The sequence below is a fragment of the Chiloscyllium punctatum genome, chromosome 20 (assembly GCF_047496795.1).
Source record: "Chiloscyllium punctatum isolate Juve2018m chromosome 20, sChiPun1.3, whole genome shotgun sequence".
Classification (NCBI taxonomy): Eukaryota; Metazoa; Chordata; class Chondrichthyes; order Orectolobiformes; family Hemiscylliidae; genus Chiloscyllium; species Chiloscyllium punctatum.
The window spans coordinates 51,877,606-51,996,388 of record NC_092758.1 but is presented as its reverse complement, the minus strand read 5'-3'; the positions used below and the strand labels follow the sequence as shown (position 1 = coordinate 51,996,388).

General features: G+C 41.1%; 1 protein-coding gene across 4 annotated transcripts; it reads left to right on the top strand.

Moving 5' to 3' along the window:
- Window positions 1–13,400: 13,400 nt before the first annotated feature.
- Window positions 13,401–101,265, top strand: simc1 (SUMO interacting motifs containing 1). 4 transcript variants are annotated; one of them, XM_072590916.1, is made up of 13 exons: window positions 13,401–13,619; window positions 20,208–20,280; window positions 33,553–33,603; window positions 45,476–45,634; window positions 73,061–74,074; window positions 76,365–76,633; window positions 83,179–83,248; window positions 85,326–85,486; window positions 94,749–94,865; window positions 95,653–95,781; window positions 95,900–96,056; window positions 98,438–98,525; window positions 100,159–101,265. In XM_072590916.1, the coding sequence occupies exons 5-13, from the start codon at window positions 73,094–73,096 to the stop codon at window positions 100,380–100,382; spliced, it is 2,196 nt and encodes a 731-aa protein (XP_072447017.1). In that variant the 5' UTR covers window positions 13,401–13,619; window positions 20,208–20,280; window positions 33,553–33,603; window positions 45,476–45,634; window positions 73,061–73,093; the 3' UTR covers window positions 100,383–101,265. The 4 variants fall into 4 exon arrangements, with proteins under 4 accessions (XP_072447017.1, XP_072447016.1, XP_072447015.1 ...); XM_072590915.1 differs by lacking the exon at window positions 45,476–45,634; XM_072590914.1 differs by lacking the exons at window positions 13,401–13,619; window positions 20,208–20,280; window positions 33,553–33,603; window positions 45,476–45,634 and adding an exon at window positions 58,001–58,315 and having other exon boundaries at window positions 76,368–76,633.
- The last annotated feature ends 17,518 nt before the right edge of the window (window positions 101,266–118,783 follow it).

Genomic DNA, 118,783 nt, shown 5'->3' with positions numbered 1-118,783 from the left:
GCAAAGTTGAAAATCACCACACAGCAGGTTACAGTCCAACCAGTTTATTTGGAAGTACCAGTTTTCAGAGTGCATCTCCTTCATCAAGTAATTATTGCGGCAGGATCATAAGACACAGAATTTATAGCAAAAGATCACAGTGTCATGCAATTAAAGCGATATACAGAGGTCATGATTTGGAGATGCTGGTGTTGGACTGAGGTGTACAAAGTTAAAAATCACACAACACCAGGTCATAGTCCAACGGGTTTAATTGAAAGCACACTAGCTTTCGGAGCGTCGCTCCTTCATCAGGTGATAGTGGAGGGCTCAATCCTAACACACAGAATTTATAGCAAAAATTTACAGTGTGATGTAACTGAAATTATACATTGAAAAATTGACTTAACAGACAGTCAATTTTTCAATGTACGACTTAACAGACAATCGATTTTTCAATATATAATTTCAGTTACATCACACTGTAAATCTTTGCTATAAATTCTGTGTGTTAGGATTGAGCCCTGCACTATCACCTGATGAAGGAGTGACGCTCCGAAAGCTAGCGTGCTTCCAATTAAACCTGTTAGACTATAACCTGGTATTGTGTGATTTTTAATGATATACAAAGAAACCTCGATTATCCAAAGGACATGGGCAGGGAGTATTTCATTCGATCAATCAAATGCCAGATAATCGAATGCCAGACAACATTAGCCAAGCATCAGGACCTTGCAATCTTGTTTGGATAATCCAAAATTTGGTCAATTGAATACCGGATATTTGAGGTTCCTCTGGATTGAATGAACCTAGAATGGGTTGCTGGTTTCGGATCATCAATATGTAAATCCCAGAACTTCTTTTAAGTCACAGTCTCAAGATAACTTAAGGTTTTATTTTAAAAAGTGACATCTCAGCTCAGACAATGCATTAAGGGTGTGAGGTTAGAGTCTGTCTGTATCCCAATCTTGAGTCAGACTGGTTCTATTTCCAAAGTAGAAATTTATAAAATGTTATATGGATTGACTGCCTGTAGATTGTGTGCATTTTGAGCAAAAATAGAATTTATCTGCAAATACAATTCTGCAAATGCAAATTCACCCCACACTTGTGTGTGTGTGTGTGTGTGTGTGTGTGTGTGTGTGTGTGCATGTGAGGGAAAGTGTGTGTGTGTGTGCATGCATGTGTGTGTGTGCATGCTTGGTAGAGTGTGTGTGTGTGATAGTATAAGCCTGTGAGAGCATGTGTGCATGGCTGTGAGTGTTGAGGGGGTGTATGTGTGTGTCTGAGAGAAAGCATGTGTATGAGAGAGGGTCTGCGTGAGTATGTAAGTGTGTGTGTATGTGTGGTTGTGAGAGAATGTATAGTGTAGTGGGGTCACCTGTAGTGTGACATGAACCCAAGATCCTGGTTGAGGCCATCCTCATGGGTACCGAACTTGGCTATCAGCCTCTGCTCGGCCATTCTGCATTGTTGCATATCCCGAAATCCTCCTTGGAGGATGGTCATCCGAACATCTGAGACCGGACATCCCTGACCGTTGAAGTGTTCCCCAATAGGGAGGGAACATCCCTGTCTGGCGATTGTTGCACAGTATCCCTTCATCTGTTGTCATAGCGCCTGCTGGTCTCGCCAATGTACAGGTTTATACTCCATCAGACTCATGCACACACACAAACATACACTCTCTCATGCGCACTCAGACTCTCATGCACACACTCACACTCACTCTCTTTTTCTCTCTCTCCATCTCTCCTCTCTCCCTCACATGCACACTGTTACAACATGGGTAAACCCTCCTGCTTAATTTAAAACAGCAACATAGAAAAAATTTATCCTGTCCAGTAATCTGTGAAAATCTGAGGGGCCAAGAACCATTTAAAGTAAAAATTAACAGCTTTATTTCATAAAGTATAACAGAGAATAATATTTACAACTCCTTCCTCTAACCTATCTTTTACTTTCCCTTCTATAATACTAGTCTGATAAAACCCTTGATTAAGATTTACTGAAAAATTCAAACTTTAAAACCAGCCAGCTGTCGAACTTTCTTTTTGCAGATTTGCTGTCCAGGTCGGAGTCAATGTTTTTCTCTGTGCAAACTTCTTCTCTAGACAGGTACCTCTCCGACAGTTCTGACTAGCAGGCTACATCTGTTGGCCTTGTGGAAGTTCTCTTCCACAATTCTCCTTAATCTTACACTCCAAAGTTTCGGATTGTTTCATTGGTTTTTAATATTGTCAATATACTAAATTCAGACTTGATTGGAGGTTGGTATTTTGGGGTATAATTTAAACTAATCAGCCAAATTTGAATTTGCTTTTGGCTCCAGGCAACCAGCAATGCTAACTGCTGGACCAAAAGGTTATATTACATCTTGTTCAGAACACTTGGTGCTGTCAGGTCATTCTGCTAACTTCTTACTTTCTTAAAGGTACAGTACACCAACATCTTCATAGCAACACACACACACATAATTTGCATTTGCAGAATTGTATTTGCAGATACATTCTGTTTTTGCTCAAAAAGCACACAACCTGCAGGCAGTCAATCAATCCATATAACATTTTATAAATTTCTTCTTTGGAAATAGAACCAGTTGGACTCAAGATTGGGATACAGACAGACTCTAACCTCAAACCTTTAATACATTGTCTGAGGTGAAATGTTACCTTTTTTTAATGAAATCTTAAGTTATCTCGAGAATGTGACTTAAAAGTTGTTCTGGGATTTACATATTAATGAAATAAAATCTGCAAACCATTCTAAAAGATGAAAGACTTCACAGCAATCTAGCTTTGTTCAATATATTGTTTTAATTGCATGACACTGTCATCTTTTGCTATAAATTCTGTGTCTTATCATCCTGTCCCACTAGTTACCTGATGAAGCAGCAGCACTCTGAAAGCTAGAACTTCCAAATAAACCTGTTGGACTATAACCTGGCATTGTGTGATTTTTAACTAAATTAATCTAGTCCCATTTGCCAGCATTTGGCCCATATCCCTCTAAACCCTTCCTATACATATACCCATACGGATGCTTTTTAAATGTTGTAATTGTACTTACCTCCTCTGGTAGCTCATGCCCTACCCTCTACATGATAAAGTTGCTCCTCAAATCCCTTTTAAATTTTTCCCCTCTCACCTTCAACCTATGCCCTATAACTTTGAACTACATACCCTGTGAAAAACCTATCCATGCCTCTCATGATTTTATAAACTTCTATAAGAACACCCGTCAGCTTCCAATGCTCCAGGAAAGATCTAGTTGGGGGAAATAAACAAGGGTTTTCAATTTTTGATCATTCACTAGGATCTCCTGCTGAAAGTACTCAAGTGTATACGATTTATGAGGGTTATAATATGTCTCAAATAGTGCAAATTTAGATTGAGTACTGGAGAATGTCTATAATTCATGGAACTCTATTCTAAAGAAGGAAGGATCAAAGGAAAAGAAAGAAAGCAGAAAAAAGTAATGCTTAGATCAAAATAATAAAGTAGAACCAATCTAGGTCACAAAGGTACGAGAAATTTAGGAACAAATAGCCTTTACTTGCAGACAAGTGCTGCTCATTGTTAATTAACTATTTACAAGTTTCTCCAATGGAAACCAAAATAGTTAGAAAGGGAGGCATAGCCTCAACCACTGTTTTGACAGGTCTGCTCCATTTAATAAATAAATACTACTGTTACAAAATGGATTTTTTGTCCATAGCAAAATTGATGGAATAAACAAAATTTATTTTGTTTTTAGAAAAAAAGTTAGAACAACAAAGTTAATAACAACAAAACATGTGCGTATATGTAGCTCTTTTAATATAGTAAATGGAGCCATAGCATTTTTACAGATGACCTTCGGCCCATCATATCCACGCTGGTCACCAAATGTCCATGCATTCTGTACAATTTTCCAGCACTTGGCCCTTGGCCTTGTATATAATGGTGTTTCAAGTTCTCATCAAAATAGTTCTTAAATGTCTTGAGAGTTTCTGCCTTTAACTTTTAGGCAATGAGTTTAGATCTCCACAACCCTCTAGGTGATTGTTTTCCCTTCAAATCCCCTCTAAACCTCCTGCTCTAAACCTGCCCATTGGTTATTGACCCCTCTGCAGAAAAATTTTTCCCTATCTACTCTGTCTATGTCCTTCAGAACTTTATGTAAGTCCTTGAGTGACTGTCTGTGTGGAGTTTGCACATTCTCCCTGGGTTTCCTCCGGGTGCTCCGGTTTCCTCCCACAATCCAAAGATGTGCAGGTTCGGTGAACTGGCCATGCCAAATTGCCCATAGTTTTAGTTGCATTAGTCAGAGGGAAATGGGTCTGGGTGGGTTACTCTTCGGAGGGTTGGTGTGGACTGGTTGGGCCAAAGGGCCTGTTTCCACATGAGGGAGTCTAAACTATTTTAAAAAGTCAGTTAGGACCCCTCAGCCTTTCATGTTCTAAGGAAAACAAGTCCAGCCAATCTAGTGTCTCTTCATACATGAATTGCTGTAACCCAGGCAACATCCTTGTGAATTTCTTCTGCATGCTTTCTACGACATTCGCATCCTTCTTATAATGCAGCAACCAGAACTGCACACAGACCTCCAACTGTGGCCTAACTAACATTATATACAGCTCTATCATAACCTTTTTGCATTTGTATTCAACGCCTTGACTAATAAAAGCAAGCATCACATGTACTTTCTTAATCACCTTTCCTACTTGTCCTGCAGTCTTCAAGGACCCATGGATATACACACCAAGGTCTCTGTGATCCTCTATACTTCCTAGGGTCCTATCATTCAACCCTACCAAATGGCAGCATCTCACACTTTTCAGATTATCTCAAGGAACATCTCAGTAAAACAAAAACACAAGTTTTGACTTTGAGCTATCCATGGAGAGAAAGACAAAAACTTGGTTAAAGTGGTAGGTTTTAAGAAATGTCTCAAATTAGGAGAGCAAGGTAAAGAGTTTTATGGAGTTTTTGACAGTTCTGAATTCCAGAGCTTAGATCAATGCAATTGAGTCAATCGGAAAGACAAGCAACTGTTATTTCCTGTGGTACTCCCTTGGAATTTTCTCTCCAATTGTTTGCTGATTTATCCATCAAGTTGACAACCAAGATTGTGGGGGCTGTTCAAATTGGAATTGTTAAGAGTACAGGCCCAATTTATTCTCTTTAGGGTGAAATATAGGAGCAACAAGTCCACAGGACCCTGGATGTTGAGAAATATTTAGTACTGGATAAGAAGGAAAAGAGAGACTTTTAACAGGTGCAAAGGGAGCAAATGACCAGGATAACCAGGGAAAGGTCAAGGTTCATTTTGGACCAAGGTGGCAATCTATATGTGGAAGCAGAACTCGAATGAGTTAAAAATGTTAAACAAGTTAAACGAGCTACTACAAATCTTTCTTCGCTTTGGAGTAGGAGAAGAGAAAGATGGGGAAGGAAAAGTTTTGTCACTTACCTACTTTTTTTTCTTCCCTTTCTCTGGATTTGGAATGTAGCAATCTAGAGGTTTCCTTCACCAACAGCAGTTAACCTGCAGAAATTGGTGGAAATTTAGGAGTTGGGAGGTCTGTGCAGGACATAGGTTTGGCAACTTTTGGAATGCATATAATTCTGGTCTCCATGCTATAGGAGAGATGTTGTCAAATTTGAAATGGTTCAGAAATGATTTACAAGGATGTTGTCAGGGTTGGAGGGTTTGAGCTATAGGGAGAGGCTGAATAGGCTGGGTCTGTTTTTCCTGCAGCGTCAAAGGCTCAGGAATAACCATATAGAAGTTTATAAAATTATGAGGGGCATGGATAGGGTGAATAGCCAAAGGTAAAGAGTGTGGTGCTGGAAAAGCACAGCAGGTCAGGCAGCATCTGAGGAGGAGGAGAATCGACATTTCAAGCATAAGCCCGGGCCAAGGGATTTTCCCCAGGGTAGCAGAGTCGAAAACTAGAGGGCACAGGTTTAAGATGAGGGGGAAATCACTTAAAAGGGGCCCCTGAGGGGCAACATTTTTCAGGAAGAGGATGGTGCATGTATGGAATGAGTTAGAGGAAGTGGTGGAAACTGGTACAATTGCAACATTTAAAAGGCATCGCAATGGGTATATGAATAGGAAGGGTTTATAGCAATATGGACCAAATGCTGGCAAATGGAACGAAATTAATTTAGGATATCTGGTTGGCATGGATGAGTTGGACCAATGGGTCTGTTTCCATTCTGTATGACTCTATGACAAAGAAGGTGGAGGTACTGATTTTGGGAAAATGGTCCGTGATGTTCTTGAGCAGTTTGGCATAAGGAATGATGAGGCATTGGAGGTTTTGGAAATCTATAAAATGAAGAGATCCTCACGCTTAGATGAACTGTATCCCAGGCTACTATGGACGACAAGGGAGAAAATTACAATAGCTCTGACCCAAATATTCATTCCTCTTTGACCACAGTGGAAGTGCCAGAAGACTAGAGTGGTTCCACATTTTATGAAGAGTTGTAGCGATAAACTAGGAAATCACAGACCAGTGATTCTCACATTAATGGTAGAGAAATTATCTGAAAAAGTGCTGAAAGAGAGAAATAATCTCCACTTCGAAAGGCAAGGATTGATCAGGGCTAATCAATATGACTTTGTCAGAGAAAGGTCATGTGTTATGAAGGTGTGGGTGTACCTTTAAGAGAGTTAAAAGCAGCAGAACTATCGGACACAGCACCAAGTGTTCTCAATAAGGCAACAGTGTAACACTGGGTCAAACAACTTGATTAGTTCGTTGCCTGGAGACAAAAACAAATTCGAATTTAGCCAATCAGTTTAAATTATACCCCGAAAAAATACCAATTTCCAATCAGGTTTGAATTGAGTATATTGACAATCTTAAAAGCCAATGACACAATTTGATGCTCTGAGGTATACAACTGGGGGGAAATTGGACAGTTGAGAAGAAAACTGCCAAGTCCTGGCATGTAACAGACTGCTTGAAAAAATATCCTGTGATACAAAAATTCCTAACAAGGAGAAAATAAGACACAGAAAGATCCGAAGACAAGAACCTACAGCTGCCTGGTTTTGAGATAAGAAGTGTTGTTTTGTCAATCTTAGTTGGGAGTTTTTTTTGGACTAGTATTATCGAAGGGAAGGTAAAAGATAGATTAGAGAAATAAATTGTAAAAAGTGGTTAGTTAATTATTCTCTGTTGTACTTTAAGAAATAAAGCTGTTAGTTTTTACTTTACATAGTTCTTGGCCACTCAAATTTTTACAGATTACTGCATGGGATAAATCTTTTCTGTGTTGCTGATTTTAAATTGAGCAGGAGAGTTTACCCCATGTCGTAGCACATGTTAAAAAGAATTGATTGAATTTTTTGGAGGAGGTGACCAGGTGTGTAAATGAGGGTAGTGCACTTGATGTAGTTTTTTTGGATTTTAGCAAAATCTTTGACAAGGTCTCAAATGAGAGATTTATAAAGAAAGTAAAAGTACATAGGATCTAGGGTAACTTAGCAAGTTGGATCCAAAATTGGTTCTGTGATAGGAGACAGAGGGCAGTGGAAGAGTGTTGTTTGTGTGTTTGGAAGCAAGTGTCCAGTGCTGTATCACAGGGATCTGTGCTGGGTCCCCTATCAGTTGTGATATATATAAACAATATAGAAGAAAATGTGGAAGGGATGATAAGGCCATAAGACATGGGAGCAGAAATTAGGCCGTTCAGATTATCGAGTCTGCTCTCCCATTCAATCATGGCTGATGTGTTTCTCAATCCCATCCTCTTGCTTTCTCCCCATAACCCTTTATCCCCTTGACAATCAAGACCCTATCTATCTCTGACTTAAGTATACTCAATGACCTGGCCTCTTTGGCGTTCTGTGGCAATAAATTCCATAGATTCACCACACCCTGGCTGAAGATTTTTCTCCTCAGCTCTGTTCTAAAGGTTCTTCCCTTTACTCTAATGTTGTGCCCTTGGGTCCTAGTCTCTCCTACCAATTAAACAACTTTCCAACATTCACTCTGCCCAGGCTCTGCAGTATTATGTATGTTTGAATTAGATCCCTTCTCATCCTTCTAAACTCCATCGAGATTAGGCCCAAAGTCCTCAAACATTTCTCATATGTTAAACCTTTCATTCCTGGGATCATTCTTGTCAACCTCCTCTGAACCTGCTCCAAGGCCAGTATGTCCTTACTGAGGCATGGGGCCCAAAATTGCTCACAATACTCTAAATATGGTTTGACCAAAGCTTTATAAAGCCTAAGAAGTACGTCTCTGCTTTTATTCTAGTCCTCTCAAAATAAATGCCAACATCATATTTGCCTTCCTAACTACTCGTTCAACCTTCAAATTTACCTTGAGAGAATCCTGGACTAGAATTTCCAAGTCCCTTTACACTTCAGATTTATGAATTTTCTCCCCATTTAGAAAACAATCCATGCTTCTATTGTTCCTAACAAAGTGTATGATTTTCCACTTTCACACATTGTATTTCATCTGCCACTTCTTTGCCCACTCTCCTAACCTGTCTCCTTCTGCAGCCTCCCCACCTCCACAATACCACCTGTCACAATACCTACCTTTCTATCAACTGTAAATTTAGCCAGAATGACTTCAGTACCTTGGTCTAGATTATTAATGTATAAAGTTAAAAGTTGCGGAACAACACTAGTCACCAGCTGCCATACTGAGAGGACTCTTTTATCCTCACTCTCTGCTTTCTGCCAGAGAGCCAAGCTTTTATCCATGCTAGTAACTTGCCTCTAATACCATAAGCCCTTATCTTACTCAGCCACCTCTATGTAATATATGGAAGTTAATTTGGCAGTTATGTAGTTAACTTAGTGGTGTAATGCATGCACAGGACTATGTTACAGGATTCAGGAACAGATAATGGTAGCACACTATGATAGGCTAGGTAAATCACTTGACAGATGACCTAATGCTGAAGAAAACAGTGGTGTAATGTGATAGGTTACGTGTAAGCAGCAGAGCAGGATGGCAGAAGATGATTAGCTTAGAAAGACAAAGCAAGCTAGTATGATTGGTTATGTTAATGCTACCAGATAAGCATGGGAACTGGAAAAGTATAAACAGAAGAGGCCCCAAGAGGGTGGTGGGCAGACAGGAAAAACATTTTCTGATTGGCACAACTTTTGTTTGCAAATAAAAGATGGGTTTTCTGCATCTCCTGGTATTTTTCTCTGAGTATTAGGTGATCTTTCCACAACACCTCCTGTGTAGCACTTTGTCAAAGACCTTCTGGAATTCCAGGTCGGTAATATCTATTGGCTCTCCCTGGTCTAACCTGCTCGTTACCTCCTCAAAGAATTCTAACAGATTTGTCAGGCATGAACCCCTCTTGATGAAACCATGCTGACTTCACCCTCTTTTACCATGCAAAATATTCAGAAATCTCATCCTTCACAATGGACTCCAAAATCTCACCAACAACCAAAGTCAGGATAGTGACCCTGTAATTTCTCATCTTTTGCCTTGCTCCCTTTTTAAACAGTAAGTAAGTTTGCAAATAATATGAAAATTGGCCAGGTAGTTGACAGTGAGATATAGATAAATTGGTCAGATGGCAAATCAGTGGAATATAACCCTGATAAGTTTGAGGTGACGCGGTTTGGAAGAAGTAACAAGACAAGGGAGTACTCAATGAATGGCAGCTCAGAGAAACAGGGATCTTGGGGTGTTTTATCCACTGATCCCTGAAGGTGGCAGGACAGGTTAATAGGGTAATTAAGGAAAATTGGACACTTGCTTTTATCAGTCGTGACATAGCATATAAGAGTAAGGAGGTTATGTTAGAGCTGTACAAAACTTTGGTTAGGCCGCAGCTGGAGTACTGTGTGTAATTCTTGTCACTGCACTATAGGAAGGGTGTGATTGATTTGGAGAGGGTACAGAGGAGATAGAGCAATTTAGCCATGAAGAGAGACTGGACAAGCCCAGATTGCTTTCTTTAGAGCAGAGAAGGTTGAGAAGGAACCTAATAGACCTGTATAAGATTATGAGGAACATGGACAGGATAGTCAGAAAGCAGCTGTTCCCTGTAGCTAAAGAGTCAACAACAAGGGGACAAAATTTTAAGGGGCAAAGCAGAAGGTTTAGAGGGGATTTTATGAAAATATTTTTTCACCCAGAGACAATAGACAATAGACAATAGATGCAGGAGTAGGCCATTCTGCCCTTCGAGCCTGCACCGCCATTCAATATGATCATGGCTGATCATTCCTAATTAGTATCCTGTTCCAGCCTTATCTCCATACCCCTTGACTCCACTATCTTTAAGAGCTCTATCCAATTCTTTCTTAAAAGAATCCAGAGACTGGGCCTCCACTGCCCTCTGGGGCAGAGCATTCCACACAGCCACCACTCTCTGTGTGAAGTAGTTTCTCCTCATCTCTGTCCTAAATGGTCTACCCCGTATTTTTAAGTTGTGTCCTCTGGTTCGGCACTCCCCCATCAACGGAAATATGTTCCCTCCTGCCAGAGTGTCCAGTCCTTTCATAAGCCTATACGTTTCAATCAGATCCCCTCTCAGTCTTCTAAACTCAAGGGTATACCATTGTTAAGGTTTATCTGACAAACCAGAAAACATCTTGCATTTATATAGCTAACACCTCTGCCCACAAGACAAAAACATTTCCCCAAACACAAAATAACTGCGTTGTATCCGTGGTTGCACTTAGTAAATGTGAAATGTACTGATGCAAGAGAGTGATGGGAGTCTGGAATGCACTACCTGGAAGGGTAGTTGAGACGGGAAACCTTACAATCTTGAAAAAGTACTTGGTTGAGGACTTGATCTGCCAAAACATTCAAAGCTATGGGTCAAGTGCTGGAAAATGGGATTAGTATAGATTTTGTAATTTTTGTCAGTGCAGACTTAATGGGCCAAAGGGCCTCTTCTGTACTGAATTATTCTATGATCTGATGTATAACTACAGTTTTTTGAAACCTTTACATTACATTACCTGATCAATTTGTTCCATCACATTTTCAACATTTGCAAAATTTTACTTTTGTACTGAACATCAATTTTGCTCAAGAATTTGTTTCATTGTGCAGCTTTCCATATAAACCTTATCCAAAACAGTATGGGCACATTGCATATTTTGCTACCACTTACTGCAGTCTGTTAAAGTTAGTATGCAATTGTGTTTAAATGTAATGTTCAACAAATTGCTAAACTTATTTATAGTGTGGTTTTTTAATGATGCAATATGGCCACCAAGCAGATGCAGAGGGAAAGGCCTGCACTGGGAGTGGGGTTGGGGGAGGCTTGCACTGGGAGCCAGCTTCTGTTTTGCTTGGGAATGATGAAAAGTCTGTGGGAAAATTGGGAGGCCTTAGGGAAATGAGAGCAAGAGAGATGCTGTTGCTGTGCAGATAAAATAAACTCCTTTTATTCTCTTGTGCAGGCGACCTCATTTTGCATTCAGACAGTATGATCATTTGATAGACATCTGCTTCCCATTGATTGTGAATGACATCAGTTTTCTTTTTTTTGCAACATTCATGGTAAACTCAGCCAATTATTCATCCTTGCATCAGTACATTTCACATTTACTAAGTGCAACCACGGATACAACGCAGTTATTTTGTGTTTGGGGAAATGTTTTTGTCTTGTGGGCAGAGGTGTTAGCTATATAAATGCAAGATGTTTTCTGGTTTGTCAGATAAACCTTAACAATGGCATGCACGTGTTGTCAAATTTTTCAATACGATTTCTCTGAAGTGTCACACTTCACAAAATGTTTTTAACGGAATGTTGTTGTTGACTCTAAAGACTGCTTGTTGTAGTTTTGAGACGCATACATTCTGTATGGTATCAAACACAGTTGCATTTCTATTACACATTAAATATAGAAAATGTTGCTTCACAGAAGATGTTTTATAAAAGGAAATGAAGAGGAAAAATTTACAGGATTGGGGTGACAGTCAAGTGAATGGACTAGTCCAATGTCTCATTAAAATAGGCATGATTGATAGAATCAAGATTAGAGTGGTGCTGGAAAAGCACAGCAGGTCGGACAGCATCTGAGGAGCAGGAAAATCAATGTTTTGGGCAAAAGCCCTTCATCAAGAAAGGCATTGTGATTGATAAAATGTCCCCTTGAATGGCATCATTCTCAGAAACCAGGAATTAATCACAAGTATTAGTATAATTGTAAAGTGAGGGAATGAAAACTTGGTGTGATGCCTCACCCAGGCCCAAACTCCCTCATTCCAAATCTCCATTTCTGCCTTATCCTTTTAAGAATGGCTGCCTCGTCAGCCATAGCACACCTGTGAGAAAGTTTTAAAAGAAGTCCTATACTATTGAAGAGGAAGCACCTTCACTTGAGCATCACAGCTATCAGCTGAGATTCTGTCACTGTACATACCTTAGGGGCTGTACACATGAGTTGGCTGCAGTCAGGCCAAGATAAAAGGGTAGCTTCTCTGCTAGCACACTAAACATCACAAAAGAGCTCTGCTGCAGGGGCCTCAAACTTCAAGAGTGAACTTACAGGAGAAATGCAAGAACAATGCACAAGATCCCTGGTGCATTGGCAGGCTTGTCAACCAAGCATGAGTGTGGAAAAAGCTGGCTCTAAGTTGACAAAGGACATTTTACAGATATTAGAGTCTAACTCCATGGGAGCATCAGCAGGCAAAACCTTGGGGAAGAGTCTGGAGAGTCTTCCTCAACTTTCACATTAAGAAAGGCAGAAATCACCCATTATCTCAGTGCTGCACTGGAAGCTCAGGGTTAAGTGATTAGATCCAGGTTTCCTGCCATTTTTGATGCAGATTTCTGTGTTCAAAGGGGCATGTGTTCACAACTATGTTCACAACCGTTCAGCAAAAACATGATAAACCCACTTTTCCTTTTCCAGGATAATAGCATTCACATTCCCATCACTACCACTCTGTCAATGCCTGTAGTGTTGCAAGTGAACTAGTCAACCCCAACTTCTTTCATTCATGCTGATATGCATCACTCCAAGGCTAACCAAGCAGGCTCTAAGCAGATCGAGAGGGTGCTGTAAGACTAAGTGTAGTCTCCCTTAGTTAATCATAGCAGCATTCCATGAACCATTTTAAAACACAGGGATAGACCTAGGACATGTAAGAATGGACAGGCATAAGACCTTACATAAGAATGAGTAGTTGATTTTTATGTATGTACATCTGAACAAAAGTTTGGGTAAAGCTCGAATGTAGCTTTTATTGGTGGCTTTTATTGTTACATGACACTCAGGGAATGCTGAGTTGGGGAGTCTCCATTTCTTGTTCAAAAAGGGAAGTTGAATAACTGAAAACTGAGCCTGATGATCTGCTATGACTCTTCATCCGGTTACAAAGCATTCTGGTCACTTCCTCCCATTCTCATCCTGTTCTTCCTCTTCCTCCCTTATTGCAAAGCTTCCCCTTTTCCCATTCTTCCTTGTTCCATTTCTTGGTCATAACCAAAAGGCCCTGCCATCACATATCTAGATCGAAAATTCTTCTGTTCTTCCTAATTGTTGGCACCAGCTCTCATAAAACAACTTCAAGGCACTACAGAGATTTCCTAGACACCTTGCAATAACAGAGCTTCTTCACATTCACTTGTAAGCCAGGTGCCTGGCCTTTCAAGGCCTTTTTGCAGCTGAGAAGTTGGTGTTTGGTGAGTAACTTGCAAATTCAATTGGCCCCGTGTTGTACAAATTAGCACAATTAGCATTTTTGTTTGGTTTTTTTTTTGAAGGTGCTTTTTGAATGAATTATTTTATTTATTTATTTATTCATTTATTTATTTACTTACTTACTTCTAGTGCCACGTGTATTTTATAGTGAGAAAAACAGTAAAAAAAAAATAGTGAAAAGCTTTTCCACTGGTATCATTTTGCATGTTGAAAAAAAATTATGTTAGGGTTTTTTCAATGATTTCTAAACCAGAATGTAAACATACTAAATACTGATTTAATAAAGTAGATTTACATTCTTCAGCTTTTACCAGGCTTGGGGCATTGATGAAACTGCATCAACTGTTCATCGATGACTGCACAAAGTTCAGCATCGTTCACGACTCCTCGGATACTGAAGAAGTCCATATTGAAATGCAACAATATTTGGATAATATTGGCTAACAAGTGACAAGTACCATTTGCTCCACACAGATGTCAGTCAATGATCATTTCCAATAAGAGACAAATTAACCACTGACCTTTGACATTTCAAAGGCATTGTCATCGCTGAAGCCCCCACTATCAACATCCTTGAGATTACTGTTGACCAGAAACTTAACTGGATTTGTCACATGAACAGAGTGGCCACAAGAGCAGGTCAGAGTCTAGAAATATTGCGGCAAGTAACTCACCTCCTGACTCCCCAAAGCCTATCCATCATTTACAAGGCACAAGTTAAGAGTGTGATGGAATACTCCCCACTTGCCTAGATAGTTGCAGCTCCAAAAACACTCAAGAAGCTTGACACCATCCAGGACAAAGCAAGCCGACTTGATTGGCACCACATCCACAAGCCTTCATGCCTTCCAACACCGACACTCAGTAGCAGCAATGTGTACTTTCAACACAATGCTATGCATAAATTCACCAAAAATCCTTAAACAGCACCTTCCAAACCCATGACCACCTCCATCTTGAAGGACAAGGGTAGCACATTCATGGGAACAACACCACCTGCAAGTTCCCCTCCAAGCCACTCACCATTCTGACTTGGAAACACATCAATGTTCCTTCACTGTTGCTGGGTCAAAATCCTGGAATACCCTCCCTAACAGCATTGTGGGTCAATCTACAGCATATAGACTGCAGTGGTTCAAGAAGACAGTCAACACCACCAAACTGGGATTGGAATTGGAATAGTTATGTGAGTTGATTTTGACCTGTGCAGATGCAATGAGCTGAAAGACCTTTTCCTTTGCTGTAGATCTCTACTGTTCAAATGATCGCACTCTGCATCTCCCAGGGAGATACTCTTCTAAGTATTAAAGACCCTTTGTTCTCTATATCACAACCCACAGAAGCATCTTGAAACTAGCTTCTTATTCTGTCATTGTGCTTTGTTTCTAAGCATTTTAAGATTTGGAGCCACTCCCCTTTAAAAATAATTAATGCACCTTTAAGTTCTGCAGTACCAAATAGTCTATCTCTTTACATCTGCATTATGTGATGACCTTAGATTTTATTTCAGTACATTGCCCTTATTTAATGGTGTAAAGCAATTTTCTTGTATTCAACATTGCAATATAGTTTTGTTTGAGTTGCCTAATAATAATCTTTCGAGGCAACCTACCTAGCGCCAGTAACAATTCCTCCGCCTCTGCCATATCTGCTCCCAAGAGGACCAGTTCCACCACAGAACACACCAGATGGCCTCCTTCTTTAGAGATCGCAATTACCCTTCTCACGTGGTTGAAGATGCCCTCCAACGCATCTCATCCACATCCCACACCTCCTCCCTCAAACCCCACCCCTCCAACTGTAACAAGGACAGACCCCCCTTGTCCGCACTTTCCACCCTACCAACTTTCGCATTAACCATATCATCCGCCGACATTTCCACCATCTCCAAATGGACCCCACCTCCAGAGATATATTTCCTTCCCCACCCCTTTCCACTTTCCTCAAAGACCATTGCCTCGTGACTACCTGGTCAGGTCCACGCCCACCCAACAGACCACCCTCTCATCCTGACACCCTCCCCTGCCACCGCAGGAATTGCAAAACCTGCGCCCACACCTCCTCCCTCACCACCATCCAAGGCCCCAAAGGAGCCTTTCACATCCATCAAAGTTTCACCTGCGCATCCACCAATATCATTTATTGTATCCGTTGCTCCCAATGCGGTCTCCTCTACATTGGGGAGACTGGACACCTCCTCGCAGAGCGCTTCAGGGAACATCTCCGGGACACCTGCACCAATCAACCCCACCGCCCTGTGGCCAAAGATTTCAACTTCCCCTCCCACTCTGCCGAGGACATGCAGGTCCTGGGCCTCCTCCACCGCCACTCCTTCACCACCTGACGCCTGGAGGAAGAACGCCTCATCTTCCACCACAGAACACTTCAACCCAGGGCATCAATGTGGACTTCACCAGTTTCTTCATTTCCCCTCCACCCACCTTACCTCAGTTCTAACCTTCCAGCTCAGCACCATCCTCATGACCTGTCCTACCTGCCAATCTCCCTTCCCACCTATCTGCTCCACCCTCCCCTCTGACCTATCAATAGACAATAATCAATAGGTGCAGGAGTAGGCCATTCTGCCCTTAGAGCCAGCACCACCGTTCATTATGATCATGGCTGATCATCCTCAATCAGTATCCTGTTCCTGCCTTATCTCCACAACCCTTGATTCCACTATCCTTGAGAGCTCTATCCAACTCTTTCTTAAATGAATCCAGAGACTGGGCCTCCAATGCCTTCTGGGGCAGATCATTCCACACACCCACCACTCTCTGGGTGAAGAAGTTTCTCCTCATCTCTGTCCTAAATGGCCTACCCCTTATTTTCAAGCTGTGTCCTCTGGTTCGGCACTCACCCATCAGCGGAAACATGTTTTCTGCCTCCAGAGTGTCCAATCCTTTAATAATCTTATACGGCTCAATCAGATCCTCTCTCAGTCTTCTAAACTCAAGGGTATACAAGCCCAGTCACTCCAATCTTTCAACATAAGATAGTCCCGCCATTCCAGGAATTGACCTTGTGAACCTACACTGCACTCCCTCAATAGCCAGAATGTCTTTCCTCAAATTTGGAGACCAGAACTGCACACAATATTCCAGGTGCAGTCTCACCAGAGCCCTGTACAGCTGCAGAAGAACCTCTTTGCATCTATACTCAATCCCTCTTGTTATGAAGGCCAGCATGCTATTAGCTTTCTTCACTACCTGCTGTACCTGCATGCTTGCCTTCATTGACTGGTGTACAAGAACACCCAGATCTCTTTGTACTGCCCCTTTATTTAACTTTATCTATCACCTCCATCCCCACCCCCATTCACCTGTTGTACTCTTTGCTACCGTCTTCCACCCTCCTCTCTGACAGATCACCTCCATCCCCACCCCATTCACCTATAGTAGTCTTTGCTACCTTCTCCCCAGCCCCACCCTCTACCCCCCCACCCCCCCCAACCCCCCCCCACCCCTATTTATCTCTCCACCCTGGAGGCTTCCTGCCCATATTCCTGATGAAGGGCTTTTGCCCGAAACATTGATTTTCCTGCTCCTCGGATGCTGCCTGACCTGCTGTGCTTTTCCAGCACCACTCTGATCTAAACTCTGGTTTCCAGCATCTGCAGTCATCACTTTTGCCTAGCACCAGTAACATACCTAGCACCAACCAATCATTTCCCGAGAGTGCACATTACTGGTGAAGAAAGCACCACCTGCATACATCATGGGGAATTTGCATAATTAGAATCAGTACCTTGTGTAGTGAACAGCATAAACAGAAGGTATAAATAAATATCAGAGGAACAGGAACAAACTAAACAAAATATTGTCTGCGCTTTGAACACTCCAACCAGTTTATGTATTAAAAAATGTTTATCCAAGCAGTCATATCAGTGAGGTAGAAAAAGGGGCACAGAATTTGTTTTGTGGTTCAATTCAATTTTATTAACAAAATATTCCTTATTAAAAACACCATGCCACCATTTCCCATATTCCCACAATACATACTGTCTGCCTAGCTCTTTGCGCCTGAGAAAGGATATTATCTGCAACATTCATGGGTTTGAGCTGGGCCATTGGAATCTCCTTCTCTTACATAGGGCTGACTGTCTTCCCCGAAGTTGACTCTTGCAGATGTTACGACATGCCGCTGAACCCCTCTGTTAATTAAACCAAATACCCAAAAAAAAAGCTCACCTCGCCTCACAATCTATTAAAACATGAATGACAGAGAACTCCCAAATGCCACTATTTAAAGAAAATAATATCAATTTATTTTTTAACTCTAAAAGTGAACAGTAAACAAAAACTATTCACAAATCTAAGCCCCGGTTCTCTTAACTCCTTATTATCTGCCTCCAACACTATAACAAAATGTTGTTCCAATAAGACACATATTAAAATTACATCAACTTAATTTCAAAACCACACAGTCTCTGTCTTCTTCTGTGTCTTCACTCTTCCAGCTACTGATTGCCCTGGGGCATCTTCTTTCTTTTTACTGCAAGTATGTTTCACGTGAAAAGATATCTTTGATGGAGAGTCTTTTCTAATTTCTTTGACAGCAATATGTTAAGATAGGCAATTAACTATTCAGGAGTTTCTTCTCTACAGTAGTTGCTCTCTGACCAATTTTCAAAATGTGCATATTTTATATTCTCCAACATCAGATTGTCTCATTGGTTCAATGTTGGCAAGACAGTAAATTCAAATGCGATTGGGTTTTAGTATCCTGGAGCATAATTTAAACTGATTAGTTAAATTCAAATTGTTGTCAAAGCAGCAATCAAACTCATGTATCCATTTCACAACCAAATGTTACATATTTTCAATTTTCCAGTACACTCTGGGACTGCCATCTAGTCATATACACAGGTGCTTATGATCTCTCAGTTGAGAACAGTCTCTCTCTCTCTCTTAATGATACAGCACACACCTTCAACTTCACAACATAGGTCATGGCAGATATCCTCTTGAATCTTCTTTGGTTGACACAAAGTCTTCTTCCACAAGTCTTCACCAAGGGTCTTCACTGAGGGGTTGCTTCCAGGCGTTTTGTCATCGCTCTTTCAGAACCAGACTTTTCATAATGTTCTGAGGCCTTTGAGCAATGAGGTCATGAGCAGGATTCAAATCATACAATGGGGATGTGCCAAAATCCTTCACTGTTGCCAGACGCTACGTGTGAAATGCATGTCCTCAAGCACTGGCTGGAAATTAAGGTGCCTGAAAGTCTGATCGCTACTTCTCCAATATACAACTGTCAAGCTGGTTGTGACTGGATCCCCTCAACCTTTGTGACCTCTTTGACCCTGGTTTCCACTGTTCTCTGTAACTGATAGCTGCTATTCAATTTAGTTTGGCCAGTTTTCTGTCAGGTCTGTGGGTGAAATTAGAATTGCCAGGTTTGGGCCCATGGTCCCTTGACTACAATAAGTTTGAGCTGAGGCATTCTCTATTGTACTGTCACAACTTCTTGAAGTTTTTCCAATGAGAGGAGCTCAGCAATAAACAGTAGAGTTTCACATAATTTTCTGAGAACGATAAGGTTAATATTGCTTGGTTTTCTGCAGAATTACAACTCTGAAATATCTACTCCAATGATAAGTGGTTCAAAAACCTGCTATCAGCCTCTAAATCCAGTGTTACATAACAACAGGTAAGTGTGTCTAACTCAAAAACACAATGTTGCTGTGATAAATGGATACCAAATGTATCCTGAATTGTATCTACTTCTCTTCCTCTCCCAGTTCAAGAACTACTAAGGAAATAGCCAAAAGAATTGCCAAGCCAAACATCTGCTCTCTTTCTGTGATATAGGAGCTGTCAGAAAGATTATCACAGAGAACATTTGAAGATTATTGGGCTTGCAGTAAAATTAGAAAACTATACCACCCCAGCAGTAAATTATTTATGACAAATTTAAAGCATAAAGCAAAAGAAAAAGACAATGAAATAGTTACAACACCGAATAATCAAAACATCTTGAAGAAGGGAATTCCCAATAGCCAGATCAGCAAATCCCAGCAGTGCTTGTACTTTGTGAGCACCTGTGGGAATTGCAGTTAGTGAGCAGATGGAAAGGAATATTTGGAACTTTTATTTGCAAAGAGTTTAATTTATATAACTGTGATGAGGCTCTTGAACGTCATGTAAAAAAAATTTAAAATCCTATTCAATTTTATATTCTGTAGATGTGCACTCCAGTTTAATTATCAAAATCATTGAAAGATGAACTAAAGCTGAATCAACCATGTAGTCTACTTATTGAAATACATTTAAGTTGTGCTAAATTTGTAATTAATTTATCCTTTATCTGAAGCACAAGCATGTTTTATAGCTTGTTTTGTGTTCAGAGGGGAACTGTGATCTAATGCCTTGAAAAGTAAAACCTCTCTCATCATGGTTCACTACATCCTGAGCAAATAAACATCCAAATTTAGTTGATCATGTGACTAAGTACACATTTTCTTTCATTTATGATGCTAGCTGAAAGGCGAAGTTAATGTGCTTGTTACAGGAAGTGGTAACGGTAGAAATGGTGAATTTAGACTGTGCTATCTTGCATTGCTGCAGATTTGCATCACGTCTGAACTGTGAGGTTGGACTCCGAGCATTGTGGCACTTGTCACCAAGTTCCAGTACTAAGGTAACATTTCAAAATTATATTCATAAGCTTTAAGAGACTTAACTATGTTCAGTTTATTAACAAAATACTGTTTATTAACTTATGTCACAATGGGATACTTGTTGAGGCGGAATCACTGTTTTTTGAAATTTATGTTTTGAGAAATGCATGTGCAGACTCAAAACAATGTCATAATTGGAAATACCGACTAAACTGAAAGCTAAAATGCCGCAAGCATTAATGCAAATATACAGATTCGGAGAACATGATATACACCTGCCCTTTCTAATATTGTTTTGCTTTGCCTCATCTATCAGGTGACAAGCTTTGTTTTAGCTTTAGTTTTCAAAAATTCTGCATCAGATTGTTGAGTTGAGTTGTTTTTAATTTAAATTGTTGAGTTAAAATGTCTTTCTCTATGGACAGGATTGTAAACATGCACATAACAAAAATATGTAATTTAGTTACAACATTCCAACTTTACAAACTAGACAAATTATTGTCTCCTTCTTTGAACAGATTATTGTCTTATAGATTTCAGAGTTTGCTGATTTGCAAACTGTCTTTTATTTAACACTTCACTATTATCTTTATTGCCATTAAGCAACACTCAAGCCTTCTCCACAGATTGGGGCAATGTTTACTGAAAGGGCTACACAGGAGCAAGTTATCTTCCTTTATAAATTTTACTTTGTCACTTTGGAACCAAACAATGCAGGAAAGGGAAACAAGATTTTAGTTACAGCATTAACTGTTAGGTTGAGCATCGGCTAGTTTCCTTGGTTTGTACAAAGGACAAAGCTTTTTGATTTTCACTGGTAGATAACGAATCTCTAAAATGTCGAAAACATCAGGGACATTAGCTACAGTATTAGACCTGGTCTCAAACCCAGTACCCTGTTATAGCGTATTAGAGTCATATACCTTTCAGTCTAACTCATCCACACCGACCAGTTTTCCCAAGCTAAACTAGTCCCATTTGCCTGTTTTTGGCCCACATCCCTCTAAACCTTTCCTATGCATGTAGCTATCCAAATGTCTTTTAAATGTTGTAACTGTATCTGCATCTGCCACTTCCAGTGTCAGCTCATTCCATGTATGCATTACCCTCTGTGTGAAAAAGTCACCCCTCAGGTCTCTGAGTTCCTCAAGATAGTGTCCTCGGCGCAACCATCTTCAGCTGCTTCATCAATGACCTTCCTTCTGTCATAAGGTTAGAAATGGGGATGTTTGCCAATGATTGCACAATGTTCAATTCCTCAGATACTGAAGCAGTTCGTGTCCAAAGGCAACAAGGTCTAGACAATATCCAGGCATCAAATCGAATTTAAAAATCTTTCCCCTCTCACTTTAAAATTATGTCCTTGAAGATGGGCATACCTAAGAGGGTCTTCGGGTCACTAAAGTATATTCATAATCACAAAGGTAATGGCAGCAAAATAGTAAGTATACTAAGTATTTACATTGCCTCAGTGACAGTAATGTGGTTGACATGACTTTAAAAGAAGAGATCAAAAATGGTAGAAAGACATTTAAGATATAATAAGATGAAGTAATTGAAAAGGAAGAGATGGTTTAAAATGTCAGGATGATAAAATTCCTGGTATAGATGAATTGAATCCAAGTTAAGAAGGAGACAGCAAGGGCAGTATTACATATACATAAGGATTTATCAGAAAAGGGAATAATGCCAGGAATGATGCCAATGCTCCTCAATGTGACTGCAATGCTCAGATTTTTCATCAGTCATTGTCTCAAGGCTCCACAGGCAATGTACATAATTTTTCAGTCTGCCAGACATAGGTGCTTAAAATAGGTGACCAACATCCTCTTCTGTCATGTTATGAATTCATCAATTAATCCATTGATGAGGACAGCCAGATGGCAAGGGGATTAGGTTTCAGTACCATCATTCATTTCTCTAAAGTACAATCGGTCATCAGTTACACTCATAGAGCTGCTAGGAACCAACTTGCCCCCTTTTAACACATGGCATGTCTGCACTCACAGGCAAAGAATCATACATTTCTGTGCTCATTCCCCAGGAAGCTCTCATGACACACCAGCTTTGCACAAATCATAAGGTGCAGGTTGACGAGTGGATCTTGGGTGACAAGAGCTATTCTGCACTGACCTTGCAAATGACATTTGGACTATTCCCCCAGCACAGTGGAATACTGGCATAATGTAGCTCAAACATCCAACTGAGCCATATTTGCATCCAGACCACTGGCTTTCTGATTAATGTGCCTCTGCTGCCTCGATCATTCTGAAGATGATCTGCATTGTGCGTCACCAAGGGTATTACAAATAGTCACAGTCTTCTGTGCACCACACAACATCACCAAACAATGCAGAGAACTACTGAAACTGGATGAGCGGGAGGAGCACCACCCCTCCTCAGGTAAGAATAAATTGGATGAGTCTAGGGACACCAAGAATGTGCATGAATCTTTATTGGATGCTAATTCCTTGGAGAAATCTGTAAGAGATACCACAGCGTTGCTTGGAAACGTTATCACATATCTGTAACTGCCATGTAAACTAGATTGTATGTTAATTTGAGTTCAACATTAAAATTTTGCAGCTGCTTACTTGAAATTATTTTACATCTGTTTCCTCTTCGGAAGTGTCAATCATATTTCTCAGAGCACTTGGTGAAATGTAAATACATCTAAGATTATCAACAAAAAGAAACTTTAGTAGATTTTTCTTTATGCCAAAGTAACCACAATTTATGTTTATATAGTGCTTTTAAACTAGTAAAGTATGCAAAGTTACTGAATACAAGTAGAACGTGATCAAAGCCAAAAACATAAAAATCTTTAAAATGAAAGGGGATAAATATTTCAGAATGTATGAAAAACAAGAGGTGAATTTGACTAAGGAGACCAAAGCAAGTGAAGGTAGAGCAAGTAGGACCAGAGCAAGTGAAAACAGAGTAAAAGAGTCTGGAGTAAGTGACGCTAGAACAAGCAGCCAAATAAAGTGGGAGCTCTGAGGCCTGAGGTAACAGGTCACAGTGTGCATGGGAGTTGAGGCTGGCATATCTGGGGGTGAAAAAAAAACAGAACAAAAGAGGGAAGAGGGACAGCAAAGATAGGGAGACAGGGTCAGAAAGGGGAGGAGAGTAAAGCAGGAAGAACAGCCAGTTCAGCTGAGAAGTGGAGAGACCAGTTTTAAACCTTTCAGCAAAGTAGTGTATTGTCTGAACTACTATAATGAATACTGGCAATTGGGTAATTTAATACAAACAGTTTTATTTCATAAAATATATATGTATATGCACTATCACATCTCAGTGCATCTCACGTATTGTAAATTGCTTGAAATACAGTCACTATGACTGTGTCAAAGACAAATATGCAAATGAATCCCAAATCTGTGGAAAGCATGTTTATTCATAATGGCTTTTTGAGTTTTGACATGTGTCAGTTTAATTTTGAAAAATTTATTGCTAAATTAACCTTCATATGTTATGCCAATTTAAATAAAGTGGTGTCTTGACATTAATCTATATTTACTTGTGCTGTGTCTTTGTGTTTAAGGGAGCAATGATGATTATTGAGGGTATTGTTTAATTCTTCAAACTTTGCTTTTGTGTGAATCCAAATACCCCCAAATATGTCAAACAAATACTGAAAATGTTAACACTTAACTGCATCACCTAATAAAGGAGTTAGTGAGAATGAAAAACTAGCCCTTGTGAAACAGAAATAGTCCTCGAGAAAGTCTTAAGCAGTACCTAAAAGAAAACGCCTTGAACCCTATCACATGACTCCTGTACATGTCAGCACATACTGATGCTAGGTTACTCCAACTCATCTTAAACACTGAAACTTCTCACTTTTGATTTCTGGAGAAGATAGATGAAACAAGAAAGAAAGTGAATATGCACAGCAAGTGAATTCTATGATATTAGTCTAACGCACTTAATTGGGAAACCTGACAAATCCTGACAAAGTGAAAGTGCCATTCCCTGCCATGAGTGAAGACTTCTGCGATGAGACATGCAGCTTCCACACTTAGTGGTTAGATCAAGCAAAATACAAGGCCTATTGCCATTCTACGTTTGAACATTTTAAGCATAGTCAAAGAATGTGGTGCTGGAAAAGCACAGCCGGTCAAAGGAACAGGACAGTCAACATTTCAAGCTTAAGCTTTTCATCAGGATTCATGATCGAAACGTCAAGTCTCCTGTTCCTCGGATGCTGCCTGACTGGCTGTGCTTTTCCAGCACCACATTCTTTGACTCTGATCTCCAGCATCTGCAGTCCTCACTTTCTCCACATTTTACAGCATATGCACTCACTTATTTTATGCCTCCCTAGCATCAATCCATCTATATTCATCTCAGGGATTCAGACAGCACTGTACAGTAGTAACTTTACTTCTTCAGCTGGTGAATCTGGTTGTGGATTCAGAAACATATTTATAAAAGATACTTAAGTGCTAGACTTTACCATGATGATTGTGATAACTCCATGGATATGTGCACAGTAATCATAGAATCATGCACATTTCTGGTGAAGGCCATTCAACTTGAAATGTCAGTGTCTATACTTGGAGAATTCTGAAGCCACCCCACAGCCTTGCTCTCTGCTCATAGCTCTACACCTTTGTTACAATTTACCAACAACTAATGATGAAACAAGATGTAAGAAGATGTCAAATAAATAGTTGCAAGTTGTTGGTATTGAATCCAGATTAAAACTCAATCTCATTTACTTGGCAGTTACATATGATAACATTTCCATGCAATATCCTGGGTGAAAGTTGGAAAAGGAGACAAACTAAAACAATTTTGTCATTACTTTGAAACTCTAAATGAAAATGGTCCTGCTGATTAAGTTGTGTGGGATGTAGCAAGTAAATAAATGCCAAAATAAAGCTAGTTTAATTTGGGTTTGGATATATGGAAACCAGAGCAGCGGATGAAGTATTAAAATCAATATGTGAGACAAGAAACCATAATCATGTAAAGTCTCCAAATCCCTGAGAAATTCTATTGAACCGTTTCCTCTTTGCTTGATGTAGGCGGCATGGAAACACATGCTACTTACAAAGGAATCTAGATGCAGCTTGGTGACATCAAAGCCTTAAAAGTGAAGCTGGAATTTCACGAGGAGAAAGTTAGGCCTGCGTATGCTGGAGATCAGAGTGTGGTGCTGGAAAAGCACAGCAAGTCAGGCTGCATCTGAGGAGCAGGAGAATCAATGTTTCAGGCATAAGCCCTTCATCAATGAAAACCTCATCCCTGAAGAGCTTATGCCTGAAACATCGATTCTCCTGCTCCTCGGATGCTGCCTGACCTGCTGTGCTTTTTCAGCACTACACTCTCAATTCTGGAATTTAACCAGCTCAATATCATAATTTGGACGATTGTATTACAGTTTATGTTCTCCAGATAAATTTCATTCTCAGTGACCAGAACCAGATTCAAAGAAAACTTTATGCTTTCCTATGATCTGAACCACAAACTTCTTTATAAAAATTCTAGAATGTAGCATGCCTGGAGTACATCTGCAGATATTTTCTATTCAGAGACATTATTACTCACCTCAGATGGGACTTGAACACAGCTCTCTTGTCTTAGAGGTAGGGACACTACAGCTATATCACAGGAGGCCCTAACCTATTGACTGGATTATAGCTTTATACTGTTGATAACTTTAATGAACATAGAATAAGCTGCCTTATATTCTGCAGCTGTTTAAGACACGGGTAAATTATGTGCTGAGGAACAATGTCATAATTTCTCTTGGCTGGAGACTGTTGAGAGGCACGATGTACTGAGCATATCTGGCACAAGTACCGTCTGGCAGGTGGTACCATTATGTACATGCATACTTCCTGAAGGCCTTTATTGAAATGTCATTGGTGAACATTGTGCAAATGCAGGACAGGAGCTTTTGCTACCCATGGAGAGTTAAAAACAGCAGATTGAAGAGACAGTTTTGGTAAAAGCCCCATTCCAGAATTAGAGAGACATAATCAATTTCTGCAGTCTTTTTGTATGTACTCTGAATAATTGGAAATGCTACACAACATTATCCAACCAGAAGAAAACTTCTGAAAATCTCTGCTGTTCTAGATTACCGGAATGTGCCTGGCCACTGGCATAAATATCCTCATGCAGTGCTATTATGTTGGGATGATAATAAGATCACAATCACACACTTGGCAACTCCCCTTTTGGAGGGAGCTAGTAAGAGAGTCGCACCACAGTCCTGAGCAGTAAGTGAAGGAACAGAGGAAGTAAATGGAGGTATAAAGAATGGCAATACCGAGTTAGGAGGAAGTGTTTGTTTTGCTTTGTGGGTTTTTTTCAGTTCAGATGGAATGCAATACTTGTCTGAGGGAGGGACGAGGAGATTTTCATTCCGTAGTAAACAGCTATCAGTGGTTCATTACAGCCACAGAGGATTTACTGTAACAGCTATTGAGAAGATTTGTGGTTGTTCTCTTCCTCTGCCTTCAACTAACTCAGATTGCAACAAAGGGGTGTGTCTATAAGAGTGGTTGCATCACTATTTCTTATTTCAAAAGTTAGAAATAATAGGCAGAATCTTATAGTGGACCAGACGACATGGGCTACATTGAGACATTTGACAGAATTTCATGAGAATCTAGTCAAGGCCTATCTCAACACTGGAAGCAACACACTGCATCAGAAATTTGCCAAAACCTTAGGATTATCATGGCAACCCTCTGATCCATTTGCAGGATGCTTAGGAAGCACAAATGAGGATTGCAGGGAGCATCAGTGAGTAGCATTGAAAGGTTGCTGCATGGATACTTTGTGCATGGGGTCAAGCACTCAGCTCAAAGATTGGAGCAGTTTGTATCTCAGGGCTTCTCATTTGTTCTCTTGGCACTCATCCACTTAGCACCTACTTGCATGCTCCCAATATCTATGTGTTGTCTTGCCTTGACATGCTTGTTAACGCATTGGTGTTTCAGCCAGAGCCAAAGGTAACCAGTTCTGCTCTATTGCACAGACACACAATAAAACTTGCCTGTCATGTTTGTCAGTAGGGATCCATCTGTTGATGGGGGCATGTACATCTGAATGACACACTGAGATATCAATTTAACATGTACAGCATGTGTCATCTGCCTGCACAACAAATACACAGCACATTTATTAAATCAAATGTCCCCATCAGAAATTGGGTGCGGATTAGACCTCTGTTCAGTCAGGTGATGTCACTGTAGATTGGTGGTCCCTGTATCATTAGTCACAGGCTCAGTACACACAAAGTGAGATGTCGGGCACAATCGAGGGACAGTTTGAAATACAGCTCAGGGAGTGATCAATATTCAGTCCTCTGGGGCCAGCACAAGCAGTCATCGAAATGGTGTAACATCAAATAACAAACAACAACAACACTGGTTAGGGTCTGATCAATCATAACTAGAAAATGCCTGTCAAAGCCAGTCTGAGGTCTCAAGCCTATATCGTCCTAGTGATCCATGTGTTGGTTGTAGAGGAGAATACGGGGGGCCTAGAGGGTCAGCAATGGGATCAATGTATAAGTGATGGGGAGTGAAGGCTGGGTGGAGTTATGTGTAGCAGTGGAGACAAGTACTGTGATGAGTGTATGTCAAGGTTCCTGTAGGATAGTGGTACAGCAATAAAAGGGCATGGTTGGCTGTGGGTAGAGGCTGTATAGGCAGAGACCACTAGCGTGGCCTCCACAGGGTAATAGACAGGACCAGTGTGGGCATCATGAAGGTATAATGTCAGCAGTCAACAATTAGGAAGGACAGTTGGAAACAAAGTTCCACGTGACGGATCCCCACATGCAAGGAATGAGTAGAAATGGTCTGTTAGGGTAGTGCAATGTTCAAGGGGACTTGAAGGCCAGGGTGGGACAGATGGGGAAAATGAATGAAGCAGACATTGCAAACCACATATCACTTGCATTCATTAGGTCACTCATTTAAAATAGGTGCAGATTGAATGTGCTTAGAATTCAAATGCTGGTCAGAGGTGATTTGCACCGCATCATTGGTCCTTGAAATTTTGTACATTGGTGCTAACTTCTGCATCATTGAGATGGCAATGACTTAACAGGAGGGGAAAGCTACCCAAGGACAACTTGTCATTTGTGCAACTTCCAAAGGTGCTGTGGGAGGCTGAGACTGTCACTTCATCATCATCTGTCATACAGATTTAACATGATCCATACTGACTGCAATGGGAAGTTGAATGATTCATATGGGTCTGAGATGGGAAGAGGGTCAGAGTAGTGGAGGCATTCCCTTTTTGATGCAAAGGTCTGGTAATGCAGCCTTCGCCAAGTTAGTGAATATGCTGACACTGATGCTGAATGAATGACAGAGATATGGCCACTGCTATGGGGTGCTCTATGTCTCACAATATGGAAGTGCTCAACCCTCAACTGAAGGCTATGCCAGCTCTGACTGTTCTGAGACTTAAGAAGTAGTTTTGCTCCCTACGTTCCCAATATAGGTCATTTCTAGCAATAGTCTTGTGCCCAGTTGCTGGTGGGATATTGGTTAATGTGGCTGCCTTCCAAAAAAGGGAAAATGGGTGCTGGAGAATGAGAGCTGATGGCAAGCCAAGGGGCAGGCCACTATGGAGGCTAAGGACAACTCAGGTCAGGAAGAGGACATAGCTGCAGGGCTCCTCAGTATATCTGAGGTCTATTGGAGGACCAGTACCTTTCAGCCTTTTCTCCGTTTCTTAGAGATGAGCAAGACAAAGTGATAACAGTGGCTCTGTGTGTCCTGGGACATTGCAACAAAACTATTCCAGATGCAAGAGTGTGACCGGAGGGCTGTAGCTGTGGGAGACAATCTTCTGAAGGTGATAGTTTATTCTGAACCTCTGTATGACTGGCTCCTTCCAGGGAATGATGCATAACCTGTGTGGGATCTGTCAGTCGTGCACTCATGAATACATCAGGTCAGTGACTGATGCCACCTGTACAAGACCACACTGGTCCATTTAATTTTCCAGTGATGAGGTCAGTGCTGCAGTCTGGAGAGTTAGATTTGGAAATACATCTAACTTCTCCCTGATGCAGGATGCCATGGACCACACACACACACATGACACTGACAGGACTATATCACACTGCAGCAGAATTTATCAACAGGAAGGAGTTCCATTCGATTAAAGTGCAGATGACCTGGGATCACTGTTACCGCTTCCTGGAGGCATATGTCCACTACCATGTCAGCTGCTGTGATTCCTACATCCTGGAGCACTCTTGAGTTCCCACTATATTTGAGAGTCTAGGCACCCTAGAAGGCTGGCTACAGGTGAACAAGGGCTAACCTCTAATGTCAGAGAAATTTGCCCTATAGGTTAGAGATCACAAAACACAGCTTGAAGTGAAAATGACAAACAGTTTACTGCAAGCAATATTGATGGAAGAGAAATTGACTAGACTGACACAGAACTGACAGAGTGTAGATCAGATTTTTCTTCCCAGAGGTGAGGATGAGACCAATTTTATAATAATGCTGCACAATAAGACTGAATAAGAAATGGGAAACTGCAATGTATCTGGAAATGGAGTAATCTAGTTACAAGGATGCTAATTGGAAAACAATTATCGGATGAATGGCCTGTTCCTTCACAAAATGCAACATCCTGACAGTATCGATGGTTCCATTCCTCTTCACAGATAGGTGTTAATGTCTCCTCTGAAGTGGTTAGGTGCTTCCATTGTCCTGTTCCTGGAGCATGTCCTTGCTGGTGCCTCTCTGTCTGACCTGCTCTTTGTGTGGCTTTGGTATTGCTGGGTTGTGAAACTGCCCTTGGGGCTTTGAGATTCCTGTGGTGCTGTTTTTGTTAATGAGGTTAAAGTGTATTCTCTTGTCTGTGTGGGCTGTCTGATTTGGCTTGTGAGCCTGCTTAGGAATTCTGGGTGTTTTTGGTACAATTTGGCCAATTTTGCTTTTGTGAGTCTATCGTGGGTTAACAGATCTTTTCCCACAACTAAGCTCATGGCTCATGACAGCTGGTACAGAATGCAGATACAATGCTGTCTATGCTTCAACCAAGCCTACAGTGGCTGCTGAAGGTATGGTTCTGCTTCTTGGACTGCGTTTTTTTTTGGCGGAGGGGGGGTGTATACTGCTTTCAATATAATCCAAACAAGGTGTCCCACATCATCATGGCATGCTATCATGCTATGCTCTGCACAATTAGAGGAGGCAATGGGATGATGCTAAGGAACTGGAGAATGTGAGCAGTCTTTTGAGAAGGAAAAGGAGGACATTGGAGAGGAGGAAGTTGGCCTTGTACTTGACAGAACTTAGCTGAACATCACAAGGCAGACAAGATCTCATTGACACCCACTTCCAGAAGATGACAGCTGAATGCAGCAGACCATCGCAGAGTATGGAATTGTCATTGGTCTTGATAACAGCATTTGATTTGCATTGTGGGGCAAGCTGCAGCCTTTACTCATTTTGCTTGCATGCACTTTTGTTGGTTGTAAATAAAAGCTCATCTTTGCAGTTGTCTGATTGTTTGTATGGTTTATTCCCCATTGGACAGTGACAAGATACAGGTGTACAGTGGACACTGGGGACAGGGTAGTCATGTATTAGAGAGGGTGTTTAGATGAAACATAGCTACGGACTGTGTGGCATGGTAGTTAAACAGTGAGAGAATGTGATTATACATGCAAGGGAGTGTCAGCCACGCTGGCTGTGTGCCAGGAGCAGCGTGGCTCTGTGGCTATCGTGCCATTATGTTGCCAGTAAGTAGCACAGATAGATTACCAACACTTGGCTGAGGGTATCAGTTTTTCATTTGGAGCGGGTGCCAGTAATACCAGACTTTCTGCTAATAACCACTCAGTAGGGAGTTGTTCTGAGAACAGGATGTGGGGCTAGGAAAAGATGGCGGAGGGGGAGGTGGGAGTGGGAGGTCACCACAGGGATAGAGTGCATAGTTAATGAAAAGAGTTTGTTAAAATACATTGAGAAAGCTAGAGCTTCCAATTAAACCTGTTGGACTATAACCTGGTGTTGTGTGATTTTTAACTTTGTACACCCCAATCCAACACCAGCATCTCCAAATCTTGAGAAATCTCGCTAGACTTAGTGGAAAGATATCCTCCAAAATAACTCAGTACAACTGTCACTTAGTCAAAAAAATGTAAGATTAAGCCTTCTTTAAGGAAAGGTTTTAAAGCTCTGGAGAGAGTGCAATGGAGATTTACTGGAATGAGACCAGGAATGAGGGATTTTAGACACAATTAAAGATTAGAGAAAATTGGGTTTATTCTTGGAGTAGAGATTAAGAGGTGAACTTATTGAGGTATTCAAAATTATGAACAATTTTGGCAGGGTAAAGAAGGATATTCTGTTTCAACTAGTTGGTATGTCAGTAATTAGGGGTCACAACTCCAAGATTGTCAGCAAGAGTACTAGGAGTAAGATGAGGAGAAACTTGTTTAATCAGAGATTTTTAGATTTGGAATGCACGGCTTGGGAGAATGGGTGAAGGCAGGTTCTGTAGGAGGTTTCAAAAGAGGGTTGGATATACATTTCAAAGTGATGAATTTAAAAGGCTACAGAGACCAGACTGGAGAATGGGCCTAGCTAGGTAGCTATTTTGGAAGCTGGTACAGACACAATATGTCGAATGGCCTCTTTCTGTATCATAAAATTCAATGATTCTACAATGCACTGCAGTAAAATACTCTTCCAACAGCACCTTCTAAATTCACAATGTATACCATCTAGAAGGATAAGGGCAACTTGGTCAATGGAAATACCACAATTTGCAAGTTCTCCTCCAAATCATATATTATCTTGACTTGAAACGATTTCACTGTTTCTCCACTGGCTATGGGTCAAAGTCCTAGAACCTCCTTCCTAACAGCATTGTGGGTGTCCCTACTTCCCCAGTTAAAGGAGGAGCTCGCCATTACCTTCTCTGAGGCAAGTAGAGATGTTCAATACATTCTGGCTTATTTGACAACATCTACATCTCATGAAATATTTTTTTAAAATGTCAAATAAATGTCTGAACAAGAACTAAATGCAAATAATGACTTGAGTTTGATGATTCTTAGAAAGATCAGTTCCTGTCTCACTGTGACCAACCTGGTTGAATATTTCTCCACCCTCTTTCTACAATTCATTTAGTGATGCTTGACCAACAAAAGGACACAGCAATTTTAATGGACTCACTGGTCTATTGAAGATCGGAAATTGTTGTCCTTTTTTACATGCCACTTGTCTTTCAGGGCATCACAAAAAAAATATTTGTGGTAAGTGTTTGAAAGCTTTGTTATCGCAGTGTAATTTTTGATAAATATTCAATTTAGCATCTAAAATATAGCTTTGAAATTAATAGTAACTAAAAATCATGGATGAATATATTATTATGAATATATTATCAAAATATTATTTCCTTTTCCATCCAGAAACATTGGTATTTGTGATGTAGTTACTTCTGCAATTAGGTTGAGAACTGTTTTTAAATTGGTCAAAACAATCATTAATTATGTTGCAAACAGTTTGGAACAAACAAACTGTACTATAGCCGTTGGAATTTGTGATCAGTTCAGGTGCAAAGACTCTTTGAGTAGTGAAAGATACACAGAAGTAGGCGGAGACATGAAACAAAATGCATTGACACCCAAGAAGGGAAAAATAGTTTGTTTACAACAAACATTGGAAAAATTATCGGTTGAGTGATATTTAGTTTTCTGGTGAGTCAAGCTTCTTATGTTCACTTCTTTGGTTGAAAAAAACTGAAAAATTTAAACTAATTTTGGCAAATGATTAATAAAAATCAACAGTTCAACATGTTTCTTGGATACAAGTTACTGTGCAGGAAGTTTCAGTGAGCTATTCTGATCTGACTGTGTGGAGGTAATGTCAGGACGTGCTGGCTCCCATTCTAAACTGTCAGGACTTGCTTTAACACTAATGAAACACATTAAAGAATAAATGAAAGAGAACATCAATGACTAGAAATTATTAGATCTCTTGGAATGGATTTTGGACAGTGTCTAGTTTTGAGCCCAAGTTTGCCAGTGTGTGAGTTATATATACCTGCAACGAGACACCTAAGGACGGAGAGAAATTTGTCTTCAGAGCTCGTCACTATTCTCACTGCAAGCGCTGTGGAGGTTGGTAATGTATTTATTACTGTATTTAGAAAACAGAAGTGCTTAAAATTTACAATGGATAGATAATTGCCTTTAGGAAGTATGCTAAATATAAACAAATCTTGTGCATTGATATTTAAATAACCCATTAGCTGATATTACCACTTCCTTTTCAATTCAGAACTCTGAAGAAATGTGAACTTCAAAATTGCAGCCTTAAAACATTCCAATGGTGAGTGTATTTTATAATGTCTGAATCTTTTTTAAATTAAGCAATTTTCTGTTAAATTCTTCACAGACAATGGCTACGTTCTAGTTTTTCATTGAAATAAGTTTACAACACAGTATCAATTGTTAACTTTCAAGTTTATGCAATGTAAAATTACCCACATAGGCAGTTAGGAGTAACAAAAAACCCAATGGCTGTGGAAAGGGGTCCATTATTTTAGTTCATAGACTTTTCTTTACTTTGCCATACAAATTGACAGTGTGCCAAGTGCTACATCATGAAATTTAAACACCTAACATATTTGACTGAATAAAAATGTCGAAATGTCAAACAAGTTACAAAAGATAGTTTTGTTAAGATGGAAAGATAGCCACAGCAGAGTATTTCAGAACCTCCATCTTCTTCTTCACATTCTAAATTAATCAGTAATAAAGTCAGACTTTGCAGCACTTCTGTTGTCTCCACACAAGTGCCTTGACTCCTGAAAATACACTTCAAATATACTGTCAGCCATGTGTGGTACAGCCTGACCAACCACCATGCTTGAACAGGCACTAACACAGAGATGCTGCAGGGGTAAGAAAAACAGGCAAAGAGAGCAGATTATGTCACGGCATTTAATGTTGATTTGTTGCTCAACCTGCCAGATTCTCAAATGCCCTCTTAAATATTCTAATTAGAAAATGTGTTCAGCTGTCCAAAAGAACCCCATCTTCCCATTTAACGGTACCAATGTGGGATTTTCAGCTAAGTTCTTAAGACTTTAATTTCGCTACCTCAGCAAATTGAAAGTACTGTGTTTCGAAAGACTGTCAAAGGTTGTTTGAGTCAGAATGGAATGTTGCTGTACTTTTCCAAGGAGTTCTCTTGAATATAAAGCACTGTCGGTAGAAATCATATATCACCCATGGGACTAACTCTTGGGCTGCACCACACCAGGAAGTTACTGCCCAGGCAACCGAGATGGGAAAGAAAGGGAGGAGGGCCCTCAAAATAACCCTCTGTCATTACAGAACCCAGGTGTATATGGATCTGTGCCTTAGCCAGATCACCCTGGCTAAATATCCTGCTTTTCAACACATCCTGTTTTGAACATGGTGGGAAAGGGATGTGATAGGATCCAATCAAGTGGGAAATCCAAACCCAACAAGGTAATTTTAACAGTTTTGGCTTTATACAGACCCCACTTTGTTAGATAAAGGTCTGTTTTCCAGTGTGTGTCTTAAGATATGCCTGACGATCATCATTATTATATTATAACTGCTTGACTGCTAGGAAATAGTTTCTTTGAAGTGAAGTTATGTTGAGGTCATTAGTGGGTCCTCTTCTGGTATATTGTGTCCAGTTCTAGTCGCCCAATTATAGGAAGGATATTATTAAGCTGGAGAGGGTTCAGAAGAGATTTATGGGATGTTGCTGGGCATGAATTATAAAGAAAGGCTGGATAGGCTGGAACTTTATTCACTGGGGCATAGGAGGTTGAGAGGCAACATTATAGAAATTTATAAAGTAATGGGAGATATAGATAGAGTTAATGGTAGGTGTCTTTTCCCTAGACAGAGGGAATTCATGAGCAGGAGACACATTTTAAAGGTGAGGAGAGAGATTTTTTAAAAAGACATGAGGAACAAATGTTTTACAGAGGGTGGTTCATGTATGGAATGAACTTCCTCAGGAGGTGAAGGATGTAAGCACAATTACAACATTTAAAAGACATTTGGATGAGTACGTGAATAGGAAAAGTTTTGAGGGATCTGAGCCAGGAGCAGGCAAGTGAGATCATTTAGTTTGGAGTTATGTTCGGCGCGGACCAGTTGGACCAAAGAGTCTGTTTCCCTGCTGTATGACTCTATGACTGTATGGAGTTATGATTGTTTGTTTTTATAAAAGATTAAACATTTGAAGAAATTCAAGAATATTAAATGGACTTTTATCACTTAGTGCTTTTGTAATATTTGTGATAGATATATAGAATTTTATTTTATTTCATTTCAGGATGGCTCCTGAGCTCTACTCTTGATAGATACCAGATGAAACTTTAAGTGGTAAAGATGGAAATTTGGCAGGGGTAGTTATAGTTGGCAATGTTTTCATTAGTTTCATACAGTGGCAGTAAATGGCCATGGGGATGAATGAGAAGTGTCATGTGTTGCCTTGAGTTGCCATTAAGTTGGCATGGGGGGATGGACGGGCAGGGTTGGTATGAGAGATCATCCAGGTGGAGGCAATGGGTCGAGCTGTGAGTTGGCATGGCTGGACATGGAAAGTATTTAGAGGAGAATGAGGAACAGTGAGGTTCTAACTTACTTTCTTTACACCCTCAACTTAGACAAACCCTTAGAAGCTAAAATGAGCCTTTTCAACTGCCCACATCAGCATTCAACGTCCATGTTGCTGACTCCAAACTGTTACCAGCAGTTACTCCAGCACACACTTGCTCTTAAAATCATAAATACCCTTTAGCAGACCATTCAGCTCATCAAGACCACACCAACCCTCTGAAGAACATCTAACCCATACCCCCTTGCATCTACCATAATTAATACACCTAGCCTAAACATCCCTGGACACTATGGGCAATTTAACATGGCCAGTCCACTTAACCTGAACATTTTTGGACTGTGAAAGGAAACCAGAGCATCTGGAGGGTGGAACCAAACCCAGGTCCCTGACGCTGAGAGGCAGCATTGCTAACCACTGAGCCAGCCTGCCACCACTCTTATAGACTGAAAATCTTTCTTCTGAGGCTGCTGTATTGGGCTCGATAAATTCCTGACTCTGCACACTCATCTTGAAAGTAAAATTCCAAACCAATGTCTTCAGGTGGACCTGAAGATACAAAGTAGAGCAAGAACAATGGTGCTACTGGCCATGATGATCACTATGGCTGCAAGCTGCACTGTTCTTTATCTTTATTACTATGCCACAAGATCCTTCTAATCTAAGGGCCGTGAACATTTTCACAAGCTGCTCTGTATCAGTGAGGTAACAGAGCCTGTGTTTACAAAAGTGGGAAACTTCTTGATCTCCTCTCTAATAGTAAAGCAGGATAATTGAGCATGACTCTCTGCCAAGATAGTAGGATTCCTAACAGCTCAGGTATCTATTTACTGCATTCATGTCATTCTGCAGACATTTCATCTCAATGGGCATTGTGCCTTACCACAAATGGTGCCATCCTGTTTATATGTAGTTAATGTGCAACAGAATATCATTCTCTTCAAGGAGAATGACATTTCTCCTGGAAGAAGTTTTTATTCTGTCAGCCAATCCTGTCAGATATGAACCGCACAAATAAACTGGAAATGGGGAGGTTTGGTATCAAGGGCTATCCATAACAAACAAGAGATATCTCTGTTACCTGCCCATACATAGGCAATTTGTTTCCACCAAGAACAAATTGTAGCAGTGCAGCCAGGCCTTTGGTACCACACTGACTGAATTGATATCCATACGTACCTGCTTTGATTCCGTTTGCTGTGTGCTCGGCATAGATAAATGACTTCTCAACTTCTTTTCACTTTCTGGACAAATCTTGCCATAAACTATGTTACTCAGATCTCTGCAAGATTTTGCCCTTGTGTAAAATGACATAGAGCGACAAACAGTGAAAAGAAAACTTTGATCTTCCAAATCAAACCTAGGGTTAGTTATCTTGGGGAAGGCTAATGTTTCAGCATATAGCACCACAGAGGAGATAGAATTCAGTACATTACAATTTTTTATCTGTCCCAAAGAATGGCTCAAACAACCTTTTTCTAGCATCGCTGTCAGAAAAAGCAGAGCTGTGTCCAAGATGGCACAAAAGTGGGATGCATGTTCCAGCAGGCAGCCTTAACAGCAGCGCCATTTCAACAGAGAGTGGATGCTGACTAGATATCCTAACTTAATCTACAGCTGTACTTTTGTAATATCTTTTACCACTGGAGAGCAGAATGCAAAGTGCATGCGAATTTGCTGTAGTTGACCAAGTTAGATTTTGAGGAGGATTTTAAAAGGGGTTGAGAATGGTCACAAAGTGAAGAGATTTAGGAAGAGAATTCCAAAATAGTAATAGGAATATAAGCACAATAATGAGCTAAGGATGAGTGAGTCTTATGATGAGCTAAAATCAGGAAACCAGAGGATATGACATGAAGCAAAGGAAGGACTGGGACTACGTGAGAAAAAAAACTACTCATTCCAAAATGGGAAACGAATACCAAATGGATCAGATTTATTGAGGAGCAAGTTGAGGTTTTAAATACAAGACAGCCAATGTTCGTAAGTAACAATGATCAGGAGATTATAGATCCCTGGATTTTCATGCATTTCAATTAGAGTCATAGAGATGTACAGCATGGAAACAGACCCTTTGGTCCAACTCATCCATGCTGACTAGATATCCTAACTTAATCTAGTTCCATTTGCCAGCAATTGGCCCGTACTCTCTAAATCTTTCCTATTCATATACTTGTCCAGATGCTTTTTAAATGCTGTAATTGTCCCAGCCACCATGCCTCTGGCAGCTCATTCCATACATGCAAAAACTGGCAGAGACCCAGCAAACTAGAACTCATGTCCAAATTCTAACCTGTCCAACCTTCTTTCTGCTGTCATCGTGCCTTGGAATTTCTGATTCAGCATGTTACTTTTTTAAACCTGGTTTTCTTTTATTTGTTTGAAAATTATGATCTGATTTGCCAAAATATTCTTTATTGTTTTTCAAATTTAGATGTGATCATGTGGTTCACATCTAAGCCTCTTGGCTAAATTACCTCACAGCTCTAGTAATTAGATGAATCACCTTCACAGACCTGCTGCCAATCATACACAATTGTTTTGTTTTGATTTTAATGTTAATTATTTCAACTATCAGCATTGTTCAAAAAGTACTATCCTTATATTTTAATGGGTTTGCTTGCGTTCTGCCTCAATCCTTTTTGCTTGCTTTAAAGAATTTGAAATCTTTATCCTGAAAGTGTAATCAAAATGCAAGTTATCTTTATTCCTCCCTTTGCTTAATTTTTTCTGAAGGCAGTTGTGGGGTATTGTTGAAATCCATAGGTACAGCCAACTTTCCCTACCCATTTCAGATTGCTATTTTGCAAGTGCAGTTGAAAGCATTTAATTTAGGACCCAATCCCAACATTGTCGCATGCACGCATGTATTACATTGGATAAAAATCCTTGCTAATTTTTCTGCTTTCTACCTTGGGTATAGTGAAGCCTAATGTATCATAGGTGAGAGTGAGATTAAAAAATCTACATAGCTCAAAGATGGATCAATTGCTTCCCTGGTCAAATGATTCAGAATTACAATATGTGGTGTAATAACATTGTTTAAGGAAAGGGTAGCTCAAAAGCTTATTCAGTGTCTCATAAAACTGCTTCTGGCCCGATTTGTATTGTACTATCAGCTCTTCTATAATGCAGTGGATGCATTTTTGTGCAACCCTATGGTATAGAAAAATCACACTTTAGAAACAGTATCCCCAATTGGTCAATCATTTTACAGCAAGTTAGCATTGACAAAATGTGTGTTATAACAGAACGACTGTATACTTTTAAGATAACGATACTGAAATACTCTCAGCAAGTTTCAGCATTACTACCCTATAGTGAAGGCCTCTTTTGTAATCGCAGTGATAGTAATTTAGAATCTAATCAAACCTCTGTTGCCTACAGTTCTGAAGCTTGGTGCTTTATTTTCTATAAAGACTTTCTTTTCACTAATTGCCTGGTATGAACATTTATTAAACAAATTAATTTGTATTAGTAGGATTATTTGATATTTATTAAAACAAACCTTTAATTTCACTTACGTTGACAACAGCAAAGAAAATACTGTCACCCGAACTGTAATTCCCAAGCCCAGTGGTGATGACATTAGATTTTGGAGGCTGTATTTGGCTTATAAATCCCTGCAATTTAACTATGAATCTGTACTGGGGTTCTGCTTGTGTTTATAATTGTTCCTTCCTTGCCTGTTACCTGAATGATAGATAAATTCTAAATCATAACTAGTGGTAGAATTAGAATCATTCAATGCTACTCAGATTGGGAGGGGGCATAAGTATAACTACAAAATAGAGTTTGCACAAATCTCACTAATATTTTTCATTAACATTTGCTAAATACTTATCAAAAGATAAATTACATTAATATCATTCAGAATTATATTTCCTGGGGAACTGACAATTTATATATCATTCATTGGATTTCAATGAATGATAAACCTGTCTATAGAGATGCTATCCATTTCCCCACAATCTTTAATATAATCACTTTCCACATTGGTAGCTATAACTAGACTAGTCAACTTAAATTTCACTCCCTTGACTTCAAGAGAGCTAATAGATATAAATAATTCACTTACGCACGTGTTGTTGACATGGATGTATAATCATCTTCTACAATACTTTCTCTAGGTTGAGGATGTACTTTCAAAATTTATAGAGGAATAAGGGGAGAAATGGTAATGATTGATTGAGTTAGTAGATTAAATATTATGGAGGTAAACATTAAAGGAACAATTCAAAATACTCAAACCGTGAAAAATAAGTATTCTGCAAGGAAGATCCATATGTGGTTTACTAGCTACTAACGATCAGATTAACAGACAAAGTTAATAATACAGTAAAGAATGGTAGTAAGTCTGAGGACTGGAGATGTTTTAGAAACCATCAGAGTGCCAACAAAAGTTGATTAAAAAGGCAAACATAGGATACAAGAATAAACTAGCCAAAAATGTAAAAACAGATTGCAGGAGTTTTCACAAGTACATGAAAAGGAGAAGTAACCATTGGTCCCCTAGAGTAAAAAAAATGGAGATTGAGGAAATGGCTGAGATGTTAAACAAATATTTTACAATATAATCTGATTCAAAGTTGAAGTCTCAAATTACAAACAGGACAAGGGCAGTACCCTAGGAGAAAATAAGAATGAGGGAAATGATTGAATTAATATCAGAAAAAAAACTGAAGTAAAATTAAGGGATTAGACAGTCTGCATCCTAAGGTTTTAATAGTGATAGCTGGCGAGATAATAGATGCACTGAATAATATTTTTTAAATTCCCTGGTTTCTGGAACAGTCCGAGCAAACTGGATAAGGTAACATTAATAGTAAAGAAAGGAGAGGCAGAGAAAAGAGGAATGTAGAAACCTGTTATTCTGCCAAGTCTTTAGGAAGTTAATATTAAGGAAATCTTAACAATGCACTTATTAATCAGATTTTGATCAGACAATAAAGTCATGGTTCTATGAAAAGAAAATTATGTTGGACTGATTCATAGTGTTTTGAGAACCTATTAGAGTATATAAAGCAGAGCCAGTAAATGTAGTATATTCCATTTTTAAAAATCATTTGATTTGATCCTGCAAAAAAACATACATATTAAGGGGTTAAGAGGCTAACTTATAATTAAGGATGGACTCCCTGCATACTAACATGGATGTCAGGGGTAAGCTCATCTCCACATAATTTTCTCACCATAACCAACATCACCCCCACCCCCCACCCCCATTACCCACCATATTTATTTCTGGCAATGAACTTTTAATTAGTATGATCATGATTCCATCCATCTCCAGGAGCAAGTCCCACCTCATGTAGCTGCTAGTCATTTTGAGGCCAGCAGCTCTGCACAGGCAATGCCAACAGATGCAATAGTTACTGTTGATCGCATAGCTTGGCCAAGAACTTGGCATTTGCTGATGGACTAGGAGATTCATCTTCATGTGAGATCTTGCTAGGGTCAGACTTATAGGCCTTGGTGATGTTGCAGGTGTGAGGTGGGGAGGATTGCACGTTAGATAAGGCCTTAAGAAAGGGTAGCTATGAGGATATGAAACTGTGGGGACAAGCCTCCAGCTGACTCTCCCCCCACCCCTCATAGCTGGTCAACCATCTACACATGCTAACTTGCTGGGCTGCATATTGAGCATCAACATCTCCCACTGCCCGTTAAATCAGAATAGTGGTTGGATGATTGGGCATCAAGTACCAATTAAGTGCCTCGATTTGGTCACAAGTGAATGAACCATCTGATGCCTCCAGCACCGCTCAGAATTGCCATGAGGTGAGGGTGAGTTTACTGCAGATGGCACAGCGTTCTAATTTACAGATCCATCCACGTACTTTCTTTCCACAGGTACCTAGTAAGATTCAACCCAGGAAAGTGCAGTAATATATAATCATGAATAGAATTGGGCTGTTGTGGTTCCTACCTGAGCTAGGAGGCCTGAGTTCCAGAGGTGTGTAACAACATCTTTGTAAAGGTTGATTAGAAAATATCTCTAAGCATGAATAGAGAACTGTTAAACAGAGAGGGAATAAACAGCATGGAAAAATGGACACTTTAAATTGAACAGACTGTATCTAATAGAGTGCCACAAGGATTAATGCTAGGCCTCAGCTGTTTACAATTTATATTGATAGGTAAAGTGAAGAGGCCGAGCGTAATGTTTCTAAGTTTTCTGACACTGCAATGTTAGATGGGAATTATAGCTGTAAGGAGGACACAGAGGCATTGCAAAGAGACAGACAGATTAAGTGAGTGGGCAACAAGTTGGCAGTTGGAGCATGATGTGGGCAACTGAGAGATCACTCACTCTGATAGTAAGAACAGAAAAGTAGAATATTTATTAAAAACATACGTAATGTATACATGTTGATGCTTAAAGGGACTTGGGTCCACTCATACTAGGAATGAAATGAGCACGTAGGTACAGTGAGCAATTAGAAACAGTCCTGCCTGAAACGTCGACTCCTGCTCTTCGGATGCTGCATGATCTGCTGTGCTTTTCCAACACCATGCTTTATTGACTCTGATTCTCCAGCATCTGCAGTCCTCACCATCTCCTAATTAGAAACATATAACATATTAGCTCTATTATGAAGGTGTACAAGTGTACTGTACCTTTAAGAGAGTGAAGAACTTGGCAAGCACACCGAGTGCTGGAGAATTTACAAAATAATACAGATACATATCCCTTTATCTGAAATGCTCAGGACCAGCTGTTTTGCGGAAATCGGAATTTTGAGGTTTTCGGAACCAATGTAGTGTCCCCTGTAGAGTGCAGGGCAGCAACCCATAATCAAACATAAATACTATATTGTGGCAAAAATGTATGAATACAGACACTAAGCGGGATAAATGAAGACTAGGAGTACTTTATTTATAGAGTAGTGTACTGATAAATGAAATACATCGACCATAAATACTCAACAACATTTTATTTCCATTTAAAAAATTACAAGAAAAACATTCTGGAAAACTTAAATGTACAAAGCTTATTTATAGAGTAATATATACAAATTCATGAAATACATTGATTATAAATATTCAACAACATTTTATTTCCATAAAAATTACAATAAAAACATTCAGTAAAACTTAAACATACAGTGTCAGCACTATGGTAGGCAGCATTTTTAAAGGCTTCTTCAAGTGTCATCTATCTAATTAACATAGGTTTCTGTCCAAGCAATCTGTCTTTAATTGAGTAAATTACCATAATCGCTTGCTCACTGATAAATGAACATTGTTCAAGACCAGCAATTAACTGATCACACATTTTCACCATATTGTCAATGGGGACTTTTTCAACTGTGTTCACTAACTCATCATCATCATCACTACTATCCTCACACTTATTCCGTACAGGAACCCATATTTAAAACCATTTCAGCAAATGTTCCCATTGCTCAAGGAATGCACGACAGGCACATCATTGTCAATGTTCAGCATTTCTTTGATGTCAGCTTCATGTAATTTATTTAAACTTTCGTCCGATAAATTTTGTGCGTAAGTAACAAGGCTTGCTATCATTTTTTTCTCTTCAGTGACATGAAATCCTTCAAACTCTTCATCTGCAGGTTCATTTACAAGAAACAGTGTTGTAGGCCAGAGTCTGTGCCAAGCATTTGTTAATGTTGCTTTATCAACATCATTCCAAGCATCAGCAACTGCGCAAATGGCATCCTTAAGACTAAACTCTTTCAGGAAGTCTTGAATTCCTACCTGTCTGTTGACTGCAGCAAGCATACTGTTTAAAAAATAGTCTTTATACTTGCTCTTCATGAAGCATAAAATTCCTTGGTCACAAGGCTATAATACTGATGTCACATTCAGGGGCAAGTAAATACCAAAAACATTACTTTTCACGAGCTGTTCGGCAGGGGGATGTGTGGAGCAGTTGTCCAGGAACAATAAAATTTTACACTTTTGTTCCAGTCCAGTTTGTCTGTAATGAGCTCGTGCCACTGGTACAAAGTGTTTACTGAACAAGTTGGAAAAAAAATTCTCTGGTTACCCAAGCTTTCTTGTTTGCATAATAATGCACAGCCAAATTGCGTACACCTTTAAGACATCTCAGATGTTTGCTTTTTCCCAATCATTGCCAATTTCACCTTGTGTGTGTGCCTGCAGCATTGAGACACCCAAGAATAGTTAATTTGTCCTTAGTTTCCTTAAAACCTGTTGGTACTCTCTCATTAGCCGTTACTAATGTTTTTCTCGGGACAATGCGTCCAAAGAGAGCTGTTTCATCAGCATTGTAAATTTGTTCAGGACTAAGGCTTTCGTCAGATATCAGCTCAGCAAATTCACCAACAATTTTCAGCTGCTTCATGGTCAGCAGAAGCCTTTTCACCACAGATTTTCAGGTACTTCACACCATAATGCTTCTTGAATTTCTGCAGCCAACCTTCTGAATATTGACATTTGCCTTAATGTTCAGTTCATTATGATATTTTCTAGCTTGTTTCTTGACCATCAAACCAGTCAGTGGCATACGTTCACTTCTTCATTGTCTAATCCACTCCATCAACACAAGGTTAAGATCTTCATTTTTTGCCCTAACCAATGTTTTCCTATTTTTCATTAGTTGATGGTCATCACTGTCACCACAAAACTTCAGTAACTTGTCTTTCTGTTTCTTCAAATCATAGACAGTAGTAGTTCCGACACCATATTTTTCAGTAAGATGCCACACAGCCACACCACGATCAAGCTTCTGCAATAACTCTACTTTCTGCATTATTGATAATGACAGATGCTCCCTTTTCTTTATATTATTGTTAGCCATAGATGTACCCGCACCTCTTTTTGACATTTTCACTCTAAAATTAAACAATTTAGCACAGTAAATACAATACACAACTGATGCCTCCAAGTGCTGGGCCATGCCACCACGTGGGTCAGGTGGGTGCAGCCCTCGCCCGCCAAAAAAACCCCATGATGTTACACAGACATGACTGACGCTACACGCTCCATGACAACCTTTGGTTTTCGGAGCTTTTCGGTTTTTAGATGCTCGGAGAAAGGGATAAGTACCTGCATTTGGTTCAGAACAGATAGCACTGGCTGAGTTGCTATGAGACAAAATCAAATTCGGCCAATTACTCCAAAAATACCAAATCCCAATCAAGTTTGAATTTAGTATGTTGACAATCTTAAAAGCCAAAGACACAATCTGATGCATTGGGGTTATAAGACTAAGGAAAATTGAGCAGTTGGGAGGAGGACTGCCAAGCTACCAGCATGTAAAGACTGCCTGAAAAATAGCTCTCTTAAAGGTACCTTTATCGACCAGTAACCAATGAAGCAGAATCCCCAAGAAGAAAAGAAAACAGGAGTGCAGAGAAGAACCAAAAGTTGCCTGACTTTAAGATAAGAAGTTTTGTTTTGTAAATCTTAATTGGGATTTTAACGGACTAGTATTATAGAAGGAAAGATAAAAGATAAGTTAGAAGAAGGAGTTGTAAATAGTTGTTAGTTACTTATTCTCTGTTATATAAAGCTTTTAATTTTTACTTTAAATAGTTCTTGACCTCTTGAATTTTCATAGATTACTGCATGGGATAAATATTTTTGTGTTTTAAATTAGCAGAGGGGTTTACCCAGTGTCGTGACAGCCCTTACTGCAATTGATTTGGAGTACTAAAATACGAGGTTTTGCTGTAATTTTACATTGCTTCGGTGGACTTTGGAGGACTTAAGAAGTAAGGACCTAGTCTCAGGCTAGAGAACATTGATTGATTGATCTCAGGTAAGATCAATTTCTTCATTCGAAGGGCTGTGTACTTTTGAGATTCATTGGGTATGAATGTTTCAATATTAAATATCTTTAAGGTTGAAATAGTGAGATTCTAGGATAGTTGTGGACAAGGATAAGGATGGGCCGGTAATAATAGTTTTATACCAGGGAAAGGTTACATTTAACTCTGATAAGATATCATTTAGTCCAAGAAGACTGGGAGCAACTACTTCGAGATTAAATTGTCAGAGCAGCAGGAGGCATTCAGGGAGGAAATAGAGAGAGTATAGGGCAAATATGTTCTCATAAAGACAAAGGGTGAACCCAAGACCGCTCAACCTTGTATACCAAGGACATAAAGGTTAAGATTAAGAAAAAAGCTTGAGATAGATTGAGAGCTCAGTACAAGTGTCTCAAGTAATCATGTAATCCTTCACCCCCAACTCCCACAATCCCCATCACTCTAACCTAAAAATCCACTGTAAAACACCATATTTGCCTTTGTTTGGTAGTGGGGTGGGGCGGCAGTGATGCTTAAACAATACTATTGAAAGTTTTGTTTTAGTCTTTTTTCTTTAGTAAAGTGCTAAGTTTCATTGTCAATTTAAATGATTAGATGGGCATTTGCTGCTTATGACAAGCTATTGTTGTGGGTTAATTAAGTTATCTTTAATTTGGTTACTTATTACAAAATCTTGCAGACAATCACATTCTGAAACAATAATTCAAACTTCATTACATGTAGCAACCAAATATCTGACGCCTTAAGCAAGCAAATCTGACCAGGACTCAACTGACAGTGATCTGTCTCTGGAAGTTTCCAGGGTTCACTCCCTCTGCAGTACTATTATAAAGTCATAGAGTCATAGAGATGTACGGCACAGAAACAGACCCTTCGGCCCAACTCATCCATACCAACCAGATATCCCAACCCAATCTAGTCCCACCTGCCAGCAGCTTGCTCATATCCTTCCAAACCCTTCCTATTCATATACCCATCCGGATGCCTTTTAAATGTTACAATTGTACCAGCCTCCACCACTTTCTCGGGCAGCTCATTCCATACACGTACCACCCTCTGTGTGAAAACGTTGCCCCACAGATCTCTTTTATATCTTTCCCTTCTCACCCTAAACCTATGCCCTCTGGTTCTGGACTCCCTGACCCCAGGGAAAATTTGTCTATTTATCCTATCCAGGCCCCTCATGATTTTATAAACCTCTATAAGGTCACCTCTCAGCCTCCGACACTCCAGGCAAAACAGCCCCAGCCTATTCAGCCTCTCCCTATAGCTCAAATCCTCCAATTCTGGCAACATCTTTGTAAATCTTTTCTGAACCCTTTCAAGTTTCACAACATCTTTCCAATAGGAAGGAGACCAGAATTGCATCCAATACTCCAACAGTGGTCTAACCAATATCCTGTACAGCTGCAACATGACCGCCCAACTCCTGTACTCAATACTCTGACCAATAAAGGAAAGCATACCAAACACATTCTTCACTATCCTATCTACCTGTGACTCCACTTTCAAGGAGCTATGGACCTGCACTCCAAGGTCTCTTTGTTCAGCAACACTCCTGAGGACCTTACCATTAAGCATATATGTCCTGCTAAGATTTGCTTTCCCAAAATGCAGCACCTCACATTTATCTAAATTTAACTACTTTGAACAAATGAGCAACATATTTCCTACTGCTCAAATGCATACTATAGTAAACCTGCTTCAGAAGCTGCAGACATCTGAATTTGTCCCCAGCACAGACAGAATCTCAGGGACTGCATTACATGTGAGAAGGAATAGGTTTGAAGTTCTGTTGAGTTATTCTGGTGTTGGATTTTTATACAGGTTTTCATCCTTTGGTCTCTGAGGTGATACATTGATGATTTCTTTAAAGTCTTTCATCAGAGGTATTGTTAGGACTGCAGCTGGTTTTCTTATCAAAAGTAATTTATTCCTTTGTTGTTACGTTTGACATTGACTGTCTGTTGGAGACACAGCTTTCCTGTGGTTAACTCCTTAATTTCTTCTGTCGGGCAATCCTTGTTCTTTGTGGCAATAAAGTGTCTAGTTTATCAAACAGGTGTCAAAGCAGTTTTGTTAACGTAATCTTGCCAAGACATGGCAAGAGTCTGTGGAACAGCTTGTCTTCCTTCTTTAACAGTTTATTGTAGACAGTGTGTAATAATTTATCTTTTGTGGATTCATTCAGTCCATGAACAGTTATTAAAGTTCTGAAGTCGATAATATTACACTATTTGTGTCCAATCACCAGGTAAAAACTGATGTCTTTAGGGAAGGAAATGTGCTTTGTAACTTATTCTGCTTATATAACTTCCAGAATATATACAGAAATCATTGCAATACTGTCTGAAAAGTGAGTAGTGCTGTGCAATTACTAGAACATTTTGTGTAATCTAGAACATATCATGTAAGATGTGATGTTAAATCAGCATACTGGCTTTTTGCTTCATTTATCTTTGAAAAGAAGGGGAATTTAAAAATTGCTTAAGAAATATTGCTCTAACCTGGAGTATATTCAGTTGCTGGAACTATGGGGAGAAGGGACAGATTCACTGGCTCCTATACATTGCTTCAGGAATTCAGAGGAGTCCTTAGAGAGGCTGCATATATATAATAAGTACATTGGCAGTACAACCCTGAAAATAAGTTGGAGGTGTCATTTTTAATATGATGGATGGCTACTTTTCTCAAAGATCCCTGAAAAGGAGTAGGACTTAAGCAGTATGCTTGATGGTCTCTTAGAACAGAATCTAAAGGATTCAGCCTAGACAGCAAGTCATATTGGAGTCCTGCAAAACTAAGCTTCCTGTGCTTTCCCAATCATTGGGCTTGGTTGCCAGTCTCCAGCCATTCCTATCTTCTAATCCCTATCCCCATTCGCTACTGGGAATAGGACTGCACTAGAGTTGCAACATACAAATCTTTCAAATTCTCCCTGAACACATATAGTGCTTATTATATTGCATCTCTAATACTGGGGTAGAGTTTCCACTAATGGACAATCTTGCAACTGAATACAAATTGTACTTGGAATTCCACTGATTAGATTACATTTCAAGTTGCTGCTGAATTGGCACAACATAAAATATTCCACAACCTTGAATAATCATTCAACATGATAGTTTTTTTTTCGCATTGGCAATTTTCCTTGATACGTTTAAATGATAACCAAGACAAATTTTAGTAATACAGCTGAATATTGAATTACTACAAAAAATAAATAATTTTAATAGGACTAGTGAGTAATATTGCAGCTAGCTAAATTTAGAGAACAACTTTAGTTTCTTTGATAATGATTGTTCATAATCTACACTACAGTCTAGTTCTGAATTTCTGGGTGAGATATTAAAAGATTCCAACCCTTTCCCCTGGTTTGGATGGATGCAAAACGCTTATACTGAAAGAACAGTAAGTTATTTGGTGACCTCAACATTCTTTTCTCAATCCCCAAACATAGATCTCGTGAAGTACTTTGCCTTGCAGATCTATTGAGGTTGTTCACATCCTCAGGATGTCTCATTGCAAATTGACATGTAGCTATATTTTACCAGCCCTTTGAGAGGAGGATGTAATGGCGTTTCTAGATGTCAGGAGGGAAACCCATTGCCACAAAAAAAATTACCAGGTCAGAGAAGCGCATGACAAGGGCCCCACTTTTCACCCCCTCTGAACATTTTATTAGTGTCAGGAGGAGACTGTTAGGTAAACCCAGGCAGATTTCCTGGTTCTGTTACAATTGGTTCCATCACTGATGGAGGGGGCACTGGCAGCAATAGTGGTCACTGGGGCTTCAGTCGCACCACTGAAAGATGCATCTCACTGGATCGCCTGCCTGATTCAGACATGATAAATAAATAAAAATACCTTGCCCTGGGGTGTCTCAGCATGTTGGAGCCTCAGCAGTACCTTGTCAAGGGTAATTAAGGATGGGCAACAAATATAGATTTATCTACTGATGCCCATATCCTCCCATGAAAGAATACTTCAAAGAATATAGTCTCAAGCTGCTTAACCTTTCCTCAAAAGACAAGTCCTTCATCTAAAGAAGCAGCAATCTAGTGAAGCTTCTGTCAAGTGGCTCCAATGGAAGTACATCCTTCAAAGAAACCAAAACTGTACTCTAGCTATTGTTTTACCAACACCCTGCACAGCTGTAGCAAGAATCTTTTGTGCACTTCTTCCAATACACTTGTATCCTTCCTAAAGATGGAATACTGCAATTGAGGTCGAACTATTGTTTTATTCAGGTTTAACATAAGTTTCTGTACTCTAAGGCCCTGTTATAGAATCCAGGATACGGTAAGTTTTTTTAAACCACTCCTTCAACCTGTCCTGTCACCTTCAATGGTTTTGGTATGGGGGGGGGGAGGAGTTCTAAGTCACTCTGCTCCCATCTCTCCTTTAAAATTGTGCCCTTCACTTAATATTGCCATTCCCATTTTTTCTTTCTATCAAAAAGAATCACTTCATTTCTCTACATTAAATGTAATTGTATCTGACTGCCTGGCCTTTTCACTGACTCTTCAGTAAATTTAACACTATCATCCTCACAATTCATAATGCTTCCAAGTTTCTGGTCATCCACAGATTTTCAAATGGTTCCTGAACACTAAAGTCTAGGTCAATATATATCAAGTAGACCAATTGTCCTAACACCACATTCCTGCAGCCTCAGTGCTGAGTGAACAAGCAGCTCGTAGGTGGGCCACAGTCTATTCATTTGCCACTATGAGTAAAATATTACTGGTTATGGACCAGACCAGACTCCTTCAAATATATTAAGGTAGCCTAGACCCTAGGTTTTCCTTATTTTAACAGGTAACTATCAGATTCTGTATCCCAGGTGCAATTCGATTGGTCAGACTACTCGATGTTAAGCAAAACAATTTATTCAAACCCGCAATAACTTAACTGTGTTGGAAAACTTAATAATAGATACAGTAACTTACCAATTAACTGTTCTACTAAAGTAACATCCCATAAACACACCCTTGGAAAAAAGGCAAATTTAAAAAACAGATCGTCTCCCATGCAGTTCTCCAATCCGAGAAGAAAGAACATCAAAGACAATTCTGAAAGAAAATTCAGTGCAACAGTGGGAGAGATGCAGTACCTTCTAACCCTGCTGAGACCCCAGCAAAGACTGCTGAAAGCTAACTAAAAATCCGAGAACTGAGAGAGCTTGACCACACCCATTCAGGCTGCATCTATTTCTCCAAGATTTAAAAATCCAAAGCCTCACATGTTTATCTTCTCAGACTGCTCGGCACCTGTTGCACCTGCCACACAGTGCTTGAACTCTTCTAGCAAACGTACTAAGTCAATTCTTTGTAGTAAAAGAATAATATTCATTTATTTGACACAATTAATATTAGAACAACAAATACACGATGAGCTAACAATTAACACTACAAATTTATCTTATGATTTAACTTAACTTTAGATGATCATATACCACCACGCTAGAACTTGACCGGGCTCCATGTTATCATCTGGTCTTCCTTCGGTGGTTTCAATGGAGTCTTCTCTTTTGGTGGTTATTCTCAATTTACCACTCTGTGTGGGTTTGTAGTGATTTTTATACTCCAAAGTCTGTGTGTCCTTTTAGGAGAGTCTTGAGTATCTTCCAATGGATTGATCAGGCTCAATCACCCTGATCGGACCCAACCAGGTATTGGCACACTGATAGCAGGGTGGTCCTTAGGTGTCCACTACTGGAGATCCTGGGTGCATGTAGCTTCCTCCAAACACTGTTTCTGATTTCCCTGAGGGTGATATTCCATTGACTCATTCAAACCCACATTCAGGTGTGCATTGTAGCCTCTGCAGAAGAAGGTTTGTTTGCAAACTTTCTGTATTCTGCAGTATGTTGATTAGTACAGTCACTTTGGTCAAGGCTGGGTTCCATTTCCCAGCATGCATTAATTATTGTCCATCTTTTGTAACTCCATGATAAGTTCATTATTTTGAGTGGCCAGTCTGGCCACAGTCCCTCCTCGTCATCCTGCACACGAAGCGTGATGGATCACAGAATAAACAACCAATATCTCTGTGCAGTAAGTACACAATCTTCCAAGCTCAAGCAAAGTATATATACTATATACTACCCTGTCACAGATAACATATGAGAATCAAGCATAGTAAACTAAATAAGGAGAAATGAGCAAATACAAAAACAAATTCATAATGAAAACTGTAAAAATGAAATGTTATACCACTATAAAAGAACAAAAACACCAACAAGTCCAAAAAAGGTCATACTGAAACAAATGTTATTAAACCACAACAAAAAAATTTCAAAACAAAAACTTGAAAATTGTACAAACATTATAAAAACAGAGAATATTTTATATGTTGGAGAAATGGCCAAATAACAAAAAAAAATAAAATGGAAAGGCCAATGTTATAAAATCACAAAGAGGAAAACATCCATAAAAACAAACATTACAGAACATTTTACACACAATGGCAGCAAAGAGTCACCAGTTCTCATCAAATATTTACAAAGTTTTACCGAGTTAGGGGAGATGTCAGTTGAGTGAGGTCTCCAGATCCAGTTTGTTTGACAGTTCATGTGTGCTGAACCTGGTGACGATCGCCGTGAAGTTTGTCTTGATTGTGTTCCGCACGGTCACGGTTATCCTGGGGAGAGATCAAGGTTATTTCTGTTGTTGTCCTTGTCCATTATCTGAATAATTTTGCATTAATGCAATGTGTATGCCCTAACCTTCCTCCACTTATTCCAAAAAAAGGAATGGAAACCCTATGTGGAATGTTGAGTCAGGTTTAGAGACCTGGTAGGCTCCAACCTTGGCTTCTCGGGGTAGGAAGCCTGACCAAGATGTGATGAGGAAAGACTGAAACAAGATAGTCATGCCAATCAATGATTTAAAGACAAGTGAAGATGAAGATGCCCTGCTCGGAGACAGTCAGCACAACCAACAATTTAAACATAAGTAAAAGATGAAAGACAAGCTCAAGAGACCAATGACTATTTAAACATAAAAGATGAAAGTGAAGGAAAGCTGAAGAATTAAGCAGATTACAATTCTATCAGTGTGCACAGGACTAAGAGTTGGAAGATGTGTGTGATATATGAGAGTTTGAACCATCAGAAACAGTTGCATCTCGCCTTGGGTGGTTGTCAGGAGCTGTTTCATTACTTGGATTAGTGAATGAGTGCATTTAGGCACTCAGAGATTCAGTGTGTTCTGAATCCTTTGTCTCTGGAGGAGTGGCGCAATATTGAATCCTCCTGGTTCCAATGTTTGTAGCTAGTCATGCCCTGTAGTGGTGGGAATTACCATTTGATAATCTGAGTTAATCTGTTCTTCCATAGTCTAAACTAGGGGATGTTTGATCTGCCTGTTTGTCAGGGGGTTATCAGGAAGATATATCATGTCACACATTCCCAACAGACACGACATATCTGTGTTATTAGTCAGCAGTGAGTCAGAGCAATAGAGATGTACAGCACAGAACCAGATTCTTCGGTCCAACTTGTCCATGCCAACCAGATATCCTGTATTAATCTAGTCGCATTTGCCAGTACTTGGCCTTTATCCCTCCAAACTCTTCCTATTCATATACCCATCCAGATGCCTTTTGATTATTATAATTGTACCAGCCTCCAACCCATCCTATCCTAAGACCTGCTTGTTTTCATCCCAAATAATGTCCCCAGTTGTCTGTTGGTAGCTGCAGCCTGTATGGATTCTGCAGTATGTTGATTAGCACAGTCACTTAGGTTAAGTCTGAGTTCCATTTCCCAGGATGCATTAATCATTGTCCATCTTTTGCAACTCCATGATAAGTTCATTATTTGCCATCATAAGATCATTATTTTGAGTGATGCACCTTTGCTCCAATCTCTGAAAGAAACCAGGACAAAACACACCTCTTAAAGCCAGAGCATCATCACAACTCAAGGATCCCACCACCTGTCTGCACGGGGTCTGGTCCTGTTTCTGGCCCCAGTGTAGGGCAAATACTTAATCTTTGGAAGAGTTTGAGTTATGGTCACTATTGTAATGCAGCAGCCAATTAAAACTTCACAGAGTTCCACAGACAGCAGCAATAAATGAACAAATAATCTGAGCGACAAATGGCATTCAAGATATCAGTGGCAGACCTGGGTGGGGGCTCTGGAGCAGAAACAGTGGGGTTTAAAGGAGTAGTAATGAGAGCAGTGAAGTCCCAGATGCAGGCAGACTGGCTGTGAGCTGCTTCAGCAAAATCAAAGGGTAACCTCACAGGAAACAGAATTGATCGAGTTTTACTTTAAGGCCATATGTGTACCTTCAAAGCTGTACACATTGTGATATTTTAGAACATCATAACTAAATTTCTCCACTTCCTAGAGTTAAGGAGGTTCTGGTTATAGGGTCATACAGCACGGAAACAGACCCTTCCGTCCAATACATCCACGCCAACCAAATTTCCCAAACTACAGTAGTCCCACTTGCCGGCATATCCCTCTAACCCTTTCCTATGCAAGTACCTGTCTAAATGTCTTTTAAAATGTTGTGAGTGTACCTGCATCTACCACTTCCTCTGGCAGTTCATTCAACATGAGCCATCCTGTGTGAAAATGTGCCCCTCAGGTTCCTTTTAAATCATTTTCCTCTCACCTTAAATCTAAGCCTTCTAGTTATGAACTCCCCACCCTATGAAAAAGACCTTTGCTATTCACCTTATCTAAGATTTTGTAAACCTCTAAGATCACCCCTCAACCTCCTTCACTCAAACATGAATCAGTGTTCTAATCTATACTGTGGGAGGAAGGGCACAATAGAAGTAAGGGTATTCAGCTCAGTTTAGCTATGTCTGGGCAGCTCTGGGCATATAATTTGCACTATGAGGGAAACCCTGGATGCTCCTGGCAGTGTAGGTGACCATAGGGTATGCCGTTGACAGGAGCAACTCAAGCCCCAGGTTTTGAAGCAGAATGGAGAGCTGGGAACACTCCTGTGCTTTCATGAAGCGTACCCAAGTGCAGAGAGGGATTGAGTGACTACCAGACAGAAGAGGACCACGCAAGAAGTGAGAGGATCCCTGGAGTGCATCTTATTTGCAAGTTGTTTTATGACCTTAGAAACCAGCCAGAGTGGAGTTTGCTTTGGAGAGTCCAGCCAAAGCCACAGCAGAACACATGGCTGGTCCAGCTGCTTAGCTTGGAGGGACGGAGATAGGGTGAGAAGTGTGGTAGGGTTAGAGATTTTGGAGAAGATTTGGTAGGGTAATTATTGTAGGGGATTCATTCGTGGAGGAGTAGAAAGGTGCCTTTGTTGTTGTCGATAAAACTCCAAGATGAGTGTTGCCTCCCAAGTACCACATCTTACTGAATGCCTTCAGGAATTCTGCAGGGGGAAATTGAACAGCCAGAGGTTGGGGCCCATGTTGAGTCTAACTAGATTGGGAGGGGAATGGAATCCTCATTCAGAGAAGAGAGAAATTGAGATGAAATTAGAAGCTAAAATGCTAGTAAGTAAGTCTAGAAGGCAGAGGAAACATATGCTAGATCAGAAAGGAATGAGGTCAGCAAGGCTAAATTAAATATTTAATTGCAAGGAGCCTATGGAATAGGGCAGACGAGATGAGACCACAGAAAGGCACCTGGGGGAAGTGATATCATTCATCTTAGTAAGACTCACCTGAATGATGATCAGGATTGGCAGCTCAACATTCCTGTTATAGGTTATTCAGACAAGAAAGAGAGAAATAACTGGAGGAGGAGGTCAGTTGTAATATTGTTCAAGGAATCAATGATAGCAGTGAGGAGGTGTGATATCTTAGAATGATATGAGGCTATATGAATACAAGTTAAAAATGCAAAAGGGGCAAGCAAACACACTTGGGTACTAAAGGCCCACAAACAGATAATGGATCAAATATGTATTAAATTTTCAGAGAGGTGTAATAAAATGATACTATCAGGATCATTTAACTACTCAAATATTAAGTGGGATAGTTCCAGTGGGAAAGGTAGGGAGTTGTGTTGCGTGTGTGTGTGTGGGGGGGGGGTGTGAGGGATATCAGTAGGGGCGTAATTTGGAGTTATGACAATAATTCAGTTAGATTTAGGATAGTTCTGGAATAGGCTATGAATAAAAGTTCTAAACTTGCAAAAGACTAACTTTATTATGATAAAGGTATGATTTCGATTGGCATACGCTACTTTGACATAAAAATGTGTCAGAGCAGTGGGAGTCACTAAAATCCAGAGGTTGTTAGTGACTCCTCACTCCTCCAGAGGGAAACTGAATATCTCTCAGACTACAATCAATAGAAGGTGAACTGAATTGACAAGAATTTCCACTCAAATGCCATTTGTTAATCTACATGGTTGAATGAGATGTAGATAAATTTTTAATAGTGTACCAGATCCATAATTGCAACTAAGCACCCTCACCAGTCTAGAGAAGCTTAACTTAAAACTTCCTATAAGCCAACTTTCTCCACAATGAAACACTGTTTATATTTAGTTAAGGTCTAACTTAATCCATTCACAATTGATTTCACTACCCAAAAAGTTATAAACTGGATCCCCTTGACTTGGTGCTAGATTTCAATCAGGAAAAGGGAAACTCCAATCACAGATGTTAGATCTAGCTTTCATGAAAGTCAACACCAAGTATCCAACTTTGATGCAAAACTGGGCCAATATTTCTAAGTACTGCCAGTTCTGTGTTAGCCAAGACAAAAACCCAAAGAACACAGGGCCGTGAAGAAGGTTGTCAAGAAGGCACTTGGTCTGCTTGCCTTTATTGGTCAGCGCACTGTGTATAAGAGTTGGGAGGTCATGTTGTGGCTGTACATGACATTGGTTAGGCCACTTTTGGAATACTGTATTCAATTCTAGTCTCCCTGGTATAGGAAAGACATTGTGAAACTTGAAAGGGTTTAGATTGTATTGACAATGATGTTGCCAAGGTTGGAAGGTTTGAATTATATGCAGAGGCTGAATAGGTTGGGACTATTTTCCCTAGAGTGTCAAGAGCCTGAGGAGTGGCCTTACAGAAGTTTATAAATCATAAGGGACATGGATAGGGGACTCAAAACTAGAGATCATAGCTTTAATGTGAGGGGGAAAAAGATTTAAAAGGGACATTTTTTTCCACAGAGGGTGGTGCATGAATGAATTGCCACAGGAAATGGTGGAGACTGGTATAATTTAAAATGCACCTGAATGGGTATATGAATAGGTAAAAACAATGACTGCAGATGCTGGAAACCAGAGTCTAGATTAGAGTGGTGCTGGAAAAGCACAGCAGTTCAGGCAGCATCTGAGGAGCAGTAAAATCAACATTTCGGGCAAAAGCCCTTCATCAGGATGAAGGGCTTTTGCCCGAAACATCGATTTTACTGCTCCTCGGATGCTGCCTGAACTGCTGTGCTTTTCCAGCACCACTCTAATCTAGACCCTGGGTATATCAATAGGAAGGGTTTGAGAAAGAAATGAGCTTAATGCTGGCAAATGTGACTAGATTAATTTAGGATACCTGGTCAGCATGCATGACTTGGACCAAAGAGTTTGTTTCTGTGCATTTTATCGCTATGATGAACTGTGGATGCTGGAAATCAGAAAAAAACAGAAATTGCTGGAAAAACTCCACAGGTTTGGCAACATTTGTGAAGAGAAAGCAGAGTTAATGTTTCATCCATTTTGAAGAAGTGCCACTGGACCTGTAACATTAACTCTGCTTTCTCTCCACAGATGCTGCCAGTCTTGTGGAGTTTAAAACAGTTTCTGGTTTAGCCTACATTGTGTACTGAATTCTCTAGGGTGGTGCTGAAACACATGAACTCTGGGTCAAGATGCACAATAAAGTCAAACATAGCTAACTCTTTCACTGAGTGTGCTCTGGTGTTGACAGTGAGCAGGACTCTCTCTGGGCGGTCCGAAACCTGTTGATCTTCCAGCTGAAGGAGTTGACCCCGACTGAGTGTTGCAGACTGGCACATTCCAAGGTCCAGGACTACGTGCTGAGGGATGCGCTGAAGTTTGGAGCAGCTGCCGCCAAGGCGCAGTGGGGAAAGACCACCGTGTAACATCTGCCTGCCTAAAGAAGAACAGGGGGCCCACGGAGTCATTTGGGCTCTGCTGACGCCTCAGCTAAATATATGGATATATGATTGATAAACGTATAGACCTGTATATACAAATGATAAATTCTGATCTCTGTATGCAAGTGTTTACATATGTATGGCATGACCAACTATACAGGCCATCAAATTATTTTATGAATAAAGTATATTGAAATTTTAAAAAGTGAGCAGGACTGGGAGCCCTCTTCACCAAGCTGCACCGTAAAGCCTATTGCAGCAGGGGGCAGCAGAGGGCAGTCGTCACCCCGCGCTTGTGCCCGTGTGAAAGATGGCGGCCGGTCTCTGGGTGGTTGGCGATCGCGCTACCGATTTCCTTCCCTTCGGACCGTATCGGATGAACCGGGCAACCGGAGCCCTAACCGAGCCCCGCCAGCGACCCCTCTAAAAGTCGGGGAAGCGGAACCATGGCTGACGTGATTGAAATCACCTCGGAAGATGAGTCAGACTCGGACATTGAGATTATCGGAGAGACGACAGCGCCGCTGGGCAGCCGCTGCCAGAACTCCTACTCGGCCTGGGCTCGCTATCAGCGGATCAAACAGATCCTGTTCTCTCACCGGGTGAGTGCGGGCAGCATTTTACAACACACACAGTGTTTTGACTATAAACAGGAAGTCGCGGAGCGCGCACAGCCGTGACGACAAGGTGGGGTGTCGCCACCATCTTTGATCCTGGCCGTTGTCCCCTCTATGACGCCATAAAGATGCGCCCCCTGGTTTTAAATGATAACATTGGGAAATGTCTTTCATAAACCACCCTAGTGCCTGGTCAGAGGACAGCTTAGGATCATGTGTTGCATGTATTACTGGCTTATCACTTTGCAGACATATATAATACTCCCTTCTTTCTTTAAATCAATGCCTAAATTGTCACAATTGTTCCAGTCATTAGCTTAGAAAATAATTAAACATTTCTTCTATTGAAATGAACAGAACTATTTTTCTGAGTATTTTATAGCATTTAAGTGAAATGACTCCACAGAGGCCGGTATCGGATCACTCTTTACTTACGCGTGGAGCTGGAATTGGATGAACTGAGAATTATTCGAGAGGCTGAGAGGGTGATAGATGGAAGCTACAGGGACATAGTTACGTCAGAGAACAGAGGGAGCTGGGTAACAGTTAGAGGTGGGAAGGGGAGGAAGCAGGCAGTGCTGGAATCCCCTGTGGTCGTTCCCCACAACAATAAGTATACCGCTTTGGATACTGTTGGGGGGGACAGCCTAGCAGGGGTAAGCTGCAGTGACCAGGTCTCTGGCACGAGGTCCGGCTCTGAGGCTCAGAAGGGAAAGGGGGCGATGAGGAGAGCGCTAGTTATAGGAGACTCTATAGTTAGCGGGACAGACAGGCGGTTCTGTGGACATGGGCGAGACTCTCGGTTGGTTTGATGCCTCATGGGTGCCAGGGTCCGAGACGTCTCAGACCGTGTCTTCAGAATCCTTAAGGGGGAGGGTGTGCAGCCAGAAGTCGTAGTGTACATTGGCACCAACGACATAGGTAGGAAGAGGGGTGGGGAGTCATTCAGGAGCTCAGGGAGTTAGGCTGGAAGCTAAAAGCTAGGTCGGACAGCGTCGTCATCTCTGGGTTGTTGCCGGTGCCACGTGACAGTGAGGCAAGGAATAGGGAGAGAGTGCAGTTGAACATATGGCTGCAAGGATGGTGTAGGAGGGAGGGCTTCAGGTATTTGGACAAATGGACAACATTCTGGGGAAGGTGGGACCTGTACAAGCAGGATGGGTTGCACCTGAACCAGAAGGGCACTAATATCCTGGGAGGTAGGTTTGCTAGCACTGTTTGGGGGGGGGGTTAAACTAATTTGGCAGGGGGGGTGGGATCCAGACTTGTAGTCCAGCAAGTAGGTTAGCTGTTTTTCAGGATGTCCAAGAATGTAGGGAGGCTGTGGAGAAGGTAGCACTGACAGGGGATACTTGCGGACACAGAGATGGGTTCAGGTGTGTATACTTCAACGCAAGGAGTATCAGAAATAAGGTGGGTGAACTTAAGGCGTGGATTAGTACTTGGGACTACGATGTTGTGGCCATCACGGAAACGTGGATAGAAGAGGGACAGGAATGGTTGTTGGAGGTTCCTGGTTACAGATGTTTCAGTAAGATTAGGGAGGGTGGTAAAAAAGGAGGGGGGTGTGGCGTTGCTAATTAGAAATGGTATAACGGCTGCAGAAAGGCAGTTCGAGGGGGATCTGCCTTTGGAGGTAGTATGGGCTGAAGTCAGAAATCGGAAAGGTGCAGTCACCTTGTTGGGTGTTTACTATAGGCCCCCCAATAGCAGCAGAGATGTGGAGAAACAGATTAGGAAACAGATTTTGGAAAGGTGCAGAAGCCACAGGGTAGTAGTCATGGACAATTTCAACTTCCCAAATATTGATTGGAAGCTCTTTAGATCAAGTAGATTGGACGGGGCGGTGTTTGTCCAGTGTGTCCAGGAAGCTTTTCTAACTCAGTATGTAGATTGTCCGACCAGAGGGGAGGCCATATTGGATTTGGTACTTGGTAACGAACCGGGACAAGTGATGGGCTTGTTAGTGGGTGAACATTTTGGTGATGGTGACCACAATTCTGTGACTTTCACCTTGGTTATGGAGAGAGATAGGTGCGTGCAACAGGACAGGTTTTACAATTGGGGGAAGGGTAAATATGATGCTGCAAGACAGGATCCGAGGAGCATAAGTTGGGAGCATAGGATGTCAGGGAAGGATGTCATTGAAATGTGGAACTTTTTCAAGGAATAGACACGACGTGTCCTTGATATGTATGTCAGGCAGGAAAGAGATGGTCGTGTGAGGGAACCTTGGTTGACGAGGGAGGTTGAATATCTAGAGGAAGAAGGAGGCTTACATAAGGCTGAGGAAACAAGGTTCAGACAGAGCGTTGGAGGGATACAGGATAGCCAGGAGGGAGCTGAAGAAAGGGATTAGGAGAGCTAAGAGAGGGCATGAAAAATCTTTGGCGGATAGGATCAAGGATAACCCCAAGGCATTTTATGCGTATGTGAGAAACATGAGAATGACGAGAACGAGGGTAGGTCCGATCGATGACAGTAGTGGGAGACTGTGTATTGAGTCGGAAGAGATAGGAGAGGTCTTGAATGAGTACTTTTCTTCAGTATTTACAAATGAGAGGGACCGTATTGTTGAAGAGAAGATTATGAAATGGACTGGTAAGCTAGAGGAGATACTTGTTAGGAAGGAAGATGTGTTGGACATTTTGAAAAACTTGAGGATAGACAAGTCCACCGGGCCTGACGGGATATATTCTAGGATTATGTGGGAAGCAAGAGAGGAAATTGCAGAGCCGTTGGCAATGATCTTTTCATCTTCATTGTCAACGGGGATGGTACCAGGGGACTGGAGAGTGGCAAATGTTGTGCCCCTGTTCAAAAAAAGGAATAGGGATAACCCCGGGAATTACAGGCCAGTTAGTCTTACTTCGGTGATAGGCAAAGTAATGGAAAGGGTACTGAGGGATAGGATTTATGAGTATCTGGAAAGACACTGCTTGATTAGGGACAGCCAGCACGGATTTGTGAAGGGTAGGTCTTGCCTTACAAGTCTTATTGCATTCTTTGAGGAGGTGACCAAGCATGTGGATGAGGGTAGAGCAGTGGATGTAGTGTACATGGATTTTAGTAAGGCATTTGATAAGGTTCCCCATGGTAGGCTTATGCGGAAAGTTAGGAGGCATGGGATAGTGGGAAATTTGGCCAGTTGGATAGAGAACTGGCTAACCGGTCGAAGTCAGAGAGTGGTGGTAGATGGTAAATATTCAGCCTGGAGCCCAGTTACAAGTGGAGTTCCGCAGGGATCAGTTCTGGGTCCTCTGCTGTTTGTAATTTTTATTAATGACTTGGAAGAGGGAGTCAAAGGGTGGGTCAGTAAATTTGCAGACAATACAAAGATTGGTGGAGTTGTGGATAGTGAGGAGGGCTGTTGTCAGCTGCAAAGGGACTTAGATATGATGCAAAGCTGGGCTGAGGAGTGGCAGATGGAGTTCAACCCTGTCAAGTGTGAGGTTGTCCATTTTGGGAGGACAAATAAGAATGCGGAATACAGGGTTAATGGTAGGGTTCTTAGTAAGGTGGAGGAGCAGAGGGATCTTGGGGTCTATGTTCATAGCTCTTTGAAAGTTGCCACTCAGGTGGCTAGAGCTTGTAAGAAGTCCTATGGTGTATTAGCGTTCATTAGCAGAGGGATTGAATTCAAGAGTCGTGAGGTGATGTTGCAGCTGTACAGGACCTTGGTAAGGCCACATTTGGAGTACTGTGTGCAGTTCTGGTCGCCTTATTTTAGGAAAGATGTGGAAACTTTGGAGATGGTGCAGAGGAGATTTATCAAGATGTTGCCTGGAATGGAGAATAGGTCATACGAGGATAGGTTGAGAGTGCTAGGCCTTTTCTCATTGGAAAGGCGAAGGATGAGGGGTGACTTGATAGAGGTTTATAAGATGATCAGAGGAATAGATAGAGTAGACAGTCAGAGACTTTTTCCCCGGGTACAACAGAGTGTTACAAGGGGACATAAATTTAAGGTGAAGGGTGGAAGGTATAGGAGGGATGTCAGGGGTAGGTTCTTTACCCAGAGAGTGGTGGGGGCATGGAATGCGCTGCCTGTGGGAGTGGCAGAGTCAGAATCATTGGTGACCTTTAAGCGGCAATTGGATAGGTACATGGATAGGTGCTTAAGCCAGGACAAATGTTCGGCACAACATCGTGGGCCAAAGGGTCTGTTCTGTGCTGTATTGTTCTGTGTTCTATGAGTCCCTGAAACTGATCCAGTTCTCAGAGTGTGCAGAGCCTCTGCCACACTTGTTTTTATCTGTCAGACAGGGCTTCCTGATTGTACCTGATTAACAGCCCGAGTCAGAGAACTCATTCTATAAAGTCCACCTGGATGACCTCATTAAAATCGCCATGTCTCTCCCCCTTTGTGTCTGAGGACATAAACCAGGTATTTCTTTCTTTGTAGCCTCTCCTGCGGCTTTTTAGTACCCACTCAGGTTCCTGCAACTCTGCTTCTAGTATGGGTAGCTTGTAAACACAGTAGCTCGCACCTTGTGCCCCGATCCTCTCAAAAGAAATTCATCCTCTTCTTTTAGCATCAAAAGCATCAAAAAAGCGAGTCCATTTCAGATTCTGAGGTATCTTCCCTGCTTGATGGAGAGGAAGAGCCCACAGGTTCTAGAACGGTCAGAAAAGCTGTCAAGGAGCCGGGCATGTTTTACTCCTGCACCATTTGCAAGTTTGCAGCTTTCATTTGTTTATACATCACTAGACCTGATCTCTCATCGACCATGCCTTTTACCCATGCAGGGCCATTCCCATTGTTCTCTGAAGTAAACCGTCCCTCTCGCTTAGCCGAGTCTTGTGTCTGGCATTGGCCTTCCTGATACCGCGATACACACAGCCATTCACGTGTATATGAACACACACGCTCCAGGTCAAGGAGGAGTGGATTCAACCTGGTGCAGAATCTTCTCCCCATTAACAACTCTGCTGGAGCTATCCGTGTTGTTGCATGAGGGGTAGTCTGATAATCAAATAAGAACTGGGACAGTTTGGTGTCTAGTGAAACTGTAGGCTGTTTCTTTAAGAAGAAAGTAAGGACTGCAGATGCTGGAGATCAGAGTCGAGAGTGTGTTGCTGGAAAAGAACAGCAGGTCAGGCAACATCAGAGGAGCAGGAGAATTGATAAGGGCTGTTTCTTTAAGCCTGCTTTCAAAGTTTGGACTACTCTTTCTGCCAGACCATTGGATAATGGATGGTACGGAGCTGTCATGAAATATCAAATAACATATCACTTCAGCAAATACTCAAATTCCCAACTGGTAAATAATGGCCCGTTATCTGTGACCAGCACTTCCAGGAATCCATGTGTTGCAAAGATGTATGTAGTTTTTCTATTGTCATTCCTGTGCTTGACAAATGAACTCTATGCACGTCCAGCCACTTTGAACGGGCATCCACAATGACTAAGAATGTTGAGCCTGTGAAAGAACCTGCATAATCAATGTCTAACCATTGACTATGAGGATCTACCCAGCCATTCTCACGAATGTAGGGGAGTTGCTGGTGGTAATGTTTGTCCTTGATTGCAATCTTGGCACTGACATCAGCATAGCTATATCAGCAAGGAGAAAGTGAGGACTGCAGATGCTGGAGATCAGAGCTGAAAATGTGTTGCTGGAAAAGCGCAGCAGGTCAGGCAGCATCCAAGGAACAGGAGAATTGATGTTTCGGGCATAAGCCCTTTATTCCTGAAGAAGGGCTTATGCCTGAAACGTCGATTCTCCTGTTCCTTGGATGCTGCCTGACCTGCTGCGCTTTTCCAGCAACACATTTTCAGCTTAGCTATATCAGCATCCAATCCTGGCCACCAGACAAAGCCCTGGGAGACTGGTTAGTAAGGTTAGATCTCATGGAATACAGGTAGGACTAGCCATTTGGATACAGAACTGGCTCAAAGATAGAAGATGGAGGTGGTAGAGGGTTGTTTTTCAGACTGGAGGTCTGTGGCCAGTGGAGTGCCACAAGGATCGGTGCTGGGTCCTCTACCTTTTGTCATTTACATAAATGATTTGGTTGTGAGCATAAGAGGTACAATTAGCAAGTTTGCAGATGACAACAAAATTGGAGTTAAAAATCACACAACACCAGGTTATAGTCCAACAGGTTTAATTGGAAGCACACTTGCTTTCGGAGTTCACAATCGCCTGATGAAGGAGCATCGCTCCGAAAGCTAGTGTGCTTCCAATTAAACCTGTTGGACTATAACCTGGTGTTGTGTGATTTTTAACTTTGTACACCCCAGTCCAACACTGGCATCTCCAAACCAAAATTGGAGGTATAGTGGACAGCGAAGAAGGTTACTTCAGATTACAACAGGATCTTGACCAGATGGGCCAATGGGCTGAGAAGTGGCAGATGGAGTTTAATTCAGATAAATGCGAAGTGCTACATTTTGGGAAAGCAAATCTTAGCAGGACTTGCACATTTAATGGGGAGTGTTGCTGAACAAAGAGACCTTGGAGTGCAGGTTCATAGCTCCTTGAAAGTGAAGTCGCAGGTAGATAGGATAGTGAAGAAGGCGTTTGGCATGCTTTCTTTTATCGGTCAGAGTATTGAGTACAGGAGTTGGGAGGTCATGTTGCGGCCGTACAGGACATTGGTTAGGCCACTGGTCTCCTTCCTGTCGGAAAGATGTTGTGAAACATGAAAGGGTTCAGAAAAAATTTACAAGGATGTTGCCAGGGTTGGAAGATTTGAGCTATGGGGAGAGGCTGATCAGGCTGGGGCTGTTTTCCCTGGAGCGTAGAAGGCTGAGGGGTACAAAATTATGAAAGGCATGGGTAGGATAAATAGGCAAAGTTTTTTCCTTAGGGTCGGGGAGTCCAGAACGAGAGGGCATTGATTTAGGGTAAGAGGGGAAAGATATGGAAGAGACCTAAGGGGCAACATTTTCACACAGAGGGAGAGGAAGTAGTGGAGGCTGTTACAATTGCAACATTAAGACATTTGGATAGGTATATGAATAGGAAGGGTTTTGGTGGGATATGGGCCGGGTGCTGGCAGGTTGGACTAGATTGGGTTGGGATATCTGGTCGGCATGGACAGGTTGGACCGAAGAGTCTGTTTCCATGCTGTACATCTCTATGACTCTCACCAGTGAGTTGCTTTTATTCCTGATGAAGGGCTTTTGCCCAAAACATCGATTTTACTGATCCTCGGATGCTGCCTGAACTGCTGTGCTCTTCCAGCATCACTCATCCAGAATCTGGTTTCTAGCATCTGCAGTCATTGTTTTTACCTTTGGAAACACCTGGATGACTCTGGTGGAGTTCGCCAGTATCTGGCAGCAACCTTTACTCGGAATAATCACCCTTGCTCCCTGTAATATTATGCCATCCTTTAATGTGAACGTGTCTTTCTGGGTGCAAAAGGGTTTCAGTTCTGGTTGTGACAGCCCTTTGGTTTCCACCATCACCACCAATTGTTCCAGTTTTGCCAGGACTGGATCTTTCTGTCTCCAAAGACTGATATTATCAGCTGTGCCTTGAAGTGTGGTCAGAAAATTCAAATCCATCATGCACTCTTCTGGTGACAGTACCATCAGTGATGTATCTGCCAGCAGAAGGCAGCTCAGTTTGCTACCTGGCCTCTCGAATGATGTTCTAACTTGTAATGGTCCGCATTTAGCATTACAACCCACCACTGGTTTCAACCCGAAGCTATGGGCGGTACTGCCTTGTCCTCTTTAAGTCGACCTACCAGGGATTTGTACTCCATTATTATTACAAATTTACATCTGTAAAGGTAATACTGGAATGTCCTGACTCCAAATATGACCTCCCAAACCTTCCTTCTCTATCTGGGTCTACTTATCCTTGGCATCAGCCAAAGTGCTGGATGCATACGCTTTTGGGTGCTCCTTTCCATTGGGCCACCTACGCGTTCGTATGACCCTGATAACATACAGAGAGGCATCGCATGTCAGTAGCACATCTCACTTGGAGTCATAGTGTGCCAACACCTTAAAGTCATACTGCATGGAAACAGACCAGCATGTCCACGCTGACCATATTCCCAAATTAAACAACCCGCATGCGTTTGTCTCATATCCCTCCAAACCTTTACTATTCATGTACTTATCCAAATGTCTTTTAAACGTTGTAACTGTACTTGCTTCCACTACTTCCTCTGACAGTTCTTTCCACACATTAATCACTGTGTGTGAAAAAAAAAGGTTGTCCTCATGTCCTTTTTAAACAAAATCCTGTCTACCTGTTACGCAAACTTCAAAGAATTATGTTTCTGAACCTCTATGTCTCTGTTCTACAATACTGCCCAGGGCCTGACTATCAATTGCATAAGTTCTGCTCTTGTTTATTTTACCAAAATGCAAAACCTCGCATTTATCCAAATTAAACTTCATCTGCTACTCCTTAGCCCATTGATCAAGATCACATTGTAATCTTAGATGAACTGCTTCACTGTCCATTACGCAACCAATTTTGGTGTCAACTGCAAACTTACGAACTATGACACCTATATTCTCATCAACTCATGAATAGAAATGACAAACAAAAGTGGACCCAGTACTTGGCTGTGTGACCATTTCAAAGGCTGACACTTTTTAAGAGTTGATGCAAAGGTGCCAGGCCGGAGGCAGGTTATGTACAAACTCTACATAATAATTCATCAGCCCAAGGAAAGACCTAAGCTCCGGTACAGATGTGGGTACCTTTAATCGCCCTCACTTTATCTTCAATGAGTGTAACCTGGTCTTGTCAACTCTAGCTCAAGTAGGTCGCTTGAGGTGCCTGCAACACAGATTCTTTCCTTCTAAGGTGTATGCCCACCTGGGAGAAATTCTAAGGACTGTGTCCAAATTCTCTAAGTGCTCCTTATTGGTCTTCCCTGTTATTAGCACATCATCCAGATAAATGGCAATTGTAAAATGTTCTCCATCATTCACTGAAAAATTGCATAGGCAGACCATACCTCAGATGGCAATCTCGTATATTAGTACAAACCCTTATGGATATTAATTGTAGAATACTTCTGGGAATCCTCATCCAACCGCAGTTGCAAGAACATTTGGCTCATGTTGAGCTTCGTGAAGGACAACCCCCCCCCCCGCCAGCCACTTTGTGTATACAGAGGAGCCCTGATTATCCGAAGGACACGGGCGGGGAGTATGTCATTCAGTTAATCGAATGCCGGATAACATAGTTAGCCTGCCATCATGACCTTGCAATCTTGTTCGGATCATCCGAAATTCGATTATTCAAATTCCAGATATTCGAGGTTCCTCTGTAAATCCTCTATGTGAAGAATTGGGTATATATTCAGTTGCAAAAACAAGTTTACTGTTTGTTTAAAATTCCCACAAAGAAAAACTAACCCATTGGGCTTCACAATCGTTTTTCATCAAGGATAGCATTACAGCTGTACTGAGGTAGGCTATTCCTGGAAATACATCCAGGGAAGTTATTTGGGTGGAACTAAGAAATAAGAAAGGGATGATCACCTTATTGGGATTGTATAAAAGACCCCTTAATAGTCAGCGGGAAATTGAGAAATAGATTTGTAAGGAGATCTCAGACATCTGTAAGAATAGTAAGGTGGTTATGGTAGGGGATTTTAACTTTCCAAACATAGACTGGAACTGCCATAGTGTTAAGGGTTTAGATGGAGAGGGATTTGTTAAGTGTGTACAAGAAAATTTTCTGATTCAGTATGTGGATGTACCTACTAGAGAAGGTGCAAAACTTGACCTACTGTTGGGAAATAAGGCAGGGCAGGTGACTGAGGTGTCACTGGGGGAGTAATTTGGGGCCAGTGACCATAATTCTATTAGTTTTAAAATAGTGATGGAAAAGTATAGACCACATCTAAAAGTTGAAGTTCTAAATTGGAGGAAGACTAATTTGACGGTATTAGGCAAGAACTTTCAAAAGCTGATTGGGAGCAAATGTTCACAGGTAAAGGGATGGCTGGAAAATGGGAAGCCTTCAGAAATGAGATAATGAGAATCCAGAGAAAGTATATTCCTGCTAGGATGAAAGGAAAGGCTGATAGGTGTAGGGAATGCTGGATGACTAGAGAAATTGAAGTTTTGGTGAAGAAAATAAAGGAAGCATATGTCAGGTATAGACAGGATAGATCGAGTGAATCCTTAGAAAAGTATAAAGGCAGTGGGAGTATACTTAAGAAGGAAACCAGGAGGGCAAAAAGGGGACATGAGATAGCTTTGGCATTTTTACAAATACGTTAAAGACAAAAGGGTAAACTAGGGAGAGAATAGGTCCCATCAAAGATCAGCAAAGCGGCCTTTGTGTGGAGCTGCAGGAGATGGGGGAGATACTAAATGAGTATTTTGCATCAATATGTACTGTGGAAAAGGACATGGAAGATATAGAATGTAAGGAAATAGATGGTGACATCTTGAAAAATGTCCATATTACAGAGGAGGAAGTGCTGGATGTCTTGAAAAACACAAAACTGGATAATTCCCCAGGACCTGATCAGGTGTACCCGAGAACTCTGTGGGAAGCCAGAGAAGTGATTGCTGGGCCTCTTGCTGAGATATTTGTATCATCGATAGTCACAGGCGAGGTGCCAGAAGACTGGAGGTTGGCTAACATGGTACCACTGTTTAAGAAAGTTGGTTAGGACAAGCCAGGGAACTATAGACCAGTGAGCCTGACCTCGGTGGTGGGCAATTTGTTGGAGGGAATTCTGAAGGACAAGATGTACATGTATTTGGAAAGGCAAGGACTGATTAGGGATAGTCAACATGGCTTTGTGCATGGGAAATCATGTCTCACAAACTTGATTGAGTCTTTTGAAGAAGTAACAAAGAGGATTGACAAGGGCAGAACGGTGGTCGTGATCTATATGAACTTCAGTAAGGCGTTCGACAAGGTTCCCCCGAGACACTGGTTAGCAAGGTTAGATCTCACGGAATACAGGGAGAACTAGCCATTTGGATACAGAACTGGCTCAAAGGTAGAAGACAGAGGGTGGTAGTGGAGGGTTGTTTTTCCAGACTGGAGATCTGTGATCAGTGGAGTGCCACAAGGATTGGTGCTGGGTCCACTATTTTTCATTATTTATATGAATGATTTGGATGTGAACATAAGAGGGAGCGTTAGTACGCTTGCAGATGACACCAAAATTGGAGATGTAGCAGACAGCGAAGAAGGTTACTTCAGATTACAACAGGATCTTGATCAGATGGGCCAATGGGCTGAGAGGTGGCAGATGGCGTTTAAATTAGATAAATCGAAGTTCTGCATTTTGGGAAAGCAAATCTTAGCAGGACTTCTACACCTAATGGTAAGGTCCTAGGGAGTATTACTAAACAAAGAAACCTTGGAATGCAGGTTCATAGCTCCTTGAAAGTGGAGTTGCAGGTAGATAGGATAGTGATGAAGGTGTTTGGTATGCTTTCCTTTATTGGTCAGAGTATTGAGTACAGGAGTTGGGAGGTCATGTTGAGGCTGTACAGGACTTTGGTTAGGCCACTGTTTGAATATTGCGTGCAGTTCTGGTCTCCTTCCTATCGGAAAGATGTTGTGAAACATGAAAGGGTTCAGAAAAGATTTACAAGGATGTTGCCAGGGTTGTAGGATTTGAACTATGGGGAGAGGTTGAATAGGCTAGGCCTGTTTTCCCTGGAGCGTCAGAGGCTGAGGGGTGACCTTATAGAGGTTTACAAAATTATGAGGGGCATGGATAGGATAAATAGACAAAGTCTTTTACCTGGGGTAGGGGAGTCCAGAATTAAAGGGCATAGGTTTAGGGTGAGAGGGGAAAGATATAAAAGAGACCTAAGGAGCAACGTTTTCACGCAGCGGGATGGAATGAGTTGTTAAAGGAAGTGGTGGAGGCTAGTACGATTGCAACATTTAAAAGGCATCTGGATGGGTATATGAATAGGAAGGGTTTGGAGGAATATGGGCCAGGTTCTGTCAGGTGGGGCTGAATTGGGTTGGGATATGGTGGCATGGTGGCACAGTGGTTAGCACTGCTGCCTCACAGCGCCTGAGACCCGGGTTCAATTCCCGCCTCAGATGACTGACTGTGTGGAGTTTGCACGTTCTCCCCGTGTCTGCGTGGGTTTCCTCCGGGTGCTCCGGTTTCCTCCCACAAGTCCAAAGATGTGCAGGTCAGGTGAATTGGCCATGCTAAATTGACCGTAGTGTTCGGTAAGGGGTAAATGTAGGGGTATGAGTGGGTTATGCTTCGGCGGGTCAGCGTGGACTTGTTGGGCCGAAGGGCCTGTTTCCACACTGTAATCTAATCTAATCTAATCTAATATCTGGTTGTTATGGACAATTTGAACTGAAGGGTCCGTTTCCATTCTGTACATCTCTATGACTTTATGATAAAAGGTTTGGATAAAGTAGAAGTGGAACAGATCCCTCATTTTATGGAACATTCTGGGATGAGAGGTCTTAGTCTTATGATAATGGGTAGCAAATTTAAACCAGAGTCAAGATTAGAGTGGTGCTGGAAAAGCACAGCAGGTCAGTCAGCATCCAAGGAGCAGGAAGGTCGGCGTTTCGGACAAAAGCCCTTCATCAGGAATGAGGCCTCATTCCTGATGAAGGGCTTTTTCCCAAAACATCAATTTTCCTGCTCCTTGGATGCTGCCTGACCTGCTGTGCTTTTCCAGCACCACTCTAATCTTGACTCTAATCTCCAGCATCTGCAAAACCCACTCCCGCCAAATTTAAAACAGAGTTGAAGAGAAACAACTTCTCGCAAAGGATTGTAAGTCTGTGGAATTCACTACTCCAAAGTGTGGTGGGTGCTGGGACAGTGAGTAAATTTAAGGAGGAGTCAGACAGATTTTTAATTGGTAAGAGATTAAAGGGTTATGAGGAGAGGGCAGGAAAATGGGGATGAGGAGCATATCAGCCGTGATTGAATGGCAGAGCAGATTCAATGAGCTGAATGGCAGAGCAGATTCAATGAGCTGAATGGCCTAATTCTGCTCCTGTGTCTTATGAATTTATCTTATGAACTTATGAGTTTCTTTGTTGCAGCCTTTTATAGAAGCAGCTACTTGCAGTGTGACAGGTTTCTTTCCATTGTAGTATGACAGATTTCTGTCCTTGCATATTATTATTTTGAGTTTGTTGGAACTCCTGTCAGGTAATTCTAACCGCTGGATACCGATGGCTTCTTGCGTTAGCACCCTGCTCTGTGTTCTGCCATGTGTGGTATGAAGAAGCTCATTTATCAGATCAAGTCCAGGAAATATCTCAATCTTCTGTTATCTCTTACTGTATTTGTGGCTTCCATCCCATGATTCTGCTCGGATTTGGTTTGTTTCCATCCAGGGTATACCGTTCTGAAGAGTTTCTCTTTCACCATGATGAAGTTTACTCAATCTGTAAGGTCTATGATCTGGCAATAACTTTTTCTTCTGTCTCTCGAAGTTCTATTGCAATTTTTTTTTTCAGTTCTTTTGGTGTTTTTAAGTGGAGGATGAATCACTGCTTTCATTGCTGGATCAATGATGATGTGATACTCAAAATCTTCAAAGCACCCAAACATTTCCTTGAAACACGATGTACTGTTGCACCAGACCTTGACTGGAGAGCACTTCTCATTAGGTATATTGTCTTCAAGCCTCAGGGCAGCTTTGTTTTTAATTTTTGGTTTGCTGAAATAATCTGCAGCTCCTCATGTATGCTGAATCTCAGTTTAGCAGGATGTTAAAGTGTTCTAGAACATACAGTCATTATCTTTGCTGTGCCCCTCTGATTTGGGTGGTTCCTTGTTGTCGAATCTCATTTTCCCTCATGACATGGTTTGGTTTCAAAACCCTAGATAACTGTTTTCTTCCAGATTTTCAAAAACTATTTTCTGGTATAATCTGAGCTGGGTGATGTTTACTTTGTGCTTTGTTATCAATCGCCATCTTCAGGTTTATCATTGCGGATTTGTGAGATGGATCTTTGACCTTTTAATTAAGAGCCCATTTGCCCCTTCCAGCCTGATGGACTAAGTTGAAATTGAATTTACTATTTCCCCAGTGGGCGTGGTGATATAGTGTATCACCTATCAGTAACAAAAACATTATAGGAAATCTTGTCATCTCCTCTCTTCGCTTCTTTCTAATCTTCTTCATGTATAATATCTCTCTGTTAAATTGTAATCCATGCTTCTAAATCATGGAATTAGTTCCCAGATTCTGTAACCTGCATTTGGAACAGCTGTAGGGAAAAAGGATTTCTGTCCTTACACTCCAGGAAACCTGGCAGTGGAGTAAACAGTTGTGTTTTCATCTGATTGGTATTGAATCATAACACCACCTGACTGATGCAAGGAATTCTTGTATGTTTTCTTATGACGTAAAGATCATCCAGTCTGCATGCAGGTATAGATTGAATGTAACTCTGAAAAAGATGTAACACAAAAGCTAAATACTGCAGCTGTTCGAAGAGAAAATAGTTTGGGGCTGTGGGAAAATTTTGGGAAGGAGGGAGGGCACAGAGTTTGTACAGATACAATTGGGCCTACTTTCTGCTGTAATCAATCTCTGCTGGAAATTGGAAATAAAATCAGAAAATACTCATCAGATTCTGCAGGAAGAGGGGAAAAAAAAGAGTTAACCTTTCAGGTTATTGATGACCTGGAAGTGATGCAAGTTAACTCCATTTCTCTTTCCACAGACGCAGACTGGTCTCCTGAGTATTCCTGCTCTTTATTTTATTCCTGCAAAAAGGCTTCTTAAATCTAAAGTAAAATTCTTCAACGTTTCACTTTATTTTTCAGGACAATATTGATTTGACAAATGATGACAATGAAATGCACAATCAAGTGAATAGTGCTGGAGAAGGCACGGGAAGTATGCAGGTCTGTCCAACTGAGTGTTACCAGGCAAAAACAAGCCCATCTTCTCATGTTTCAAACAACCTGAGTCATGACGAACTTGATTCAGATGAAGATTTGCCGAAGTTTATTGGGGGATGCCGGTTTCCTGGCCTACAGTCTGGTTGGACAGCTTGCAAAGATGAACCTGACCTTGAAGCTCTACCTGTTTTGACAGTTGAAGTCACAACTGAGGCCAGTTCGCTTGTAAATGTTTCCACCAAATGTATCAAGGAAGACCCATTGCCTGAACTAGACTTCATCGGTTTTGATGAAAGTCAAGATTCTCCTGTCATGGCAGAAAAAGTGGACTTGCTCAGTACATCAAGTCAAAAAGCTCACAATTCTGTCAGCAATGGCGAGTCTTCTAGTAACACCAGTATAAATAGTGACTTGGAATCTCTGGAAACATTTTCACCAGAAACACTCATTCCATTTTCCTCACCAGATAGTGTTGTGGATCCTTTGGGAGACCATCATCAAAGCACCTTTGAGGAAACAATTAATGATATAATTAAAGCTGATTTAAGTCCAGATATTGAAGATATACCATCATTGATACCTCAAAAGACTAAGGAACTGAAATATGGTTGTAATCAATCTCCCCCCAGCATAAACACGCCATTGCTAGAACCTTGGGGGCAGCTGCAGAGTCACAATAAAAGAGGTGAAAGTGAATTAAATGTTTTTAATTGGAGAATAAATGTGCAGAATCCTAAACCAGCATTAGATCAATCTGAAGTTCAGGATCTGCCTTCAGAGGAAACTGAGGACCATGTGCTTACATCAAATAAAGCAAACGAAGCAAGTTCTAATTGTTCAGTGGATAAAGAGACATTAAAAAGTTTTCAATGCCTCATTGGCGCACCAGTTCAACATCTGTTTGTTAAGCAACCTAGAAATGAAAAATGGCACAAGGTAAGATCTGTTGAAATATAAAATTCCGAAGAGATGGGAATTCAAAAATACAAGAGAATACAAAACTGATGCTTCAACCAGCGATTTAACTTAGCCTCTTCTGCTCCTTTTGTATTGAATCTGCAGTTCCATCACACAAACTTCTCAGATGTAAATGCTACTGATTGATTCCACCCCTTACTGACACTTTGGAGTAAATGCTCTTGTCCCATAACTTCAGATTAAATCTTGTGACAACAATAGCTCTGCAGCTAATGGTATCACAAAGTACAGTAACAGGTTCTTCACCTCATTCAACTTGTGTTGGCCCACCCTCATGTATTTTTCTGCATTGAACTGAAAACATTTTGCCTTCACGTTTTCTCCAATGTTCTTTTTAAAGTTGCTGTTTAACCTGCTTGCTCGAGCTCTTCAGGCAGTACGTTCCCAATCACAACTTGCTGTTTCAAATACAAACTGGTTCTTTTGTGTCGTTCTGCTGGCAAGTGAAATGGTTGAGGATAGGTGGTTTAACACTAATATACAAAAAAGGTCTGAACTGTATTCTCTGATATGTAAGTTTGCTTTGTCTATTGAAATATTTTGGAAGCTTTAATTCATTAACCAACTTACTCAGACAGAAAGAAAAACCTTTCCAGTTTTTGCACTCCCATTAATGTCCAACGGAATAGAAGGAACATTACAGCTTACTGAAGAACCACAAATTAAAATCTTAAGCAGTTCAACTGAATAGCTGAGCAAGTAGAATGCAGTAGAAAATTGTAACAGATGATGTTTCAATATTTTGGATCTATCTGATTGACTCTGGTAATTCATGTAAAGTGCTCAGTTTTCTGAATGCATAATTAGGAGCATTGAACTCCCTCAGATGACATGGATGGAATCATACAGTCAAACAGATAAAACTTACACATAACGATTTAGCTTGACTGACAGCACAAACAGAGGAGTCGGCAGCCTGTTTATACATCACTTCAAATCAGCTAGAGTGAAATTTAATAATACCCCCAGTAGTGAGTTTAGTAGTATTTAATTGGATGGTAGATTGTCAGGTGGGGATACTGCTACCCCTTTGATTCTGACTGATTCAAATTGTGCAGGAAGACTTGTGAGTGGCCATCCACCTCGACTCTAAATGAGGTGTCCTAGCAGGCAGCTAATGCACATGTAGGACCCTCATCCCCATTCAACCAGGGGAGGGTAAGGCTGTTATCGTATGGGAAGTTTGAGAACAGAGCCTCTGTCTGGTTTGATTGTGGAGTTCCATGTTAGGGCTTCCCCAACACACGTGACACCAGCTCTTGCTGGCTGTCCAGCCAATAGGTGAGACCATGGTCACCCTGTCCCCCATTTCCTGAACAAGTAAGGATCTAATAAAGTGCTTTGCTCGAAATATGCATTGAGCTCTGAACCATATCTTGTCCCATACCACTTCCAGCTCCCAGTCTTCCCTAAGATTAGGATAAGAATAAGGTGGTCCATTTCCCCTCCCATCCAGAACCTCTCCACAATGATGCCACCATCAGATATATCTCCATCCCCGCTTGCCTCCTCTTTCAGTATTCCAAAAGGACTGCTCCCACCACTACTCCATTCAACCACCCCGAACTTCCTCCTTCCCTGTGGTATATTTCCATTCAGATATATGTCTCTGCAAGAGTAGGAAATGCAACACCTACACGTTCACCTCCTTCGTTCTCATCGACCAAGGTCCAAAATATTCCTCCTAATTGAAACAGCAGTTCCCAAGTACAACCCTACATTCCTGTCACTTGTAATTTTGATTTTCTACCTTATTTCAAGCTGATCATTCTATCCATTGACTGCTGTAGTGAAGCCCGATACAAGCTGAAGGCCTTTTGACTCAGTACTCCCCAAACTCCCGCCTCAACATTATATTCAATAAATTTAGATCATAATATCTGTCAATCTTGTTTTTTTTTTCTCATTGGTTTGTTTCTCTCTGACCTTTTGTATTGTACTCAGTTGACTGCTATATAGTTGTTCACATCTCATCTGGACACCACCCTTTACCATTCTGGTGACCACTCACATTGGTTTCTGCATTGTGAAATCTTGGGTCAGTCAGTTTCTCGACCCTATCACAGGCTTTCCCTTTTGTCGTTCCCTTTTCTACTTCCTTGAATATGCTTACATTTCAATCTTTCTTCAGTTCTGATTAAAGCTCACGGACCTGAAATGGTGCCTTTGTTTCTCTCCACAGATGCTGATTTGTCCAACACTTTTTGTCTTTTTCATTTTGTATTATTATTTATCTTTTCCTTTTCAGCAGGTGAACCAAAACTCTCATTCATCAACAATGCAGCAACACAAGTCCAAGGAACCAGAGCTGATCTCCCAAAGACAGTGCAGTATGATAAACAGTACTATTGATGAAAACTTTCCCCAAGGGACTCTTCAGTTTCTGATGGATTTTGTATCTCCTCAACACTACCCACCTCATAAAATTGTGGAGTATATAATCAAGAAGATACTGTTGGGCAATGAGTCCTCCAGCACCATTATGTCTGCTTACATGACCCTGATGAAGATCCAACAGTATGTACACATTAATATGGCAGTCACAAAACATAACATCGTGTAACAGATCTGCTTAATATTGACTGTTGTATTTCCATTCTTTAGGGAAGTCAGTAGCCTAGTTAAAGTTGTATTTTTCATTCTGATTCAGTTTTCAGAATGGGTACCACTTTCATAGCAACTTTGCTACATACAAGAACAGCCACACTAATCCATTGAAAAGATCACCAAGTTGTGTTCCTATAGTAGTTGTTCGTACGATGAAATACTTTGACAAGTGTTTTCTGGCAGCCTGTTGTTGGCTGAGTTCCTTTTAATTGCACAGATTGAGCAACGGTTACAAATTGAGAATGTTGGTCCACGCAATTGAGAAATGAATCAGAGTTTGCATATTTTACCCAGCATATTATTTAAAGTGATCACTTTTGTAGTTAAGGCTGTTATTGCACTTTACAAGAGACTGTTATTATGAAGGAACAACTGCATTGTAACATGGATATCTGTCAGCCAGATCCCCACACGTCTTGAACTTTAAAACACAAATCACCTTGCTGCTCAATTCATCTTTGCTCACAGAACTGAAATGTGCTAAACGAATTAACACAGTCCCTTTTATTACAGGGTTCTGAGTCCAGTGGTCAAAAAGGTTTTCAAAAGTTAATTGTACTTCTGAGTTTTAAGGCTGCTCTATGTCACATTAAAACCAAAGGAACTGCAGATACTGTAAATCAGAAACAAAAACAGATATTGCTGGAAAAGCTTAGTAGGTTTGGCCACATCTGTGAAGAGAAATCAGAGTTAACATTTTTGCTCCTTGATTCTGCTTTCTCTTCACAGCAATTTCTGTTTTTGTTTTTGTCTATGTCAAATTAGTGTGGGAAGCAGTAAGCATTATCATAGCTGGGATTTTGTACTACTTTTCAATGAAAACATGTAAATTTTATATGAATTACTCTCACACACCCTATCGTCTGAACATTTCATTCGCCCTCCCACTCTCACCAGCAGCCAGACACTTATTTCCCTCCTACTCCTCAGCTTGTTCTTCCCTGAAAGCTTCCCAATCCCTATCCCAGACTCACACCCACGGCTCTAGGCCTTGGGCTATATGAAATCACTCACGTTGCTCTGCTTTTCTAGTCAGGGGCAGTTTCTGTCCTGTGTTTGCTGCTGATAAGCTCAGTCATGAAGTGGACTGTAATTGAAGGTGCAACCCCTTGCAAAAATTTGCACTTTGCTGTGTTTAGAATAATAGTTTGGCAAGTCAAATAGGACCTTCTGCAGGTCACCTTATGGGCCATAGATGGTCTGTTATACAAGCCTTCTCTATATAGATTGCACATTTACTTATATCGATGTCTTCTCCAAAAACAATACTCTAGACTGAACTCCATTTGCCAGTTCCATGCATATAGAGTCATAGAGATGTACAGCATGGAAACAGACCCTTCGGTCCAACCTGTCCATGCCAAACAGATATCCCAACCCAATCTAGTCCCACCTGCCAGCACCCAGCCCATATCCCTCCAAACCCTTCCTATTCATATACCCATCCAGTCGCCTCTTAAATGTTGCAATTGTACCAGCCTCCACCACATCCTCTGGCAGCTCATTCCAGACACATACCACATTCTGCATGAAAAGGTTGATCCTTAGGTCTCTTTTATATCTTTCCCCTCTCACCTTAAACCTATGTCCTTTAGTTCTGGACTCCCCGACCCCAGGGAAAAGACTTTGTCTATTTATCCTATTCATGCCCCTCATAATTTTGTAAACCTCTATAAGGTCACCCCTCAGCCTCCGACGCTCCAGGGAAAACAGCCCCAGCCTGTTCAGCCTCTCCCTATAGCTCAAATCCTCCAACCCTGGCAAATCCTTGTAAATCTTTTCTGAACCCTTTCAAGTTTCACAACGTCTTTTCAATAGGAAGAAGACCAGAATTGCACGCAATATTCCAACAGTGGCCTAACCAAAGTCCTGTACAGCCTCAATATGACCTCCCAACTCCTGTACTCAGTACTCTGACCAATAAAGGAAAGCATACCAAACGCCTTCTTCACTATCCTATCTACCTGTGACTCCACTTTCAAGGAGCTATGAACCTGCACTTCAAGGTCTCTTTGTTCAGCAACACTCCCCAGGGCCTTACCATTAAGTGTATAAGTCCAGCTAAGATTTGCTTTCCCAAAATGCAGCACCTCATATTTATCTGAATTAAACTCCATCTGTCATCTCTCAGCCCATTGGCCCATCTGGTCGAGATGCTGTTGTAATCTGAGGTAACCCTCTTCGCTGTCCACTACACCTCCAATTTTGGTGTCATCTGCAAACTTACTAACTGTACCTCTTATGCTCGCATCCAAATCATTTATGTAAATGACAAAAATTAGAGGACCCAGCACCAATCCTTGTGGCACTGCACTGGTCACAGGCTTCCAGTCTGAAAAACAACTGTCCACAACCACTCTCTGTCTTCTACCTTTGAGTTAGTTCTGTATCCAAATGGCTAGTTCTCCCTGTATTGCATGAGATCTAACCTTGCTAATCAGTCTCCCATGAGGAACCTTGTCGAACGCCTTACAAGAGTCCATATAGATCACATCAACTGCTCTGCCCTCATCAATCTTCTTTGTTACTTTTTCAAAAAACTCAATCAAGTTTGTGAGACATGATTTCCCATGCACAAAGCCATGTTGACTATCCCTAATCAGTCCTTGCCTTTCCAAATACATGTACATCCTATCCCTCAGGACTCCCTCCAACAACTTGCCCACCACTGAGGTCAGGCTCACTGGTCTATAGTTCCCTGGCTTGTCTTTACCGCCCTTCTTAAACAGTGGCATCACGTTTGCCAACCTCCGGTCTTCCAGCACCTCACCCGTGACTATCGATGATACAAATATCTCAGCAAAAGGCCCAGCAATCACTTCTCTAGCTTCCCACAGAGTTCTCGGGTACACCTGATCAGGAACTGGGGACTTATCCACCTTTAACTGTTTCAAGACATCCAGCACTTACTCCTCTGTAATATGGACATTTTCCAAGATGTCACCATCTATTTCCTGACAGTCTATTTCTTCCATATCCTTTTCCACAGTAAATACTGATGCAAAATATTCATTTAATATCTCCCCCATTTTCTGTGGCTCCACACAAAGGCCACCTTGCTGATCTTTGAGGGGCCCTATTCTTTCCCTAGTTACCCTTTTGTCTTTAATATATTTGTAAAAAGCCTTTGGATTCTCCTTAATTCTATTTGCCAAAGCTATCTCATGTCCCCTTTTTGCCCTCCTGATTTCCCTCTTAAGTATATTCCTACTTCCTTTATACTCTTCTAAGGATTCACACGATCTATCCTGTCTATACCTGACATATGCTTCCTTCTTTTTCTTAACCAATGAATTGATAGCTTTCTGATATTTAATTTATTATAGACAGATCAAGTTTTCTGTCTTCTAGTTATTTCCCCTCTTATCATCAAGGCACTAGCTGATGTTTTGCTTCCTAAGTTACTGAGAACATTTTGGTTCATCGTCCAAATATCTGTTTCCTGTTAGTTCTTCTGATTTTGTGCCTGGTATATCACAGTTGATCCTAATTCTGTTTCCCTCCCTCCCAAGTCCACAAATGCACACTTCCAAGCTTGTTATCATTTGATAATCAGCAAGAGCAGTCCAGTGAATAATGCACCTCAACTTCTGCATCCGTGACTGCATCAACTAACTCAACACTGATCAGAGATTAAAACTAAGATCGATCTGTTCTATGTGGTTCAACAATAGATTAGATTCGATTCCCTACAGTGTGGAAACAGGCCCTTCGACCCAACAAGTCCACACTGACCCTCCAAAAAGTAACCCACCCAGATCCATTCCCCTACCTTATATATATCCCTGTCTAATGCACCTAACACCATGGATAATTTAGCATGGCCAATTCACCTGACCTGCATATCTTTGGACTGTAGGGGGAAACTGGAGCACCTGGTGGAAACCCACGCGGACACGGGAGAATGTGCAAACACCACACAGACAGTCACCCGAGTCAGGAATCGAACCCGGGTCCCTGGCGCTGTGCTGCTCATAGCTTTTTGCACTAGTTCTGTGTTGAGTCATAATATACTTGAAACATTAACTCTCTTTCTCTCTACATAAATGATACCATATCTGCTAAGATTCTCCAATACACAACCTTTTTTTATTTAAGGAGTTTTAAGGAACCAGGTCATCTGTCTGTCAAACCACAGGAAGTGGGATAGATACTAAACAAATAGTTTGTTAGTGTTTACTGTGGAAAAAGACGTGGAAGCTAGGGAACTTGGGGAAATAAATAGTGTTGTCCTGAAAAGTGACAAATTTCAGAGAAAGAGGTGCTGGAGGTCTTAAAATGCATAAGTGTGGATTAATCCCCAGGACCTGGGGGAAGTTAGGGAAGAGATTGCTGGGCTCCTTGCTGAGATATTTGTATTATCGACAGCCACTGTTGAGGTGCCGAATGACTAGAGGGTGGCTAATATGGTGCCATTATTTAAGAAAGGTGGCAAGGTAAAGCCAGGAAACAGTATGTTGGTGAGCCTTACATCAGTGGTGGGTAAGTTGTTGGAGGGAATCCTGAGGGACAAGATTTACATGTATTTGGAAAGGCAAGGACTGATTAGGGATAGTCAACATGGCTTTGTGCGTGAGAAATCATGTCTCACTGATTTTATTTGAGTTTTTTTGAAGAGATGGCAGGGAAGAGTGATGAAGGCAGGCCAATAGACATTTTCTGTATGTACTTCAGCAAGGTGTCCAACAAGGTTCCACATGGTAGACTGGTTAGCAAAGTTAGATCACATAGAATCTGGGGGAAGCAAGCCAATTAGAATCAAAATGATCCTGAAGGTAGGAGACAAGGTGATGGTAGAGGGTTGTTTATTAGACTAAGGCCCTGTAACCAGCAGTGTGCCTCAAGGATCGGTGCTGGTTCTCCTGCTGCTTCTTTTGATATAAATGATTTGAATGTGAATATAGGAGGTATGGTTAGTAAGTTTGAAGACGACATCAAAATTAGTAGTGCAGTGTTCAGCCTGGGTACAACGAAATCTTGATCAGATGGACCAATGGGCCGAGGAGTGGCAGGTGGAGTTTAATTTAGATAAATATGAGGTGTTGTATTTTGGTAAGGGAAATTGGAGCAGGGCTTACACGGTTAATGGCAAGGCTCTGGGGAGGTTTGCTGAACAAAGAAACCTGAAGTACAGGTGCATAGTTCCTTGAAAGTGGAGTTGCACGTAGACAGGGTTTGGCATGCTTGCCTTAATTGGTCAGTGCACTGAGTAAAGGAGTTGGGACATTGGTGAGGCCCCTTTTCAAATACTGCATTCATTTCTGGCCTTCCCACTAAAGGAAGGTTATTGTTAAACATGAAAGAGTTCAGAAAAGATTTACAAGGATGTTGCCAGGATTGGAGGGTTTGAGCTATGGTAGAGACTGAATAGACTGCGGCTGTTTTTCCCTGGAGCTTCAGAGGCCAAGGGATGACCTTATAGAGGCCTATAAAATCATGAGGGGCATGGATAGAGTAAATAGACAAGGTCTTTTTCCCCAGATAGAGGAGTCCAAAACTAGAGGACGTAGGTTTAATGTGAGAGGGGAAAGATTTAAAAGGGACCTGAAGGGCAACTTTTTCACACAGAGGGTGGTGTTTGTATGGAACAAACTGCCAGAGGAGGTGGTGGAAGTGGGTACAGTTACAACTTTAAAAGACATCTGGATGGGTAAATAAATGGGAACGGTTTAGAGAGATGTTGGCCAAATGCTGGCAAATAGGTCTAGATCAGTTTAGGATGTCTGGTTGGCGTGGATGAGTTGAATCAAAGGGTTTGTTTCCTTCCTGTATGACTCTATGATAGGTGACCAAAACCTTGGTAAACAATCGAGGCTTTACAACAGCCTTGCATTTATAAAGCACTTTTAACTTAACAAGTAGTCCCAGAGCACATAACAAGAACTTCACGAATTTAAATTTGTTACCAAACCATATAAGACAATGTTAGGTTAGATAACCAAAGGTTTGATGAAAACAGTAGTTTTGAAGGAACATTGAAATGGGGGGAGAAGAATAGAAGGTCACGCAGGTTCCGGAAGACACTTCCAGAGTTTAGGCTCCAGGCAGGTGAAATGTGGCTGTAAAAGCTGGAGCCATTAAAATCAGGGAAGTCTCTGGAAGCAAAATTAGAAAAGTGTGATTATCTGCCACGGTTATAGAGCTGGAGGTGATTACAGAGATAATGAAGCTCTTAAAAAAGCAGGATGTAGAAAAGCATGAGGGCTTAAGTTCAGCATACACCAGCCATGTGTTCATCCATTAAATCATTAGAGAAATAGCCTTTCAACAGTTTTCACCATTTGGTCCATTCTTCAATATTTGTGTAAAGATATGTGTTAAATTCCATTTTTGAATTCTGTGAGCTATTGCTGAGCTAACTGCTGTGCTGTTATTTGTGAATCATTGTTTTTATCTGTTGGCATGTGGACTGACTTGTAAAATAAACTAATAAGTATTTAACTATATTTAAATAGGCTGCATCCTGCAAATGTTTCCACCGTGCAGTGGGACTGGAACCTCTTAGCTTATCATGTGGAGGACAAGGTAACAGAGATCTGTCTTTTGTGAAGGCAATCATTGATATAAAAATGGAAAGCTCAGCAATTCCTTTAGGATTGTCATCCATAATCATTAACTTTTTGTTACATACTTCCATGATTGAAAATATTCTGTCATTTGTGTTTCTTTACACATCTTTCAGTTATTTTGCACTTATTACTTCTGTCCTAATGCGTTAAAGTATCATTTGTCGCAGTATTCCTGCTAAAGGTTGAACGTATGACATAGTTAAATGACTCTGTTTGCTGCTGCTACACAGGAATAGCGAACTTGGGGGCATGAGCAGTGAGCGGGAGATGATAAACCTCAAGAGTTGAGCAAAGGTGCAGTGGACATACAACAGTGCCATGTTGTGGTTATAACTGGAGGAGTTCTTGATCGGTAGAGGAATTGAGGTTTGCAGGGAAGGGGCAGGAAAGTGGATGTGAATAATGTTGGATCAGCCATGATCCTATTAAATGGTGGAGCAGGGCTTAAGCAGCCAAATAACCTTTCCCTGGTCCTGTTTATTATGACCATGTGCTCCAGTCCAGGAAATAGCACTGACTGGGCCTATGCAACAATTCCTTTGTGGTAGCAGGAGTTACAGTGTACTTAATAACACCCTGAGGTGATGTAGAGCCATCACGTACAAGTTCAAACCTAACATTCACAAACTGCCCAAATATTGGCATGTGTAGTAGAAACACTGAAGCCCCAACTGAGATGACCCAGTATGGAAATTTCCATTATTAATCATAAATGACCTGTTAACTTGGTTTGGTGGTGTTTAAGAGGGACAGTTATTAATCTTTTGGAAACAAACCTTGGAAGTATCTAGTAGGCATAGTTCAGTATATTATAATTCATAACATACACACTAATCCAACAAAGGAGTCCTTTTTCACTCTCCCTGATGGGAGTGAGTGACCACAAGTAAACATGTGGTAAGTGTAATTTTGAAGTAGTAAGATAAAATTCACATTGGATTAGTTAATCATGAGGAGTTCCTCACAAATTAGCCACTGTTTCTCCTTTTGGCCATCCTGATAAAAGCTGAACAAATCTGACTCCAGGCTATTAAGAGTATAAGAACTAATTTAATTCAAGCACCTTTAAAACTGATGTAAGAAATGGAAATTCTACACAGAATATTTGGAAATTGTGGCCTCATAACATTGTGTTTCTGGAGAATTATTCTATGTTTTTCTCCAAATCCAGTTACTTAAATAGTCCAGTAGTTAATATATGTATGAACAAAATGGCACTCAATTTAGTCATTAGTCATCTTCACTCCCAGAAGTCAAGAGTATTAATACTATTGAATATATCTGTACTAAATATCTACCATGAACCCTAAAGCAGCATTTGCAATTTCAGCAGTGGGCCAAAAGCATTTTGTACAAATTCATTCATTGGAATCTTGAGTTGTTCATTAGAACATTTCTGAAAATATATCGGTAATATATTTATTATGCTGATTGTTAAGCTGGCACCCTGAGAATTAAAGAGATTGCTGCCAGTATGAAGAGTTATTGATTGGTTTCTGTTTTTTTTTGTTTTATGGAATATGGGTGTAACTGACAAGGCCAGCATTCATTGCCCATCCTTAATGAGCCTTGAACTCACTGGATTGCTTGGCCGTTTCAGAAGGCAGTCAAAAATCAGTCATGTTGATGGGGGTCTGGAGTCATTTGTAAGCCAGACCTGGTAAGGATGTGGACTTTCTTCTCTAATGTGAACCAAAAGTTTTTAACAACTTGATAGTTCTCATGGTTACCATTTGTGAGATTAGCTTTATATTCCCTTATATTCATTGAGCTGAAGTTCCCATTTGAACTTATATCCCCAGAGCATTAGATTACTATTTCAGTGATATTGCTGTATGCCACCATCTCTCTCCTAATATATCTGATTACCGGAAAGGAGCTGACCAAACCTGGATTATTAGACATGATAATATCCTAATAATTAATAAACAGCAGTGGGCAGTTTTGAATTGTGCCAATTTACAGTCAGTGAACTGTACTATTTTCCTGTGCTAGTCTAATCTTATGTGACCTCTATTTTTGTGCACCTCAAGGATCCTCACAGGAAGCATTCTGTGACCAAAAACGATCGACTGTTGTTCCTGCAATATGTTGTTCAAACACTTGAAGATGATTTTCAGTTGAAACGTGATATGCCACATAAAACCATAGCCAAAGCATTTCTATCTTGTGATGACAAGTTTTCCAATGTAAGGTATGGAGATGTAAACCTCATCAAATCTGCAGTGTTCTGTTTCAGAAAATAGAAGAGTGTTTTCTAATTTGTTGATGAATGAGTGATTTTAAGTACTTTAAATGAGTGACAGTATTTATAGACACTAATAAAATTTAAGTGGCTCATTAAAAAAATGAGCTCATTTAGAATTTCGGTACCAATATGCAACTTGGCTCAGTGATAGTCACCTTATCGTTAAGGGAATGTTTCAAAATCAAATGTAATCATTGGTGTATCTTGTGATAAATTGTTTGGAGGTGCTGTCTTTGGATGGGATGAGAGAGTTCTCCTGACCTCTTAATATATGTCCTTTCAAGAAGGCACAGGTCAGTCATGGGTTTTTGTTAGCACTTGTTGAACATTTGTTGCTGCATTGTCTTGATGTCAAGGGTGACTATTGCTTAACTAATTGATATTCTTGAGAGTACCTAGGACATTGCGATGATAAGAAACACACCCTCCACAGATAGATATCTATGGTTGTGCCTGCAGTGCTACTTGCTGCCCTGCTCAGTTCACTGCCCCACTTGGCTTACTGCCTCACTGTGTACCCAACTCAATATGGCACTCAGCCTGCTAATCCACCACCCTGATTGCCTTTGTAAATGCTATAGAGACAGCTGAAAAATGTAACGTTCTATTGATTCTAGCTTTGAATAACTGAATAACTAAAGGTTATCTTGAATGTAGGAGGCTACCTGTGGCATCTCTGGCTGTGATGTCACAGGAAGGGGTAATCCAAGATGGAGGACGGGAAAAATTTCTGGCTGTAACAGGCTGCTCCTTTTTTTGAGGTATTTTAAGGTGTAGGAGGAGATTTCCTTAAATTCCAGGAGTAGCAATTACTGTTTATATGCTGTTGCATTGTTTTGGAACTTTGGAGAAAAAAAGTCAAAACAATGGCATTTTTAAAAGGGAGAGGAACAGACAAAGGCAGCATATGGTGAGGTCAGTGCAGGAAAGAGAGAGAAAGAAACCCACACTGCTCCCTGACACAGCAGTGAACCTGCGCAGCTACTGCCTTTGTCGTTTGAATTCATGTATCGCTAGACATCAGAGTGGGTTTGGGAAAATTAACAAACAGTGAAATTCACAACTGATCTTGGAAGCACCTCTTTGGGAAAGGTCACAGCACAGAAACAGATAAGTGAGTATTTTTAAGTGCGACCTACAGAAAGTTTGCAGTAGTGAGTAGAGTCGGTTCTTTCTTGATTTATATGTTTTATTGAGATATGTCTCTTGCTTAAACTTAAAAATACAAGCCATAAGTATTAAGGTAGCCTGGAGTAGTGTTTTGTAGAGGAATAAGACCCTGTTTTCTGGGTGTAGGTTGGAAGAAGCAAAAATGGCTTTAGTAGAGTGATATGCTCTTCTTGTCGGATGTGGGCATCTAGGGAGCGTTTACAGGTTACTGAGGATGATATCTGCAATAAATGCCATTGCTTGTGAATCCTATCAGATTGAATGGATCGGTTGGAGAGACAATTAGAAGCAATGAGGAACTTACAAGGGCAAGAGCATGTGATGGATGGCAGTTATAGGAAGGGAATAAAGTTGCAGATACAGTCACATAGATGGGTTAACTCCAGGAAAGGTAAGATGGGTAGGCAGGGAGTGTAGGAGTCTTCTGTGGCTATCCCCATTTCAACAGGTATGCTGTTTTGGAAAATGTAGAGGGTGATGTATTCTCAGGGGAATGTTGCACAAACAGCCAAGTTTCTGGTATTGAGACATCAGCTGCCAAGAGATCAGTTGTGTTCGGGGACTCTCTAGCCTGAGGCCAGCAGTGAAAAATCAGAATGGTGTGTTGCCTACATGGTGCCAGGATCAAGGATGTCACAGAGAGAGTGTAGAATGTTCTCATGGGGGAGAGGGGCCAGCAGGAGATCGTTGTACATTGGACCAATGATACAGGAAAGCAAATGGATGAGATTCTGAAGGGAGAATATAGAGGGTTAGGAAGGAATTTTACAAGGATATCCTCGAGAGTAGTAATATCTGGATTACTCTCAGTGCTATGAGCTAGTGAGGGTAGGCATGGGAGGATAGAGCAGATGAATGCGTGGCTGAGGAGCTGGTGTATGGAAGAAGGATTCACATTTTTGGATCATTGGACTCTCTTCTGGGGCAGAAGTGACCTGTACAAAAAGGACATATTGCACCAGAATTGAAAGGGGACTAATATACTGGCAGGGAGATTTTCTAGAGCTGCTCAGGGGGATTTAAACTAGTAAGGTGGGCGTGTGGGACCCAGGGAGATCGTGAGGAAAGAGATCAACCTGAAACTGGTACAGGTGAAAACAGAAGCAAATCAAAGAGTCAGGGCATGCAGGGACAAAGCAGAGAACAAGGTAGGACTAATAAATTAAATTGCATTTATTTCAATGCAATGAGCCAAATAGGGAAGGCAGATGAACTCAGGGCATGGTTAGGAACATGGGACTGGGATATCATAGCAATTACAGAAACGCAGCTCAGGGATGGACCGGATTGGCAGCTTAATGATCCAGGATACAAATGCTACAGCAAGGACAGAAAGGGAGGCAAGAGAAGAGGGGGAGTGGCATTTTTGATAAGGGATAGCATTACAGCTGTACTGAGGTAAGATATTCAGAGAGGAAATACATTCAGAGAGGTTATTTGGGTGGAACAGAGAAATAAGAAAGGGATGATCACCCTATTGGGATTGTATTATAGACCCCCTAATAGTCAGAGGGAAATTGAGAAACTGATTTGTAAGGAGACCTTGGTAATCTGTAAGAATAATAGGGTGGTTATGGTCGGGGATTTTAACTTTCCAAACATAGACTGGGACTGCCATAGTGTTAAGGGTTTAGCTGGAGAGGAATTTGTTAAATGTGTGCAAGAAAATTTTCTGATTTAGTATGTGGATGTACCTACTACAGAAGGTGCAAACCTTGACCTATTCTTGGGAGATAAGGCAGGGCAGGTGACTGAGGTGTCAGTGGGGGAGCAGTTTGGGGCCAGCAACCATAATTCTATTAGTTTTAAAATACTGATGGAAAAGTATAGACCAGATCTAAAAGTTGAAGTTCTAAATTGGAGGAAGGCTAATTTTGATGGTATTAGGCAAGAACTTTCACAAGCTGATTGGAGGCAGATGTTCACAGGTAAAGGGAAGGCTGGAAAATGGGAAGCCATCAGGAATGAGATAATGAGAGTCCAGAGAAAGTATATTCTTGTTAGGATGAAAGGAAAGGCTGGTAGGTATAAGGAATGCTCGATTACTAAATAAATTGATTGTTTGGTTAAGAAAAAGGAAGCATATGTCAGGTGTAGACAAGATAGATCAAATGAATCCTTAGAAGAGTACAAAGACATTAGGAGTATACTTAAGAGGGAAATCAAGAGGGCAAAAAGAGGACATGAGATACCTTTGGCAAATAGAGTTAAAGAGAATCCAAAGGGTTTTTACAAATGCATTTAGGACAAAAGGGTAACTAGGTAGAGAATACATCCCCTCAAAGATCAGCAAGGCGGCTTTTGTGTGGAACCGCAAGAGACGGGGGAGATAGTAGATGAGAATTTTGCATCAGTGTTTTTGTGGAAAAGACATTGTATAGAATGTAGGGAAATAGATGGTAACATCTTGAAAAATGTCCATATTACAGTGGAGGAGGTGCTGGATGTCTTGAAATGCATAAAAGTGGATAAATCCCCAGGACCTGATCAGGTGTACCCTAGAACTCTGTGGGAAGCTAGGGAAGTGATTGCTGGGCCCCTAGCTGAGATATTTATATCATCGATAGTCACAGGTGAGGTGCAGGAACACTGGAGGTTGGCTAACGTAGTGCCACTGTTTAAGAAAGCTGGTAAGGACAAGCCAGGGAACTATAGACAAGTGAGCCTAATGTCGGTGGTGGGCAAGTTGTTGGAGGGAATTCTGAAGGACAGGATTTACATGTATTTGGAAAGACAAGTACTAATTAGGGATAGTCAACATGGCTTTGTGTGTGGGAAATCATGTCTCACAAACTTGATTGAGTTTTTTGAAGAAGTAACAAAGAGGATTGATGAGGATAGAGTGTTGGATGTGATCTATATGAACTTCAGTAAGGCATTCAACAAGGTTCCTCATAGGAGACCAGTTCGCAAGGTTAGATCTTATGAAATACAGGGAAAACTAACCATTTGGTTACAGAACTGGCTCAAAGGTAGAAGTATGAGAGTGATAGTGGAGGGTTGTTTTTCAGACTGGAGGCCTGTGACCAGTGGAGTGCCACAAGGTCTGGTGCTGGGTCCACTACTTTTTGTCACTTATATAAATGATTTGGATGTGAGCATAAGAGTTATAGTTAGTAAGTTTGTAGATGACACCAAAATTGGAGGTGTGGTGGATAGCGAAGAAGGTTACCTCAGATTACAACAGGATCTTGATCAGGTGGGCCAATGGGCTGAGAAGTGGCAGATTAATTTAGATAAATGTGAGGTGCTGCATTTTGGGAAAGCAAATCTTAGCAGGACTTGCACATTTAAGGGTAAGGTCCGAGGGAGTTTTGCTGAACGATGGGACCTTGGATTACAGGTTCATAGTTCCTTGAAAGTGGAGTCGCAGGTAGATAGGATAAGAGAAGAAGGCATTTGGTATGCTTTCCTTTATTGATCAGAGTATTGAGTACAGGAGTTGGGAGGTCATGTTACGACTGTACAAGACATTGGTTAGGCCACTGTTGGAATATTGCATGCAAATCTGGTCTCCTTCCTATTGGAAGGAAGTTGTGAAACTTGAAAGGGTTCAGAAAAGATTTACAAGGATGTTGCCAGGTTTGGAGAATTTGAGCTATAGGGAGAGGTTGAATAGGCAGGGGCTGTTTTCCCTGGAACGTCAGAGGCTGCGGGGTAACCTTATAGAGGTTTATAAAATCATGAAGAGCTTGGATAGGATAAGTAGACAAAGTCTTTTCCCTGAGGTTGGGGAGTCCAGAACTAGAGGGCATAGTTTTACGGTGAGAGAGGAAAGATATAAAAGAGACCTAAGGGGCAACATTTTCAGTCAAATGGTGGAATGTGTATGGAATGAGTTGCCAGAGGAAATGGTGGAGGCTGTTATAATTGCAACATTTAAAAGGCATCTGGATGGGTATAATAATAGGAAGAGTTTGGAGGGATATGGGCCGGGTGCTGGCAGACGGGACTAGATTGGGTTGGGATATCTAGTTGGTATGGACGGGTTGGACCGAGGGTCTATTTCCGTGCTGTACATCTCTATGATTCTATAACTGTAATGACCTACATGCTGAGTGTGCCCTTGCACCTGCAGTGGCAGCTAGCACAATCTTTTACTTACATCAGTGCTGTTAACAGTTGTCAGTTTGCTGCTTGCACGATCCTTTTAATCAATCAGCAACAACAAACTTGTGTAATACTTTTAACATGATGAAACACCAAAAACACTTACAGGGGCATTAAACTATGACTGCCAGCTACATCAAGGGATAATAGGTCAGGTGAGCAAAGCAGTATATTTTGAGGTGTCTCTTAAAGGAGAAAAGCAAAGTAGAGAAGTGGAAATTTGTAGGGCATAAATTCCACAATTTAGGACCCAGGCATCTAAAGGCAGAGCCACCAATGGTGGTTTAAAATCAGGAGTGCGCATGAAACCAGACTGAGAAGAGCACAACTGTCTTGGAGGATTGTAGGGCTGGAGGACATTAGAGGTAGGGAAGGCCAAGGCCAAGGGAATGCAAATTTTAAAATCAAGTCTTTGCTTGACAGGGCACTAGTTTAGATCAACAGGGGCACGCTGACAGATGAATGAGATTTCATGTGAGTTGAGATAAAAGCAGCCGGACTTTAGATGACTGCATGTTTACAGAGAGTAGAATGTGGTCGACCATTAAGGCATGTGTTTTGATAGTCCAGTCTAGAGGTAACAAAGGCATGCAGGTGCAGCAGGTAATTAATAAAGCAAATGGAATATTGTCCTTCATTGCTAGAGGGATGGAGTTTAAAATGCTGCAGGTGTACAGGGTGCTGGTGAGTCCACACCTGGAATACTGTGTACAGTTTTGGTTTCTTTACTTGAGAAAGGATGTATTGGCACTGGAGGGGTGCAAAGGAGGTTCACTAGGTTGATTCCGGAGTTGAGAGGGTTGGCTTTTAAGGAGAGACTGAATAGACTGAGGCTATACTCATTGCAATTTAGAAGAATGAGGGGGGGTCTTAAACAATATATAAAATTATGAAGGGAATAGATAAGACAGAAGCAGGGAGGTTGTTTCCCTGCCCTGACCAGTATCCAAAAAATAAAAAGTCAAATAGCGCACCATACCCCATGTTGCTCTGACACGACCTACCTGGTTTCTTTTTGTCTGTCTGTCAATCACCCATTCCTGTTCTGCCTATGTATCCCAACCAGCTGTGTGTCCAACTCTCTGACCATGCTATCCAGCTGATATGCAACGTTATGGATATGCCACAGTCACTACAGACTCCACTCAAGCTCTGAAATCCGGAGCTCTGGTTTATTGTCGGGGCCAAGGATTCTCATTGTTATCTCCTCGGCTCCTTTACCTGGCCTAAGGGAATTAACACCCCCTGAAGAAAAGTGACCAGGTAACTTTCCCTCATCAATGCATCACAGTGTCCAGATCTCAGAGTCCACCTCATTAAAGTCTGATGTCCACAGGAATGCATGCTTCAACTGAAACATATAACTTCCCGACCAGGGATGTTATTACATGCTTCTGGTGCAGATAAGACCTGAACTTGGGCCTCCTGGCTCAGAGGTGGAGACACTGCAATCACTCCACAAGAGACTACTAACCCTCCCTACTGTCTTCATTGCGTTCAATTTAACTAAGTAGGTTTCAAGTTGAGAAACCATACTCAGTTCTCACCTGTAGTAATATTAAGTAGCTTACCTAGTTGGACTAGAAGTTTAATGCCATACCCATGTCTCCCAATTATTGATTTAAGGTGCTACTCCTGTTTGGAGAGAGAAAATCTTAAAACCCACCAACTAATCGCTGATCTACATAACTCTTTAATGTGTTTCAAACCAACAACTTTCTGGAACTGGAAAAGAATTCAGACCTGCAGTAATTTCCTAGGTTAACACTCGTATTTCAAAGCAGTCTGCCTCGGAGGTAAACCCCTCTGCTAATTTAAACCCAGCACACAGAGAAGCTCACCTCGTGCCGTAATCTGTTAAATTTTGACAGGCAAAGAACTATCCCAGATGTCACTATTTAAAGTAAAAATTAACAATTTTATCCTTTAAGTCCAACAGAGAACATTAAAGCGACAACTACTTATAACTCCTTTCTCTTAAACCTATCTTTTACCTCCCACTCTGCAATACTGATCCGATTTTTAAAAAGCAGTTAAGATTTACAAAAAATAATCACATTTCAAACAAAAAACAGCCGGCTGTCCTTTATAGATTTTCCTCTGTCGCTCTTCCTGTGTATTTTTCTGGGTTGTCTTTTCTTCAGTCTTCTGCTGTCCGATTTTATACTCCTAAACATTAGATCATTTCACTGGTTTGATGTCATCCCAAACAGTAAAATTCCAATTCGATTAGATTTTGGCATCTGGGGTTTAATTTAAACTAATTGGCTAAATTTGAATTTGTTTTTGTTCCACAGCAACACAACTCCAGCTATTTGTTTCAACTAAATGTTACATTTTCAAATTGTTCAGCACACTTTGTGTTTCAGTCGAGAGTGTGGTGCTAGAAAAACACAGCAGGTCAGGCAGCATCCTAGGAACAGGAAAATCGAAGTTTCGGGCAAAAGCCCTTCATGCTTTCAGTCAGTCCTTGCCAGCTTCCTCTTTCTTTTAAAGGTACAGTACACACCTACACTTCATAACACTGTCCTCAACTTACTCTGTGCGCAATGAGAGGAGATACCATTGAAATGTACGATGCGTTTAGAGAGTTTGAGTTGATAGAACTCGAGAGGATATGTTTCCCCAGGCTGTTTGAGGAGTTTTGAATGTGGATGTACAGTCTTAGGATTTAGCTTGCATGAATGAATGAACCAATGATTTATTGTCACACATTTCCCTGGAGTGTCAGAGGCTGAGGGGTGACCTTATAGAGGTTTATATAATCACGAGGGACATGGATAGGGTAAATTGCTTTAATAAGACCTGAACTTGGGCCTCCCGTATCTGTAGCAGAGATGAAAAGGACTACATTTCCACTTAATTACAGTGTAAATCCCAATGTCTTTTCCCTGGAGCATAGGTTTAGCGTGAGAGGGGAAAAAATTAAAAGGGATGTAAGGAGCAACTTCTTCATGTAAAGGGTGGTGCTTGTATGGAATGAGCTACCAGAGGAACTAGTAGAGACTAATACAATTACAATGTTTTAAAAGGCATCTGGATGTGTATATGAGTAAGAAGAATTCAGAGATATATAGGCCAAGTGCTGACCCATGGGATGAGATTAAATTAGGATATCTGGTCGGCATGGACGAGTTGGACCGAAGGGTCTGTTTCCATATTGTACATCTCTATAACTCTATATCTTGAAGACACTGTAAAAAGTATTTTGTTGCCCCAATCCGGTGCCATTTTGAGTTACAGTAAGAATAAAACGAAATGATTTGAATTAAGAGTTCACCTTCTGTTCAAATTGGGGTCTCATGCAGGGCTTCAGGACTTCTGCAAGGTCTCTGCAAGGTGGGCCTCAAGGAGACCCACTCCAGGAACAGCAATGACAATGCTCATGTCCCTGGAGACCCCAGCTCTGTGCCGTTGCCATGGCCACTGCCTTGCTGCCATCGGCAAGAGTCTAAGCTCCTGGCCCACCTCAACCAGGAGTCCTCGTCCTGGGCATCGCTGCCATCAGGCGTCCAGGCTCTAGGCCTACTGTTGCCAGGGTTCCAGGCTCCAGGCACCACCGCCAGGAGTCCTGATCCATCCTGTCAACACTGCAGTCACCAACACGCCAACATTGCTCCAGCCTCTGTCACATATGACTGAAATTATGAAAGAATTGGAACTTTGAGAATTTTGTTTCTTTGGAATTTCCTACCTTTGAAATGATTGAATGCTCACTCACTGATTATTTCCAAGGTCATAATTGATAAGTGTTTAGGCACTAAGGGAAGCAAAGGTTATAGAGATGGGAAAGTAGGGATGATGTAGAAGTTCTACTATCACCTTATAGAATGATGCAGCAGGCTCGAGGATCCGTACAGCCTAATCTTTCACCTGTTTTCTATTTTTTATTTCTATTTTCTGTTTATCCTATTAATTTCTATTGCAGAAGTGTCATCAAATGGCTTATTGATATCATCTCCAAGGAATCTGAAGACATACAGCAGAAAAATGGGCCCACATCATCATATGATAATCCTCAGGTAGTGGACTCTAGGATTTCAAGGTAAACTCTCCAAAAGAACGACACATTTGCTTTTGTGGCAACAGATGTAGAGCATATATTTGTGACATTCATGCTGCTGAGCACGTCACTCCATATGTATATGTGTGTGTCATGTACTGGTTTATTCACAAGCTCTGTCCGGTCGGTATAAAGTATAGCAATTCATTTTTGAGTTATCTGTATTAAGAAACTGTAAGTTGAGAAATAAACTAATGATCTGTGATGACAATTTGGCAGTGATTATAACTTGGAACAATTGTTCAATTCATTTTTATTTGCCAACCATGCCAAATATTCTAGCCCGCTTTAATACATATTTTGGATAACATGCATTGAAAAATCAAATTGGTCTGTAATACCTGACTAATGTACTTTCACGTGTTATTCCCATGATTTAAATGAACAAGACTTTATCACCTGCATATGGAGTATACATTTTTTAAAATCCAATAATGTCCTAACTGAAAAGTAGGCATGTTGTTTGAGTCATTTTCTGATCCCCATTCATTTGATGTTGACTTTACATTTAAGCGTGTGGATCCATCTGCTACAGGAACATGGTTTGAGTTTAAAATAAATATTAATCATTAATCAAATATGCGTTCAAAACCTCTTTAAGGCACACCGTCTTCTGTAGTGGTGCACTGAGGAGTGTTCCTTCAGCATTTGGAATATTTGTGATGTCATCATTAAGAGATGCTGAAGAAACATTTCAGTTTTGTCACAGTCCCTGTGTAGAGTATAAATCTAATGGATACTTTCTAACTTGTTCTGCTTTGCTCTATAGAGTTATTTGTCTCCTTCAGAAGATGCTGACCTTGGCTGTAGAAGTGGACCGGTCCCCAGTGTGCAGTTCAAATAAAATTGCAGAAGCAATGTTTCAACACTTTCTATATATTTCAAAAAGATCACAGAGGTGAGATGAGAAACTCGATGATTAAGTCATGCTTTGAAATTATGCACAATGTTGTTCCCTATAGCCTGAACATATTGGTTAATGAAATGTATTTCAATTTTTCCCCACAAATTTAAAGATTAAAAGTATTAAGAAGTATGGAGAGTCAACTCCTGCGCTGCAAGTTACTCGAATTTTTCTTCCACCACTGCACTGAGAAACAAAACACAATGCCCATGTCATTGGGAAAAGTGCTACATTTCCTTAAACATGCTAAATTTCCTGTAGATAATTATGTAAGTATGCTTTTCTCCTCCACCTATAAAGTGACTTAATTTACTTTGGGTTCAACATGTTAGAATTTTACTCTGTATTTAATGCATTATAAACAGTAAATGCTGTAGCTAATGCAAATGTTTAAATTGGAAATGTGTATGCTTTTAGTCTTTAAAACTGTAGATCTGTTTTAAAAATTGTGTTAAATAGGAAGGGACAGAGCGGGATTTTATGTTTGCTATTGGGGAGGAGCTCATATAATTCCCACTGCCCTCTCTCCCATTCCTGACCTGCCTGCAATTGTAAAGAATGTGGGTAAAGGTTCGAATTAAAGGGTCTGGATGTATTGATCACTAGTCCCCTTCCAAATCAATCATCTTATCCCTCATGAGATTCTGTCCCCACCACCACCACCGCCCCCAGCCACCTCAGTGCTCCTTCCCCTCCAGCCCTTTCTCTCAGGATCCCGAATATCTCTGTACATCTTCCCAACATCCCCAAACTTCCCAATACTAAAACCTCGTACCTACCTGTTCCTGTGAGTACAGGCACTAAAGATTCTGGGGACTGCTCATAACCTATCCAATGGCAATGTCTTGCAGTGACATTGGCTGGAGCTAGAAAGTTGCTGGCTGATTAGGTTGGCCAGCAGGTCTCTTCAGCACGACTTCTTCCCATATCAGAGGCAGAAATTGCCCTTCAGCCATGAAAAGGCCGTGGGGCATCTGACATTGGCAGTGATGCATTCTGTGGAGAAAGTGAGGACTGCAGATGCTGGAGATCAGAGCTGAAAATGTGTTGCTGGAATCCTGAAGAAGGGCTCATGCCCAAAACGTCAATTCTCCTGCTCTTTGGATGCTGCCTGACCTGCTGCGCTTTTCCAGCAACACATTTTCAGCAGTGATGCATTCTCTGCCAACACTTCGAAGCATGGGATGAGGAACCTGCCTCCTGTAACATTGTGCCCGTGATGTTTTGCTCCCTATTTTGTTAGATCACGGTATAAACACAGTTTATAAAGAATGAAAAGTTGTTGCTAAAACCTAACTTTACCAAACGAGAAAGAATAGTAAATAATGCACTCGGGAGCTGAGAATTGCAAAATGATAAAGACAGAATAGGCAGAAGTTAATGTGTTCTCCAAGAGGGAGAGTTTGATGATTGGAGGCAGTGTTTCGCTCCATCCCAAACTCTTCCTCAATTAGGTTTGTGACAGAAGGCTCATGGATGGACTTCCCAACCTGTTGTCAATTGAGACTCTTAAGTTTGCAATTAATGCCCACTTAAGGGCCTCATCCTTCCAGCATGAATATTCACCCTGTGGTAGCCAGGGAATCTGCCATGTCATGTAAGAGGCTTAAAGTTTAAATTCAGAAAAGAGGTGAATTGCCAACTGTACGTAGCTCAGTATCAGAAACAAGTCAGTGAAGCTCTTTAAGTGAACAAATAAAACTTCAGTTTTATTGAAAAAAAACTTACGCAAGCAAAAATGCATATTAATACAAGGTTTAAAATGCCACTACCTTTCTTGAAAAGTGAGACATATGCACTCAGCCCCCTCCACGCTTGGGAAAATTATAAACCTCCACACAGTATTCTCTTTAAAAACTTTGGCAAAGTGACAGTTAAATTCACAAAAAAAAAGGATTATTCACAAATTTTCAAAATGCTGGATTGCAGCCCAAGTTGTTTTCCACAGAAGGTATTAGCACTGGGTTTTCTTCCTGGATCACTTATAGCAGAATTCTCTTTTTCTGGAGACAGTGTTCAAAGCCAATATATTTAACACTTACACACTAGCTCATGCAGCCCCTTAATGAAAGTGTTACAGTCTTGGTGAATCCATTTAACCAGCTTGTGTTCTTTGCAGAGCAACATTTCTTGTTGCTGAAGCCAATGTCCTCTGCTCTGGTGTTACAGAAACAGGGAACTTGACATTGGGTTAATAGCCATTGTCTTCTCTGTTTTTCTTTGAAATTCCTCTCATCAAAGTTTGAGAGTTGAAAAGGTATTTTACAACCTCAGTACCACAACTGACCTTATCTGAAATTTTGATTTAGATCAAAAGCATTATCAAGGACTCACATTTTTCAAGCAAAGGTTAATAAAAATCTGGAATGTGCCTGCCTATAATTACGTAGGTACTGGGACTATTGGGATTTACAAGACTGGAATTGATAGATTTTTGTTGATATCAAGGAATTCTGGAACAGTCAGGTTAAAGGAGTTGAGACACAGGTTAATCGTGATCTGATTGAATGGCAGTTATGACCTAAGGGGCTGAATGGACTATTCTTATTCCGAATGTTCCTGTGGTTTAGAAAGAGGTGTTGAAGATGTGCAAGTGACAGGTAACTGTCTAATGTGGATGTTATATAATCAATGTTATTTATTTTCTCAGGAGCATAGTTCAAGCAAATGGCAGTATTGGGAGGAGCTTGTCAAACTTCTCTGTTTACTGCTTCTGAGCTACCAAGAGGTGACTAAATGTAAGTCTAGAAAATACCTTTGAGAGCTTCTCTTTTCTGTCTTCTAGTATTGTTACTAATAACTCTCGAGGCACCAAAGGTCACATCCATTGTTGAATAATACGTAGTTCAAGAGAACAAAATATCTGAGGCAGGTACAAAGACTGTTCTCCAGTATACGTCACATCAAGGTGATGTGCCTATTTTCAAATGAAATAAACTGAAAGAACTAAGTTTCCATTCCATTTCATATTCTAATTCCAAACCTTGGTGCAACTGGCCAGCTCAGTGTAAAGTAAGAGAAAAGGTGATCTGATAAAAGTCTTTAGCATCAAGAAAGGTAGGGTAGGCATATACTGCTCCTCGGATGCTGCCTGAACTGCTGTGCTCTTCCAGCACCACTAATCCAGAAATAGATGTAGAGAAAATGTTTCCACTGTGGAGGAAACTGAAACTCATTCACATCTTAATTTTCTACATAACTTTGTATGATTAACCAACCTGAAAATAATAAATACAATCCCCTCATCCAGGTCATTGATCTAGGTTATGAATTACTGTGGTCCAAACATTGGTCATTATGCTACTGCGCTAGTTAGAGCTAGTGATCCAGAGTTATAACTCATTTGTTTCTACGCAATTTTCTGCTCATTGACCATTCCTGAATCCCTTGAGCCCTAATCTTGTGATATCATTATAAGCCTCCTCTTTTAATGCACTACGTTAATATTATGTGTACCTTCTCCAATTAGCAATTTTTGTACCACTTTCTCAATGAAACTTTTATTCCTGCAGAGAATATACATGGATGTTGCAAATTAGGAATTATTGATTTAAATCAGAATTCTGGGGTTGTAGACACAAGGCAGTAAGTGGCTCCAATAGAGCTCTGACTGAATGCGAACAATAGTGAAGCCCCTTTTAAATCTTTACATATTTTTAAACCATGCACATTGCCTAACTAATTAATCTTTGAGGCTGGATTCCTGTTTTGAAAAAACCAACAAAAAGGATGTTTTTTAAAAACTTAAAGCACTGGAGTCTAAAGAATCCACAGCTCTCCCAGCTCTCCATTTTCTAGGGTTATGGAAGCTTTCAAAAGAGTTTGGGAAACATTGCTTTAACTGTTTGCTATTCCTTCATCTAACTTTTCATTCTACTCCACAACTCATATTTTGTTAATTAACTTTGTTTGAATTTGAGACTCTCGTTTCAGATATAACCACATCTATTTCAGTATTATTGATTTCCTGCATGGTACGATCACTTTTTTACAGAGAATTTTTTACTATTACTAGTTATCACCCAGTAATTGATGTGATAGCCTATTCCCTAGTTGGGTCTGCAAACTATTATTCTAGATATGTCTCTCATGCAGGACCTGAACTCATTCTCCAATTAACTTTTGCCAATTTGTTGTGCTCGGTTTATGTTAAGAAAGACATTCTCCAACATTATTGAATTTCCCATGTTTAGAGATCCTCTAATTTTCTGATTTATGTTTTGGTCAAGCCGTGTGATTACTATTAGCAGGCCTACGTTCACATTCTGCTTTTTGTTACTTCTCAGCTCCACACAAAATAATTGTATGTCCTGATTTCTGGACTAAGATCCTTTCTCATGACTTCCTTCATTTTTTGAATATATTCTTTAGGTTACTTGAGGTTCTCAATCACAGACCGGCTAAAGTATGTTCTAGCTGACACTCCTCCTGTGCTCACCACTCACGATGAGATCACTGTTGAAGAAGTTCAGTCGGATGTGGAGACATTCTACAATCGAGCACTCAATGATTTGGGAACACCATTGAATCCACAACTAGAAGAACAGATCAATTTACTGAAAGCTCTGCTCCTTTGTGCAGCAACCAGAACATAGCTGTTTTAATTTATTGTAAATAGATTATTTTATATATAATGACTTAAGACATACATCCAATGAGGACCTTTGTACAAAGCACATGATCTGAAACTTGAAGAGCATTTCAAGCACTATTCTTTGACAAATGTGCAAAGTGTGGCATTAGGATTTCTGCCATTATTAGACAGCCATGCAAATCTAATGGTATACAGCAAAAACTTTTACTGTGACTTTATTATTTGATATTGACTTCTATTTCTCACCCCATACAGAAAAGCATTTCCAGTGAATGTATTTTTTTTAGCTTTGGTGCTTTTCTGCTGAATACAGAAATTAAGACTTCAAATGAATTGTCAGCCATCTTTGGGCTTCAGCAAAGTATTTGAAATAAGACTCTGGCCATATGGGTTGGGAGCCCAGCTGTTATGGTCTAAAGTTACAATCCTTGGAATAGAATTTGGATGGTGCCTTGTCTTCACATGGTCTATTCAGTCAGTGCACATAAATTAAGTTTATCTAAGTTCAAAACAGTGGCAGTCCACACCACCTGCACCTTCTGTCGCTTTGGAATCTAGGGTTTCTGACTGTAATATTAATCACTTTCTGTATATTGGGGCAGTTTATAAGTATTTTATTTAAAATTTGATGTAACCAAATCTCTCAATAATGGGAGTGATTGACCCAGAATTTTATACTTCCAGAATGTTCCTTCTATCTTATGAATTTAAAGATGATTTTATTGGGTTTTTTTAAGTGATGCTTTATGAAATTGACTTTCATGATGTATCAGCTGTACACGTTTACTGCATACACATGTACAGTCGTGGAACTTTCTATGCCACTTATTATCCAATGGCATTTTCTGTAGACAAGACCTTGAATGGAATATCATCTCACTGTATCTCCTCTTTTGCTGTTTCATCTTTTCATACTGAATGAAGCTTCATGGGGTTGCTTTTAATATTTGTATTAGGATACTGCAGTAAGCCTGCAGTATAAGGATGGCTAATTGGCTCCAACCTTCCATTGTCCAGCAAGCAGAAGGTGACAAACAATGATGGTTCTCCTGCAAGATAAAAATGCACTGTTAATTTTTCAAATTAAGTGAATCTTGAGTAGTATATTTTTCATACTTGTTTGTGTAATTTCAAGCTGATATTTCCCAATGCATGTATCGGTTAGGCTATATATTTTCATTAACATGCAGTAATGTTGGACACGTTCACAAGATATTGATATTTTGGTGTTCATAATCCACTGATTTGATACAAAGTAAGCCTGACACCATAGTAACTCATCTAGTGGAATGTCTGCATGGCAATTATACGAGGAGGAGCATCAGTAAATTACATTGCTGGATGGTATTGGAGGAGGGGGATGGAGACTGCACTTATATGCAAATTTGGCCACATCTGTTGCATGGGTATTTGCTGCTCATCTCTGCCTACTGATGCTTACCCGAGGTTTAATAAAGCACAAAAATTAAATACATCAGTAAAGAAAAGATTTGACAACTGTACAGAAACATGGGGTAAGAGTCCTGTCACAAATTAGAGCCATTGAAATGTCCTACTGCTTAATGAGTTGGGACTAACAAATCTCATCTTGGGGAGAGGGAATGGGGAAAGGGAATGAAAGTGAATCTATTTGGATAGTTCTTTCAAAGAGGCAACAGAGTAAATGGTCTCCTGCACTGTATGGATTCTATGATTAATTTGTATGGGACATTGCACCTAATAGTGAAAAAAGATTTTCATCCCTTCTATCTGGGATAGATTTAGACAAATGACTCCAAGATGTGCTGCAAGACTTAGCCTTTTAACAAAGCAGCTAATTAATTAATTGATTCAAAGTTTATGTATTTCCTGTTTGTCAGAAATGACAAAACTAATTCACTTGCACCTAGAGATTAATAAAGTGTTTGTCATTCTTTTAAGTTTCCTAGAAACACATACCCAAATATTGGCACGGTTTATGTGGATGGCACAAAGTTGACACCCAACTAAAATTCCATAGGACTGAGAATATCTAGGTCTCTGTAGCCAACAGCATGCATGTGAGAAAAAAGTGGGATTGTATTATCTGAGACCTTGAGTGGTTTAAAGCTTTCTGGACTTTTAACTTGATTAGTTTGAGGCTGCTTAAAGAGTTGAAAATTTCCAACTCCGTTAGTCGAGAGTGAGGTGCTGGAAAAGCACAGCAGGTCAGGCAGCATCCGAGGTGCAGGAGAATTGACATTTCAGGCATAAGCCCTTCATCAGGAATGAGGCTTAAGGGCCAGGGGGCTGATAGATAAATGGGTGGGGGGTGGGGTGGTGAAGGGGGTGTGGGTGTTGCTGGGGGGAGGTTGGCTGAGAATGCAATAGGTAGATGAAGGTGGTAGGTCGGAGAGGAGGGTGGAGGGGAAAAATGAGTAAGACTGTGGACAGGTCAAGAGGGTGGTGCTGAGTTTGTGGCTTAGGACTGGGATAAGGTGGGGGGAGGGGAGATGAGGAAACTGGTGAAATTCACATTAATCCCGTGTAGTTGCAGAGTCCTGAGGTGGAAGATGAGGTGTTCTTCCTCCAGGTGGTTAGGGTTTGGCGATGGAGGAGGCCAAGGACCTGCATGTCCTTGCTGGAGTTGGAGGGGGAGTTGAGGTGTTCAGCCACGGTGTGATGGAGTTGGTTAGTGTGGATATTCCAGAGATTTGCTCTAAAATGATCTGCAAGTTGGCGTCCTGTCTCCCCGAAGCAGAGGAGACCACAGCGGGTGCAACGGATACAGTAGATGACATTGGTGCAAGTACAGGTAAACTTAAGTCAGATGTGGAAGGATCATTTGGGAGCTTGGATGGAGGTGTGTGCGCAAATTTTGCACTTCCTGCGATGGCAAGGGGAAGGCGCTGGGAGTGGGCTGGTGGGGAGGATGATGTGATCTATATGGACGTTGGTGAGATGGAAGGTGAGGACCATGGGGGTTTTGTCCTTGTTGCATTAGGAAGGATGGAGTTCAAGGGCAGAGGTACCAGAAATGGAGGAGATGGGCTGGGGGGCATCGTCAACCACATGGGAGGGGAAATTTTGGTCTGAAGGACACCATATGGGCGTCCTTTAGTTTGGAGGAAGTGGGAGGATTGGAAGGAGAAGTTGTTTCGGGTGTTAAGCCAGGCAGATGAGGATATCGGTGAAAGGATACTAGCTAGAACACTCTGCATACCATGTGACTTCACTTTCTCCATTAGTTTACCACGGGGAACCTTATCAAATACCTTTCTAAAATCCATGTAATATAACATCTACAGCCCATCCAGACCTCTGACTCTAAGTGTATCCCAGTCAATGTTGGGAAAATTAAAATCTCCCATCACCACCACCCCATTGCCTCTACATCTTTTTATGATCTGTTTATCTATTTGTTCTTCTACCTCATGCTCACTGTTGGGAGGCTTGTAGTACAGCCCAACAATGTAACTGCACCCTTATTTCTCAGCTCTACCCATAATGTCTCACTGCTCAAGCCCTCTATAGTGTCCTCCTTTAGCACAGCCGTGATATTATCTCTGACCAGCAATGCAAATCCTCTCCCCCCTCCCCCACCTTTTTACTTCCCACCCTGTCCTGTCTGAAGCATCTCTATCCTGGAACACTTTGTTGCCAATCTTGCCCTAACTTCAACCAAGTCATCTCAATAATGCCATACTCCCAGGCACCAATCCAAGCCCTAAGTTTGTCTGCCTTACCCACTATACTCCTTGCATTTGAGCAAATGCACTTCAGACCACCAGTTCCTTTGCGTTCACCTGCTCTCTGTCTACTCTTCCCCTTGGTAATGCTAACTTTCATGATCCTGTTCCTCACAGTCTCTAGTTTTCATCTCACTGTCTAGTAGTCTTCTGGTTCCCAGCCCCCTGCCACGTTAGTTTAAACCCTCCTCAACAGCAGTATCAAAAACTCTTCAAGGGCATTAGTTCCAGTCTGGTTCAGGTGTAGACCATCCAATTTGTAATAGTCCCACCTTCCCCAGAACTGGTCTAAATGTCCCACAAATCTGAACTCCTCCCTCCTACACTATCCCTCGAGGCACGTGTTCATCTGTCTATTCTTTCATTTCTACCCTGGCTAGCACTTTAGGTGATTGTTCAAACAGACATCTCAGTACCTCTGTCTTAAAATCTCTCTTCAAAGAAAAGGACAAAATACACCTCTTAAAGCCATAGTATCATCATAATCTATATCATTAGGTAACTTGTCCCATCATTTAGCAAATGTTGCATTTCTTGGAAATGTGATTTGGTCTGCTGCTGCAAGAATGAGTTCCTGACCATTAAATACTAAGTCACCACCACAAAACTAAAAGCCAAAATCCATTCACCACTACTTTAAAATCCCAAATAATAATATATTGTAAACGTCTAGCACACCTTAAAGGAAAACAAGCTGTAACAGCGATGAAGATTTGCAAGAGGTGGTCCACGTCTTGGGTGGGGGTTGGGGGGGGGGGAAAATACAGCTTGCTTGTTTATTGGAAGAGCTTGCACCTTTAAAAGAATGTCAGAACTGAATCACAGAATTGCTGCAGAGCAAAGAGGAGATTCAGATAAAGTGGTTAAGCATAAGACATTACTGTGAGGAATTTCTGCAGGTTGAAAAATTAGATCACAGCTGTGGCTCCCCAAATCTTCTTAACTTTTGGATTGCCTTCTCTGTCGACCCCATCAGTTCGAATATTCCTCACATTCCCAACAACTTGTTTATTTAGGTGTTCATTTCCCCAGTTTACCCCTGAAACTCAAGCATACTGTGCCATCATGCTAAACATAGTAGTGCAATTTCACACCCCCAGCCCTACCCCCAACTGAAGTCAGGACGGTGCTCACTGTCACTGATGCTCCCTCCCACATTACCTCTTTACCTTCCATACACTTATCATCTCCTCTCTTACTTGTCAAGTTGCCCGTTCACAACTGTTATCACGTTTGTCTTCAATCTCCACAATAGAGTTCCTCAGCTTCTTTACCAGAGTAGTGGCCCTGATAACCATCCTCTCATATTGACCTTTGATGAACAGGCCCACTGTAAATAATGGTTCGGTTTCACCAGCCTGGAAGCATAGCACCAACTGATGATTGACTGGAGCACTGACTGATCTGTGAAGTATTTCCTAACTTACCGTGACTCCCCAGACTGGTTGAATGGAACCAGCAGGACATCCGAGACAGTAGTGATAGGGACCCCTGACCTTGATGATCCTAAGTGGCCAGTTGACTATGTCCAAGCCTCTGGTCCGATAACAGATGGTACGCATGTCTTACACTTCTGCAACCCTCTGCCTGTGAAACATGATAGCAAAACAATGTGCAAAGTAGGCACAAAGTAGTGACATTCAGAAAACAAGTGAAGAGCCTTATACTGCAACCTGGCTGAATCCATGAAGCACGTGCCTGTCCTTGTGCACAAAGTGTCCTGGCAGCAGAATTAGAATGAAACTTGCTAGTCTGCTCCAAAGTATAGAATGGTATTAGAAGTCAATATACCATGAGGTACATGTCCAGTGCCAACATCTATGGACAAAGGGTGCAGGTAATCACTACCTATGGTGTGCACTCTAAGATGTGGGTGACTGTGTCTGAAAAGGACATCCGGAGGAGCAAGCATCAAGCTGGACTCACCAGGTCTTCCATATAAGGAAATGTCGCTGTGTAGTTTCAATTTGGATGGGTGGGAGAAAGGGAAATTGCAAATCAATGAGGCAAGATAAGGAAATAATGGCAAGCTAATGCATGCAAATAGACCTCTCACTGCTCACTAGTGAGTTTCTTGTTTAGTTGACCTTCACTTGAATAATTAGACTTTCTCTCTCCTGTTCGAGACTCTCTGTTGATTTTGCTCCACTTTCCTAACTGACTCACTGATGCTCATGTTGTTCAGGAATTGGGAAGATTCTCCCGTGTTCGGGATTTTGTCTCCTTGGGGTCCATTCCCTATGCCTTTTAGAACATTAGTGGCTGACGAGAAGGTAGAATTGTGCTTGTATGGTGCTATTGATGATGATGTTATTAATGTATTGCTCTACTAGTTATTCATCATAGATGCAAAATATAACTGCATTAGCTTCTTCCATGCCATGGTATAGGCTGACAACAAGGTCGTTCAGCCTGAATTTGAGTGAATTGCAATCAAGGATTTAGAAGTTCAGAACCACTTGTCAAATACTGAAAGAACTCAGTGTTATGAACAGTAACCTCTCACCTGACTGTGACTGCAGAACTAGTTAAAGAACTCGTACTTATCACTGTGTACTCACTTTCGGTGACCCTGGTGAGTTGGCTGACAGCATGGGAAATAGGTCTGTTGGATGTTATAGGCAGAGTACTTGGATAAAACAGAAGGTGGTATATGATTTAAAAGTTTTACCCAAGCATTGCACATTGGGTCCCAGCTTGCCTTCACACCTGGCCTAATGAAACCTGCAAGAGACCAGACTGATATCAGGCCCCCAATTGAAGTCACTTTTGAGGGATTTAACTGTTCACAGGCATCCAATTTCATCTCCCTGTACTTGTAAAAATTCAACTCCTCGTTATAATTTAAATTTAGCAAATAACATTATTAAATCTCTAATTTTTTTTAATACTGTTGTGAGTTGCATGAAACTTTTCATTTGGTCAGAAAAGGGAAAACAAAGTAAACAGCGCCTCTCCAGGTAAGTTGAATATATTACAGGCTGGATCAATTCTTTTACTTGACAATAATAACAATAACATCCATTTAAATAGCACTTTCAATATAATGAAATTTCTGAGAAGCTTCACAGAAGCATAATAAACAAAGTATGACATCAAGCCACGTAAAGAGATGTTAGGTCAGGTACCCAATAGTGTGGTCAAAGATGAGACTTTAAGAAATACCTTCAAGGAGGAAAACAACTAGACATGCAAGAGATGGAGGAGGGAATTTGACAGCATGGAGCCTGGCCTGAAGGCACTGTCACTAATGGAAATGCACTAATGGCAAGAATTAGATGATTACCAATATCTTGGAGGGTCTGGACACTGAGGGAGAGAGTAGAGACAGAGAAAGGCAAGACCATGAAAGGGTTTGTAAACCTAGATGAGAACTTTAAAGTCAGGATATTATTGACCTCCAGGATAAAATTAAGTCCATTAAGTATAGGGATTCTAGGAGAACAGGACTTGCTGTGAGTTAAGGCACAGTCAGCAGTATTTGAATGATTCATGTTTGTAGAGGAAAATCTGTTCGTTATCAGACAGGAGTGCAATGGAATAGTCAAATCTCGAGACATGAGTGAGGGTTACACCAGCAAATAAATTAAGACTGGGACAAAACCAAGCAATGTTACAGAAGTAGAAAATACAATGTTAGAGATGCTATAAATATAACATTAGAAACTCAGGATGAAATGTGATATTAAGGTTACAATCAGAGTGGATTAATCTCAGACTGTTGCCAGGGAAAGGAGTGGAGTAGGTGATTCGGGAACAGAGTTTGAAGCAGGGAGTGGAAACAATGGTTTCTGTCTTGCTAATATTTAATTGGGAGAAACTGCTGCTTATTCAGTACTGGATGAGCAGTCTGATTATAAAACTCTATGAGAGAACAGCACGGTGGCTCAGTGGTTAGCACTGCAGCCTCACAGCACCAGGGTCCCAGATTCAATTCCAGCCTCTGTCTGTGTGGAGTTTGCACATTCTCCCTGTGTCTGTGTGGGTTTCCTCCCACAGTTCAAAGATGTGCAGGTTAGGTGAATTGATCATGCTAAATTGCCCATAGTGTTAGGTGCATTAGTTAGAGGGAAATGGATCTGGGTGGGTTATCCTTCGGAGGATTGGTGTTGGGTTGAAGGGCCTGTTTCCACACTGTAGGGAATCTAATCTAAAATAACAGCACACTTTCAACTAATGTAATTTGATCTTATTTGTTTTGAGGATACTGCAAATTCAGCAGTAAACAGGTACAGAAATTGGGCTGAGGCTTCAAATCTGTAAGTCAATAGGTAACTTTTTAACCAGCTTAGCAGGCTTTAGGTCAATAGGTTACAGATGCCAAAACATTTTATGCCAAGTCATAGCAGAAATGGATTACTGATTGTATTTGTAGATAATTTCACAATTTAAACTCGTAAAGCTGACATTTCACAATTGAAACATTACAAGAGTATTCACCATGGAAGAACATGGTAGATTCTGAATTACCTGATTTACAACCAGGCTAACAAAATTGGGTAAGAGGTAGGGACATGTTAACAGAATGAGGATTCAAGAACGAGTATCCAGTCTTTTGAAAACTGATTTTTACAGTTCTGAAAACAACAAATGAGTCACTCTATCATGACTTGAAACCTTCCAAACAGCTTCTGGAAAATACTAAATGCACATCATTGCAGCAGAAGTCATTCTAATCATTGACATAATCACCTTAAACTGAGATGCAGTGATAACAAGTGTTGTATAAGGCACTTTGGACCTTAAAGGGTTGACTGGCATTATACATAAGACTACACATTGTTTGCAAAACTCTCAGCTGCTTATATTACAACCATAGGGTATATCACATTCACACCAGCCTTGTTTCTCAGAAGGCAAATTGGATTTCTTAACCATATGTATGTTTTTTTTGCCATTTCTCCCAACAGGTAGAGTTTACATTTCTCAGAACAAGTAAAATTAGATTTTACACTGTTAAATATATCTAAGTGTAACTACAATGTAATTTTGCTTAATAATGTAAATTGGCTCCAGTGAAATGGTGCATTGTACTTAGAAGGTGTATCCCATCAAAAAGTAAAGTCACCAGAGTCCAATTGAACCATCTCAATAGAGAGACAGCGACAGCTAACTCTAATTTAACCTGAAAGCAACATATCTCAGGCAACGGGAGAGTTTAATAAGGAGAGTCCATCATGGAAACCCCAGATTGTGCAGAAATTGAACCATGTTGTTGACAGTACTTTGCATCACAAAGCAGCTGTCCAAACAACATAGCTAACCAACTCCTGATTCAAAGCATAAAGATGTTCTCACTACAAAATTAATGCTTCTCAGTTTGGACTTCAGTTCTATTAAAACCAACGAAGTCAATCATCTCAGCTCCAGGACATCTCTGCAGAGGTTCCTCAGAGTTGTCTCTTCTTGGCCCAATCATCTTCAGCTGCTTCATCAATTAACTTTCCTCCATCATAAGATCAGAAGTAGGGATGTTCACTGATGATGGTATAATATTTAGCACCATTCACAATTCCTTAGACACTGAAGCAGTCCATGTCCAAATGCAATAAGACCTGGACAACATTAGGCTTGGGCTGATAAATAGCAAGTAACATTCACAATGCCAGGCAAAGACCAACTCCATCAAGAGAATCTAAGCACTACTCTTTGATGTTCAATGCTATTGCAATCATTGACTACGCCCCCCCTCCCCACTCCCCCCAACTTCCTGGCAGTCACAATTGACTAGACTATAAACTGGATTAGTGGTGCTGGAAAAGCACAGCAGTTCAGACAGCATCCGAGGAGCAGTAAAATCGACGTTTCGGGCAAAAGCCCTTCATCAGAAATTTAGGCAGAGTGCCTGAAGGGTGGAGAGATAAATGAGAGGAGGGTGGGGGTGGGGAGAAAGTAGCATAGAGTACAATAGGTGACCTCCTCCCTTACCTCCATCCAAGGCCCGAAAGGAGCCTTCCACATCCATCAAAGTTTTACCTGCACATCCACCAATATCATTTATTGTATCCGTTGCTCCCGATGTGCTTTAGGGAACATCTCTGGGACACCCGCACCAATCAACCACACCGCCCTGTGGCCCAACATTTCAACTCCCCCTCCCACTCTGCCAAGGACATGGAGGTCCTGGGCCTCCTTTACCGCCACTCCCTCACCACCTGGAGGAAGAAAGCCTCATTTTCCGCCTCGGAACACTTCAACCCCAGGGCATCAATGTGGACTTCAACGGTTTCCTCATTTCCCCTTCCCCCATCTCACCCCAGTTCCAAACTTCCAGCTTAGCACTGTCCCCATGACTTGTTTTACCTGCCTATCTTCTTTTCCACCTATCCACTCCACCTTCCTCCCTGACCTATCACCTTCATCCCCTCCCCCACTTACCTATTGTACTCTATGCTACTTTCTCCCCACCCCCACCATCCTCTCATTTATCTCTCCACCTTTCAGGCACTCTGCCTGTATTCCTGATGATGGGCTTTTGCCCAAAACGTCGATGTTACTGCTCCTCGGATGCTGCCTGAACTGCTGTGCTTTTCCAGCACCTCTAATCCAGAATCTGGTTTCCAGCATCTGCAGTCATTGTTTTTACCTAGAATATAAACTGAACAAGCCCCCAGTGCCTGTCCACCATCTACAAGACACAATTCAGGAGTCTGATGGAATACGCCCCACTTGCCTGGGTGAGTGCTGTTCCAAGAAGCCTGACATCATCCAGGGCAAAGCAGACTATTTGATAGGCAGCTCATCCAACACCTTCAAAATACAGTCCTTTCATCACTAATGTGTAATGGCAGCAGTGTTTACTAACTGCAAGATGCTCTGCACAAATTCACCATTGTTCTTTTGACAGCAACTTTCAAACCCACAACCCTTCACCTGGAAGCACAGAACAGCAGATAAATGGAACACTGCCACTTGCAAGTCTCCCATGAACCATTCATTCTGATGTTGGATCAGATGTTAATTTAAATTTGAGACAGACAATTCTTTGTAAAGTTAAAGTATTAAGGGATATGAGCCAAAATCTAACATATGGAGTTAGGCCACAGATCAGCCAGAATCTCATTGAACGGTGGAACAGGCCTGAGGGGCTGAATGGCCTACTCCTGTTCCTATATTCATCCTGACCTAGAACATCACTATTACTGGATAAAAATCAGCACTCTGGGTGTCCCTACACTGCCATGATTTAAAAAGCAGCTCACCACAATCTTCGGCAGGACAATTAAGGATGGGCAATAAATGCAGGTTTAATCAGCCAAAAACTAAAAGGAATGTCAGGGTTACATCAACTTTGAGAGTGCACCTCCTATGCTCTGTGAGAACTCCAGGATGCTTTCCTTGCCATTGTAATGAGTGATTTGAGCCCTGAATTTCAGAACTTGAGCATTGCATCCGTGAGGCTGCTAGCTATTTTGAATACACCCTTATAAATGTGGTTGGCTTAAGAGTATGTAGGCAGTCAAAAATGGACAGGTAAGTTTTACCAGAGTTGTCCAACTATGTCTTATTTTTAACTGGCATTGATAGAATTTCTGGAGCATAGAAGCAGGCCATTTGCCCCATCAAGTCCACACCAACCCACCCCGTCCCTGCATTTCCCATGCATAATCCTCCTAACTTATACATCCCTGGACTCTAATGGTGAGGATCTAAAATCTGGATTTAGGCTGTTGTCAGGAGCAACCATTTAATACATGTCCTTACTAACAACAAAATGGCTTTTTAATGCAAGTAACATAAAGTAACAACAAAATGGCTTCTAGGCTGCAAATTGTCAATTCTGTTTAAAATGGCTTTTAACCTTGCTAAAAGCTGTATTCCTGAACTAACTGAACCAAAGGTTAGCAGACAATACTTCCTTCACAGAATAGAATTAACTAAACTAGATTGGACATTACTAACCTTGGAGACGCAGATGTTGAGAGATAAAATGTGCAAAACACAGTTAGTTCCCAGGAAATATCATTGGCTTAACCTTACGTCTATAACGTCATTTTATTGCATTTTATTGGATTTGCTCTGTAATTCAGGCTGTATTATTCCTGAAGAACCATATTAAAAATGTCTTTGTTTTAAGCCACTTGAGCAGTTTCTCCAAGGAACACAGAAGTGTTTGACCTCTGTGTTGTTGGACAACCTGAGCCCGGCCGTGATAATAAAGTGTGAGATCTTGCAGAACCAGACCGAATTGCAAGTGTTCATTTGACCGATCATGGAACCGAGGAAACCCTCCCCCCACCCCCCCCCCACCGTGGGTCGAGATCTTCATCTGGTGCCGTGACTCAGATTCAATACAGATGGATTATGGACAGCAGTGTAAGAGATTTTGAGGAATCGGCCAGCCAGACGTGAGTATTTCATATCCGTCTGGTTTTCCTCTCTTTCAAGTAGTGGTTGACCTGACCCCTCACTATGTATCATCTCAGTCCAGCCCGAAGAGGATCGGTCTCAGTAAGAATAAGGTTGGGAGAGGGGATCCAAGAATGCGGCGACCCAGCAAGTCTGAGTCTATAGTGCTCCTCCCAAGACTTGGGCAAAGTGGGCCACCCACCTCCACCACACTCACCAAATCATTCAAAATAGTTTTTACTTCATGTAATTAGTTGCTTAGTACTGAATTTAAACAATTTAATCTCCAGTAAAAATGACTAAAGGGAAGGAAGCCCGCAGTTCTCAGCTGGCAGGAACCCCTCCCCCACCCTCTCCAGCTGCAGCAGAGGCATCCGCAGCCGCCCCGGGGGACTTACCTACGGTGGTGAACCTCGTGGAAATAATCTCTAAACTCGATGTGAAGATCGATGCCTTCATTGAAGAGTCCCGGAGCCGATGGGACTCACTCTCGGCCGCGCTACAAAAGCACTACCGAGTCATCAAGGAAATCGAGCGCTGAATCGGAGGGGCGGAGCTAAAGGCCGCAACCTCCGAGACTACAGCAGAATCAGCCATGGATCAGGTCCGGACTCTCAAACAGTGAGTCCAGACCTTAGAGAATCATATTGACAACCTTGAGAATCGAGTTCATAGAAAAAATATACGTTTGCTGGGCCTTCCCGAACGGGAAGAGGAAGGCCAGCTTACAGCGTTTTTTGAACAGTGGTTTCCACAGCTTTTACACATGGAGGCTGGATCAGGCCAGGTAAGGGTGGAATGGGCCTACCGGATTGCAATATGCAGGCCCGGCTCGAACCAGCGCCCCCGCCCGGTCCTGTTCCGGCTGCAGAGCTATAAGGAGAGGCAGATGCTCTTAGAAGCTTCCAGAAATCTTGGGAAAGATCACCAAAGCATGATTTATAAAGGATCCAAGATTATGTTATTCCAGGACTTTTCCCCAGCTCTGGTCCGAAAGAGGAAGACATTTGATGAAGTGAAGAAGTGTTTAAGGGACTTAAATATTCAGTACTCCTTGCGCTACCCAGCAACACAACACTTTAACCGTGAAGGGTCCGTATATAACTTTGGGTCGCCAGAAAAGGCCAAGGAATTTTTGGACTCTCTTAGATAAATTGTAAGAGTTCATTGATGTTGTTTTGCTCTCCCCCCACTCTGGTTTACATCCCTCCCTTTTTTTATATTAATCCCTTTTTTTACCTTACTGTTTAATATTATCTTCGGGGAGTGGAGAGAGGGATTTATTTATTTGTTCTCTACTTAGCGATTTTCTCCCCCCTTTTTTGTATATATGTATAGGCCGGGGGGTCTAGTTAATGTTGGTGGGGGGAGGTGGTTACCTTATCCTGTTTTCTGTCTTTAGGAGCGAGGTTGTTTTACCCTGTTATTTTGTATTATTATAATTAATTATTACTTGTTGCGGCTGTAATTTTATAGTTATATATGTTTATGCATGGTATTAACATTACCGAATATATCCTGGTGTTGGTGTGGGTGGGGGAGGGGGGGTTAGGGTGCTCACTGTTAACTCTAGCTCTGTAGCATATTTGAATTTTCTTCATCCTATCAAGGAGCGCCTGGGTCAGGGGTGGGGCACTGGTTGGGAGAGGATACGATGGACTGTTGGAAAGGAAGTGATACCCCCTGGGAACAAGGGGGAAAATCTCCATTTAAATACTTTTTTTTATTTAGAAATAGTTTTTTTATTATATCGATATGAATGTATTAAAGAACCGTTATTTTTGTGAATTTTATATGCTCTACGCTCGGGATGTTCTGGGTAGGGCTTCCCCTCCAGGGGTCTCGGACTTGCCTGGACTGATTATGGTTGATCAGTCGGTTAAGTGGTGCACCTGGAATGTCAAGGGGAGTAATTCACCAGCCAAAAGGAAGAAAGTATTATCAAACCTCAAGAAAGAAAGGGTCGATATAGCTCTCCTACAGGAGACACACTTATTGGATAAAGAACACTTGAAGTTACAACAGGATGGATTTGATCAGGCCTTTTTTTCTTCTTTCAGCTCAAAAAGCAGGGGAGTTGTTATTCTTATTCAAAAGAATTTCCTTTTAAAACCCTAAATCAGATAAAAGACTAATCTGGATGATATATTCTGATTAAAGTACTTATAAATGGAGAGGAATATGGGATCTTAAATTTGTATTGCCCCCCACCCCGGCACATCCTTTTAAATTTATAACGGAAGCCTTCTCAAAATTGATGGCTCTCAGTGCTCGTCATACAATTATAGGGGGAGATTTTAATTGTATTATGGATCCGGAAATAGATAGGATTCCCGAGAGTACTGCAGGAGTATCTCCCAGATCTAGACAATTGGTGGATTTGAACAAAGAATTAGGACTAGTAGATGTATGGAGATACCTTCATCCACAGGGCAGAGATTTTTCTTTTTACTCCAATCCACATAAATGTCATACCAGAATCATAGAACATAGAACATAGAACAGTACAGCACAGAACAGGCCCTTCAGCCCACAATGTTGTGCCGACCACTGATCCTCATGTATGCACCCTCAAATTTCTGTGACCATATGTATGTCGAGGAGTCTCTTAAATGTCCCCAATGACCCTGCCTCCACAACTGCTGCTAGCAACACATTCCATGATCTCACAACTCTCTGTGTAAAGAACCCGCCTCTGACATCCCCTCTATACTTTCCTCCAACCAGCTTAAAACTATGACCCCTCGTGTTAGTCATTTCTGCCCTGGGAAATAGTCTCTGGCTATCGACTCTATCTATGCCTCTCATTACCTCGTATACCTCAATTAGGTTCCCTCTTCTCCTCCTTTTCTCCAATGAAAAAATTCCAAGCTCAGTCTACCTCTCTTTATAAGATAAGCACTCCAGTCCAGGCAGCATCCTGGTAAACCTCCTCTGAACCCGCTCCAAAGCATCCACATCTTTCTTATAATAGGGCGACCAGAACTGGATGCAGTATTCCAAGTGCGGTCTAACCAAAGTTTTATAGAGCTGCAACAAGATCTCGTGACTCTTAAACTCAATACCCCTGTTACTGAAAGCCAAAACACCATATGCTTTCTTAACAACCCTGTCCACTTGGGTGGCCATTTTAAGGGATCTATGTACCTGCACCCAAAAATCCCTCTGTTACTCCACACTACCAAGAATCCTATCCTTAATCCTGTACTCAGCTTTGAAATTCGACCTTCCAAAATGCATCATCTCGCATTTATCTAGGTTGAACTCCGTCTGCCACCTCTCAGCCCATCTCTGCATCCTGTCAATGTCCCGCTGCAGCCTACAACAGCCCTCTATACTGTCAACGACACCTTCAACCTTTGTGTCATCTGCTAACTTGCTGACCCATCCTTAAAACCCCTCATCCAAGTCATTAATAAAAATTACAAACAATAGAGGCCCAAGGACAGAGCCTTGTGGAACACCACTCACCACAGACTTCCAGGCAGAATATTTTCGTTCTACTACCACTCGCTGTCTTCTGTTGGCCAGCCAATTCTGTATCCAGACAGCTAAGTTCCCCTGAATCCCATTCCTCCTGACCTTCTGAATGAGCCTACCATGGGGAACCTTATCAAGTGCCTTGCTGAAGTCCATATACACCACATTCACAGCTTGACCCTCATCAGCTTTTCTAGTCACATCCTCAAAGAATCGATATGTTTTTTGCCCCCTCGATTTTTTAAAATTCCATATCATCCTATAAAATAGGCAGTATAGCAATTTCCGACCATGCTGCTGTATATATAGAAATCAAGGCGAGGAACAATGAGACATCCCCCCGGCATTGGCGTATGGATTCCTTCCTGATGAAAGATAGTAAATTTATAAAGTACTTCTCTCAAGAATTTAAAACTTTCTTAGAAATTAATTTAGGTACGGCTAGCAACCCATCAATGATGTGGGAGACCATCAAAGCTTACACGCGAGGTTTGATCATCTCCTACTCAGCGACCCAGAAAAGATTAAAGGGAGAACAACAGCATCTGCTCGAAGCTCGTTTAAAAGCGGCTGAAACAGCATACGCTGACCGACCTTCTATTATCAAGTTACAAAGGATTACGGCCCTTAGGACAGCTCTAAACACCACGCTTACCCAAACGGCTGAGAGGGAAATATTATTTGCAAAACAAAGGTTATATGAATTTGGCGATAAACCTGGTAGATACTTAGCATTTCTCGCAAAGAAAAAGAAGGCCCCTCAAACTATCACATCTATCAAGGAAAGTACGGGTATTCTGACTCATGAACATAAAAGGATTAATGCAATCTTTAGAAAATTTCATTCTGATTTATATAAATCGCAGGATTGCGAAGACAGGACTAGGAGGATGCAGTTATTTTTAAAAAACCTGACCTTTCTGGACCTAATTCCGGAACAGGCATCGGTCTTGAATGTTCCCCTAACAATCCAAGAAATACTTGACGCAATCAGGCAACTTCAGAGCAGTAAGGCACCTGGCCCAGATGGTTTTCAAGCTGAATTCTATAAAGAATTTACAGGAATAATGGCTGGTCCATGTATGGACATGTACAGTCAGGGCTGTCTCCCGCCTTCGCTGAAAGAGGCAAATATCTCTTTTATCCTCAAAAAAGGAAAGGACCCAGAAGATTGCGCATCATACAGACCAATATCTCTGCTAAATGTAGATTTTAAAATCCTCTCTAAAATGTTAGCATTGAGGCTAGAAAGGGTATTGCCACATATCATAAAGGAGGATCAGACAGGGTTTATTAAGTGCCGTACATCATGCAATAATGTTAGAAGGGTTTTGAATGTGATTCAAGCCTGCCATCAGGGAAAGTTACCAGGAGTAGTAGTTTCATTAGACACGGAAAAGGCATTCGACAGGGTTGAATGGTCATATTTGTTTTATACGTTGGAAAGGTTTGGCATTGGAAAGGTGTTTACCAAATGGGTCTCAACATTGTATAGTGATCCCAAAGCAGTTGTGATTACCAATGGATTAGGCTCGGATAGCTTCAGTGTGGATAGGGGCTGCCGTCAGGGATGTCCTCTCTCGCCATTGCTATTCACGCTAATAATTGAGCCACTAGCAGTAGCTATACAGGCTGACTCTAATATAATGGCCCCGAGGATTGGTACAGGTAAACACAAAATTACCCTTTATGCAGATGATGTTCTTCTATTTCTCAGTAATCCTTTGATGTCCGTGCCTCACTTTGTGGGTAGCACGGTGGCACAGTAGTTAGCACTGCTGCCTCACAGCACCAGAGACCCGAGTTCAATTCCCGCCTCAGGCGACTGTCTGTGTGGAGTTTGCACATTCTCCCTGTGTCTGCGTGGATTTCCTCCGGGTGCTCCGGTTTCCTCCCACAGTCCAAAGATGCGCAGGTCAGGTGAATTGGCCATGCTAAAAAATGCCCGTAGTGTTAGGTAAGGTGCGCTTCGGTGGGTCGGTGTGGACTTGTTGGACCGAAGGGCCTGTTTCCACACTGTAAGGTAAGGCAATCTAATCTTAATCCAAGTTATTAATACATTTAGTGTATTTTCAGGCTATAAAGTTAGTTTCTCAAAATCGGAGGCTATGCCAATGGGTGGCCTTGCAAGTATATCCCACTTATTGGACGGATCCCACTTTCCCTTTCGGTGGTCCCTGGAGGGTTTCTTATATTTAGGCATTTTTATTACCCCAGTATTTGGTCAGTTATACAAGGCTAACTTTGTGCATTTACTGGAAAGGATAAGGCAGGACCTCCAGCGATGGGGAGACCTTCCAATTTCCTGGCTGGGTAGAATAGCACTAATTAAAATGAATGTCCTGCTCCGTCTCCTATACCCTATGAGAATGCTTCCGGTGATGCTGCCGAGGCTGGCACTACGTAAATTATATGGCTGGTTGGGTTCCTTTATCTGGAATCATAGATGGCCCCTCATTAAGCTGAAGAAGCTACAGCTTCCACAGGCAAGGGGAGGATTGGATTTCCCAGATTTTAGGAAATATCAGTTAAGTTCCCTATTAAGTTACATAGCTGATTGGGTCTTGTCTGACCCGCAATCAATCTGGCTGGACATGGAGGCTTCTCAAGTAAAATGCCCACTTATTAACCTTTTATTTTCAGACAAGAGGAAAATCATTACGGATCAATGTAAAAACCCTATAATACTAAACACAATTAAAGCTTGAAATATAATGCGGCAAAATGAGGGCAACTCACATAAAACATCCCCCTATGCTCCGATAGTGGGAGCATGGGGATTTCAACCGGGGTTTACAGATGTCACTTTCAAACTCTGGAGATCCAGGGGTATCTCATGTCTAGGGGACCTATTTAAAGATGGGGT

What these genes read in the sequence shown, in the direction of transcription:
- simc1 (XM_072590913.1), top strand. Translation starts at nt 58,160, where the DNA reads ATGGCTGACGTGATTGAAATCACCTCGGAAGATGAGTCAGACTCGGAC. An exon ending in GTGGACTCTAGGATTTCAAG is followed by an intron (nt 94,866 to 95,652) that starts GTAAACTCTCCA and finishes TTTGCTCTATAG; the next exon opens with AGTTATTTGTCTCCTTCAGA. An exon ending in CTACCAAGAGGTGACTAAAT is followed by an intron (nt 98,526 to 100,158) that starts GTAAGTCTAGAA and finishes TATATTCTTTAG; the next exon opens with GTTACTTGAGGTTCTCAATC.